The sequence below is a fragment of the Excalfactoria chinensis genome, chromosome 16 (assembly GCF_039878825.1).
Source record: "Excalfactoria chinensis isolate bCotChi1 chromosome 16, bCotChi1.hap2, whole genome shotgun sequence".
Lineage (NCBI taxonomy): Eukaryota > Metazoa > Chordata > Aves > Galliformes > Phasianidae > Excalfactoria > Excalfactoria chinensis.
Genome location: NC_092840.1, coordinates 5,751,345 through 5,875,356, shown reverse-complemented (window position 1 = coordinate 5,875,356; position 124,012 = coordinate 5,751,345). Strand labels below are relative to the sequence as shown.

Genomic DNA, 124,012 nt, shown 5'->3' with positions numbered 1-124,012 from the left:
GGGACGTTAGGCCGTGTTTACCATACATGGCCAAAAGTCGAGGCTGCGCGGCTTCCTCGTGTGTTTCAGCCAGTATTGGTGAATCTGTTTGCATGCGGTTAAGGGGCCCGGCTGTGCAGGGGAGCAGCACGCCCATATGGCTTCCTCCCTGTGTGCTGCAGAGCTGGGTGAGGTGGCTGCGGGGAGATGAGAGCCTCCTCTTGCCGTGTGAAAGGCCTCTGAGCTGCGTGTGTCTGAAGGGAGGAAGCACTCAATGCCACGGCTACACATGCAGCTATCCGATGCCATTAAACGTTTGCTAAGCTTCTACACGAGTCAAACAGCCAACCAGCTCCATTTCATACCCAGCAACACCCTGGGGACAAAACCATACACCTCGAGATGAGAGCTGCATCATGGCCAGCACCCATCGTTGGCAGCAGTTAACATGAAATGCACGTCTTCCTCCCCGTCCCTCAAATGATCACCTTAAAAAAGAGGAGAACTAAAGCACTTTGGCAGCCCTACAGGGGGAAGACCTGTAGGTAACCTGCAGTTTAATGGGTTTGGGTGGTGATTCATGTTTTCCATCCAGGTACGTGACTCAGTGAAGGTCATTGAGTGAGTCAGTGACAGCGCTGGTCCCGCTGCCATCACTGTGCTGCGCCTATTGGGCATCTGGGGTAAAAGTTGATCGAAGCCATTAATGCAAAGGGATAATGGCACTGATAATGATATGAGCAGCGAGGCACTGCACAGGGTGCACAGAGAGGTGGGGGTGCCCCATCCCTGCAGACACCCACAGACAGGGGACGGGGCTGTGAGCACTGATGGAGCTCACGGTTGGAAGAGTCACTCAGGGCTGACTCAGAAGGAAGCGAAACCTGCTGGATTCTCACTGGTGCTTCATTATGAGTTTGGGTGGAAACGCTCCAAAGATCACTCAGCCCCTGACCTGTGTTAACAAGACGTGTCAATCCCAACCAAACTGCCATTAGAAGGCGATGAAGAAATGGCAGACGTTTCAGGCTGAAGCCTTCAGCAATGGAAAAGGATGGCCAAGGTTCTACAGACGCTCTCTGGTTCCTCTGTAAACACTAATCTTCATCACTTCAGCTGAATGCAATCGCTCTAACAAGCAGCACACAAATTACAGCCGAGCCTCGCAGCTTGTCAAAATATGTCACAAATTCAACGTTTCCTAAAGGAAAAGATCCAATTAACCAAATCCTTGCAGCTATAAAGGGATCCGACAACAAAGTTTGGCCCTCTGTTTTAGGAGCTCTACCACTCCCAGTCATTCAGTGTTAGAGAGGAAAACAAGAACCCCTCGGGATTAATGCACAACTACCTTCCGCTGCTCTCAGCCATCTCACCTATCTTGTCCTCTGCTACAAGGATGCACAAACTGCAGCCCGGTCCGTCTCACAGCCTTTATACGGAAACAGCCCCTTGTCTCCAGACTCCCATCTCTGGAACTTAGGTCAGCAGCTAAATTTAGCTTGCTTGCAAATATGCATCAGTTCCATCGGTGCAATAAATCACGGCGGCGGCGATGCCGACACGCCTTATAAGTAACACATTCAACATTCCTTGCCGGAGCAGCAATGCTCGTTCTAGTTCAGAAAAGGTGAAGAAAGCAACACCAGGAGGCACGTGGGCTATTTGCAAAGCTTTGGGGCATCGCTCCTCATCGGCTGCTCAGAGCCGTGGCTCTCAGCACTGCTGCAAAATCACTTTGCTGGCAGCACGGCTGCAGCATCAGAAGCAAACCTCAGTAGTGCATTTCCCCTGGGCATCCCACTGAGAGAATAAGAGCTTAAGCTATAAATGAGACGTTAGAACATGGAAAATAGGGTGGCACAGACAGCCTGCTGGCTCCATGGGGGCCGGAGCAGTGCTCCTAAGGGCAGGGCAGAACCATCCCCGATGGACACGGCCCAGCCACGCAGTCTTTAGGAAGTCACTTGGGGGATGCATTTGTTACAAGCATTTCAATTTGCTGAAATCCTGGTGGCTAAATGTATTCTGAATGAAGGGAAACGGCTTACGGAGGGTTTAGAGAGGTCGGCAAGTCCTGCTTTTGGCAGTTTAGCTGCTAAGTCACACCAAATACACCAGGCAGGAGAGTTTGGGACTGCGGGCATCCCAACTATATGACTTTTCCAGGACCTTTGTGTCCACCGTATCCCTTGAAGCCTTCGGACTTCTCAAGGTTGCCAAGGGCAGCTCTGGCCCATTGCACAAGCCTTATTTTTAAGGGATGCCTCAATGACCACCCAGAGCAGTCAGACTGTGGTGCTTTGTAAGGCATTCCTTGGTGCTGGCCCACCCATCCCAGCTCAGCTTTCAGACCTTGGGACCAAGCAAGCAAATCCCTTTTATTCAGTCCTCGGCCAGAAAGGGGAGCTGTGGAATTACAGAGCAAAGCTGACATGAGCAATGTGTTCCATCAGGTTGGGAAAGGGAGAAATGTGAGAGCACGTCAGTGATGCGGACAGAAGGAAAGGTGAAGGTGTGAGTTAAAGCAGGGGTGAGAGCTGGAGCCCCCTGGTTTTAGTACAGCTCTGCCCACCTCTGCACAGCCCCCCATCCCTGCTTTAGGCCATGGCATTATCTATAATTCATACTGCTGCTGTGAATGATTTAACGCACAGTTCATAAGGCACATCTATTACTACGTACGCACACTCTCACGCTTGTTACGCGTAGCAATGTAGATGTCACAGCCATCCGTTCCAACCGCCCCATAGGAAAGGCACAGAAATACGTGCTGCTACAGAGAGCTGATCTTTAGATCAACCCAAGCTCATCTTTGATCTTCCTTCTCCATTCAGGGCCTGGACCTGGGGATGCCCACGGTCAGGGGACGGGGCTGTGAGCACTGATGGAGCTGTGGGTGTCCCTGAGCACTGCAGGCAGTGGGAACAGATGGCCTTTGGGTGTCCCTTCCGACTCCAACCATTCTACAATCATGCAATAATAACATCTTTTCCCTTTTCTTCATTTCTCTTGCAATGAAAGGCTGGTGGTCCCCACACCTCAACTAAACTATTGGGGCACCGAATAACCACGAAGCAATTGGTTACAACAGATGGGATGAGCGCTATCTGCGCTACGCCAGATGACTGACTATGGGAGAGAGACAAGAGAGCTGAACACACACACACACACACACACACACACACACACACACACACACACACACACACACACACACAATAATAGCAGTAATGAAAAAAGCAAGCTGTATTTTATTCACAACACGGATATCCCAGGACTGACACTTCCTATCGTTCTGAATAGCAGGGAAAAAAAAAGTCAGGCAGGCAGCATGGAGTGAGCGGGGCTGTGAGCGGGGCTGCGTGCGGGTCTCCGTGTCATCCCACAGCCCAGTCTTGTCCTCATTAGTCAACCAGTTTGGAAGCCTTTTGCCATCTCGTTCTGTTTCTCTCCCTGCTGTCTAGGATCAAGTTGGGCCAAAGGTGCTGGAAAAATCAGAGGTAATAAGACAGGCATCACACAGCGGTACACGGAAGCGAGATGTCCTTGTGCAGCGTGAGGCGTGGGCAGCAGGTTTGCTCAATGGGCTGCAGGAACAGAATTGTTCCATATCACCCCGGGAGGGATCTGCTCTCAGTGTGATTGCCCCTATGGAGCACCCGGCCCTGTGGGATAACTTGCCCTTGGCTTTTAAGTAACGGCATCAATCCATTCCAAAGCAGCACAGATTTCCTGCGCCCTGACATTTATTTTCCTTTATAAGGAAATCCCCAATCGCAAACTGTCAGTAGACCAAAGGTGCAGCTTCACCATCACGTCCTCAAGCACACTCATCTCTAACCTCTCCCTGTTTCTGTTTCACCGTTAAAATCCCAGCAGAGCTCGCTTATTCACAGCTCTGCAGAGGGACGGCTTCCAACTGATGTCATGAACTCACCCAGCCAAGTCCCAGAGCAGGAAAAAAAAGAACCCAAGGATGACAACACCTCCTCGTTACACCGTAATTAAACTGCTGTCGGACGGCCCGGTGTGCAGAGAGGCAAAGAAGCACAAGTGAAAGCGTGAAGAAGTACCATGCAGTCTCTCCTGTGTTAGATCTGTTCATGAAAAGCATCCGAGCTGGGCTTGGCACTCATTTACTAATTGCACCAAGGGCTCCGGGAGAGCCATGACACAGCAAAGCCCCACCTCACACAGCAGCTCCACTGGCACCCGTCAGAATAATCCATCCCCGATACAACCCCAGCTCTGCAGGACTCAGCTGTGCCCCGCAGCCCCTGACCCCACTGACCCCTTTCTGCCCACTTAGCAGAGCTGTGCCCCACTCCCCCTGCTGCCCCGCTCACCTTTCCGTGCGCTGCTAACCGCTGCCTTCCCCTCCGCTTTCGCCTTCTCGAAGGTTTTCTTGGCATCGGCGACTTTCAGCACTTTCTCCTCCTCCTCTTCCTCCTCCTCCTCGCTCTTCCTCCCCTGCTCCTTCAGGCCCCCTCCTGTTGGCTCCTTCCCCCCCGGCCGGGTCGCAGGGCTGCAGGGCTCCAGCAGCGCCTCGCTCAGTGCTACGGTCTTGCTCATGCTCAGCGCCAGGCTCTCCTTACTGTGTGACCTGACCGGTGGGGCCGGAGGTGATTTTTTCTGGCTGTATGACTCCAGCATCTCCATATCCATGTCTGCTCCAAGCCATTCCCTGCTCTCTGCCACCTGGGTGCTGTTCTGCCTCGTGAGCTTCCCAGCATCTCTCGCTGCACGGCTCTTTGCGAGCTGCCCATCCTCTCCGTTCTGGCACGGCGCAAAGCCCAACACCTGCATGAATCCATCTCGGGGGCTGTGGGACAGCGGTGCCCCCGCCTCCTGCCTGCTCTGCAGGATGTAATCCATCAGCTCGAAGCTGTCTGATCTGGCTGGGACGCGGGGTTTGCCACCTTCCGTGGGGCAGCCCGGCGCTTTGCTCCCCACCCGCAGCTCCACGCTGCCCTCTGAGTACGAGCGGATCAGCGGGGCTCCCCGCAGCACATCAATCCGATGGAGCCTGGGGCTCGCCGTCACCCCATTCCCTGGGCAGCCCTCCTGCTGTCCGAGCCCCTGGTTCTCAGGCTCCCAGTCCTCCTCGGGGCTTTCTTCTGCCTCCTTCAGCAGCCGCCGATACTCGCTCTCTTCCAGCCTGTAAACCACCGGCCTCACCGTGCGCCCGCTGCCAGCCCGCCGCTGCCCCACCTGCATCTCATACACCTTCGGAGGGCTTTCTCCTTCCATCCCCGCGGAGCTCATGGTGGGGCCGTGTGCCCGGATCGTGGCACCCAGGCCCTGCTGACGAGGCTGCGGGCTGCACTCCTGGCGTGCTACTGCAGAACCTCCCCGGGACGTGGCGCAGTCTGTGCCTCGTGCCTGGCTTGTGTCATCCCGTAAATATCCACAGGACTGCCAGGTGGAAGCTGCCATGCCCAGCGCCTCGCTTCCACCACAGCTCACTGCCTTCTCCTTGCTCAGTGCTGGCGTTGCGGGGGCTTCTCAGCCTCGTGGCCGAGGGCTGCCCGCTGGCATGGCACGGCTCCTAGCGCAGGGCCTGGGGTCACTCTGTGTGCGGTGCCCATCACCGCACCACGTGCTGCCCCATGGCGCTTTATGAGCAGCACTCCCTCCGCATCCTCCTTCAGGCTCTGTCCTCTTTTCCCCAGCAGTCACAGCTCCTCGCTCCCCTCTGCTCTCAGTGATTTGGGGTCAGGCCCACCGCTGGGGCAGGGTCACCCTTCAGCAGGAGCTCCAGGCTCAACCCGCAGCTGCCGCCCGCCTGCTGCTCGCTGGGACGCAGCACTGCTGGCGCAGGGCCCCCAGGAGGGCCGGGCCGGCTGCAGTGAGCGCAGGGATGGATCAGGGCTAAGGGAGTTTCTATGGCATCATGAACAGCGGAGCCCAACGGCAGCCACGCTCAGAAACAAGATTCCTATAGGAGATTCCAAGGCATAACTTAGCAAAAATCCCTACGGATGTACCGGGTGCTTCTCTAAACACTGCTGTGAGCTCAAAGTTCTCCCCTTTGGATGTGGTCACCGTTGCCAAGCGGGCTCTGGGAGCTCAGCCACGGGGGGGAGCGGGTGCCTGGCACCGGGCTCCATCCCAGCGCTTCCCCAGTGCTTTGCCTTTTATGGTGCAGTGCTGCCCTGGGGCGGGATCCCTGTATGAGATGCAGAAAAACTCCCAAATTGGCCCAAAGGGCACCGAGCTGGTGCTGCTCCCCCACTCCTCACAGCCCTTCACAGGGACATGGCAGAGCATGGTTCCCCCCCATACCAAAACCAAACTCATTACTTTCTCTCTCCTACAGATAAGAGACTTCAGCCTGAGCTTTGGGCTCAGCTCCAGCCCATGGGAGATGCCCAATGGAGGCACAACGCTGCTCCCCAGCTCTGCCTGCAGGACAGTGAGGGGCACAAGGGGCTAAAAGGAGAATCAGTCCCTGTGTAAAGGATGCGTTGGGGCAGAACACGCTGAGAAGTCTGAGAGCTGCCAGGTCCTCACGTCACTGCAGATGTGGCTTTGCCATAGCAACACCCCAACAGGATGCAGCACCGACCACAGCGAGCGCGGCTCTGTCAGAAGTGACTCTCGATCCGAAGAGGAACAAACTCACCTCCACTCCCAGTGCACAACTTTGTGCGTGCAAAGCGCTGCCGTGGAGATGCCACCAGCTTCCTTCCCTGCCGGTGAGCTCCGCACGCACACATCAGCACCTCACCAGCCTGCAGCAAACGCGATGCAGAACAACCCTCTCCCCAAAGCACCCATTTCTGGTGGGGGTTAAAGACTCATTGAGGCACTCAGCACAGTGTGCCAAAGCCAGAGAGCACCTCCAGCCCTGCGCTTTGCTTCCCTGCCAAGGTAAACACTGACATCTTCCTCCTGATGCAGCTCCCAGAGCGAGAACAGCAGCGGGCAGCACCCAGCTCCTCGCAGGCGCGCGGCACCGCTCTCTGTTTGCCTTTAAAGGCAAAAACGTGGTGGGTGCTGGGGAAGAAGCTGCTTGTGTGGAGCAGGGAGGAGGTTTTCCTCTTGGAGGGGACCCCGGGGCAGCTCCTCACAGCCAGGGAGCTGCATCAGGAGGAAGATGTCACTGTTTACCTGTGTGCCGCTAACCCTGCATCCTCGCAGCACCATAAGGATACAGCCCAGCCCGTCCTTTCTGCACCTCCAAAAACGCTGCAAAGCCTGTATGTAAAAAAAAAAAAGGGGGAAGAAAGGAAAAAAGAAAGACGACACCTTTATTTTCCACATGAGGACACACGACGTACACGATATACACCTGTACAAACTGAAGGAAGTTAGAAAAACAAAAAGTGCATTTCTGCATCCCCCTACCGCCAACGCACAGTACAAAAAGAGACTGATTGAAATACAAAACCAGGCTTAAGAAACACGACGGGATCAACAGAAGGTTGTGATGAGAGAGGACAGCGATGCACCGGGCACAGCGCAGCGCACACCCCTCCGCGCTCTCCTCCCGTGGCTGCTCAGCCAACCTAATGTGGATCCGAGTGGGAGAACAAGGCCCCATTTGGGGTTTTCCATTGGGTTGAGGTTGGGTCACGGTAGGAGTTGGCTGAACACCCCCCCCCCGGGGCAGCAATGAAATGGGGGTGAGCGGGGCTGGAGGGAGGAAGTGGTGACAGTCAAACTGCCACCAGATACATCGAAAGCACCAAGAAATGAACAGCAAACAGCGGAGTTGAACAGCTCAGCATAAATACACAGTATTTGTAAACTAGTCTTAAGGCACTCCATTGGAAAAGAACCATTACGATACGTGGAAAACAAAAGCAAACCATCTACCTTCTCATGCAACACATCCTGTTGAGCATCACAGATTTGGCTACAACCCTCCCCTACCAGGTAGGGGATGGGTTCATTGCCCCGTGTGCCACCAGCAGCCCAACAAAGGGTCCCCACGACACCAACACAGCATCACACATAGAGACTCACTAAGGTGCACGGCCACTCACTGCTTGGTCGTCATCACTGGGACATCACAAACCACAACAACAGCGAAAACACCCCAAGGGCACAGCACCTCTCCACCTGAGCACAGTGAACCTTCCACGGCAACACAACCTGGATGCACTTCAGGTCACCAACAGGAGACGACAACGATTCACGTGGTCATGCAGCAAAGGACAACGGCCAACGGATCACAGTCGGTACAAACACAGCTTCACACTCCTTCACTTGACATCACAGCGAGAGCACGCAGCGTGGGACAGCCCAGCACTGCTCCTCCAGCAGATCACAGCTAACAGGAAGGGAACACCTTCAGGTAATAGTCAGTATGGCAAGAAATGCCTTTAAAAACCCAAACAAACCCCAGTTAGAAGTGGGCAGGAACAGAGGTAGTGTTCGTGTCGCCGCTTTAAAGGTTATCCCACAATTGCAGGAGACATTTCAGTCATGAAAACACAAGGTCATGCCTAATTGCTTCGCTGAGACCCTCAATTCAGCATCTTATAGAGATAGATAAATAGATGGAAGTATCTATCCATATAGAAACACACACAAATGCATTATCATACTTGGCAAACAGTATGAGACAGCATCCTGCAGGACAACAGGCGATTCACACACGCCGTCCTCTTATAAGCCATGCAAAACATTTTCCCCTCGTGCCATCTGTGACTCATTACTTTTCTTTTCCTTCCCACTTAAGGACACAAGGAGGGGAAGAAGACGTGGCATCGGGTGATGGTGTAAAGTCAGATGATCGGTGCAATGAATAAATGCCTTAGAAAAATAACAATATAAAGAAAAAAAAAACAACAAAAAATACCCATCCCCATCCCCCCCATCCTCCCCTACAGAAGGCATCAACTTTTGCCAAGCCAAAGTGGAGTCTTCATGTTCCCAAGTGCCGGCTTGGCTGACATCTTGGAGCCAACATCTGTGCTCCTTGGGGCAGTAGGTGGCTCACAGAGCCCGGAAGACTCGCTGGAAACAGCCTCCTTGGAGCCCGTGATGGTTGACACGTCCATATCGCTGGACAGGTCCTCGGAAGACAGGTTAAGACACCCCAGTTTGGCCAAAGAATTGGACCTCTTCAATGGGGAAGAGACAGTCAAGCCAGCCAGCCTCAGTCGGGTCTCGATCTCCTGAGTCCGCTGCTTCACCAGGCCGGGTTTGCCGCGCACGCTGTGGATGCTGTCGCTGCTGGAGCTGCGTGTCAGGTTGGAGCTGCGGGAGGATGAGGGGGTGTAGCAGATGGTCTTCAGGAAGTCCTTGGTGAAGCTGCTGGTGTGTTCCAGCCTGCACACCATGGGGGTGGAGGTTTTCGGAGAGGTCCCCTCCAGCACGCGTTTAACCTCCAGCTTCTCCAGGTCGCTTTCAGCATCTCCAGGTACGGGTGCTGAAGGCCTCAGAAGGGGCACGAGGCCGGGATGTGGAACCAGCTCCTCACCTTCCTCTGCAATGCTGGGCTCTGCCCTGCCCAGGGCGCTCTCCCGGAGCAGCACGGATGTGTCTGAGGGCAGGCTCCTCAGCCGCTCCAGCTCTTTGGTGTGCTTCCTGACCAAGCCCGCCTTCTGCAACTGAATAAGGGATTCCTGATGCTGCATCAAGTAACTGTTAGCACTTGGCTTTTCCAAGTCTTTACTGAACAAGTATTTCAGATCCTTGGTAGGTTTGCTATCTTTTCTGACTGGGGACTCTTCTTTCACCATTTCTGCACTAAGGAGGCTCTTGTCACAGTGTGAGTTTCTCCTGGGCTGCAGCGTTCTGACAGGGATTTCTGGTGCATCTTTTCCTTTCTCTGAAAAGCTACATTGATGAGGAACCATCGATTTGCAAGTACCAGCTTCCAAAGCACTGCCTCCTGCTGACAGAGGAAGCAGCGTCTCAGTATGTCTAGTCCCAATTCCCTCCTCCATGCGTGCCTTGCTGGGCAAATGCTCCCCCAAGGTGGGGAGGTGGGAGAGGAGGGCTGGCTGAGTGCAGATGGTGGAGCTGCGGTGTGCAGAGCTGGGGTTCAGCTTCTCACACTGCTCCCCAAAGGAGTCCGGAGCCAGGCTGCCTGAGGAGTACATGCAGTCAGCACAGGACTGGTAGGAAGGCTTGACTTTACTGAGGATCCCAAACACAGCGTCATGCTGCAAGGAAGAAAATAAGGACAAATGAATAAGCACAGAACAGTGAGAAGCAAAAGTTGTGAGATCTACACACACAGCTTTGAAAGGCAGCCCACCTACACGTCAGATCCATACGCACCTCAAAATCCTCTGGGCAACTCCGTTTGCTGTTGTTGTTATTCAGGTTCTCCCTATTAAGCCTGCTCTCCTCCTTGTGCATGGACAACCGCCGCTTCCACTTCTCCATTGGGTTTTCCTCCCTGATACCATCCTCCCCCGGTTCCCCGACACCCAGCACCATCCTCGCCTTCCGAGGGCTAAAGTCCCGTTTCCTCTTCACCTCCTTCTCACAGAAGCTGCTCAGCTCTACCAGTGGTTCTGCTGGCTCCAGGCCTTTGGCCATTCCTGGAGGCACAGTTGGAGGCTGCCTCACCAGCGAGGCCACACGCTCCGTGAGCGCATCCCGCTCCAGCTCCTCCACGTGGCAAAAGCTCCCCCTGTCCCCAGGCACCTTGTTCTCCAGCAGTGTATCTGAGAGGCGGCGGAAGCAATAATTGAAGCCAACGGGCAGCTCCGTGCCAGCTCGGTTGTCCAGGTATGTCGACTGCGACGGGGTGTCCAGGTCAGCCAGACGGTTTTCGAGGTCTATGTCCAAGCTCTCAAGTAAGAAGTCACCTGAGCCTGCACTGCCATCTGTGCTCTGAGGGAGGTTGCTCTCTGCCTGCTGCTTCCACAGCTTGTTGTGGCGTTGCTTGCTGGAGGAAGGACAGAGATGCAAGTGAGCACAGAGGAGCAGCTGCTGATGGCTGTGGCACAAGCTGAAAGCCCTCAGCTTCAGGAGCATCCCTCCCTCTCTATGCACAGAGCAGATTCACAACCCAAAACAGACCGATTGGCAGGTCCAGCCCCACACTCCCACCTGGGCAAAGCCATCCTGAGCATCAGAGGAGTTTGCCCACTGCATCTCCTCCAGCACCTCTTTGGCCCAGCAGACTCACAGCAGGGCCCTGCACTGCAGAAGCGATGGGAACAGAGACTTCTGCCAGTGTAAAGTGCTCTGAACCAACATCTCTGCACGTTTCATGGCACGGCTTCTGCTGAACCAGAGTGGAAAATTTCCCTTCTCTACCCCAGCTAGAGCAGAGGCCAAGTGGAGCGTGGAGCATGCAGAAACCCTTATTAGATACTACAGCCTTTGCAATGACAAAGCCTCATGATTGGCATGGTCACCCAGAACTGCAAATGGTTCGCCTCCAACTCTGCCCAAGCTCAGTTCTGCCTCATAAAACAAGAACAATGTTTTGCTGAACAGTCTGGCTGCTGAGAAACACCAACACGCTTTTCAAGCACAGAGAAACCCTCAATGAATTACACCAGAGCTGCAGACAGCTACTTTCCATCTGGGGTGGGCTGACAAAAAGTGCAGTTAGCCAAGGCTCCTGCTTCTGCCCTTCCAAAGAGCCCCTCTGTGTGCTGGTGAGGCCTTCAGACAGCAGCTAAATGCACACTGCCACTGTCTTCTTGTCTTTCTCATTGGCAGTAGGGTTGATTGCCTGAATCCATGGAACTCAGTATTTTGCAATATACCAAAGCTCTAAAGGTGCTGCCTACAATGAGGTCCCTTGATTTCCTGCAGATCACCTTTCCGTTCATTCTGTCCCCTTACCTTGCATCTAAAATGCCTTCATACTCCAGGAGCTGTCTCATGAAGCCTGCGTTTGGCCTTGCAATGCTGCGTTTCTGCTTCACGTAATTATAGGCTTTTTCCAGTGACCAGCCAAACTCCTTCATTGCATAAGCTATCACAGTGGACGCAGACCGGCTCACGCCCATTTTGCAGTGCACCAGGCACTTGGAGTGATTCTTCCTGCAGAAAGATCAAGAAAACACCTCTCTAATATTTCTGCTTATCATGTATGTTAACGTTTTAAATGGTGGAGGGGCAGTACTTTATCATGCTGACTGCTCTAACAGCACAGCTCTGTAGGTCACAAATGTTTTAGACTAAGATGCCCATGAGAAGAACCCTTCTCCAGGAAGGTCAGCCTCAGCCGCACTGTCACTGCAGACGCCGCCATGAAGCCTCCCACCCACTTGCCCAATGCTCTGGGCACAACCTGTGTGTGACAGCCAGCAGGGTGTGATGGGCTGTGCCACCAGCTCTTAGGCTCATCCAACAAGGACACGTGTTGGGAATATTTCCAGAACATCTCAAGTAGAGGAAACGTCCTCGTTTCCTTTCAGAAGCAAAACAAAATAATAGTAATTAAAAAACCCATAGGTTAGAAATGGGTTAAAACCAGCACAGGAAGACACAAAGTACACGGAAGCTCCAGGGACACAAAACTCCTGGCAGAAGATGTAACACAAAGCCCAGCTGCCACCTCCAGCTGCAGAGCTGGCTGGAGCACATGGAGGCAGTGTCACCTCCCCCAGACCTCAGACAGCTTCTGCTGTGGCTTGGATTGGATGCACTCTGCTTGGATGCACTCTCATATCAAGCCACGTCCCCCAGCCCACTTACTTGGCCTTGTTTATGAAATGATATGCCTCGTTCCAGTGAGCCAGGAGGTCAGTTGTCTCCTCGTCATACACCCGGATGTTGTGATAGGCAAACAAGCCAGGGAAAAAATTATCTATTTCCCTGGTCACGTTCAAAATGTAGTCGATGCTGTGGAGAACGAAAAGAAAAATGGAGCTGAACTGCCACAGTCACGGAAAGGAAACTGAAGCACATTGTGAATCTCCTGATTCCTGCCAAACACTACAGCAGGGTTTACAACATACACGGAGAATGAAGGCCCGCATTGATTTACTACTTCATATCATTTAGATAAATCAGGGCTACAGGATATTTGTTTCAGAGTTTGCCCAGCTTTGACTTTTAGGCACCGCATATCAAGGCGCCCTCACCATAGACTAGAAGCACTGACATGCTGGTTGATCCACTTGTTCCAAGATGTTCAGACATCTGTTCCCAAGGATTCCAAATTAAACATTTTTAGTCATGCTGTTGAGCAATAATTTGCAGTTTCTCACATCAGAGGCGATGTACGCCTTGGGAAAACTGCAAATATTATATGTATCACTCGTCCAAAAAGCCTGAAAATAAATCAAGCCAAGAAGTGGTGCGGTGATGACAGTGCGGTGAAAGACAGCCCTGCAGCTGCCTGTCTGGGCAGGTGAGGTGGGGATTGCTCATCCACAGGAAGTTCTGCTCCATTTAGATGGAGTTTTTCCCTGAACTCTGCACTGTAACATTTGCTCTTCTGCAGCCTGCAGGAATTGACACCTGACACAACAGCATATATGCCATGCCTGCTTCATACTTGGTTGCTACACACCAGGAGGGTGGTTTAGAGATCTTGAAGTTTCGTTATTTCCACTTCATATGTGATGGAAACGAGGTAGGAAAGTTTTCCTGACCAAAGTCCTGATGGTCAGTTACCCACATTGCTGGGAACTCATCCCTACCATCTATCTACAAACGCCACATGGCATCTCAAGAGACCTCAGTGTAAAAGTCAAATGACTCAGAGGCTGGAAGGTGCAGTACTCACCCCGAGCCCTGCAGCTCCTCCAGGTTAGAGGCGTTCCATTCTGACCCCTGCAACAGTCACACAGATAAAAACCATCTTTCAAAGGAGCTTCTCCATTTCTTAAGACACTGAACTGCCCCGGTCTCAGCACTGCTCCTCAGCTGGCAACTGAAATGCTGCTAATGGTTTCTCAAGGGCACGATTAGTACCACCAGCTTCAGAGTGTTGTGAAGAATTCCAGGATGCTGCCTGAATCATTCTAGAAGCCAAACCAGGCTTGTTCTAACAGCCTCAAATTTAGGCATAAGGAATGCTCACAGTCCTTCTGAAATCAGAAGAACTGGGGACAAAACGGCGTGGGGTCTGTGCAGGAAGAAATCCTGTAAGATGCAGGAGTCAGGGGTAAATTCAATCCCAAATCACCACTCTCTGGCCATTCTGGGTTTCTAACCACATAGATAAATAGTGCAGGGAAAGAAAAATAATGATGTGTGACGTAACTGTGATCACAATTACGTATATGAGAAGTGTGAGGCAAATCCTGGAAGTTCTGGAAGTGATTACACCGGATCTCACTGTATCCACGAAACAGAAAGTTAAATGGGGTTTTAAAAGCAGGTTTTGCCCTCAGACATCAGCAATTCGTCTGACTCTCTCCAGGAAAAATAACAAAACACCTAAAAGTGACCCCAGCATAACAGGCACAAATGTGTTCATCTCAAGCAAGTCTTTGTTCCAGATGGCAGCATCTGGTTTTGCTTGGAGTTCCATCTAGTGGCAAAACATTACATAGAACACACATCTTTGCTTCTACATAAAGTTGAAGGGCACAGCACCTTCAGCCTTACTCTTCATACAGCTTTGGCCACGCACACAGAACTTGATACCAAATGCAGATCCCCCAGTGACCCATAAGGTCACTCCCACTGAGCCTTCAGCTCTGCTGGAGCTCCTAAAAGGGCAACTCACCAGATACAAGTGATCAAAAATCAGAGAGGGTTTGTCCATCTGACCCAGGATAAGCAGCATTTCATTGTCTATGAATTCCTTGAATTCTTTCAAGTTGCAATTCATGTGTTTTTCCAGCTCATTCCGGATCTGCAGAGCAGAAAACAAAGGATGCCACCTAGAATCATCTCTGCTCAATAGAAACGTTTATTGGCACTCTTTCACAAAACACTTTTTATGTACTTCATTAAAGACAGCAGGAGGGATTCAGCCTTTTGGAGGCAAAGAATCTCACTACGTGGCATCTTAGACCCCCCATATCTGAGATCTGTGAAGAAGGCTTCAGATAGCATCCAAGTAAAACACACATATATCATGCACCTCCTTCCAAAAAATAACTTGAGATGAACAAGACCCAGGAGAGCAACTAACAGACATGAAACTCAAAACCCAAACCTACATAGAACTATTACCATTTGCTCCAAGTACATCTGCACTGTGTCCCTGAGGGACAGATCCAAACTAGTTTTAGCCTTGACTTGTGATTCTTCATCCATAGGCTCACCAGCAAGGTCTCACCTGTAAGCCTCTCCGACATTGTTCAGGAATAAAGAAAACAAAACCTTGAAGTGAAGCCAATGAGGAGCAAGGAAAACACTGCTACTTAGTATGCGATTTGCTCTGTGTCCATGAACAAGTGAAGACCAGGATGCTTCTCTAAAACAGCCGTGTATACGCACAGCTGGGAGGACACACAGCCAGTAACTGCATCTTTTGAGAGAGCTATCTCTATTTGCTTGTGTGACTGTGTGGAATAAGTGGCTCCAAATTCACTGCTTGGACATGCACATAAGTGCTGCCAGAAGTATCACCTCCGATGCCACTCTGGCTTGTTTCTGAGGTCTTGAAAAATGTGCTCTAATATTGATATGACTCTCTATTACAACTAGAGAAACAGAGGTGTAGCAAAGTCAAAGAGCAGAACCTTTGAGGATCAGTTGGAAATACATTCGAAAGCCAAGGGCACCTCATTATACAACGTCTCTCTGTCAGTATAATATCCTCTGGAAAAAGAAAAGCAGGAAGAATGAAAGAGCAGGAGTTTTTTCTATTTACCTCCTTCGAAGTCACATTTTCCAGGTCTTTGCACATCATGATGCTCCGGAGTTTGGCTTTAATCAGACGTTCTGTTCGTTCCCTTTCAGTTGGCCTGGAAAGGAAAAGGGAGAGGATGTCTCCAAACCAGCAGTAAACACTCCTGAGACAATGCAACTTGGACAGCACAGAGGGTTGGTGGGAAGGACTTGCATTGAAAGCATCTTGACCAGGAAAATGGAAGAAAAACATTTGAAGGCATTTAAGTAGAGAAAGGAAATTAACTGCCAGAGGAACAAAAGGGGATTTCTCTTGTGAACCGAGTCGACTTTTCATAATAAAACTGAGAACTGACTTGTCAACAAACAGAGCTGGAGAGTCGGGGCGGGTGGACTCCAGGTCCTGCATGGCATTCCACTCATTGATGCAGCTCTGGTCAGAGCTGATGCAGCTTTCATAGTACGTGGCCCAGACCAAGGCCATCCCACCCGGGAAGTAGTTGTACCTTCTTGCAACCTCACAGGCTTTATGAAGGATTTGTAGAGCAGACCTGCAAGATTGGGAACAAAAATTGTACAAGCATAAGCACACATAAACCAGGATTAAAAGACTTTCATAGAAGACTTCTGTCACTGTGTTGCAGTTTGCTTTTTGAGAGCTGCAGCTTTATTGCGTCAGAGTTCACGGGGCATCTTGGAGGCTTTCTCAAGAGCCCAACTGAGACGGAGGCTCAGATTCTCTCCTCATCAAATGAGGCACAGCCACTGTGGGACGTCATCATTAGCCAACTTGTAAAGCCAGACCAAAGGAAAATAAAGAACGTGGACAGTTCTCAAACCACCTTCAGCAAGGAGTCAAATACATATTTACAGCATTCTTGGCCCCTGACACGCTCCAGGGACAGGGCCCAGATTGGGTCATTTGTTTTTGTAAATCTTAGCATTACTTTTCCTTTCCTCCCTTCCCTCCTCCGTTTTTCCTTTTTATTTCTTTCTTTTAAGGCTCTGCTCTGAAGACGTCGTTGTAGTGAACATATTAACCACACATCGAAGGCTGCCAACAGGAGGGGTCGAGTTCAAAAAATGACAGGAACAAGTTTTGTTTGTTTCTGTACCAAACCATCCCTAACACATCACCATTCTCTACCCCTTTATCTTGTCCCTGCCAGCTATCACAAGCACAGGAGTTTCCTGAGGCTCCACAAAGTACCCAACGAGAGGCATCTGTCCTGTTTGGGGCAAATAAAGCCTCTCCAAGAAGGCATTTGCTGGCACAGCTGCTGCTGATTCAACAGTCTCTGCTTCAGCATTTTGGAATCCCTGCACATGGGAGGGGTGACAGGAGCTGAAAGGTAAGTGTGATTGCAGAGTGACACGGAAAGTTTCCATGCAGAAGCAGCCCCAGCCTGGCCCCAGGAATGGGGCAGAGTTGGAAATGCCATCAGATTGGCAATGGGTCACAAGACTCCCTCACACTAGGGAGGTTATGCGTGGAGAGGAAAGGCTGGGTTTGCAGCCTGATGAATTCACATTGGGCTTTCAAGTCTGTACGTCTCATTAGTGCCATTTCCCATTGCCTTCATGTCACAGAGCACACAGCTGCAGCAGAAGATGCTGGTTTTGGATCATTGCTCCCAGAGCCCCTTTATAGCATTACTACCAGCTGACACAGGGAAGCGGCATCTCCGCTGCAGCTTGCTAAATATCAGTTATGGAAAACGTTAAAATGCAGTTTGTTTGTTGTTGATTCATTCACAGAAATTACAGCCTCTTTCTCAGTAAAGCTAATTGGCACACATACCACATGGCTTGTACCGACACTGGCTTGAAGATGTGCATTCTCCCAGCAGTGCTCACACTGAAGCCACTAAGAGAGAGGGGGGAAAAAACAGTCACAAACTGCTCTTCTCTGCACCTCAGGCTGCTTCTAATTGAGAATCAAAAGGAAGAAGGGATGAGAATTTCCATCACCCATTTTCCATTATCCTCCCTAACAAAAGCAACAAGTGGACACCTGCCATACAGCGCCAGGAATGGGAGCTCCACCCCTGGAGCAGGATTTTGGTAAACACTTCCTGGATATGACAGGTTCCACTGAGCGTTCTAAGGGCAGCAAGAGAAAAACTCAGTGTCTGAATTAAAGGACTGCAGCCACGAATCTGAAATCGGGACTTCAGTTGTATGGTGACAGAGTCTCTATCCCACAGCAACCCCCAGAAGGGAAGGCTGTTCACATCTATCCTTTCAATGGGGTTTCTTACCCATCGCCATCAAGATGGATCTTAGTATCACTCCACAGACGAAGAACCATTCCTATAGTGCAGCTTTTACTGGAAGAGAAACGTTAAGGATGTTAAATATAGGCCACAATGCAGACATGCCAATATCCTCAATTATTAATAGTCTTTAATTTTTAAAGTCCACTAGCCTTGCTTTAGTAATTGCTCATAATATCTTCAGCTATTTAATGTGTAGCGCATAAGGAGATGGGCAACTAAAGTGAATCAAAGGCTCTGACAAAGGCCAGTTTAAATGCACACGTAGACAACGTACGCCCTAAAACTCTAAAAGGAAAAAAGTTCCTTATTAAAAACACGTACAAGGAATAAAGCCCACAAAAGCCTGACCAGCCCAACTGTCAGCAGCCAGCGCACAGCTGAGAAGTGCCATTTCAGCCCCAACATGGAGCCCTGGAGTCCCTCGATGAGTCATTAATGCCAACAGACTTATTTATGTGTGACACTTCTCCTTAATTAACAAATCCCTTGGTTTTCAGAAGCAACTGAATGAAGCAGCAACAAATCTTGCAGTTAGGATGGATGTGCTGTTACTTTTCCACCTCTCCTCTCGTCTCACACCGGTCACCTCCAGGGGCAAATTACTAGAAGGTCACCATGGATTTGGGGAGGACAAGGCCAACGCTCCCTGCTGTTGCACACCAGATATGCCAGAAGGGAATGTAATGTTGGAATTTCCTCCCTCACACCAACAGTGGTAATTAAGAGCAGACACAGAAGCAGTACCAAAGCCAAGTCAATAGCCTCCTTAGGAAGGCACTGCTAGGAGTTCACCAACAGGTCTCATTGCAGTGCAAAAGCTCTCCCTTCCCACTTCAATCCACAAAGGTTCTCCAGACAAAAACACAAAGTGCCCCAATGGCCGTATCAGCTCAGCATGGCAGCGTGCTCAATCTACCAGGGAACAGAAACAAGTCAGGAAGCTCTGCCTTCTAACTCCAGCTCTGCCAAAGCAGCCTCACCTCTTCCAGCTGAGAGCTGTTCTTGGTTTCCTCACCTATAATTGGAATTATGTGAGAAGGTCCACAGCAACGTTTTATTTTCATTTCAAAACATTCTGTGCTCTTATCAGTCAGACAAAAGGAACAGCTCATTACTAACACATTTGTTTGTTGGTTTTGGAGGTACTTCTGCACTGCTGTTGTTGATGCTATTTGGCAGCTAACCTACCTGAAACAGCTCCATTGCATCACACCACGGACAGACTTGAAGTCTGATGGAGCAAATAAGTTCCAGTTTAGGAAACATTTCCACAGAAGCATTTTGTATTGAGAAGACACAGCAAGCTACCACAGATGAGGTAGATACCACAGCCCTCCAGATGGATTCCAAGTGAATGCTTTGCCCACAGCTGCATAGAGAGCCTAAAGATTCTAAGGAGACTGAAAGTTCTCTGAAACAAAAAGCGCTCTCACAACGGTCAGAAGAATTAACAGCTATGTCTCTTCTTTTGCTAGAGTACGTGAAAATGAACTGCCTGGGGACAAGCTTTCCAGAGAACCCAGCCTGCCTGATTTCCAAGCCTAGTTTTGCCCTAGACGTACCTCTCCTTGCTGGAAAAGTCCACACCCAGCAAAATATTCTCTTCTGTGTCCTGCCGCCCGTTGCTGTACACAACCACCATGTACCGGACTCTGTCTGTCCACACGCTTTCCAAACGGACAGCCTAGGAAAAAGACATCAAGCTCTGCAGAACTGCTTTTGGATAATCTGTACTTCCATTGCTGATTAATATTTTACAGGTGTAATTGTGCCTCACAGCTTTATTTAGCTGCAGAATGAAAGATAATGGAAGAGGTAGTTCCAAGCAAGGCCAGGTGCCAGTTTGACTTGGAATCAGGAGAATGATTAGAAATAAGAGCAGCTTAGATGATCTGTCCTACATTGCAGAAGCATTACTAAACCCAACCTGGAGATTTCTTCTAAAGATGTTTAAGATGTTTAGTGGGTAGAAGCACTCACTGTGCACTAAGCTGGAGAAGCCCAGAGTGTTCTTCCACACGGACAAGCCTTCACTGAAACATTCTATCTTGCCATTCTAGAGGGGGTAATTAACACAGATCCAACTCATAACCTGGATGTAAGGATCAGTCCCAAAGGAACACATAGGGAAGCATGGTGGGGCTGGCGACCAAGTGCAGCAGATTGAAGCCAACCATGAATTTGCCAGTGCTTTCTGTGACCCTGTACAGATCTGCCTCAAACACCTCCAACAGAAAGAAAGGCAGGAAAATCCACCTGTTCTTACCAGTTTGATTCTATCCTCACAGCGAAGGAGGTTGATCATCACCTGGAGGTGCTGGGGCAAATCACCTGCAGTGAGAGCAGAGAAATGATCAGAACAGGTTACCTGAACATCAGCAGCTTCTGAGGAGAAAAGGCTGCAGGATTGGCTCTATTCAGGTGATGCATCCCTTCTGCATCAGCTAAAGGTCTGCTCATACAACTGCTCCAGAGTGGTGGATATATTGCTGCTTGGTGAAAGAGAGCAAAAGGAACAAAGAATCTACAAGAAAACAATCCAAGTTCACATCTAATAACTTGGTAACACACTCATAACTTTCCATTAAAGATAAAATTCCTTCCGTAGGATGTTTGCTGGGTATATGAAATTGCTGACAATTGAAGAAACCCAAAGCCACGCTTGGCATTCAAACAGCCTCTTTGTGCTTGGAGTGTTTACTAAGCAGCAGGCACACAGTACCACACTGTGCCTTTCCCACATGCTTCTGCACTCAGAATGCCCTGATGAGCTTATTTCTTCTTGCCCCTTAACCACTTATTACCAAACCATCAACGACAGAAGGCATAAAAATACTGGATGAGTGGGATTCAACTTCCTTAAACCCCGTCGGCTTATCAGCCCTTCCAGACATTCACCACACAGCTCTCCTCCCACCATCTTGGAACACTGGAGTGCGCCTGGAGAAAGGACGAGCTGTTCTCAAACCATGGAGAAATGTCTGCAGGCCAGATTTAGATCAGCTAACTGAAAAGGGGATTTCCTGAAACCAGAAAAGGGGGTGGAAGGAGCTAATGGGTGTTTGTCCAGAGACTCGAATCCTAATGAAAAGTGTTCCTCGCTTTTGAGAAGTAGCGTTGAACAAAACTAGCAACAGGTGGTTGAAAAAATAATGATAATAAAAAGAAAGATGCTGTCATATGGAGTCCCACGCTTCAGACTGCAGGAGGCTGGGAGAGCACTCAGGAGGAACATCCCTGATGCACTGAATCAGGAGTTCCGTAACCACAGAAGGGGTGCTGGAGCCACATGACTCAACCCATTGCATTTTCCTCCCCACAGGCCAGAGGAGAAGGCAAAGATCAAACCACTGAAGCAGAAATAAGTGATGTTTCTTCATTGCAGAAGACAGGGTTCGGCACAGACTCTGGCTCAGAGGGCTTTGCTGGCTACAGAATGCCACAACATCCATAGAGAATAAATTCCTGCTCCAGATACATTTCCAAGAGGGCAATAAAAGTTTAAACAAAGACACGGTCAGCACACCTTCCCATTCAAATCAAGTGGATTGAAAACCTGGTTTTCCACAGCAGGTTGTACAAAACCCACTGTAACAGTCAGAGGAGCCACCTACCACCCACACCTGCTATTGGGCTGTCAGTGTGGAGGAGGGAAGCGGGGAAGAAAAAGTGAACAGAGCATCAGGCTGTGCTTTAATCCATACCTGCATGTTTGTGAGGATGCTGGAGACTTCGCTGGCCCTGGGAGCTGTTTCCTTGTTGCAAGAAGAGGGCTGCTCCTTTCACCATGAAAAAACTCTCGCTTAGGCTGGAAAACAAAGGATGCAGGAAGTCAGCTCAAAGGAAACAGCAGCAAAACGCGTGCTCCAGTTGGTGTGCCTGGGGAAGGAAGGCTTTCTCTTTGTTAAAACACAGCAGGATTTGCCACAAGAAGCTGCTCCTAAAGGTTGATTCTGCCACTTGCAAGGCATGGCTCCAGGATTATTCACCAAGAATGGTGTCATTTTCCACCACCATTTTATTGCTTGGCCGTAGCAGGAGATGCTTGCCTGAGCTGTCATGGACTGAAAACAACTTTATCACTTGATTATCAAATTCTCTAACTTAAAAGCAGTAGCGGGTAAGAATTCCTACAGGCTTAGGCCTGTAAACGACTTCAGATCAGGTCTTGAGTCAATCAGTCCCTATTAATTTCAGTTCTTGAGATTTCTTTGGAATGCAGAAACAAGAACGCAGAGCTATAAATCATACAGGGCAGGGAGGGAAGGTGAAACCTGCACATCACAGCAGAATGAATTGAAACTTCAGGGCAAAAAGCAACAGACCCAGCAGCAAAGACATTGCTCTGCTCTGCTGAGATGCAACTGACCTGGGAAACAGTGCTGATAAGAAAGGAGGGCAAAGCACATGCACACACAAAGATGCATTCCCAGATCAAATGAAACATGGCACACGAGAAGGCCAATCAAAACCAGCAGTTAGAGCAAGGAGCAGCGTTTCAGAAACAGACATGGACCTCAGTGGTAAAGCTGGTGTTTCCCACAGGGCTGGAAATGAACATCTCCTAAGCTACATTTTAGCTGCCACAGTAACTGCTTACCTTGCACTTCCTACCCCACTCCAAACATCAGGAAGGGAGCATCACAAGAGACGTTCCTTGCTACAGCGACCAACTTTCTGCCATCCCACATTTCCCACCATACACAACTGTTCATTACTGGCTGCTATCAACTAAATATAAAAGCTCCACTATGAGGCTGTGCTGCGCCGGAGTTACTTATGCTACAGAAAATGGTCCCACAGGAGATGCAGCTCCCAGTGCTCGTCTGTTCTGTGCTATGTCTCTGGTGTCTTTGTCTAGCACTGAGCACCAGCAGCATGGTAAAAAGCCGTCAATTCAAGCCTTCCCAGCTCTTGCTCCAAGTTGGGTCTTCCTTCTTCCAAAGACAAAGCCCAAGTTTGCAGTTAGCTGCCTGAATTCACAGCTTTCTTCAAAGCTCCCAGAAAAGCTGGAACAGGTTTAAATTTGAGACTTCAGTCCCCCCCTAAAATGCAACCTAAAAATCATAGCACGAGTTCCAGACTCCCTCAGCCCTATCTCAGACCAACAAGCTACTATTGGCAGGACAATTGCACTGCAATGAGAACAAAGCTTTCCCCATTACTGCTCCTGCAGCACTCACCCCTGGCTCACCGGGAGCTGTCAGCGATGGCCCCGCAGCCCTCACCACCAGCACCCACCGACAGCAAGAATCCCTGCAGGCAGGTTCTTGGTCCATCCCATAAGCAAGGCAGGAAGAGCCCTGTTTCCTTCTCATTCCAGATCTAACAGGAAAGCGTTAAAAAAAGGACAGAAGTGACATCAAAGCCGCGACACCAACACAATGTATAGGATGTTCACCAGAGCGCAGCCTCATGCATACCCAGCTGGTTTATCAGCAAGAGGAAAGGAATGGTTAGATAACATGCAGCTCCTAACGCTCTCATTCACTGCAGGCAGGAAACCTTCACAATAAGGCAGAACGTTCCCAGTTGGAGAGCTGTGCTGGGGGAGCAGAAGTACCTGCAGGCAGAGGTTGACCAGTACAGCACACGTTTTGCCACTGGGTATTTATCTGCACGGCAATGAACTGAAAAGCAAATCTGAAGAAGTGACTGAGAGCAAGATTTCTGGTCTAGTTGAAAGTGTTCTAGCTTAAATGCTTGCGTCTCCATGTGCGCAAAGCACAGCACTAAGTCAGCTCATGCTCCCCAGCACTGCGATCTTTCCCCCCAGCTGCTGTTGGATGCCACCAGCGCAGTGCTGCACAACAGCCACTATGAGTTCTACCGGGACACCGCAGCAAAATGGTGAGGTTACCCAATGCTGACCCTTAACTCTGCTCCGGGAACACTTTGCCCTCAGCCACTCCATACAAATCCCCTAATAGCTAACAAAATAAAAGTGAGAAAAAGGCATGACGCAATATCCCAACCCAGCGTTCCAACGCTCTGAAACCCTGCAGTCCCAATAAACACCCAAATTCCAGCTTTAAAAACAAAAGAAATCTCCCAAAGTACGAAAGAAGAATCCCATCATTACAGAGCCCCCCCCCAGCTCCCTCCCCAGCAGCAGCGCTAAATGCCTCAGCAAGCAGCGTTTGTTAGCGGCATAAATACGAGTGGTTTATACATACTAATTTGGACTGGTTTTCTTTGAACAGCAGAAGCATTGTGCTGGCCCAAGAGTCAGGCAGAAGTCAGTAAATTCAAACAGATTCATAACTAGCCGTAAAACTCACATCCTTTTGCTTCTAAACCCACACAAAAAGAAAGAAAAGAAAAGGTCGGTCGTATATTCTGCGCCGAGCAATCGCATCTGTTGATGCTACCCAGGAACTGGATGACTTCTACAGAACACTGTGTCTTCCACTGATATCCTGGCTTGAAAAAGCACTTGTCCTAACATATCCTGATGAAAGAAGGCCATTCAAGAGGGGAAAAAAACAGCTGAAGCTCGTCTAATCACTTCCCTCCTACAGACTGGTGCGAGCTGTTTGTTTCCTCCCCATGCTCACAGAGCGATGCAGGGCAGGATGAAGTGAAAAGCATCTCGTTGATGCTTACATTCCACATTGCCCAATGCCCTGCTGGTTTTTACAGTCAAAGCCCTGTAATGGAATGTCTATGTGGCAAAGGCATCGCAGTCAGATCAGGATACTTCCCCGCTTATGGTGCAGCCATGTGCTGGTGTGCTGCTGCGCGATGACTGATGCGCTGCTGAACAAGAACCTCTTTCAGGTGGTTTGGAATTCCTCTGTTAGGAACTGCCTAAAACCAAATTCAACGAAGACTGATTTCTTACCAGCCCTTGATTAATTCCTTCACCACAGAAGCACCAGTCCCCGCAAAGGGAAGAAGCAGCTTTCTGTTCCCTTTTTGCCCTGCCCCATTGGTGCACACAGCACAAACCCATCGATTTGCTGGATGCCCTCCCAGGAATCCTAACCAGCATCACTGCTTTCCAGCAGCTCCTTTTGGCTCTCAAAGAAACACTGAGCCCAGCGGTTTTGCTGTAGCACAGGATCTGGGAGCTCTAAGAGGGCTGCAGAGCATCCCCTTAGCAAATGATCTCAGTGGGAGCACATCAGCCCCTTAAGAGGGATAAAACCTACACTTACAGGTACCTGGGAGCACCGAGTGTCAGCAGGATGGTGCTGACAGAACAGCTGCATTTCTTTGCTGGCCATAAAACAGAAGCCCTGCTGTGCCTGCAGCTCTGCAAGGAGAGGATGGTTCTTGACTACGGCACCTCCTTGCTCTGTCTGCTGGCTCCACGCTGCTCAGCTTTAAAAGGGAATATTTCTTCCCCTTTGGGAAAGCTCCAGAAGAACGTGGCTGTAACACACATCAATTACATTTCAAATCGCTTCAGAACACAATAGGCAGCGCCTCATAATCATTTCAAAACACCATTCCCCGAGTCTGCAAAGGGAAGTCTGCAGTCTGCAGTCACCCTCCATCCTCAGCTGTGCCCACACTGTGTGCCCTGCAGGGTGCTATGCTCCAGCAATGCTCTGCAGTGGAGCCTTGCTAGGCACAGGGCCATGCCATGCCCTCCTGTCACTAGATGTTTGTCTAATTAAGTCTCTTAATTTCTCCCTTGTTAACAGAATGATACACACAAATGGCACGAGGGCAGAGGAAGGCATCGGTCCATTGGGGTTAAGCTGGAGCTCCCTGGGGACAAGCCACACCAAAATAACACCAAGCTACACCGTGAAGGTGTACATCAAACAGAAAGATAAACTTCGGAAGAAGAAGGAGCAGAAAAAAATCCCAACCCCAACGCAGCAAAGGTTGTCCTACAACAAAGCAGAGCTCTGTGATATGTGGATCAACTGACCTGACATGGGAACTGTGGGTATCTAACCACCTCCTGACGTTGAACTGCTTGGGATTGCAGTGCTCTGCCAAAATCCCTCTGGTGCACCTCGAACTGAGGCAGCTGCCTATAAGGGAATAGGGGAAATGGCTGCCTTCTGAAATAGCATTTTATTACCAAAAAATGTGAGGCAGGAAGGTTCTTCCCATATTTGTGGCTGTGTTAAAGTGTGGCTCTGATGGGCTATAAGAAGTCAGTGCTTTCAAATGAAGACGTGGAGTTGACCAAATAACAGACAAGGCGCTCCAAGAAGAAACCCAAAACATCAGAATCAAAAACCATCAGCTGTGAGCCACAGCAGAGCCCTGAGCTCATCCCCACAGAGTCAGGGCATCCCCCATCCATCCCCATCCAAGGAATGGTAAGGAGGGCAGAAGCCTCAGCAGGGCTGGTGTGTTTAGGGCTGCGGAGATGCAAGGAGTCTGAACATGCATTGTTCAGCTGAAGGCGTGGGCCACATTCACAGCACAAGAATGTTGAGAAGGGCTGGAGACACTGCAGGCCATTCACAGCGCCAGATACTAACTCTCCTTCCAGCACAAAGAGGAAAAAGAAAAACGAAATCAATCATGGAGCCCACAAAAGCTGATTTCCTAAGATAAATAGGCTGCTTCCAGCCACTCCTGCTCACTCCGTGCAGCCTTCAGCCCTGCTCTTGTGGGGACAGTGGGGACAAGAGGGGACTCGGCAGCTCCGTTCTCATTGCATGGCTTTGTGCTGTCCCTGACAAGTGCCAACCCAGCACCATTCTGGCATGGAGCAAGACCCAGGTAACAGCTGGAGCCTTGCCTGAGAGAGGAGCAAGAAGAGGGAAGCAAACACAGCTCCCCATTTCAGCAGAGACTCGTGCAAAATAAGTTCGCAGAACGGCTCCCAATGGCCTGGGGAGAGAAAATGCTAGGAATCCTTGGTACGTGATGGTGAAAGGCCAAATAAAACAGAGATCGTTTCACAAGGCAAAAATAAAAGTAAAAAAGACGAAATCCTTTTTGCACATCCCATTAATTGCAGAGTTCGGGAAGGCACGGGGCTGAGTGCTGCATCCCCAGCTGTGTGACATGCTCAGAGCTAACACTCTGAATGGCAGTGGGCATTTCTGAGATTCCCACTGGAAAATGAGGTCACTGCTGTAACAGCTGGAAGGCCAAACCCCCCCACAGACCTCAGCCCATCCAGCAGCTGCTTATTCCCCAGATGCTGGCTCCCTTCCCTTGCCCTGTGTTGTCCTACCCATTCCTTTCTGTTCTTTTTCCTAACAGTTCTGTCCTTCTTGCCACGCTAAAGCCACAGCTCTTCCAACCTAAGCCATTCTACAATATGATTCTATGAGGGCAGCGAGGCTTTCTTCTAACCCAAACCATTCTATGATATAGTAAGAGCCCTCCAGGAGCAGCTTCTGCCCTATCCCCATCCCATTCCCCAGCTGAGCTGGTAGAAATGGCCCCATCCTCCTGCGTACTTCCCCGTCAGCTTCAGGGATGAAAACAATGAGCTGTGTCATTAAGTTACCCCAGTTCACCCACTGGCAGCGCTTCCCAGACACAAGGAACAAGTGGGAACTCTCCAATCACACTGCTGGAAAAGAAAAGGAAGGTGAAGAATGGTTCCATGGCTGGAGAACACAGCTCCCAAGCAGAGCGAGCGAAGGTCAGCCAGGACACAGCCAGCAGCATGGGAAGCAGCAGTGGCACAGCAACCCATAAACCAGCTCCGCTGCTGCATTTCAGAATGACTCCAAAAAAGGCAGCGGAGACCAGGGAGTACTTGACACGCTGGTAACGTGTCAAAATACAATAAAATAAATCCTGACGGATCACGCAGAGTAAAAGGGCAGGAGAAATTCCAGCTTGACACAGGCACCCCCTCTAGCGTTTGCTGCAGGCTGCCTTACCCACTGAACCCCAGAGAAAAGGGTGAGCAGAGATGATTTGGCAGGGAAAGATGAGTGCACAGGGGCTGAGTGGAGCCCTCAGCCCTTCCATCCATCCTCTTCATGGGGCAGAGAGGCAAAGTGAGCTCTGCAGAGGTCCCTCCGATCCCACTCACAAGCAGAGGATGTGCTTTGCCCTGTGAGCCATTCATCTGAGGCTGCGCTTATGCCTGCTTTACCTTGCTTTCTCATTGTGCCCTTAGTGTGCTTCTACATCACAGATCTGAGCACTGTGTGAATGCTGATGAAACAAAAAACCTCCGTGCCTTTCACTGGAAGTGAAGCCATGCGTCTGAAGGCGTCCTGTCCATTTCACATCCTCCACAACCTCCCAAGGGCACTTGTCAGGTTGGCCACAGCCCCGTTTGTATGAGAAATCCCTGATCTCGCAGATCTTGGCAGCTGATTATCAAAGATTAAAGTATTTAAAAAATCAGGAGGCATTTGGAACCAAAATATTTTCCTGACCCGGCTCTTTGGTGCCTAAGTAAACAGCAACCACACTGGCCTTTACAGGAAAGAAAAGCGTTCAGCACGCAGTCGGTTCCTTTGATAACGGGGCCAGAGGGTTTTTGCCAAACTGCTGAGGTTTGGGGGGGAGGAAGAAGGAAAAAAATAGAAGATTTAAATATAATTCCTAAATGCTCTGATCACTGCATCTCCAAACCAGCAGCCTCCTGCTGTCCAAGCAAACTCGTCCTGCTGCTCAGCACCAAGCCAAGTGTCCTGCAAAGGCCGAATCCCAAAGAAGTGGGAGAGGAGTGCAAGCTTGCCCAGCTCACCCTGATATCCCCACTGCAGCATGGCGAGGCCCAATGATATCCCCATGGGCTCAAAAGGCCACACCTCAGGCCAGAAGCACCAGCAGGTCACCAGCCCGTTACTTCACTGCTTCATTGTACAGAGCACGCCAGGGCAGGATGCTGCAGCCCGGCCAGGATGTGATTCAGCATCCTGTTTTGAACAGTGCACAAAGTCAGCAGCTTCTGCCCCAAGACCTCCCCTCAAACAACTGTCACACAGCTGCTCCTACCCCAGGTACCCCCCAACACTAAAGCACGGCCACCCGGAGCCATCCACAGCGTGCTGCCATCAGCTGAGCATGCACAGAAATCCCTGCAGAAGTTAAAGACCAAAGCATCAATAAAAAACTGCTAAGAGTTAAAATCCGAGGTAGAATAAAGCACAATAAGATCCTCCCCGTACAGCACGTGGCTCAGAGTTTCCCTAACCAAAGTGGCCACAGCACCAGGCAGAAGCCTGCTTCATTACAATTAATTTAACCTAGCGAGCTCCTCCTAACGAGGCTGTTGGTGCATGCCAGCAGAACGATGCTCTGCAAGGAGCCTGCCTGTGCTGATCCTCCTCCTGCTGGGCCGCAAGAGGCTTGGGGTTAGGGCTCATAAACCTGCAGGCTCTACCTAATTCCCCGCTGAAACTGAGCTAACGCACAGCCCTGTGTGCTCAACGTAACCTCGCCTTGGGTGAGATTTCTCAAGATGACGTGGGTGCTCTGCAGGAGAAAAAAGGATCAAGGCAGAGCATCCCACGGCTGGGCAGCATTCAGGAAGGAGGATTGCAGCAGATGATGCAAAGAAAGAGATGAGGCTGCTGGAATGCCTTTGGGAGGTGAGAAAAAAGGAGGATTCCTAAGCACAGTCATGTCTCTAAAAAGGCAGATGATGACTTCTCTGAAGGAAAAGCTGAATCTACGCCTTCTCTCTGTTTTAGGGTAGAAGCTTTTTCAGGGAGAAAACAGAAAGCGAGGCATTTTGGAACGACACAAACCATGCAGGAACTCAGAGCAAAGAGAAGTAAAACGTGCGGTCAGTTCTAAATCTGGGACACAGAGCACTTCCTTCGTGTGTCAGAGAGAAAAGGGCCGATAGCTCACATCACCAGATCCAACTGCACAGCCTAGAATGAGAATCCTCTGTTTGTATAGATGAAAGAGCTGCATCATAACTGAGTAAGAGCACATTCATTCTGTACCCGTGAAACCCAGGCTGAGCTGGCAGCAGGTTGGGCTCTTGTTTCCAACAAACCCTTCTACCTACCAGGGCCTCTGAGGTCTGCAAAGCTGCGTGCTGGAATGCTGACCCCTGAGCTCAGGGCAGATGTGACAAAGCACAGCTGACACCCAACACTCCAGCAAGGCTGCTCCAGGATTTAGAATCCACTAAAACCATCCCAGCCAACTCCTGGCTTTATTTCCCAGGATCTGTTCTCTGGGCTGCTGCAGAAGCAGCACGATGAAGTTGAGCAATTCTGCCACCCTATGGGCACCGGGTAAAGTCTCAAGGAACTGATCCAGAGCAGCTCCAGCAGTGGGATTCATCCAACCCCTGCACAGACAATGGTCATCTATCACCAAAGCTGTGTTTGCATCAATGCCACACATCTTCCATACATCCTCATTGCTGTTCCCCTGAGTACAGCAAAGGCTCAGCACAAGAGCCGTCGCAGCCTCCAGATCTGTTTCACAACCTTATTACCAGATTCTTAAGCTGAAAACCATATAGGAAAAAGTAGCCCCAAGAGGCTGAAGGGGAAGCTGTTGGGATCTCAGTTTAACATCACTTTTCAACAGCGTCCGAAGCAGCAGCGTTTGTGGCTTTGCTTTTCTCTCAAGTAGGAAGTTGTAATGAGAAGCACAAGCACTGACGTGTTGCTACATTTTGTCTCTCGGGTTGTGATTTACAGGTTAGAGGGTAACCTGCAGCACTTGGTTTTCAAGTGAGCAACCCACATCATCACTCACAGCCCCATTAGGTGGATGTGCCACCAAACTACCTGTGTCGTTACTGCTCCTTGTGCCTGCACAGTGTCACCAAGAGAAGCCTTGCCCTCTTCCAGCAGGGCATCTCAGCCTTCCCTTCCTCCTTGTAGGAACAAACCCAGTACAATCCCAGAATCCAGGAAGCAAAATTTCTTTATGGGATGGCTTCACAGCCAGGAAAGATCAGAGCTCTGCTCCCTTTCCTTCCCTACTCAAAGCCTCAGCAAAGAGAGCTGCTGAGATAACAGCTAAGCGTTGGGATCAGAACTGATCAGCAATCATCCAGTTTCTTTCCATCAAGAACAAAACAGGCTCCCTTTCATGTTTTCAGTTCATTAAGCCCTTGTCTAAAACTCAAGCTGATCAGGTGAAGGCTGTCCCCACTGCAGAGCTCCCACAAGGCTGGCAGTGAAAGGGGAGCGAGCAGCCAGTTTTGGGTGGGACTGGGACTCCAATGCATGGCACACAATTAACAACAGCAAAAACAATTCTTACAGCCAGACAGCTCTGCTTACCTCACATTTAATTTGCGCTCCTCATCGCTGCCAGCCTCCAGCTGAGGGGGAGAAAAGAAAGAGACAGAATAAGTTACGTGCTGGTTGTTTCCATAGGACTAATAGGAAAAGAACACACTCTTTAAAACCATCTTAACAACAGTGGGTGGTTGCGCCCCATGTTTTTGCAGTGCTGGGGATAAAGGAGACTCCCTGGCAATACATGCCTGCTGACAAAGGGGCTCAAGGGGGCTTTAAGGCTATTAGGCCCTAATCCTGCAAGCTGGTCCTGCAGCGTGCATCACTCTGAAGCACATCAACCTGCCTTGTGCACACAGGAGAGATGCTGCTGTCCTGAGCAAGCGCTGGGAAGGGCTGGGCCTGCTTCATCCCTACCAACTCAAGGACCAAATTCCACTTTAAAGGAAAACAGAGTTTTGGTTAATTGCATCCAGAGCCGACTGGAAGAAAAAAAAGCTCAAAGATCACTCTGTTCCTTTGCTTCTGCATGACCAAAATGAGAGCCAGCAGCATCTCTCTGCAGGGCTGGCTGTGCTGGGGATCCAGGACATTATGGATTGTGCTGCAATAGGGCAACTTCTATTCAGACCTGCAGCACATGAGACAGCAGAGCTCAGATAACTCAGAGCATCTCCTGATGGTCTGTGTCTTCCCATTAACAAAACGTTGCTGGTGCTGTTTACTAACACTGCTTAAAACCCACATCAAACAGGGCTCTGGGAAGGGCGAGTTGTTTCCAGGTGGTTTCTCATGACCCAAAAACAAGCAAGAAGTTCCACATCACACATTTAAGCTGAAAACGTTGAGTGTGTGCACAGTGCACATAAGGACCGGGCTGTTCTGCATCCTTCTCCCATTCTGACTCAGGGGTCAGAGTCTGCAACCTGCAAGAAGCACACAGCCATGCGGTCTGGGTACCAAAGTGCAGCCATGGGGAGGAAGAAAGAGGCACAGATCCCATCTCAAACAACCGCAATGGACAGCGATCTGGAGGGAAGCATACCAGCTCTATTTTTAGTTTGTTTATATGGCGTGGTCAGAGGCAGAGCCAGAGGCAGCCTCAGTGCTTGCAGCACCCCGATCCCCTTGCCCATGGCCCTGAGAGAGCCGCAGGGTCCAGCGAGGTCACTGCTGTGTTTGTTTGGGTCAGTCACGTAGCAACAGGACAGAGAGCAACGTTTTTTAAACAAGCAGGGCTGCAAAATCCCAGATGAGGTTCAGCAGCAGAGCTGGGCCCTGGAGCTGCTTTGGGCTCAGCTTTTGCAGCCACTGACTCGGTTTCAAGTCCACTTCCCTTGCTGCAGGAAAGAAACAGTGGAAGAGAGGAGCAGCCCACAGCACAGGCAGCATCAGGGCACAGCAACCCCCCAAGTTCCGAGGCATTACCCATGAGGGGTGTAGAGTGAGCAAGGGGGGCCAGGACACACATCACGACCTCAATCACTCCTCTGATGGATCACCCCTATGGATTTATAGTGCGTTACAACAGCGAGCCTCTTGCAGGCAGCAGCATCCATTTCCTACATTCCTTCAGGGTGAGGAGTCAGGAGAGGCTGCAGCAGCTTACTCACAATTAGCAAGAACATTTGGTCATCATTTTCCATTTTAAAGTGATATATCTTCTGGTAATTATTCACCATAGGCTAAAATCCCTGCAGAGCCTGCAAATCCATCCTTGGGAGAGAAGGGGAAGAAATGAGGCACTTTTTGGAGGGATTTCCCTTGGAAACCAGCTACCAGGTTCTGCAGGGCTGCATGCCAGGAGGGAGCCTTCAACACTGGAGAGGGGACTCCTCCAAGAGCCACCAAAGAACAGCCAGGAGGTGAGTTTGGTGGGAAAGTGGGGGCTGCATGGCTACCCCACCAAGAAACCACTGGTGGGCAGTGAGCACGGCATGAAGCCTGACCCAGGTACGCATGGGCAGGGAGTGAGCAGCCCACCTGGACCTTCCCCCCCCAGCTCAACCCAGCCCAATTACACCGGCTGCACCTGGTGGTGGCCATCTGGGGAGATGGGATGGTTGTCAGACTTACATAGAATCAGAAAGTCTGGAAAAGGCTTCTAAGAGCACCAAGTCCAGCCTCAACCCACCCTTGCCAGGCCAGCTAACCTGTCTCTTAGTGCCATGTCTCCATGCTCCTTGAGCATCTCCAGGGACAGCGACACCACCACATCCCTGAGCAGCCTGCACTGCTGCATCACCGCTCTTTCAGAGCAGTTCCTCCCAATATCCAACCCGACTCTCCCCTGGTGAAGACTGAGGCCGCCACCTCCTACTGCCACCATCCTACTGCTGTTACCTGGGAGCAGAAGCTGACCCCTCCCCTCCCTGCCACCTCCTGTTAGGAGTAGCAGGGAGCGATGAGCTCTCCTCCCCTGAGCCTCATCTCCTTCACACCACACCGCTTTGTCCCGTTCTGCAGCTCCGAGCTGCAGGATCCACGCCAGAACCCAACACGCTCCTGCAGGGCACAAGCACCATCCCCATGTTCCTCAATCAGAGCAGCGCTGCTCCGAGACCCAACCATCGCACGGAGCTCATCCCAGCGCAGCTAATCGGGGGTCAGCGGGCCCTGACAAGTGACAAATAGGATTGCGCACCTGCGGGGCCAAGGGCAGGGAGGAGAAGGATGGGGGGGGGGGAGTGGAGAAACAGCTTTTTGGGGTCACCCAAAAAAAGAAAGATGGGAGAAGGGGGAGCGGGGCGCAGAAGGAGGCAGCAGGAGGGCTGCGATGATGGGAGCGGAGCCAGCAGAGCGAACCGCCCCACAGCGGGGCCGGGCGCACCCCAAGGGACGGCCGGGCCCTGCGGAGGCCTCCGCCCGAGGCCCGGCCCACCCCACCCGTCCCCGCCTCACCTCGCTGGTGCTGGCCGAGGAGGCGGCGCTGGGGGTCGGCGAGCGCTGCAGCGTAACCAGCGCCATGGCGGGGGGACAGCGGCGATGAGGGACAGGTTACAACAGCGGCTGCGGGGCTCCGGCCGCCTCCATCCCGCCCGGCGGCTGCGCAGCACCGGACCCCGCCGGAGGCCGCCGCGCTGCGGGGAGGAGCGAGGGCTGAAGGGCGGGGAGAAGGCCCGGCGGGCCCCGAGTGGGGGCAGGCCTGGGCCGGGCGGGGCCTAGCGGTTCTGTGCTCTATGCAGTGTCCCATGGCAGGGTAGAGCTGAGTGGGGTTTAAGGCCCCTTCCGACTCAAAGCATTCCGTGGTTCCTTGATTCCATCAAAAAACAGTTGGCTGCTGCATCCAGGTGCCCCGCCAAACGAAAGGGCATCCATAGAGCATCTGCAGAGCCTCCATTTCCAGGTACGGCATCAAGGAACCACGTTATAACCAGGCTGAAGAAAGCGTGAAGGGCCAGCAGTGCCAAAAGCAAGAGCCAGGCAATAGTAGAGTCATTAGTTTAAGAGGCTTTGCTGATTATATGTAAAGCCTTTAATAATTTAGGCCTTTGAGTAACTTTTTACCCCTTTTTTTTTCCCAGCAGAGTGCCTGCCTGCCTCCGCCTCCCCCTGCCTCCTGTGGGACTGAATTTCTGCTGCTGGGGACTTTGACATGGACCACAGTGACCCTATGGGCTTCCAGAGGATGGACCACGGGGCACCAGGAACTCCACCTCCTGGGTCTGAAGCAAAGACTTTGACCCCATTGCCCAGCACAGGGTGCGTCTGCAAGCCCTGGACATTGAGACCTTGGACTGCAGGGCTCCAAACAAGCTACGCTGCACTAGGGGCTCTGCTGAAGCCTCCAAAACCCACAGAGGCTGCCTGGAGAACTCTGCAGGTAGGTCAGTGGAAGGTTGTGTTTCTGTTATTTATTGACCAGCTGAAGGCTCACGGGGCAGATGGATGCCTCCTCAGCTTGTCCTCAGGGCTGCATTTGGCAGAGGTAGCCCTGATTGCTGCTGGCTCTGACCTGTGAGTGGCAGCAGATGGGAAGCAGCACGGCCCTGTCCCGCTGCCCATCGTCTTTGTGACTCATCCTGCAGCCCTAGCAGGCGTTGGTCCTGCTGTGAGCTGAGCAGTGCCACAGGGGTGCTGTGCTTCACCTTATCCAAATAAAACTGGTGTAGAATTTATAAGCTTGCCCCAGGCCATGTCTGGCACGCTTCCGGCAGCATGGTGCCCATGGTGCCCCAGCACGGCTCAGCCCCTGTGCAATCCTCCTGTGCTCTAGCAGCCAAACTGGGATCACGTTGAGTTAATACCAGGAAGCCCACTGCCACTTCCAGGCCCTTCTTCCAGGTCTTTTTCTCACCATGCAGAGCCCAGAGCCATGCGCATCGCTGTCATCGGGGCTGGAGTGATCGGCCTGTCCACCGCCCTGTGCATCCACGACCGCTTCCACGCGCTGGTGCCCCAGCTGCAGCTGGAGGTCTATGCAGACCACTTCACACCACACACCACCAGCGATGGGGCTGCGGGCCTGTGGCAGCCCTACCTGAGTGACCACGGCAATCTGCAGGAGACGTGAGTTGGGGCTTCCAACCCAAGGCGTTCTGTGATAACTATGCGGATTAGGGGTTGAGCTGCTGGAAAGGAGCTCTGCGGAACGTGACCTGGGTGTCCTGGTTGGTCATGAGGCAGCAGTGTGCTAAGAAGGCCAATGGTACCCTGGGCTGCATTACAAATGGGCAGCAGGGTGAGGGAGGTTCTCCTCTACTCTGCTCTGCCCTGGGGAGGCCATATGTGGAGCGCTGAGCTCATTGCTGAGTTCCCTGTCTGTCGTGAGCTGGGGAGCCGCTGGAGGGAGTCCTTTGGAGGGAGTCCTTTGGAGGGCTGCAAAGATGGTCAGGGCCTGGAGTGTCTTCTAATGGGGTTTTTCCATGCAGGCTGTGGAACAAGGAGACTTTTGAGCACCTCCTGGGTTACCTCAATTCACTGGAAGCAAAGGAAATGGGACTGTTCCTGATTTCTGGATACAATCTGTTTACGCAGCCTGTACCGGTAAGGAGCTGGGCACAGGGGAGGCAGGAAAGGTCCCAGCTTTGGACAGTGGGCAGGTTTGAGTTTCTGGGCTGGAGCTGGGCAGCAGGGACGTCTCTCAGTCCTGTCAATTCCACAATTCACAAATCAGTATCACAAATCAATACCACAATTGATTACTGCCATTTGAGTGATGTCAGACCTTCTCCCCTTTGCAGGATCCATCTTGGAAGAACATTGTCCTTGGCTTCAGGAACTTGACACCAAAAGAGCTTGAACTCTTCCCTGGCTACAGGTACTTTCAGGCCCTATTTCTGAGAGTTTCTGGTCTCCATCACAGTTATTTCCCATAAAAGAAGCATGAAAAGAAGCTCAAAGAAAGCAGTAGCAATGCATAAAAACCATTCCAGCTCCCTCCCTTATTTCACTGCATACCTTTGAACCTGGGAAGAAAACAGTTATGCAGTAAATGGGAAAAAAATAAAGCCCTGGCTGTGCCCATGCATGGGGCAGGGTGCAACCACCCTTGGGCAGCTGTTGTGGTCTTTACTACTTTCTATCCTCATGTCTTTCAGCTATGGCTGGTTCAACACGGCGCTGATGCTGGAGTGTAGGAGCTATTTGCCCTGGCTGACCAACAGGTGAGTACTGAGCCCTGCTGCTGCTCTTCCCTGGTTGACCTGGAGGGCTCAGCAGGGCTCTTGGCCATTAGGGAAATGAGCTAATAATGGCTGGAGAGTATATAAGAACTGCTGAGAAGACCGTGGATGTTTATTACAAGGAGCAACAAGCCGTACCTACTCTGTGCATCAACCACAGGCATTAGTTTGAATGGTACATTGGCTTTTATGTGCTGGTAACAGATGAACTTGCTCTTCCAGGCTAACGCAGAGAGGTGTGAAGTTCTTCCACAGGAAGGTCGAGTCCTTTGAGGAGGTGAGCTGGGGATGTGGGGAGCACGAGGCTGGAGTTTCTGATGCAGAAGGTGCATTGGGGCCATCCCCTCCTGAAGCACCGTGCTTCAGCAGAACTTAGGGCTGGTGGGGAGCCAGGATGCAGTCAGGCATCAGCAGCGCAGCTTTGCCTTAAGCTGCAAACACTTTCCTTGCCTGTACACTTGGGAGCTGTGCTGAGGAAGCTATGCCCTGGATCTGGCCCTTCTGTTTTATTCATTACCAGAGTGCTGGACCAAATGCTTGCTTTGGTGTTAATGCAGGAGTCTCATGCTCCCTGGGGTAGCATCACTGTCTGCATGCTGCACACTGCACCACCTCTGTCTCTTGGTAGATGTTTTCCCAGGGAATTGATGTTGTCATAAACTGCACTGGGATCCGTGCTGGGGAGCTGCAGCCAGATCCAGCTCTGCAGCCTGCCCGTGGGCAGATCATCAAGGTGAGGCTGCAACCTGCCCCGTGTGCATCCTGCATCCTGCCTGTCACCTGCTGGCACCCTCCTGCTTTCTTCCCGCAGGTCCTGGCCCCATGGGTGAAGCACTTCATTATCACTCATGACATGGAGTCGGGGATCTACAGCTCACCCTACATCATACCAGGGTAGGTAGCAGCGAGCCTGGAGCTAGCAATGATTTGCTCTCAAAGCGACCTCCAGTGACATCTGCACACAAGCTTTGCCTTCCTTGCCCCTTATCTCTTATTGTGGAGCAGAGCTCAAGGAGCAGCAGTACCAGGCAGAGCCCAGCTTCCAGCACTTCTCCAGCACCTGCTTCCCTCTGGGAGCTTTCTTAGAGATGCTGGGATCTATCTCAGATGGCAACAGATGCATGTACCCAGGGAGTTAAGCTGCAGGGTAAATAAATCCATGTCTGCTCTGCATCCCCCCTGCGTCCCCCTGAGAGCAGCCATCCACTGCACTTTGGCAATGGAGAGGTTTTTTAAGCCGTAACCTGAATGCTGCATGTCTGGCACTTCCCGCTGTGCTGATATCTCAGGATTAGGCAAGAAGCCATGATGTAAATAGGAACTTTGAATGCTCACAGCAACTAAGTGAAGTGCTCCAACTGATCTCTTATCGCAGTACAAACCCCACAGAAATTCCTCCCTCCACATGTTTATTTTTGCTGGCTGTGCCACAGCCGGGGATAGTCTGGCTCCGAGGGGAAAAGAACATGGTGGGAATCTGAGCTCCCTGCTGGGAGCATTCCATTCCCTCACTGTGCTGATAGGAGATGAAATCAGCACTTTGCTTTGCCAAGGCCTTTTAGGTGCTGATAGTGTTTAATGAACAACTTACCCGTGAGCAGACATTCAGGCAGAGCTCTCCTGTCTGCTTGGCTCACAAGGGTGCCTCAGGTAGGGGTATGCTGAGTGCCTCCACCTAATGGCACCAGGACCATTTGCTGCCCTTTGCTCTTGGTGCAGGAGTGAGTTCACGGTTTTGGGAGGTATCTACCAGCAAGGCAACTGGAACGAAGAGAACAGTGCTCAGGACCACAAGTCCATCTGGGAGAGGTGCTGCAGGCTGCTGCCCACACTGCAGGTGAGTGACCCCAGCCCGGCACCAAACCCCAAAAATCAGCAGCACGTGGTGACTTGCCTTGCAAACCTGGAGGGCTGCAGGGTTTTCTGTGCACCTCCTCATTGCTTGCACCTTCCCAGTGTGGTTGCTGGGAGGATTTTGGCTGCTGTGAGTCAGAGCAAAGCTGGGCTGATGGGTTTCTGGTTTCAGAAAGCAGAGATTGTGCAGGAGTGGAGTGGCCTGAGACCAGCACGTCCCAGAGTCCGCCTGGAGCAGGAGAGCATCGGCCATGGGCGCTCAAGGAGAGAGGTACTGTGCTCATTAACTGCGGTGCTAATTGGGTGCTGATGGCTACACACTTGGCTGCTGCTCTGCCAGCGCTCAGCTGTCCTCACTGTGTCTCCCTTCTCCTACTGGCAAATCCTTGATTCAGTTTCAGCCCGGATCAGAGATAAGTGTCAAAAATATTGTGATGGATTTTATGGGGAGAGCGTTCCTGCCAAAGGCAAACTTGCAGTTGGAGCTTTGTCCTTCATGGACAGAGATAAATTCTGAGGCAGCAAGCGCTGCCTATGTCTCTTCTAAGAGAAAGGAGTTGGGAATGGCACCAGCTGCTGTGTGCCACTGCCCTTGGAGCCTCAGCACAGCACCGTCCATGTAGGAGCACATCACTCCTCAGCTCTTCAGCCTGAAGCTCATCCATCGGTGACTGCAAAATGTAATTAAGCGTAATGAAAATAGATTGTTTTTTTTTAGCTGGAAAGCTCTGGAAGGAGCTCAGTGTATTTAGGCAAAGCCCAGAACGTGGTTCAAAGTGAGGCTGTGTTTGAACTGCTGTATGGATCAATCTGTTCCTTTATCAGCACATCATATCTGTGCTGCTTTAGCACGAGAGTGGTGCAGCCATCGATCCCAGCAGCAAGTTGAGCTCCAACCAAAGCAAAGCCATTTACGTTGTCAGGAGCAAACCCTGCGTGCTCTGAGGAGCAGGGTGGTGAGCTGCTGCATTCTGACTCCCTTTCTCCCCAGCAGGTCATACACAACTACGGCCACGGTGGCTTTGGGATCACCATCCACTGGGGCTGTGCCATGGCAGCAGCCCGGCTGCTCGGGAACATCCTGCAGGAGAAGCAGTCCCAGTCCCGCCTGTGAGCTGCCTGCTCAGCTGGGATTATTGCAGTAGCTGTAGCTTAGAAATCACAGCAAAAAGATGCAAGTAACAGTGGTGCACGTGGGCTGTTGACACTCCCGCTGGCTTTGCTGACGCTTCCTCCTGTCTCTTTTCGGGTTGCTGCCAGTTCTTGCTGCTGCCATTTGCCAGATGGCCAAATTTCCTCCACTGTGGCCTCGCACAACCTACCCAAAGGAAGTGCTTTAAAACATGGACTAATTATCCGTGACAAAGTGCACTTCTGTCTCAGGGATCAGTCTGCAAAGGGCAGGTGGAGTTCAGTTGAAGCCTTGGCGGTCCTGCAGTTCATCTGCACGCTGGGACAGGATCTGAAAGCGAGCTGGTGCCACGCGAGGTCTCCACTGACTGCTCAGACACCCGGCACGTAATTGGATTTGCAAGCTCCCCCCAGGAGGCAAAAGCTCCTTAGTAGGAAGAAGCTCCTGGGGAAGTGACAACAGCCCCACAAGCACGTGCTCCACTTACAGTTGATTTTCTTATGCTCATGCCAGGACGAAGCATGGGTCTTCAGCACCTGGTTAGTGTATCTGGCAGCAGACAGCAGCGGTTACCTAAAATGGGCTTTCCAAATGATGTTTTTAGTAACAAAAGCAATATGTTCCAGCCCTGTGTACTTGCCAGATCCTATATATAGCACCGTGCATACACCAAATAGCTGTTCTTGTCCCTAAAACTCCCACGGGCGCTTTGGTTTCTCATTTCCCTCTGCTGTGAGATGTGGCTGGAGGCAGCCCCCGGGGCTGTGCTGACTGGAAGAGGCAGGGACTGCTCCCAGGAGGGTGACTCTTCTTGGAGAGAGGAGCAGGAGGTGGTCAGTGTCATTTCCAGGGGCCCCAGGCATGGTTCTAGAGGTGAGCTTTGGCCTCTTGTTCCACGCTACGTGCCTTTCCTGCTGTAAAGATTTCACAAACAGAAAGGTGCTGTGAGGTCAGGAAGCATCAGCCTCAGATCCAGAATGCCATACTGGTGAATGAGAGCTGCTGTAGTGCAGCCCGGTTTGTCCCACCTCCTGGGGAGCTGGATTGAACAGCTGAGCACTGCAAGAAATGATCCACACACAGGAGACCTGCTGCCCCCGGGCAGGTATGAGTCTTGTCTCTGTTTCTGAAGTGCTGTGGAGGTCACTGTGCCAGCACAGCCCCAGGAGACCTCCCCTGTGACGTGGATCTGCACTGAACGCTGTGTGACTGTTCACACTGTGAACTTCAAGTTTTACACACTGTGAGCAGTGGGGGAAAAAACCTGGAGAAGCTTTGCTGAGCACATGAGCTCATTGTTTGCCCTTGTACAAACACAGCAGTAGTTATCACTATAAGAGCCAGAATTTCTCAGAGGTGCTGTTTCATCCCCTTTCCTACCTCTCCACCTTCTGCATCCTTCTTGCCCCTGCTGTGATACCTGCAGCACCACTGAGCGGGAATAGGAGCTCCTGTCATGTCCAGTTTGTCTGTCTGCCAAAGGATTTCCCACTTCATCTGGCAGCTCGCCTGCTGTACTGCAGTCACATCCAGGGGGTTGTCATGCAGAAAAAGAAAATATGTGGAGAAAATTTACCACTGACGGATGCTAAACCCTATTAGTCTGTAATAGTGCTTGAGCAGGAGCCGTTCGGTGAAGTGGCATCCACTTGAGTTCACTTATTCCAAATATGAGGTATTAAGGACTGTATTCTCCTCACCGTTTGTGCTGCTGTAACTCCAAACAGAGAAGCAAGCTGGTAAATAGCAGCTGATTCTTCTGATCTCAGAGCCTGCAGGAACAGCAGCCCGGCGTTGGTCAGGATGACAACTGCAGCTGTATGCGGCCTCTTAGGAAACAAACAGAAATGACTGGAGTTGGGGTTCTATTTGCAGTTTCTATTTTGCTTATTTTCTAACAGGCTACAATTCGGTGTGTGTGCACAAATAAAGATCACGGCCAACTACTTTGTGTATTGCTCCGTATTTCCTGGCTGTTTCCTCCTGTGGAAGGCAGAGCTGTCATTTCACTTTCTGAGCAGACAAATGAAGCTGAGATAGTGCAGTGTGAGGCGGTGTGGGTGTCTCAGACCGCTAAGAGCTCACTGCCATTGGGCTCAGCTGGTGGCTCTGCTTTGAGAGCAGAGCTCCAGGAGCGGTAGTTGGCACTGCTGGAAGCTCTAAATGAAACACTATGGGACAGAAGAACCATGGAGAGTTAAGTTCATTTTTGTGGCAACAGTAAGGTAAGAGAACCAAGCAGGGAGCCTGCACAGCTGCTGCAAATGCATTCTTGACAAGCATAAAACACCATCTCCAGAAGCAGCGTCAGCACATTTTAGGAACTCAGTTCTCAACAGCGATGTCCTGCGACACAAAACAAAGCTGGAAACGCATCAAGTATCAGTAAAGTTCTCTATAAGCCAGCGGCAGCTCTGGCATTTTGGGAAGCAGAACGAGCTTTAGGAATGGTTGAGGATGCCAAAAATTCATGGAAGACACAGCACAAATATTCTCCCCAAGTATTGCTGCCACGATACGAGCTCACAGCAGCGAGAGCAGAGATGCTGCCCACTGGGATGGGAGCACGCTGTGATGCAGCGTTGGCAGAACATCAGTTGTGGTGGCTCAGATACGAGCTTCTTTATGTTTGTAAATCACTGGGCATCAAAACACCACTGGGAGAGCAAAGGAATGCAGTCAGAGTTACACAGTTATGGCTTACACAAGTCAGATAAGTACAATTAAAGCCCACATGAAGGAGTAAATTAATAGAAGCCTCCCCACCCTGAGGGCATCCAATATCTGACCATCGTGCCAAACCCCACTGAGGTTACTTACCTTTGGAACAGCCCTGTGGAACAGCCATTTTTACTAAAAAAAAACCTATTTATTTGTCCAACATAAAATATCCAGTGTGGAATCAAACCATCCAATGTTGCATCAGTAACAGAGGAACGAAAGGATTGTTTTACAACAAGCTCCATTATACACAAAGTTTTTAAACATCAAAACGTATCCAGCTTAGAAACTGTACATTCAAACACAGGGAAACATTCAGTGCTCTTTCTGCAAGCATTTAGGAATACGAAATCATTCCATCAAAGCACACTTGGAGAGTTACTGTTCCCACAACAGCTTTGCACATTCATATATTGGACAGACAGCAAAACTCTGAATCCCACAACTCTGTTTGCTCTCAGTTATAACCCAGCACCACGTCGCTTCATTCGCTCTATTGATTCCTTCATCAGTGAAAAATACTCAGCAGTGTGTAAAAGGATCTTTGGAAGCTTGTTATGTACATCAGCAGTGTTGCCACATGGATAGGATATGATGTGTGGTTATTTACAGGCTGCTGTGTATCAAGCCAAACGCTCCTTTGGTTTTTCAGTGAGCCGTCTGCAATGCCCTTCCACTCTTAGTAACACTTGTGTTGTCTGATACATTCCCAGTGGCAGAATTCATACAAAGTGAAAAGCAAAAATGCCTTCAGTCTTTGTTTGGATACAGGTTAACACTGAACTACTGGGCAGCACCCAAAGTCTTTGCATTTCCTATGTGGGCAATATTTTTTTCGAAGTTTACTCGCTGTCTACACTTCCCTAAACCCTCCGAACGCACCTTCTGAAGGCCATTGCAATGCTGCTGAATAATGGCTCAATAATATATACATTAACAAAGTGCCATGTGAACATTAACACCAGAAAAGCAGAATTTTAAGGAAAAGGCCTTCAGTAACAAACCAAGGTACAGTCAGGCTCTGAGGTGGTGTTCATCCAGCCATAGATTTCATGCACTTTATATTCATCCTGACCTCTAAGGTGGGCTCGCGCCCAGCTGGATTCTCCTGCAGGCACTCCAGTTTGGGGGCTGAACTGTAAGCATCCAGGAGATGCTTCCTTCCTCTGCCTGCACCACGTCCATCCCTCGTGCATCCAAGGGAAATGAGTCAGTGCATCTCTGAGGCAGCACCGAGCTACCCCAGTTGCATAGTATATTAGGGAGAATTACCCAACGACAGCCTGATATAAGGTGGCAAAAAACTAATTCTTTGCACTGTTGTCAGCTCCATGAGAGCCCTGTCTGTTTGCTGAGGGCTGACTGAAACTTGAGCTTGCAGGAGACCAAGCACAGGGGATACAGACACAGCAGAGACAAAGATCAGAGATAACCAGACCCACACAAAGCAACAGCCACTGGAACAGACAGCGCGTTCCTACATCATCCACCATATCTACAGCAGGATCCCCTGCAAGCTGAGCTGCTTTTTCATATAGCCACAAAAAGTGCCTGCTTACACCAACTGCCTCCAGAATCTCTTGCTGCAGCCACTGTCAGAAAGCAGTAAGTGAGCAGACAGACATTCTGGTGCCGGGTCAGACGTGAACTTTCCTCAGCAGAAGACACTCAGACATGGAACATCAACAAACTCTTTGGCCTTTTCTAATTAGTCTGAGTTTCCTCAGTTTCTTGTCTAATTTTCCTTCAGCACTACACACAAACAGCCCAACGTGTCTCACTCAGAGCGTTATACAGCACTACAGTGCTGCAAATCCCTAAGTGAAAGGTGAACCCCAACAGTGTTCATTCGTATTGCACCCAAGAACAGACTCAGCAACCTGTTATTACCCCACAGAAAAGGGGCTTGGTTCCCAAATAATTAAAATACTCTACTGTGCAAAACTCGTTGCACACTTACCTACGTTTCTGTGAGACAACAGACCACACGTACTAGAAAAATGTATTGCTTTCCCACAGCCTATCGATTAGCATTTAGTCCATCTCATTCCATTTGGGCACGTGTTCCATAGCAAGCAATTCAGAAAGCAAACTGAGACGTGGATGAGGCAGGTCTCAGTTTCTGTTTGTATTTCCTTGCTGCCACGTCCACAGACTCTGAATTCTGACTCCCTGCAGAGAAAGATTTCTAACAAACAAGACAAACTGATCCTCACCTGAACTCTGTTGCATTCTCCAACAAGAGCAGGATCATCAGCCTCCATGGGCTGGTTATGTCTGAAGGAGCAAAGTTCCTCTTCTTAGGAAGATCGTGGTTTAGCTCTTCCCAGGATTTTTGTTTCTGACATGATGCCAGCTACATTCCTTTGTCACCTGCTTACCATTGCAGTCGTGCAATCTGCAGCTATTGACAAGTCCCGTCCAGCTGTCAGGAGACCAGCTTCTCTTGGGAGACACTCCAAACAGGTTCCATCCAAACTGCTCCACGCAGCTGTTCAGACTGAGGCATCTTCACCAAAGGTTCTGGGTACACCACTGCAGGAACACATTTAGGCAAACTGAGCAGAAACAGACCTGAACCCCATGCAGAAAACCACAGCGTGCATCTCCACACACAAAGAGACACCAGCACAGCTGAAGCAGTCTTCACCAAGCAACACAGTGCTCAATGTTCCTGGCAATGGTAGAAAAGTCAAATTCTGCTCCAAAGCATCAAGATTTACATTGTACATACATTTCCCATATGAGACTCCAGCTCTGCAGCAAACACAACTCCTCACCAACTCAAACTACCTGCCACGAGTGGGAGAAACATTCAGGAAATGGATTCCAAGCAATCTCACTCACGTTGCCTGTTAATCCTCAAGGAGCAGAACCCATAAGCAAAGGAATAGTAAGCATCGGTTGGTTTGCTGTTACTGCATTGTTGTTGTTGTTGATGGCTAAAAAGTGCAAGGCAGGCATCTAGTTCATAAAACCTATTTTGTAGTGTATGGAATCCACTGTGTGCTATGCCAAGTACACAATAAATATTAACCTTTTGTTTTTAGGCATCGAGAGTACATGATTTTAATTACAGCTTATACCGAGTGGCATTCAGTTAACTATTTGCTTGACACGGGACATTTAAGCTGAATAGCTGACCATGCAAGCACAACAGACTTAAGAAAAACCCTTCCTGCTAAATTTCAAACAACACCTGGATCAAATGCCTTTCAATATGGAAGTGAAGTTTTTATGTGTGTGAGCAAAGAGCAGTAGTGACACAATTTACTTAGGTTCAACCCAAAAGTTCCTGCAGTTTGACACGTGACATTGGCAGTGCTTTCTATGCTTCAGAGTTGTCCTTTTGTGGAACGTATCTTGCTTATTTCATCCATTCTTTCAGCAGGATTTAATGTCTCATCACTCCTGTGACCCAGAATTAGACCTGGTGACTCCTGGGGAATGAGATCCTCTCCCAACCATCTCCTGTCCCCATTCTCTGTGGCTGGACTCCTGCAAGCCACGACCTTTTGTTTCAATAGGCAAGAAGAAGGAAGCCACAGCAGCCAGCAGGCAACATCCACTGTAAACTGCCAGTGTTAAATAGACTGAAGATTCCAACATCACCTGCAGAAAATACAAAACATTACCACTGAGCCTTATCACAAAAAGAAATGCAAATACTGGCATAGTAGAAGGAATTTTAGTACTGCATACTTTTCTTTCCTCAAAGACTACAGAGTCATATGTTTTCTACTTAGCTTTTTGCAGAGCAGCCATTCCTGACACAGGCTTCTTAGTCCCATCCCTGCAGAGCTTGGCTCTCCCAGCCTTCCTGCCTAGCATTCCACATGTGCTTCAGGTTGACAGTCCCTAGGGATTGAGGTCTCAAAGGAAAACTGGCATTGTACAACCCACAGAAACCTGTAAGCCCCTCACAGATCCCATCTCCAGGTGGGTGTCTTCCAAGGAGCCCTTATATCCATCCAGCAGCCTGCCCTGTGGTTATTTGTCTCCCATCATAAGACCTCTAAAGTAAGAGGCAAATTCAGAGATGTGTTTGAACTCTCTTCAGGGAATGGACAACAGCTGTCTTTCAACACATCATGCACAGACTGAGCTGGTATGGCCCTTATGGCAGGTTCTCCATCACCTTCTTAGGCCATCAGTACTGGGAGTAGGGTTTTTACCTGTGCAATGAATGGTGTTATGAGGGCTCCCACTCTGGCCATTCCACTGCATGTTCCCAGGCCTAAAGCACGTGTGGCTGTTGGGTAAACCTGTGAAGAAAAAAGCAACCTATTAATTCAAGTGAGCAGCTCCCTACCAGCCTCCTTAATCAATGGAAATGGCACTGCAGCAAGTTCTGTTAGACAACAATGAGATCATGAACTCATATCTGGGCTTAGGTCCATTGCAAAGAGGTCATAAAAATGACTTTCCCACCATGTTCTCACTCCCCTTAAATAGTCTTGTTACAAAACCAGTCTCCTTACCTCTGGAGTGTAAACATAAGCAGCCTGAAATCCTCCTGAAATAAAAGCTCTTGCAATGAAGAGCAGCACAGTAAGAACACTTCTGTGAGAATAAAAAGGAGAGCAGTGTTTGGGATTGTTCTGTACAAGCTGTTTGTTTAACTTGGAGGCACAAGCAATAAAAAATAATAATAAAAAAGCTAATTTCATTACAACGATTTCTTTTGTGTTTTCCTTTTTAATGAACCCTTCTTATTTTTCCTGGACCCTTAGTATAATAACAATGCCAAACAATCTGCATTCCCACAATCACATTAGTTTTCTAAGGGTATTCATCCTAACTGACAGCTGCAGACTGTAGAAATAAACAGTCAGTGCCTAAGCTTATCTAAAAAAGAAATATATATCCCATGTTATGAATGGTGCTAACAAAAACAAATTGGCATGCACAAGAAAAAAGTCAGACTGCAGCTTGTCTGTTTAAAACCCACGAACCCACACACCAAGTGAATATTTGCAGCTTTGAGAGGTTTCTCATTACACAGTTTCTCTACCAGGCCTGAAAAAGCTTTAAATTCAGAGAGCTCTCTGCTGCCTATTTTGCATTTCCTTGTTTTTCAGCCCCAGGAAACAAACAGCGTTTCCTGCCACAATTAAAGGAGAGCACAGATTCAGTGCTGGTTATTCCACTGTGTTTTACTTACCTTCCAACACAGAGAAACAGCAGCAGGCTGCAAAATGAGAAGACAAAAAAGGACAGGGCCATGGTTTTCTTGCGGCCTATCCGATCAATAATCCACAGTGTTACTAACACACCTGTAGAAGGAGACAAGTTGATGGGAGTTAAGCACAGGTGGAGGCTCCATAAATTGGCTTTTAACAGAGGGTGTGTTATTTAGATGTGAAAATCTGCTCTCCAAGTACTTTGCTGGCAGGGGAATCAAGCAGAGGAGTGGAACAGATTAGTCCAATTACTGTTGTCACATGTAAAATATGCCACTTTGTGTCCCAGCTTTGCTCCATGCTCACAGTGGTCCATGTGCCTGCAAGCTCACTCAGATGCAGCAGTGAGCAATCAACTCTGAAATCTGCTAAATACTGATTACTGCAGTGGTTACCAACCTGAGTGCTAAAAATGCCTGCCTTATGTCTAACTGGAGTATCTTCTGTTCAACTTCCAACCACTGTCCCCTTCTAATCTTTCCACTGTTTAGAAGATAATATTTTCTTCCCATTGAGTTTTTTATATGCTGCCATCAAATCACTTCTCACCTGCTCTCTGTAAGACATTGAAATTCATTGAAATTCATTTTAAATTGACTGAAAATCGTGGCTGTGCTGGACAGTGTTATGAAGCAAGTCCTCCATTGATTCGCTATATCCAGGATCCTTTTAAAATAGTCCTGGATAGTCACTTATGGATAAAAGTTCAAGTGATTCTGCCCCTTTTATTTAATCGTTACTCTTCCTCTGAATGCCTAATATATTTCTTGGAACAAATCCATAGCAAGACAGGCCATTATAGGTTCTCAAAGCAATTACCAGTGATCTTATCTGCGGTGATGTCACAGACAGTGAAGAGAGCTACAACTACTGTGTGTACTGCATGCATCAAACAGTTCAAGCAAGGAGCCCCAAATGCTTCTGGAAATACAGTGGCATTAGGCCAGACAGGAGAGCCCATTTCTATCATACCAAAGTCCATTCCAATTACACTGAGCTACTGGCAGTGAAAAACTGGAGCTTTTTATCACCAGTTACCTGGGAATTCTGACAGGGTTGTCCAGAGCAGATCAGTGTAGTCTTCCTCTGTCAGATACTCACAGGTCAGGCTGCACTTTGCTTTAACTTCTTTTCTTCTACTGGAAACTGTAGGAGAAAAGAACAAATATATATATGTATTTAAAGTAATTCCTTCTCTGCTCATCTTCCTTTACTCCTGGTAAAGGAACCATTCTTACTGCTGAAAATAAAAGAAGGGATGTGAACCAAAGAAATGCTGCTGCACAGTAAGTGTTTTCAGACCAGAAGATACAGCTGGAACTGAACAGTTTATGGTCTTATTTGTGGCAGGACGTCTTACATGTGCAACCAGAATGAAAACTTACACCCGAATATCAGTTGTACAAGCTTAGTGATTTTCCAGCCCAGGGCTTATGACAGTGTTAACATTCATAACATAGGTTTTTCCCTAAATAAAATGGGATTTAACCCTTCTCCTGTACTTTCAGAAGACAGAATAATTCAAAGTCCTTGTGAAAAAGTACTTGTAAGGACTGCACTGTTGTGCAAGTTCTGATGCTGTGTCTTCTCCCAATGTTATCCATCCCCTTCCTATAATTTCCAAACTACCAGACAGTTCTGACTAATCACAAATGTTCTGAAGAACATCCCCTGGGGAATCAAACTTTTTCAGCCTCTTCTTGACAGCAGGCAAAGCTCTTTTTTTTTATATACACAAAAACCTTCAATAGAAAGGGTGTTGATTTCCCAGCATTATCTTTTTTCTCCACAGGTCTTCACATCTTGAGAACCTGGGAGCTCCACAGGAGCAGCAGTTATCTCTATCTCAGAACCGATTAGGCCTGTCAAATCTAGAAGCTTACATTTATTCGATCACTCTTCCCTCAAGGAGAACAGACACATTTTCTGAAAGCTCTCCTTTGGAGGCTGCCTTTTGTGTTACATTTTGGGCTCAGAGACACTGCAGGACCTCTCTGCATTGTGTGGGAAACAAGGCACTGCCTGTCAATAGTGTTTAATAAAAAGTAGATGCCTTAAAATTCAGGCTGGCAGCCACAATCCTTTCCAAACTAACTGCTGAAAGCCATCAAATAAAAGATATTCCATGACTTTACAGGGCGTATGTAAAAAGAAGAGATGGACTAGTACTCACTGCTGCAGACATCTTCTGCCTGGAAGAACTCTGTAGTTAATAAAACTAACCCATAGTATGAAAAAGCATTGGAAAACCTGCAAGGAAGAAGAGAGGAAATCTCAGCTGACCATACCTATGGTAAACAACATGAACCACAACCAAACCCACTGTGTGAGGACTTCCACCAAGTGGTACCTCAAAGCTATTTCCTATCAGCAGTTATAAAAGGCAGGGTGTGATTAGATCAAGAATTCTAGTGATAGAGTGGTTTAATAAATTACAAATCAATGCAGTTTGGGCTTTTTTTTTTTTCTTGAGGAGGAAGTTGCTGTATTTTAGTGATACTATTAAACATCTCAATTAAAAACCATTAGAGTAGTGCTGGCGCTGAGCCCTTTATATTTTCTCTTACCATATAAACCAGAGTAACAACGTGGTCCATCTAAAATGGGGTGTAAAAAGGTCCCTCATTTTTCCTCGGTCTTCCTGTTGAAAACAAACGTAAGTCAGAGAATCATGGTGCTCACAGGTCCCAGACTCAAGGATGCATAGTGGCAAGCGATAACAATATACAGTGTGTATAGTACTAGGAAAAGCTCAGTTTGAACTCAGGGCTCTTCAGGTTGGAGGATCCACAACAAAGCTGGAATTTGAGTAAAGAATTCCTTGGCTAAGTGGAATTCTTTAGGAGCACAACACATTCAGAACAGTTCACACAGGGCATAGTACTGCTTCACGAGGAAGGTGGGAATCTGAGTAAGGAAGGGCTGGAAAGTCGAATAGCAGAACTCTGCCAATGCACAGCTAACATATGGTCCATGTGGCCATCAGTCAGCTCTGCTAAATTAGCACAGCCCACGGAGACCCAGGGCAAGGTTCCAAGGAACTGCAAGCAGCTGATCAGCAAGCAGACCTCTTTTCAACAGTGTTTCTAAAACAGAGCAGCAGGCTCAGCTCATCATCCTGTGGTTAAGGAAAAGTGCTTTCCCTCCCCACCCTGAAAACAGAATCTTCCAAACCTTGCAGAGGATTCCTGCACAGCCCATCATCATTACTCTGACTGAACCCAGTACTTGTGAAAGGCACAGGAGCTCTAGTCCTCACCCATCCAGGCTGCAGAAAATGGAACCTGTATCTCCAATTAGTAAGCTCATTTCTAAGAATCTCATGCCTAATTCTGCAGTTGTGCTGCTATCCAGACCTACAGGTTTACCTTTGCTGTTCCTGCTTGCTGGCTAACTTCCTAACTCTTTTTTTTCCCTACAAAAGTTTGCTCTGTGTTCTGTGAATGCAGAGCCGATTTCTGTGTTGACAGGGGTGCTGAAAAGTTGGCCATGTAGCACTAAAATGAAAAGAAATCCAATGTAATTCATGAAGTAGCATACGGTTCCAAAGTAACAACCTGAATTGCTCCATGCAATAGGGCTGAATTGGAGCCTGTAGCATTCCAGCTCCACGAGATCAGGATTCAATTCAAGACAATTTAAGAAGGTCTGATTCCACCTCATCCCATGAGTTCAGAGCTGGAAGGTGTGATAGTCTTTAAAAGCAGGGTCTTTCTCACTGTGGTTTGGGCATATATGATCATCTCTCATTTTTTGTTAGTGGTTGAGACATTAAAGTTAACACGGATTATATGCTTACATAAATCCCTATGACTACACACTGTTATCCCAAGTGATTAATGTGTCAATTACCCATACATACCTGCCTGGAAATAATTAATTTTCCTAGAGGCATCGGAGCTCCGTTTTCTGTTGCTATCCGCTTTAAAGTAGCAATTGCTTTTTCTTGATTTCCAGATAATACATCATACCTTGCACTTTCTGGCAGCCACTAAGGGAGCAAAGCAGACCACATGCACAATGATGTCAAAAACACAGCAATGAACAAACTGCAGACTATTATTAGTGAGCTTACAGTGGGAAATCTCCACGATCCCAGTAGTCTACTAACATAAGACAGCATCACAGAACCAATCTGTAATGAATCAGAAAATCTCCCTTGTGTCAAATGTCAAGTTCCTCTTTGGGCTTTGAGAAACTGCAAAGCTGCCTATATTTTATTGCCAATAAGTCAGAACTCCAGCCTAAATCTTTCCGTTGTCTCTTTCTCATTCTTGAGAAATGCTGAGCATTTTTACAGGATCTTGACATTATCCTTTCTTAGTGGGGAAGGGAAAGCATCCTGGGCAGATAACAAGATGCTCCAGGCATTCCAAAACTTGCATTTTTAAACACATCTTTAAGAGAATACCTACAAAACACAGGACGGCGAAGAGCAAAAGCGGGAGGGCAGAAAGAATGAGAAGCCACCGCCAGCCAAGAGTGGGCATCACCAGCACTGCAAGGAGGACCTCAAACACAGTTCCAATAGCCCAAAAGACCTGCCCGAGGGAAAAGAAACAGTCGTAAATGAGAATGCTATTAAGCACTCTTTGAAACATTCAAAAATGTGCACTCTAGGGACAGCTGGAAAGAGAAATGCCAGAGACATTTCAAACATGCCCTACCGCACACAAAGAGAAATGCAGGGATGCTCTGGGGATCCTTGTACATGTTGCAGAAGCTCAGCCCTGAAAACCTAATGTCACCTTTCCTTTGCCACTTGTGTTTAACCAGAGGAACAGACTCATCACATTCTGTTTCTTAAGCAAAATGACTATTAATGTCAATCTATGCATGGCTATTTTAACCACCTAACGCCATGAGATTTATTGTATTTGTCTCCCTGTGCAAAACCAAGCTAGCAAAGCCACACAGAGTTTGTCCTATAGGTGAAAGAAGGAATTGATATCTCCCTAGCAAATAATGGAGCTGGCACCCTGTTGCATGTCCTAGCCGTGCAGGATTATTCTCCTCTGGATTATGAATCTGTAAAAGGATAATCTTCTTTTTCTTGATGGCTCACTATTTAATGCTCAGAATATACTTCTAACCCAGTATTGCTCTGAGGTAGCCAAACTGTGGCAGAACAAAAATGACACAGAAGGGAGTGATTCATCTGCTGAACTCTATTTACAAAAGATTAAGCAACTAAAAGTAGGACCAGCCAGCAGTTATCTTAGAAAGCTCTTTGTGTATTTGAGAAGCTGTTTCAGTGTAGGGAGGTTTTCCACAAGGATGCTCCTTCCAAACAGACCACGTCAGACAAGTAACAGCACTGCTCTCTGCTTAACTGTTTTCTACTGGCACACTTCAATTCAAGGGCTGCAAATTTTGCTTTAAAGTACTTATAAGGCAAAATTCCTCTCTGCGTGACTTTGATACATTCAGATTGAATCTGGAGAGCTGAATTTAGCCTTGCACTTACTGCGCAGTCAGCTCTTCATTATCCATTACTGAGCTGTACATCAATTTCACTACAGCATTAGGTCACACCGGAGGGCTCTCTGCATGCTGCCTTCAGAAGTGCTGGGTACTTGGCACTGTTCTGGGATCACAGGCCTCAGTGCTGGAGAGCTCTACGCTAACTTGAACTCTCAAGACCCAACTGCTGCCATGTGTGACAATGCTAATCAATAGGACTGAATGGTTGTAACCAACAGCAGAATTTGTCCCCTGTGGACCAGCACATATAATTACACTGCTCACCTCTATCAATAAAATGCATTTTGCTCTGGCTTTCATTGGAAGGAATTCAGCGTATAAGGTTACCCTGTAAGAGTGAACATTGAGAAAAACATCATGTTAGCACACTGAGAGATGTCAGACACTATGCTTGTCTTTATTAAAATTGCCAAACCCACAGCAGTAACAAAAACCCTTCCTGGTCTTCAGAGCCAGCAATGCTGTGCACACTGGTTCACACTTTGTTTGCTACATCAAAACAATCTCTTTTTGTTCATCATTGCAAGAGAAGGCAGAATTTGATCTGTTCATGTGGCTTATAGTTGTTAGCTAAATGCAACAGCTCTTGCTACATATGTTTGCATGATTTTCAATGTGGTCTATCAGTAGTCCATGCAAACTCTTGCTGGTTAAGTTCTTATTTACACCTGGCTCAGAGAACATCATACTGGCCTACTCTACCAGGTTTCCATTTTCTAAGACATAATTATTTTCAAGATCTGATTGTGCTATTGGTATAAAATAATTTCCATTCTTTTACAGCAGGGAATCAAAAAGAAACTGTCTAACTTCTCAGAGTTGCCATCCCATGATTGTGCCAATGGTATGGCTTCTGTGTGGACAGAAGGCAGAACCAAAGGGCCAGCAGACAGCCAAGGCTCTCTTGTCTTCAGTCTGGTAAGGTTCATGGCTCCTACTCTCTTTGCATTCCACTGGCTCATCCTCATCTTTGCAAGAATACAATATCTTTGAGAGACTGGATGCTGGGAAGCTGAATGAACAGTCATACCCGTGGTGAGATACTATCTCACAGGAGACTCTGAGAGGCCTCAGGTGCAGCTCCAACATATGCAGGGGTAAAGGGACATCTGCTGTAGTTAGTTAATTTATTACTGCTGGGTGTGTTCTTTTTAACAGCACATTCCATACAAACCTTTCTCCCATACCAACTATGGAATACAACAACATATTTATAAAGATGCCAGTGTTATTTCCCTGAAATACAGCTACTCATAGCCAAAGTAATATTGTCTACTTAATACTAGAAAAGAGCTATTTCTCATGCCAGATATATATGAATTCCTTTTGTCAAAGGTATTGCTGTTATAGTTAGAGCAAGGAACAGACCCAGCAGCAATGGAATCCACTCTGAGCTCTGAAACCAGCTCCTCTTTGTCTCTCATTAAGTCATGCAGCCCTTATGCTTTACCCACCTCTCTGTAAAGTGGTATTAGCTGAGCTGTAACTGTTCCACTGGGGCTCTGTGGAACATCATTAATATGAGTTTGCAGTATGAGGCATTATTAACTCTGATGCTTCATCTTTGTTGTTCTCCTGCCTCATTCCAGGTGTGCTCAGTTGGAACTGCACGGCAGAAAATGCCTCACTGCCGCTCGATACACAGCAGGATAAGAACTTTCCAATTTTACATGCATGTTATGCTTTTGTGCAGCTTCTAACAGGGAGCAGATGAGCAGTAAAAGAAGATTAATAAAACTGTGAAGCTCCATCTCAGCTCAGAATCTGTTATCTGGGAATGGTGATAGAAAAGAAAGGATATTGACTTGCCTTGTGAAGAAGTCTATGAGCCATCAATCCAAAGCTCTGATTACTCTGAAATAGCACCTCCACAGGGCAAAATATCAATTATTAATAAGGATAAAAGACTACGTGGAAAAAGACTAGATATACTCATCCCTTTCCATTTATAATTAAAATCCAAGTACAGATTTATTTATTAAAGTGGAAAATTTAGAGATCTCTCACTTCAGAATGGAATGATAAAGTCATAGAGAAGTATCCCAACGCTACCTTGGTACTAGAAATGTGTCTGAGCCATGAAGATACCCGAACTGCTCCAGGTTTGGGCTGCATGATCTTAGAACTCCAACTCAGATTCAGATGTGAAAGTTCAGGCTGACTGACCAGTATTTTAGAGCTTTACAAAGCAGCAGTAGTCAAGACTTCACTCAGCCTCTAACTGTTAGTTTTTAGTGTTTAGGCCATCATCTATCTTGCAACAAGTCCATGTCATCCCTTATTGACTACTCCCAGCACAATTTGTTAACACAGTGTTTGGGCAAGGCTACAAAATGCTGCCTATTGCACTTTATCCACTGCTAGGTGGGCTATTTGGGCTGCTCCTTTTCACTTGAGGGAATGAGAGGAGCTTAACAGGACTCAAGGCATACAACACATCACATTTAGGTACCCAGCTTTCTCACACAGAAGCCATTGTAAATCTGACTCACCTCAGTGATCTATCAGATATCTTCAAAGGCTTATCAGAATGTAATATGTTAGTTCCAAAATACTAAGAGAAAAGTGGGCTTGGGATAACTGAAATGAGGGGAAGCCTTCATTTTAACGAAAGCATTTCTTAAAAGAAATAACACAAAGAAGATAAAGAAGAGACTTGTGAGTATTTACTTACGACTGAGGCACTCCTCCAATCCCAAAGCCCACCAGGCCCCTCAGCACCAAGATCCAGCTGTATATCGGTGCAAAACCACTGAGGATCCCATAATAGAGAGTCCATAACACACTAATCTTTAACCCCTGTATTTAAACAAACAAGCAAGGGAAAAATAAAACGTCTGTTGTAACACAAATAAGCAACACGTAAACTAGAGCTTCACTGCCAGAAAGTGCAAGCACTACTTCTGTAAGCCCAACAGCTAAAGGTTTCCTAAAGGCTGACTGAAGGTGGCACAGGTGGTACCAGGACAATAACACCATCAGTAGGTGATGAATTTATGAGACCATTCACAAACTGAGCAGGGAATTCCTCTATTTGTACAAGAATTAGCTGATTTGCACTCAGAACTTCACAGAGGCTTTCATAACAACAAAATGCTTCACTTTGTAACACCACCAGGCTCTCATTTTTCTCACTTCTTATTTTTTGCTTTACTCTCCCAAACTTTTGTCCTTTTATTTCATGGGAGGTCGCTTCTGGCTCTGCTTAATTCTGCTTAACTCTTCATATGTACAAGCTATGACATCTGTAAACATCACTCACTAAAATATGCAAACTGCTGCAGTACTTCCATAAGTTCCAGCAGGAGCTGAACACTTACTGTTTTTCTCCCATATTGATCTGAAATGTTTCCCCAGAGGGTGGAGCTGGACATCATTCCCACAAACACTACCTAGGAAACACCAGAAAAAAAGGTCTTTCCCTTAACAACAAGACAAGCAAAAATTCCCATATGACAGCAAAGAAAACACAGTTTCAAATTAAACTTGAAAACTTCAGCACTAACAGCAGACCACAATTTCCACATGTTCTTGGTCTGGTTTCTCTGAGGTAGAGACTATTAAAGGCAATTATTCATACACTGAGATTACTCAGAATGCACTCTAGCCCAACTTCACATTTATTGATGTGAAAGGGAGTTAGTTGCTGTCCAGGAATTGGGGTGAATTTCAGCAGACTGAATCTCTGCAAGGCTACTTGTCTTCAGAGAAGAATGAAATCTCGCCCAGTTAAGGTAATGGCAATTATTCTGAGTCAATTCATATAGTTTCCTGGAAATTACATGAAACTCTGAAGTTAAAGCCTGCAATTTTTCCTCATTTCTCACCGAGTTTCCCTTCTTCAAGCTCTGGCTTTTAAGAAAGGCAATTTGCAAAGGTCATACACAGATTTAACTGTGGAATATAAAGCATAATTTCTGAGTAACAGTGAGTGGAAAAACCTTACAGAATACAGGAGCTGTCAGTTATTTTTCCTACCGATGTGAGCAATGCAACCTGCCAGCTTGGTAATCGCCACTCACAATGAAGCTGAGGAGCTAGGATACTTAAAATCATCATTTCCATAGCATCTGCCATCTGGAAAGGTAAAAAAGAAACAAAAATAAAGAACTGCCTGAAAATTAGTTTGATCATTAGTCATTAATCCTCCTTCTTGAAACTGTCTTTGCTTCTTCTCTTGACATTTCTTCTCTGTAGGTGAAACAAAACATTCATGTTTGCAAGGTGCAGTGGGTGTCCATAGTAAATAAAGGGCTCTAGACATTACACAAAAAATATACCACATACAGCTCTTCAGATATAGAAGAAGAGTGAAAACAAAGCCTGTCTTCCTGTTCTTGATATCAAAGTTTAAAACTAGAAGTACTGAATTGGTGTTAGTCTGAAGCAGAGACAAGAACAATAATACTGACTAATAGAGGGAAGAGAGAATTTAGCTGAGGGAACGAATGTGGTAAAATCACTGAATGAAAACTGAGATCTGTAGGGATAGGACTGTACCCTTTCCATTTGAAATAAGTATTTTAAGTAGAGAATTTCAGCAAGAGGGAAATCTATCAGTTATTCTTTACCTCCCCAGAACAAGTTTGAGTCCAGCTGTCACTCTAGAATTTCAGGTAAAATTCTTCCTTCAATGCATAATTATCTGTTTAGAGACATTTTGTCTACAGAGAATGGCTACAGAATTTGAAATCAGTGGGATTCTGTAATGGGTGATCATGCAATTCATCTTGATAACAACTACTTGCCCATGCTAATCCTGTAATAACAGAGAGCTTCCACTGGAACTTCCCAAATCCAATGGCTTCCACCGCATCTTCCACCATGAAAGTATCTAGAAAGAAAACAATTTGAGTGCAGAAACGTACTGCTTTCCTAGTGAGCCATCCATTTCCTTTTTGTGCCATCTGAACAAGCTGTGATATCTCAAATTCCTTTGCTCAAACAGAAAGTGAGAAGCACAACCAAAATACGTTTTGATCTTCCATTTGTTTAAACCAGTTTAAGTCTCCCGGTTTTAACACTTCCAGCTCTTCATAAACTACATTTGCCACAGAAAAGCTTTATATTTATAAGACATATAACTTCCTATTTGAAATAGGTTCTGACATCTGGATACCCCACCAAGTCAAACATACAAAGAAATCCTATGGGGACAGTGTAACTAAATCACCATTTTCAGGTGTTTTGCCTATGTTGCTGTTTTCTTTTTTGATCTGGGGATCTCTAACTTCTCTAAACCCAATGCACTTATCCTGGATGAAATGAAGAGGCCACATCTTTTTCCTTGAGGGGAAACATGAAACCTGCTCACCATCAGTGGGGTTGGCAAATTCTTTTGGCACTGCAGCTCCATCCTCCAACTCGATAGCTTCTAGCTCTGTCTGAACACCCTCAATCTGAATTTCATGCTCTCCTGAAATGGCATCCTCCTCTGACCTTGAACTTTCTCCAGTGCGGCGAAACTTGACCACCCTAAGAAAAGAGAAATGAGGATTAATGCTTTGGTGGGTGTCTTGTGGGTTGTTGTGTTCGGTTAGTCCCGGGAAGGTCAAAGAGGTGATGGACTGATCTCTGCAGTGAGGTCAGGGAGGGAACAAGACATGAAAAGAGAACTTTGCTGAACTGATCCAACTTTCATGACTTACTTAAGAGTGATTTTGTGCAAGGCTCCACATAACATGGAGGAGGTCCACCCTCCCATCATACAACTTTAGTGTGACAAGACAAAGACTTTGAAACAGATCTAACACTTTTCACCTTGGTAAGTGACAATTTCTTGGACTTCAGTGAAGCATATTTTGGTTGGAAATAGATTAAGTTATTCTTGCTGCCACCTCTTTGACTTCTGGTACTTAAACATTTTAATTCTATGATAAAGATGAGCAGAAAGTCCCTTGAACTTCAGTTAAATCCTCTGCTTTAAAGGTTGCCAAAGCTAAACTAGCAGCATCCTTGCCAGCTGCAGCTGCAGCAAGCTGAAAGGTATGCATGACATTTCTAAAGGTGATCTGAAAGACTTTATGTATTTGGCAATCTTATTTTCTCTTACAAGTGCTGATGGTGCAATCCATATGAATATACGGGCACACTGACAGGCAATCTACACAGCTCCTGCAAATGGCTTATGGTCCATCAGTAAATAAAAGGATGGAAGAATTAAAATCTCAGTCTCCCATAGGGTTGTCTACAACTGTTCTGAGTTCTGGCTGCAATGAACCATCCAGTCCAGCTCAGGATTTCTCTGTTTCTACAAACAGAAAGCAAAGGGATCCAAAACACTTTTCGGTTTCACAGTCCTGGCACATAACATCACTGACCACATCCCATCTGGGGAATTGCACGTACTCACTAATGATGTTCTGGCAACAGTCTGGAGAGAGAGCCGTACAGCCATCGTTTTGTGAGGCTGTCACACACAGACAGTGATTCACACTGGTGAGATGTTTTGGGACTGCCTTTTTTGTTCGTGTAAACAGGACAACTTGAGATATGGGCTAAAATCCCAACTTGGATTAAAACTGTCCCTGAAGATAGAATCCTCATGCAATCTACAACATACAGAGTCTTAGCACTCACTGACGTTGCATGCCTGTGAGATGATTTGTTTATTTTTATTACAAAAGCCAATTCATAGAAAAATGCCATTCACGTTTTACTTACAAAAGCTCTACAAGCAACTGGTTCAACTATACAGAAAGTAAACATCTAGATTTGCAATGTTTTGTCATTAAAAGGACTATTCCCATAATTTCAGCAGTCCCAAAACCTGAAGCAAAACCCATTGAAGGATTTCAGCACACGGTGCCACTGATGGCTTCACACTTGCAAAATTCATCTCAGAGAGCTGCATTTGTTTGCAAGTTCCCACAGTGCTAAGTCTAATTATACCTGCATTAAAAAGTACTTAGAACATTTTTGCTCTCTGTGCTTTGTTTCCTGAAATAAAGAGAAATGGCCTAATGTAAGTCGTCTCTCATTGTTTTTACTTGTAAGGCGATTGCAAGTGAGCTGAGTACTTGAAAACACCTGGAGCTCCCGTCCATTTCCTCAACTTATTAGAAATGTTATTGGGCAGGTTGCTCTGTCATTGAGACGAGCTCATTAATATTTAAGACCAACTTTAAGCATTTATTCCCTGCCTCGCAGAGTGAATGATTTCCAAACATCTTTCAAACCACGTAATAACGAAGCATTGATGAAGTGGAAAGGCGATGTTGCTGTTAAAATGCTTTTATCATCTTCCTGTGCAGATCTAACAATCACATCCCAACAGCACAGAGTTTGTCATCAACAACAGCCATTCTCCCTGTGCAGCAGCGTGTGCTTCTCTGCAGCATGGTTAGCAAATATTAACGGCACTCACTGCAAACACACCTTTGCAAAAAGAGGTTGCGATCTGCAATCAGCTCACGGCACGAAGCAGGAAGCTGAGGAAGATGCCTTCCCTAGCACAACATTACTTCCAGATGCAATGCACCTTGTAAATGCAATAGTGCTGTTTCCTCTCGGAACATTTGTTGGCACTTCCACGGTTTCCTGCCCTCTTTATTTCTACCACCATCAGGTTCATGCAAAAAAAAAATACAAACGCGTTGGATTTATATAACAACCGAATCCCTGCATGCCCCCAGGATGCTGAAGCCAGGCAGCTGCACAAGGAAAATGGCCTGCTTCCCAGGGCCTAAGACTTCCTAAAAACAATTCCCTTATAAATCGCCAGGATGTACAATATCCCTGCAGCTCGTTTAGAAGCAACCCTGCGCATCCTCGCTCCCCTACCGGCGCTACTTACGGCAGCTGTCTCAGCTGGAATAAATCATCCTCCATTGCCAGGCTGCGTCTGGAGGAGCTGCTCTCATCGCTCTCGCATGGCGGGGATGGATGCAGCTGTAGGAAAACGGGGCACGGCTGGACGGACGGCTCCGGTGATCGCAGGCAACGAGCGGACCGGGCACGGTGCGGCACCGTACGGCACAGCACGGCACGGCTGGGCTCGGCACGGCACGGCGGGGAGGGCTGAGTGGCTCCCTCCCCTTGCCGTGCTCGCTGCGGGATGTGCCTGCCAGCCTGCCCCGGCTTTCCCGGCAGCCGTGGCCAGGAATGCATCCGTTGTGGGGTTGGGGCACAAAAGGGATGCTAAAGTGCCAGTAGAAAATGAGCTGGGCAGCATTGGGACTTCCATAAGGAAAGCCAAGCAAAGGTATTTGCTGATCCTGAAATGATATTAGCAAAGGGTCTTTTGGGGGAACACCACGCAGCCAGATAAGCTGTGAACGCTGTGTACAATACGTTTGACTAATGAAAGAAATGGCCTGAAATCAACAAGGGGAATTCAGATGAAGACAGGTGAGAAGTATTATAGTGAGGAATAAGACAGAAGGCGTGCAAACTTAGACCAGTGTTAAAATGGATGACGCAAGAGGGTTGGCCTGGGTATGACAAACCAAGTGTGCTCAATATGGGACTGAGAGTTGGTTCAGCTATCACAAAGGCTCGGTTTATGGTACTAAATACTGAAGATATGAACAGGTTTTAGTATCTATAGGAAAGGACTCGCAGGCAGTAGAGCCAGAGTTTCAGCTGCCTTAAAAGTTGTGAGAGTAATTCTTTGTGAGAGTGGAATCATGATGCTCACACAAAGCTTCATTTCATATAACTATGAGTGTCCTGCAGCCTCCATGCATGTATTTAGTGTAGGACCAGACTGCAGAGTTGGTCACACAAGACCTTGTGGATGTCTCAGGTACCTCAGTGTCATTTCGTGTGGATCAGATGCATATATTTGGCAGCCTGGCCCATAACATAAAAACCCGAAAGGCTTTGGCAGCTAAATCTCATTCATCCACACTTTCCTCTTCAGTAAAACATGGGTGAAAGGAACCAGACTTCAGTGTTTTATAGAACCTGAGAAATCTGCTCCGTCTCAGTGAGTGAAACGCAGTAAAGCCCACAACAGGAGGGAGGGAAGTTTGGTCCTCTCAGCACCCTGGTGCTTTTGTTCATGTATTCAGAGCATTATGTCAGTGCTGTACAACTTACAGGAGCGCTGGGCAGCTTCACTGGCCCTTCTCTTCTGCCACTTCCCCACCTCACTCAGTCTCTTGTCCCTCTGCTCTCTGAGGCTGTGGCACATACGGAACAAGGCCAGGCAAAGCAGGGCTGGGCTGAAAGGTGCTTCATGCACTCTGCAACACAGAATCCATTTGGGAAGGTGGAAAGAGGAGGACGCTGCTCCCTGCCAGGCCCACAACCCGGTCTGCAGCTGCCACCTCGAGGTACTCCCGGAAGCTGCACGTGTCGCTCATGCTGCACTGATGGGAAACACTGCTTTCGTTACACGAGCCCTAGAGCAGCTCGCTGATAGAGCTGACAGCGCTGTGTGCAGGGCAAGGCCTTCCGCTCAGGCACTGCAGCCTTCACCACACGCCGCGCTCAGCAACCCGCGCCCATGGCAACCGTTGCTAGGGGCCGCCCGGCGCGGTGCGTGCTTATGGCGTCACTTCCGGCTCCCTCGCGCCACTTCCGGTACCCGCGCTCTACCTGTCCGTCGTGCCGCCCGTCCCGCAGGGTTGGGTTCCGGGGGGGCGATGCTGCCCGGCGGCGCCGTGCGGCGGGCGCTGAGGGCCGGGACGGGCGGCAGGTCAGCAGCGGGGCTCGGAGGGGTGGGGAGGGGAGCGGCGGGCGGGGCTCGAGCGTCGTCCCGAGCCCCGTCGGGTGGCCGCCCCGGTGACCGCCGCCGTGTCTCCTCGTGCAGGTACAGGGCGATGCGGAGCTGGGGGGTGATCGGGGGGCTGGCGGCCGCCGTGGCGGCGGGGATCTACGTGCTATGGGGGCCCATCGCCGAGAGGAAGAAGCGGAGGAGAGGTAGGGAGCGGCGGGGGAGGGTGAGACCGTTCCTGAGGGCATTGGCCCGGGTTGGGTTTCCCCGGGCAGCCAATGATCTGCGTTCGGCATTAGGAACTTCAGCTGATGATGGGCTGTAGCTGAAGTTAACGTTCGGGCCGCTGTCACACGGGAACAGTCTGCGTTGAACAAAGGACTTTTGTTCCTTACGTAAGGCATTAATTGTATCTGTTATTAATACTTGGGACTTATCGGATAGGTGTGAGAATCTCCTAGTTTTCAGCACCAAACAGAAATGATGTAATTTCCCAATCCATTTCACTGGCCGGTGATAACAGTGAGGTTTGTGCAGCCCGCACTGTGTCAGCTCTACCATCTCTATTGGCAGGCTTGGTGCCTGGCCTGCTGAACCTGGGGAACACCTGCTTCATGAACTCCCTGCTGCAAGGCCTGTCTTCGTGCCCCTCGTTCATCAGGTGGCTGGAGGAGTTCACAGCGCAGTACAAGGCAGAACAGAAGCAAGCCAGCCAGCAGCAGTACTTGTCCCTCACTCTGCTGCATCTCCTAAGAGGTACCCAAACTTATTGACCTTGTGGTAAAAGCACTTAGCGTCAACATTAGTCTTTCCTAAAGAAGAGCAGGCGGTCCTGAGTTCCTCTTTGTTTTCAGTTTAGTGTCTCAGGATGTTGTTCACACTAAACTTAAGCTTGTAAGTGATAAAAGGACAATGAGGCATTCACGTCGGTGGTTTTGTGATATCTAGAGTTCCCCTTTTTACCTAACCCACTAGTAAAGTGATCTTTTCAGACAGTGCTTATGTTATTGCTTATTCTCTCTCTGTGTCAGTTAGTTGGGAAGCTCTTCTCTTTACATGTGTATTAGACAAAGGGAACCTATGCAGTCAGTGACACTGTCAGATGAGAATGGCAATTAATACATGCTCGTTTGATTGTCATTGTCTAACCAGCTTCATCAACTTTATGGTAATCAATTATATCGTGCTGAAGTCCCATGAATCGTAAAATACACGGACCTGTGTTCTAACCATGCTTTGTGGCTCCTGCTAACATGTTAAAATGCAATGTTTTTAAGCTTTATCCTGTCAAGAGGTAACAGAAGATGATGTCCTGGATGCAAGCTGCTTATTAGAAGTGTTAAGGATTTACAGGTGGCAGATCTCGACATTTGAAGAGCAGGTGATTACAAAACTCGAGTTAGATATACAGCCTGATATACAAGTTCAGTGCTTAGGTGTGGGAATAACAGAAACCTGAAGCAGTAGCATTAATAGCACTGGGGGTCAGATCTGAATCTTTGCTGTACAAAAAAGGCTTGCTTTAAAAAGTGAAGGAGAACAACTGCGTGATTAATGAACAGCAGTTTCAGTTTGCTATCTGTCATGGAAAGCCTGGCTGCTTCCAAACCTACTTAGTACGTCCTGAGTTGGTATGAGATACTAAAACAGAAGGGATACAGCCCTAACTTCCCTGTCCCTGAAGGGCTTCTGCTTGCAGGGATGGACTCAACTTCATTACTGTTTCCAAAGTCCCATAGGAGATTTCTAAGGCTTGTTTTCAGTATTTTTAGCCCCTAAAGTAAGTGCAGCTGGTCGATAAACTCAATCCATTTTCTCATTCATAAAATATGGCTGTATTCTTCTTTTATGTTTCAGTGCCAGACCAAATAGCACAGATCTCAGTGGTGGTTTTATTGAAACCCAGGAAAGCAGGCGTTTGTGCATTCATTATTTTTTGCCTTCAATCATTTTAGTGCCTTTTTAAACTCATCCAGCCCAGAATATTTTTAATAATATCCGCTGTTAGGAAATCCAGTTTTATAGAGCACACTTCAGTAAGAAGTTAAACCGGATGCACAATTGCTTACTATTAACATGTAAGATAAGCTCTATACTATTAACATGTAAGATAAGCTCTAAGCGGTGATTTTCCCCTTTAATTTCCTAGTGCAGTGCTGTAGCCCTACACTATCAGTACTCCTGGTGTATGTTTGGATGGGTTTCCTTTTTGTTTTGCTTCCTATAACTCTTATGCCTCTGTTTCATAGGACGCTCATGAACTATTTCATGTCCTTACCTCTTCGTTGGAAGATGAACGGGATCGTCAGCCACGTGTCACACATTTGTTTGATGTGCATTCACTGGAGGTGACTCCTTTACCAATGCTGTTTCATTATCAGAAGTCTGCCTGCATTCCTAAGTGTGTCGAGTATCAAGTTGCCTGTTAAGGAACTGAAGAAATTAGCACAGCGTTTACAAAGCTGTTCTTTACTGCTGTGACTGAATTAAATCAACAGACCAGGCAATCAAAGGGGAAAAAAATATGAAAGCAAATGTATCTTAGTCTACTGTGACCCTGCTCGCGTGAGGGCTTTTGCATCCCTAAATCTATTGAACATAAGGACTGAAAAACTAGCAAAATACCAGCACAGAACAGCAGTTTGTGCAATCACTTACTCTGATCTGTTAGACTTGATGCAGGAAAGGGCTCTGAAAACTGCAAAATGGGTGTTTATAGAGTAGTGCATTTGGAGGTGAAGTTTCAGCTCGTCCTTCAGCATTAATGCTGATGGAAGATTTCTATCTCTTTGTCTAAAATATATACAAAAGGTCTAAAAAACTTGCTATTATTTCAGTAGTCTCAGGCACAGAATTCTACAGGTTAATCATTCATTGTATTAGAACTGTGCTGTTTGCCACTCAGAACTTTGTTGTGCACCAAGTTTTTTGGCCTTCTTCAACTACAAAGACACTAAAACTCATACCAATGTTCTAACATCAGGGATGAAATAAGTAGGTATTTAATATCTAAGCTTTTCTAAGGTGGGGCTGATGGTATCTTTTATCTTCCTCTGCAGCAACCAGAAATAACCCAAAAGCAAATAAGCTGCCGAACAAGAGGTATGTTTTTTTTCTTCCATCCTGAAATATGGATATTAAGTCATAGTGTTATACAATAGGCCAAAAGTTTGGAACGATAGTGATGGACGTGGATGTTTTGAAAATAAAAGGACGATTTCATCTTTGTGTTTCAGGATCTCTTCCTCCTATGTCAAATCACTGGAAGTCTCAGCATCCTTTTCATGGAAGGCTGACGAGCAACATGGTTTGCAAACACTGTGAACACCAGGTATAAGAAAGCTTGTTGTGTGCAGGTGTACATGAAAAATGATGCCTGAGATTCAGAGTGCGTTCTGAGGTGAAACCATCATCCCTTGTTTCCAACATAATTGGTTTAAGCTCAGTAATTTGCAGGAATAACAGCTTCAGCCATTATTTTTTTTCAGCTACTTATTATGGCATTTTATATTGAACAAGAAAATATTGCTAAGCATACCAAAGAAAATGAAGCGTGATTCACTTCCTGGGGATGACAGCTATCTTATCAGGCTGAATAGTTGTTTTATTACATTCAGTATCCAATATCACAGATATTATATACCTAAAATCCACTCACACGGGTAGCACTGTAGGACTAGCTATTCGTTCAGCATGTGGTATTGTGATGGCACGTGCAAAGGCAAATGAAGTTGCAGTCACCTGAGGAAATGAAGATCACCTGAATGAGGCAAAAATACAGAAAATAAATGTAACTCACACATCCAGCTATAAAGGTACTTCTCAAAAACATGCAAACAAATTTAGAAGTGAGCAGGGGCAGCTTCAGTAGAAACAGGCAAAGTAGTACTTTGTGCACTGCGTCAGGTATTTCCTAGCACTACAGCTGGTGGGGAAACAAGTGTTTTAATGGTGTTCCACTGGATATACACAGATATGCTTGCTTTGCAGGACACTGTAGGGAGGCAGTGATTGACCTGTTTTGTTCTTTAGATCACTGCAGATTTTTTTTTGCTCACTGCATTTGAAATATTCTCTTGCAGAGTCCTGTGAGGTACGATACGTTTGACAGTCTCTCACTGAGTATTCCAGCAGCTATGTGGGTACGTATCTGTCTTTGATGGGTGACCCAGCCAGCACGTCTGCTGCCTTCCCATCAGGGCTTTATCTTCACTATTATCCTTCTGCAGCCTCAGTAACACCTAAGTGAGGTGTTACTACAACTAGTGTTGCCTTTATAAACAATCTTGTTGTGTTAACACAGTACTTTACTACTAAGGCAATGCGTCAAATGAGCAATTAGTATAATGGATGTGACTGTTGGCACTGAGTTTTCTTTCTCCTAGTGGATTATTTGGGGTGTTATTTTGGTTAATTTGAACAGACCAGATTGCACCCGGAGGGTTGTGCATTACTGGCAGACTCAGAAGATGACCTTTCAGTGCTCTCCCTGTGGTGACAGCATGCCAGTTACCCAGCACAGGCTTTTGGACCAAGTGCATTCAACTGGAAGTAGTTTCTGTTTCTCACTGGCTTTGTGAAGATCTTTAAATGATAAAACACTGTAGAGCTGGGGGCAAAATATGCAGGACCTTTGTACTGTAACAGTTACCTTATGTCTGTAATTAATTCCTTTTGCTGTTGTTTTAAGGGTCATCCCATGACACTGGATCACTGCCTCCATCACTTCATCTCCTCTGAATCTGTGAAGGATGTTGTGTGTGACAACTGCACTAAAGTATGTCATTGTAATGCATGACTTCAGGAAAGCCTCTGGCTTGCCTGGAATTTCTTATTCTTAAAATAGAGTTATTATCCCACAGTATTTTGAAGCTTTATTTATTGTTGACATAATAAAACTTACAAGTGCTTTATTTGGTATTTAGATAATATTTAGGAGAACAACAACAAACAAAAAGTCCCATTTTTAAACATTACTTTATATTTGCCTGTACTTTGATGATAGAAAGCCAAAATGGATTGTTTGAAACCTAATAGAAATAGCTACGTGTAAACTAGGTTTGTTTTCTAAGAGCTCGTTTCTGCTCAACTTTGTGTTAAAACGTGGATCTATCAGAACAGGCCAACAGCTCAAGAGAGGTAAATTGTAGAAGATATTCACAACCAAAGAATAGCTTGGTATGCAGCATGCAAACCTGCAGCAGGATTATTGTTTGTAATCAGACATCTCTGTTTTCCCTTTGTTTTCAGATTCAGGCAGAAGGGACTCTGAATGGACAGAGCATAGAAAACCAGAGAACAACATTTGTTAAGCAATTAAAGCTAGGGAAGGTAAGGCAAGCTGACCCTCCAAATCCATTTTTAAATCCTATTAAATAGTAATCTCTTTATTCGATCTGTTTGCTTAATGTCTACTTCTGCTACTTATTACAATTCTCTGTTCTCCTTAAAAAGAGGAAAAAAAGACAGCTTTTTGTTAAACATTTGTAGGCATTGAAGCCTCAATCCAACAAAGCTCTGAACTCTTTAGCTTAAAGAACGTGAGTGTTCTACTGTTATTCAGCAAAACACTTGAGTTTGGCTTAGGTGCAGTTTGCTTGTCTTGTGTTAGTTTTTTATTCCCTTGGTAAGTAAAGCAACTCATATATACAACCTATTTGTAGGATAATTTGTGCACTTCAGAGTTAAAATGTTCTAAATAAAGGTTTAAAGAAGAGTCATAAAGAACAAGAGAGATTTATATTAGAGGTTCTTACAAGTTTCTTGTTCTGTGATCATACAATGCAGGGCCATTCATAATACAGTTCCCTTACTGACAAAGGCTAGCCTTGGCATGACTTTGTCTGTCAGATATTTATAACTCCTTGACCTTTTTTCCCTGGGTACTCTTACTGTGTGATGCCATTATTTATGGCATATCAGCAAATGCCTGGCAGCAACTTACTGACACAAATTCGGTGCTCATTCCTACCTCACTAAATGAGATGGGCTTTTTAGGAATGTGTGTGATTTTTCCTTCTTTTTCCTTCCCCCATTTGGAGACAATAATTAACATGCTCTATCCTTCTGCCTAGTGAGCAATATAAGCACTAGTATAGATCTCAAAAGTTGTGAGATTTTTCTCGTGACTCAGAAATAGCATTGCAGCAAGCTTACATACAGAAATAGCACATAGAGGAGCAACAGTTCAGTGACTTAATTCCTTATCTACTGCACTCACCATTTAGTTCCATTAGAATGCTTTTAACAGCTGTTTCTCTTCACTTAAAACGTATTTTGACTTCTCTTTTATATGGATCTTTGAAGCTCCCTCAGTGTTTGTGTATCCATCTGCAAAGACTGAGCTGGTCAAACCAAGGTACTCCTCTGAAACGTCATGAACACGTACAGTTCAATGAGTTCTTAATCATGGACATCTACAAATATCACATTCCTGTTCATAAATCAACTCAGAATGATCTGAATCAGAAAAGCTCTGAAGAGACAAAACCTGGAACAAAGGATGGGACAGCAGGAAAACCTTCAGGTATTTACCTGTATTTACCTCTCATCTTTAGATATCATACATGTCTCATCTGTAAGAGACTGTGATATGTAATGAATTAAAATAAGCAAACTACCTTCACATTCTGTGACAACACTGTAGAAACAGAAGCAGTTATTAGCAATACTTGTGGTAGCATTTTAGTTAAATTACCAATGTCTGCTTTGTTTTGCAGATGCAGAACAGACAAGTGGTACCAAATCGCTCCTTATGAATGGGGCCTGCTCCTCTTCACTTTTAATGTCCTCGGGAACTTTTCCACTCACTGCATTCCCTGAATGCAGGTAAGTGAGAGATGTGGACCCTGTTTGTATTTCTGTCTGTTTGAATTATGCTTTCCTTTATTGCCTTTATCAAATGGCTGCGTAGTCATAGAACTTAACATCTATCCTAGTTCCTGTGCAGATAATTGTTTTCTCCTTGCTGATTGTCTTTGGCTCCATTCCTGTCCTACTAAGAAAGGGAGTATAGCTTGTTGCAGAGCGAACTCAATCTCCTTTCTTTAGTTCAGCATGCAGCAATGATCCTTCTGGATTGCCATACTCTCATTCATGCTGTTTTTCTGCTATCCCTTCTTTTAACCATTACCCTGAGAGTTGTTTAGTTTCTTCATACTATTGCAAGAAAATCTTCCATTATTGATAAAAAACAACCTGTAAGAGTTCTATTTAACAATCTCAATTGCAGCTGCCGTGATTCTACTTAATAAATCCAGTCTTGATGCTTATGGTGATGATCTGTGTTTGAGAAAGCTCCCTTCTTTTCAGTCCTGCGACCAATGTTCTGTTATTATCCCATGGGGAATGCATCCCCCACAGTCACTTTAGGGAATGAGAAGCGAGGAAACGTTCTGTGCCAACCACTTGCTATGAAGATGGTTGTAGAGCAAGTCTTTAAAATATACCCGTTGCTATCTGTGGATTACCCACCATAATTTAACCTCTTTTAAGAATCACATTCTTTTCTGTCCATGAACAGTGCTGTAAGAACTAAATGCTGACCCTTTAATCTCGTTTCTCTCTCAGTCCCCCTGTGTACCTTTACCGGCTGATGGCAGTAGTTGTGCACCATGGAGACATGCATTCCGGACACTTTGTGACTTATCGCCGCTCTCCGCCTTCTTCAAAGAACCCGCTCTCTGTCAGCAATCAGTGGTTATGGATTTCAGATGATACGGTTCGCAAAGCTAGCTTGCAGGAGGTCCTTTCCTCTAGCGCTTACCTGCTGTTCTACGAGCGCGTGCACTCAAGGGTACAGCACCAGAGTTTGGAGTTGAGGCCTGAAGAGTGATTAAGAGAGCTGGAGGAGGACAAAAACTGACCAGATTCCTCTGCTGAGATCCACAGTTGCACCTCCTGTCTGTTATGCAAATAATCCACCACAGGCCCTTTAACTTTCCCCTCCCTCTATGGCAGCAGCTGGCTCTTGCTGGGAGTTAGTTTTGTACCAAAATTATGCTACCCAAAGTTGGTCTGCTAACGTCGTGCAGTCCAAAAGTGTCTTTGTATCAGATAAGCATTTGTTCTGTTCAGTAGTAATTCTGTCAGTATCACAGCTCCGAGACAGACATCTCAAAACTGACTTTCCAAGGCTGCTTTCCATATCCTGAACACATGTATGTTTTCAAGAGGAGATGTGGAATCCTATACACTTCACTGCAGACGTTTCTGAACAAGGGAGCCCCCGAAGCAGTTGTTGGGAAGCTACTGTTATCAAAGGCAATGATTTAAGAAACAAAGTGCCTTGAGTTTATTTGAATCGATTACCATTGTCTGAGTCCACTGCATGCCAGCTGTGTTCTGATAGGTGTTCAAGATGATGGGATGAACAGAACGGCAGCAGATTTCTCCTGCTATTCCAGCCAGTGAAGAAAACAAGGCCTCCTTACTTAACATCCATGACCCAAACAATTTCCTTCCCTCTCCACTGTTTTCCTAAGAGTTCAGTTCTTTATATACCATGGAAGTACCGGTTCAGACAGCAGTTTCCTTTTTCCAGGTCTTTTATCAGTTTAGAGCTGATACCCCGACTTGCTGCTCCATATCTTTGCACTACAAGTGAAATGAAGACAGAAGTGTTTGCTAGCTGTCAATATCGTAATTTTCTTGGTCACTCTGAAACTGCTGAATACTAATGCTTGTAGTATGGACTACAGCTTTTAATACCGTTAACTTCAAGGCTACTGTGATTGGTGTTCTAGATGTGCCCTTCCTATTTTAATGCTAAAAACTGTCATTTGTCTTCAGCCCTTTTTGGATCTATGTTGTCAGGCTTGCAGCTGAGCATTAGAGCTTATACTGGTTGTGACTGGGAGCTGAGATAAACAGCAACCCAAGAGTCCTTGTAAAATTAGAGCATAGAGAATTGAATCTGGACAGGTGGGCACTTGTTTGGTAAGGCAGTCTGGAAATTCTGGTGTCAGTGCATTAGACATGCAGATTTCCATACAAATAGAAACTGTACTTTGCTGCTCTAGATTGTTTAACGTGTTCCATATAAGATCTCAAAGCACGGATGGAGAAGAGAAGCTACTTTTGACTGCTTTAAAATGATCAGGAATAAAATATGTAGACTGTTTTTTAGCTCTTTTCTATAATTGTAACTGGGAGGGGAAAAAAAAAAAACCTCAGACTGGATTTTTTGGTGTAAAACAGCAACTAAGTTTTCAAATCATAACTATCTTCATAGTTTTTTTTTAGGTAACTTTGTACCTCATATATTCATATCACCGCCTGAAGCTCCCAGGCGTTCAGAGATCCTTAATGAAGTCTCAGAACCAGCTGAAATAATAATAGATGTATATGAGAATGTTTACTACACTCACATTGTTTCAAAGTAATGATACATAAAACACTCTTTATAAATCAATAGAGATAGCAATTAGTGAGAAGCCTCCCTGTCTAGGCTAGGCTATTGGTAGCATGGTTTTAACTTTTCTATGTTAATGATTAAAAATAAAGAGGGGGGGGGAAAAATGGTTGCAAAATGCCAGCAATGTCCTGGCCATTGAGGTGAAATCTAACAGACTTGCAGAAGCTGAGAGGAGAGGAAAACCCCCCCATTTTGAGCAGCATGGGAGTGCAGGAGCTCCATAAAGCACCTCATTCCAGCAGGGCTATAGTTTGCACCTGAAAGCTTCCAAACATTTCCGCTACCCAACAGTGTATACTCTGCAAAGCCTGTTCTCAGTTAGGGGCTGTTAAAAGGTTTTGTGAAGTTCATCTTCAGGTCATTTTGTGTAGGAAGCAGCAATGCTGGAGGTGAGTCAGAACACGCACACACAACTGGCTAACAGTCTTAAACTCATTAGCTTCTAACAGTGACATAAAGCCCCAAAACATTGCTAACTTGCATGTTCAGTACTTTGCATAGAGCTGCTTTCTGTCGGGTCAGTTTGATTAGCGTGACATTGATAACCTGCTCACGTTCACTCTGAAACCTTCCTGAAAGGCTGCACAGGTGAGGGCTGAACAGGCAGCATTTGTTGTAGCTTTTGCTGCTGGGAAGGAGCAGGCAGCCTTGGTTTAGCCCTCAGTGTGAGGAAGGAAGCAAGTGACAGAACCTCAGGCCCAGTCCTGTGCTAGATACTCAGTCTACTGTGAGCTCAAAGCCTTTGCAGATGTTTGCCATCTTCACCTTTTGAAGTCACTGGGCTTCATCCAATATCGTTCCTTGTTACAAGCTTTCATGATAGAAAAGGTGTTAATAAAATGCAGGAGGTTACAAAACATCAGATTAGACCTCTGGGATGACATCTCTGTGTCTGGATAATTCTTGTTTTATTTTGTGTGTTATTTAAAGAAGTGTGATGTTAAGAGTCACAGCACTGCACTGCTGTCTGAAGTTGCATTTTCACTTCAGGGTATTTTTGTAACTGTACAGTAACAATAAAAGAACAAGCTTAATAGAAAAAGGAACTGTCCATATGTGCTGATTTCTTCAAGACCGACCTATCAGATATATACGCAGCATATCTGATAAAAGCAGCACTTCACCTTCCCTGGGTGCATTCCTGCAGGAGCTCTTCACAATAAATACAGAAGAATTTCCAATACCAATTTTTCTAAGCTGCTGTTAATTCCACAGCCCCAGGAGGCTGAAGGCTACAGCCCATCACTCACCCACACGCTCCTAAGCACACTTACACACGGATCAGCTCATGTTGTTTGCTCAGTACTTACCATTGCTTGATTCCTTAAGACCCGGTGGAGACTTTGGACACTCTTTCCCCATTCCAGTAGGGTGCAGCACAGATGGGAATGGCTTTCAGGCAGTCAGAATGGATCCCCTAGGGATAATTGTTTAGAAAAGATACTCTCAGAAGTGATAGCTTTTCACACTGTTGTCCATAGAAAACATCTTCCCCCAAAAGTCACCTTATGCTCCCTGGTTTCTGTACATAGGACCAAGTGAAGAAGAGGCACCTCAGATGTCTTTCTGTCCCACCACACTGCTGCCCAAAAGAACCCATGCAAGCAGAGGAGGTAAAGCAGCAGAGGAATAGATGCAGACAAATCATAGTGACTGCAAAACATACCGCACTCACTGCATCGATATCTTAGCAATCATCTTTTCATGTCAGTCTCATTTGTTTTATTTAATAAAACCAAGCAAGCTCATTGACAGAGCAGCCAAGAAAGCGTCACCCATTGAATACCACCAGCTTACAGGCTCACTCTAAATGATTACACCTCACGCTTTAATGGTCTTTATGAACTATTTCACTGCTTCAAGGATGTAAAATATTTTGGACTTTCTGAAAAAGTGGCTAAATTTAAGATTATGTGAGAAGAAATTTCATCCTGACCAAAACAGGAGCATTACTCATTAATAACCGGTGTATCAGCAGGACTACAGCAACTGTTTACTGAAAGTATTCCTGGCATTTAAAGTAGTTGCAGAATTTATTAGCAAGTTACCAAGCACGCTATCTCCTGGTTTAATGCCTTGGATCATCAAACACAGCCTGATTGAGATATGGACAGCTATATCAAGGAGGAAAACTTCACCATTCGGGGTCTATGGACCAGGTGATTGATTGCTGACTATCTCACTTTTTTTGTCAACAGGCATCATTTTCCGAAATGTCAGGTTAATTCTTGGAGCAAGCACTCTCCTGCGGATGGGCAGGCTGTGGTACCAGTACACGTTAGTGGGGTACTTCATCATCAGCAGGCTGCCATGCTCTAGCTGCAGTCTGATGGGCTTAATGTGCCGTGTTGCATTCTTCCCTCTGGAATCGCAGTGCCTGAAAACAAAGTCTCTGCAGGCTCCAAAGGTCACTGATGCAATAGGGCTGCGTGGGACCAGCTCCTTCTCATCATCTCGATGTTCACCTATGTGGTCCTCGCCGTCTTTATATCTGTAAACAGAATAATTAGGTCACCTGTCAGTCCAGCAAAATGAATGTCCAACCACTCCTTGGTGATCTGTCAATACACCAAGCAACTTTCCATAGGAACGAGCTGCTGGATGTGATTGGAAATCAGACACACCTGTTAATAACAACAAAATTAAAAGTATGTCCCGTCTCCAAAATGAGGCGATCTCTGATGTGGTTGAGAACTGGGATCCACGGCTTAGGTGAAAAGGTGACACCTGAGTAAGTGTACGTTAACTCGGGGTCTCCGTAGGTCACCTGCTTCCTGGGGATACGATGCCACTTGCCAAACACGTGCAACTTCGTCTGTTCACCTGTTGAAACAACACGGATCAAAACGAACCCACCTGGCGGTGCTGCCCTGAGCTGTGGGTGCCCCATCCCTGGAGGTGCCCGATGCCATGGATGGGCCCTGGGCATCCTGAGCTGGGGGGCAGCAGCACACGGCAGGGGGGGCTTTGGGGTCCCTTCCAACCCGATCACGCTGACTCTACAGGCTCAGCCCCTCCCGCTCGGCTGCTTTACCTTTGAAGTACTTGTATGGGAGATTGGTAATCACAGCCTGAACCTCTGATTAATCAGCTGAGGCAAGTATGGGGTCAGCTGTGGGAGCACAGGTGAGAGTGATGTAGCTGTGCTCCCGGAAGGGGTGGAGCTTGACTCCATCCCCTCTGAAGACCTCATTTAAGGGCTGACTCCCACTGGAGCAGTATCTCTTGGAGATCGCTCACCAGGGAGGACTGCCTCAGCTGCTTCAGTCAAGGCACCACCGTTGGTGAGTTTTCCCTTTACTCATTCACTTATATACCTTCTGTACATTTTGTTTCCATCTGTACATTTAAAACCAATACATTTGGCGAGCCAGGCAGGAGCCTGCGAATATCGGAAAAAAAAAAATGTCTTTCCTGTGGAATGTGTTTAGCTGGTTCAAGGGGGAGAAGATCACCCCCTTAGGGAAAATCCTCCCTGGACAAATACCAGGGTTTGAGGCGTCCCCATATTTTCAATTAGCGACGATTATCGAACAATGGGGGCCCTTACGGGTAACGGGCAATATGTCCCCTTACCATCTAACTGAATACTTTCAGGGGTTGCAAAAAGATATTTTGACAACCAAAGAAAGGCAAATGGCTGCATCCATGGCTGCTTGGCCTTTATTGAATGCTTTAAATCAGGCAGAGGTTAAATCAGATAAGATTGAACATGAAAATCAATTATTAAAAGCCCGCATTGAAAAATTGGAGGGCGAAATTAATCTATTAACGGGGAAAAATTCATCATTTTTTTCAAACACCCCCCAAATTAGATATATTACAATGGATGATAGTAAGGATCCTGAAACATCGGATCAAACTAAGGTCACTAAATCTGACCTAGAAGAGCCACTTAAGACGGACTTATTAGAAGTCCGTCCTATGGTAACCCAAAAAACAAAAAAAGTCCAGGAGCGACCAGCAGGGGTGCCTCCTGATCAATGGACCCCTGCTGACTCCTATTTACACGTAACAGCACGTCCATATACACCCACCGAACTTATGGATCTAGTACAGCGCTTCAGGCAAAGACCAAGGGAAAGTGTCCCAGCCTGGCTGTTACGATTATGGGACTCGGGAGCAGAAAGTGTAATAGTTAGCGGCTCCGAGGTATCTAAACTAGCAACTATAACAGTCCATCCTGCCCTGAGGCAGAGATTGTACTCAGGGTCCCAGTTCCCTGAAGAGAATCATTCGATCGTAGATTGGATAATGGCTGCCTGCCGTATGGTATGGTCAAATAAAACAGACATGCCAATACATACAGGAATGTGGTCTTCTATGGAAGACCTACAAAATTATATCCGGGAACTAGGCATGCGAGAGGCTGTCTATGAAGATGTATCTGTTAGTCCGGACATGGTGAAGTTTTCCGCGGGAATGAGGGACCTAATCTTACAACAGGCTCCCTCACATATGTATGGAACATTGGTTTCTATATTGAATCCTCTAGTGGCCGCAGAGGCAGCAGTCCAGCATGCTGCCCAATTGGTAGCGGACCTGGGGGAAACGGAGCGCCTAAGAACCAAGCGCAATATTAGAGTAATTGAAGATTCTGAAGTTTTTCCAATAGCCCGAGCCAGGAGATCGGCTCCACGAACCCCTCGGACGGGACCCATTAGGGTGTCCCGAAAACAAATGTTTAATGATCTACTCCGAGCAGGTGTTCAATTTGCCAAAATTGATGGGCAGCCCAATCACGTTCTGCTTCAGTTGTGGAAACAGCTGAAGGATGAACAAAAATTTCAAAACCGCCCCAAAAGACCGGGGATAAGGCTTATAGAACGACGACCAACAACAGTTTGGAATCTAGAAGACTTTATCGTGCCAAATAGGAAAAAGAGGCCACCTCAGGTGCCTCGGGTCACAGTACCAGAGGCATCAGAGGTAAAAGACTTGAATCTGGCCCAGTTTATGGCGTGATGAGGGACGTCAGTCACCCTAGGGCCTCTAGACGGGACCGGAGGCCCTATGTGGAATTGACAATATATTGGTCCCGAGAAAATGTGCAGAAGGTTATGGCCCTCGTTGATACGGGGGCGGAAACATCTATAATTTACGGAGACCCAACAAAATTCAGAGGGAACAAAGTAATGATTGGAGGTTTTGGGGGACAGACCGTTCCAGTCACCCAAACTTGGGTAAAATTGGGGGTCGGGCGCCTCCCACCACGGGAGTACAAGGTATCTATTGCTCCAATTCCGGAGTACATATTGGGAATTGATATCTTGTGGGGTCTGGCTCTCCACACAACAGTGGGAGAGTTCCGGTTGCGGCAGAGATGCATTAGTATCCGGGCAATTCAGACAATATTGAGAGGCCATGCAAAACATGAGCCTATTTGTCTGCCCAAGCCACATCGGATTACTAATGTAAAACAGTACAGACTCCCAGGTGGGCAGGATGAAATAACAAAAACAGTGCAGGAATTAGAAAGAGTGGGTATTATAAGGCCTGCACATAGCCCGTACAACTCCCCAATATGGCCAGTGCGAAAATCGGATGGAACATGGAGGATGACAGTGGATTACAGGGAATTAAACAAGGTCACGCCGCCCGTTCATGCAGCCGTACCCAATATTGCCTCCCTAATGGACACACTAAGTAGAGAAATTAAAACGTATCACTGTGTCCTAGACTTAGCGAATGCATTCTTCAGTATTCCGATTAGTGAAGAATCACAAGACCAGTTTGCATTCACATGGGAAGGCAGGCAGTGGACTTTTCAGGTTCTGCCGCAAGGGTACGTGCATTCACCTACTTTTTGTCATAATTTGGTGGCGCGTGATCTGGCTAAGTGGCAGAAGCCACATAATGTAAATTTATATCATTATATTGATGACCTCCTGTTAACATCCGATTCATTAGAGGCGGTGAGACAAGCAGCAGATTTATTGATAGCTTATCTGCAAAAGAGAGGGTGGGCTATAAACCCACAGAAGGTGCAAGGTCCGGGGCTATCTGTAAAATTCCTGGGAGTAATTTGGTCCGGGAAAACCAAAGTACTACCCAGTGCAGTAGTGGATAAAGTCCAAGCGTTCCCAGTCCCTACAACATCAAAACAGCTACAAGAGTTCTTAGGTATATTAGGGTATTGGCGCTCCTTTATACCTCACTTAGCTCAGTTGTTGAGGCCATTGTATAAGCTTACCAAGAAGGGTCAATCGTGGAACTGGGGGAAGGTAGAACAAGATGCTTTTCAACAGGCAAAGCTGGCAGTTAAACAAGCCCAGGCATTGGGTATATTTGATCCGACCCTCCCAGCTGAACTAGACGTTCATGTTACCCAGGATGGTTTTGGCTGGGGCCTGTGGCAACGCCAGAGTTCTGTTCGAACCCCCATTGGATTCTGGTCTCAGGTTTGGCACGGAGCAGAAGAAAGATACAGCATGATTGAAAAACAGTTATTGGCTGCCTATTCAGCGTTACAAGCGGTAGAGCCAATAACGCAAACAGCAGAGGTTATAGTTAAAACTACATTACCGATCCAGGGGTGGGTAAGAGATTTAACTCACCTTCCTAAGACAGGGGTGGCCCAAGCACAGACGGTAGCACGATGGGTCGCCTATCTAAGTCAAAGAAGCAGCTTGTCTTCGTCTCCACTCAAGGAGGAATTACAGAAGATCTTAGGCCCAGTGACATATCGCAGTGATACGCCGAAAGAACCAATGGTCGCTCCACCAGAGAAGAGCCCTGTTCAGGAAGGAAGATATCCTATTCCTGAAGATGCCTGGTATACGGATGGGTCCAGCAGAGGCAACCCGAGCAAGTGGCGAGCTATAGCATACCATCCCTCTACTGAGACAATCTGGTTTGATGAGGGGGATGGTCAGAGCAGCCAATGGGCAGAATTACGAGCCGTGTGGATGGTTATAACTAAAGAACCTGGTGATGGCATCCTGAACATCTGTACGGATAGCTGGGCCGTGTACCGGGGGCTTACTCTGTGGATTACGCAGTGGGCTACCCAGGAATGGACTATCCACGCCCGACCGATCTGGGGGAAAGACATGTGGGTAGACATTTGGAATACAGTCAAACACAGGACGGTATGTGTCTACCATGTCTCTGGTCATCAACCCCTGCAGTCACCAGGAAACGATGAAGCGGACACACTGGCCCGAGTTCGATGGATTGGGAATTCACAATCCGAAAATATTGCCCGATGGTTACATCAGAAGCTACGGCATGCGGGACAAAAGATAATGTGGGCAGCTGCTAAAGCATGGGGGCTGCCTGTACAGCTATCTGATATCGTCCAAGCATGTCAGGACTGTGACGCTTGCTCGAAGATGAGACCAAGACCGTTGCCTGAAACAACATCCCACATTGCTAGAGGATATAGTCCTCTTCAGAGATGGCAGGTTGATTACATTGGGCCCCTCCCTCGGTCTGAGGGGGCGAGATATGCCCTGACCTGCGTTGATACTGTAAGTGGACTGCTGCAAGCCTATCCCGTACCAAAGGCAAATCAAGCATATACAATTAAGGCACTCACTAAACTGATGTCTGCATATGGGACACCTCAAGTCATCGAGAGCGACCAAGGGACTCACTTTACTGGAGCGATGATACAGCGCTGGGCAGAAGAGAACAACATTGAATGGCGATTCCATCTGCCATATAATCCAACAGGGGCAGGCCTTATTGAACGCTACAATGGTATTCTTAAGGCTGCCCTGAAGACAGACTCCCAGTCCCTGCAGGGGTGGACAAAAAGATTATACGAAACCCTGCGGGACTTGAACGAAAGACCTCGGGATGGCAGACCCAGTGCTCTGAAAATGTTACACACTATATGGGCCTCCCCTCTTAGGATTCAAATTACAGGTGCTGATAATGAGGTAAAACCGCAGGTTGGTAATGACAATAATCTTCTGCTCCCTGCCCCTGAGAATCTAAAACCAGGAATCCATAAGATAAATTGGCCCTGGAAGGTGCAAGTAGGACCCAAGTGGTGTGGCCTACTTGCACCTTGGGGGAGACTATTGGAGGTGGGAGGTTCAGTTACCCCCTCGGTGATAGGTACATGGCCTACTGACATCGTGGTCAATACTCCGGTCTTTATTGCTAAAGGGACACCCATCATGTCCCTATGGCAGATCAGGACTCCTCCTCTGGTGCCAGATATAGTTATACAGCCACAGATATCTGGCCAGAGGGTATGGTATCGGAGGCCGGGACATAATCCGGTGCGAGCAGAAGTATTGACCCAAGACAAGAATACGGCCTGTATCTTGCCCTGGAGGGCAGACCTTCCTCTCCTGGTACCCTTGAAACATCTGTATTACTCTCCCTAAGATTCTAAGCCTCTAGGACCATCAGAGAACAATTTGTGTGGACTGATGAAACGCAAATGGACCTGCACCTCGAGATGGCTTGTCTCCAGTAACATCTATCAAGCACTGGCCCACGGAAGATCGTGAATACCCATCCAATCATCATTTGAATAACATCAGCATTCGGTGCGACGGGAAATTGTATCAGCGTCGCGTTGGGTCTCTGTGATAAGGGAAAACTCACCTAATCATTGGTTCACGCTGTGAAGGGGTGGAGTGTATGGGAGATTGGTAATCACAGCCTGAACCTCTGATTAATCAGCTGAGGCAAGTATGGGGTCAGCTGTGGGAGCACAGGTGAGAGTGATGTAGCTGTGCTCCCGGAAGGGGTGGAGCTTGACTCCATCCCCTCTGAAGACCTCATTTAAGGGCTGACTCCCACTGGAGCAGTATCTCTTGGAGATCGCTCACCAGGGAGGACTGCCTCAGCTGCTTCAGTCAAGGCACCACCGTTGGTGAGTTTTCCCTTTACTCATTCACTTATATACCTTCTGTACATTTTGTTTCCATCTGTACATTTAAAACCAATACAGTACTCCACCTCCTTTTCCAGTTGCTGGAAGATCGCGTCAGCTTCGGCCCGGCCGAAGAGGAGGCGGTACTCGAGGCTCAGGCCCTGAGCGCGGATCTCCTGAGCGGGCATTGAGGGATGGCGCAGGCCGCCCGCCGCCTCCTCCAACCGGGGCTTCTTGCCATCACCCCCCGGTTCCTCAGCAGCACGTTTAACCACGAATCGATCCATAGGCAGAAGGAATAAGACGTGGAACCGCCGGCCGTGCGGGGCGGGCACCGGGCCCTGAAGAACCGCCCTCCCTGAGGGAGCGCCCAGAGGCGGGAAGTCCGCACCCGAAGCAGTGCGCATGCGCTTTGCCTAAGCCCCGCCCCCTTGCCATTCCCAGCCCCGCCCCCGACGCTTGCGCGAGCTTTTGGCGCCAAATCGTAGCCCCGCCCCCTCGCCCACCGTTTTCGCGCCAGTCCCGCCGCTGCTGCTGCCATCCCCTCCGGCCGCGCTGCAGCCATGATCGGGCAGAAGACGCTGCATTGCTTCTTCAGCACCGCGACCCCGAGGAAACGCAGCCGCTCCCCAGAGCCTGGCGGTGGTAGCGAGGTAACAGCGTGGTGCGGGCTATAGGGGTAAAGGAGCACTCAGGACGCTGGAGGTGGTTGAGGGCTGCGCTGGGAGCTGGTGAGGAGGGGGTCGCCGAGAGCTGGTGGCTGCTGAAGGGTCGCGGTGCTGGTGCGGGGTGTGCGGTATTGGGGGCCGTTGGGAGCTGCTTCCAAAAACCCCGCGGTTCTGCACGCCTGAATGAGCAACCAATAACATCCAATGGGCGCTACGGGCTTGTTTTACGACACAGTTGCTAGGTAGATTAACGCCTCACTCTCGTGGAGAGCCAATAGGAATAAGCGGGGTTTTTCACGCTGGCCAATGGGAGAGCGCGGGGTCGGAGCCGCGTTTGTGGGCGGGCCCTCTCAGTGCGTGGTGACCAATCAGGACGCGCCTGTCGCTGTTTTGCCGCGAAAAAGCCGCGTGCGTTGTGGGGAGGGGCGGGTTGTAGCATGGCGGTCTTACGGCCGCTGTTCGTCAAGCGGTTAGGCCGCGCCTATCTGCGCCCGTTCAACAGCTGTCTGTTCGCTCGCGGTTTGCAGGACGATGCCGCCAAGAGGCCGAAAACCTCAGATCTTGAAGCGGGTAGGGCTTCAGCGCTGAGCCCCGAGCAGCTGGAGCGGATGCGCAGGAATAAAGAGGCGGCACGGCAGCGGCTGAACGAGCGCAGCGTTCCTCCGGGCTTTGGGGAGAGCTGGAGGCGGCAGCTGGCGGCAGAGTTCACCAAGCCCTACTTCGTGGAGGTGAGTATCTGGGGCTGGCCTTGAGCCGTGCTGTTCTAACCCCACGCTGTTCTAACCCCGCGCTGATCCCCCTGCTCTGCCTGCAGCTGATGGCATTCGTGGCCGAGGAGAGGAAGAAGTACACGGTGTACCCGCCTCCAGAGCAGGTCTTCACCTGGACACAGATGTGTGACATCAAGGATGTGAGTAGGCTGTGGTTGGAAGGACCAGAGATCTGTGAGGGTGGGACTTGATTGGGGGTCTTGTACATCTTGGGTCACATCCAGTCAGTTACTGGAGGGCTTTTGTCTGTATTTGTTCTAGTATAGAGCCTATATGCAAGCTTTTTCCCATTTTTGGTTGGAATAGTAATATGATTCAGTACTAACGAAGGTCTGCTTCCAGGTAAAAGTTGTAATTTTGGGACAAGATCCTTATCATGGACCTAATCAAGCTCATGGGCTCTGTTTCAGTGTCCAGAAACCTGTTCCTCCTCCTCCCAGGTATGGCAGTACCCACCTTAGAAAATTCCCTTCGTTAACGAATTATTATTGGATCTGTTACAGCTGTGTGTGAGATCATTGGTGAGATGTTACAGCTGCTGAAACCTGATTTGTGCTTTGCCTAGGAGGAACATCTTAAAGACACAGATTGTTCTCTGTAGGCTGTATTTTCAAGAACGTGCTGCAAATGGGTGTGTTATTTTATATGGTTAGATGTGAATCAGTGCAGCCCTTGCGTAGGGGAAGAGCAGTGAGTGATGCTTTGTGCTCTTATCCTTAAATGAGTATCTTTAAGGGCACAGGTCCGTCTTGTGCTGATTGTAATGAGTTTTTGATACTTGAGTGCTGCTAGAAGTGCTTGTATGATTAGGACTTGCTTGATTAATGAATGGAAAGGCAAAGACATAACTTACCCAGGAGGAATCATAGGAACTTAAATAGAAATTGAAGAATGACTCTCAGATCACAGCAGGGTTTGAGCTGGAAGGGACCCCCAAAGGCCATCAGTTCCCACTGCCTGCAGTGCTCAGGGACACCCACAGCTCCATCAGTGCTCACAGCCCCATCCCCTGACTGTGGGTGTCTGCAGGGATGGGGCACCTCCACCTCTCTGTGCACCCTGTGCAGTGCCTCACTGCCCTCAGTGTGAACAGCTTCTTCCTTATAACCTATTGAAAAGTCTAATTAAAAAAATATAAGATATCTGAGATTGATCAGCTTGTTTGAGTATCTAAATTCCAAATCAGGAGTACAGTTTATAACCTTTTCTTTGTCTTCTCCCCCCCGACCTCAGTTTGGAAAATATTTACAAAGAACTTTCCACTGATATTGAAGACTTCACCCATCCTGGTCATGGTGATCTGACTGGCTGGGCCAAGCAAGGTAAGGCATCCTAGATATCCTGGGTGCCCTAGCAGATACCTCGGGATGAAAATATTCCCATTATCCCTTCTCAGGGGAAGCAGAAGGCTGCTAACGTGTGGCTTTGTTTGTGTGCTAGGTGTGCTCCTGCTCAATGCTGTCCTCACAGTGCGAGCCCACCAGGCCACGTCCCACAAGGAGAGGGGCTGGGAGCAGTTCACGGATGTGGTGGTCTCCTGGCTGAACAAGAACCTGCACGGTGTTGTTTTCATGCTGTGGGGAGCTTATGCACAGAAGAAAGGCAGCTCCATTGACAGGGTATGGGGCTCTGTTAAGGAGTGGACGCTAGAGGGTGCTTTCTTTACAGGGTTGTGTTTTAGTCTCTGCTTGAACTCTGTTGCTGTCGAACTTGATTGCCCTTCTGTTTAGCTTGGTCTTTGCTGGAATTAAGCAACAAAAGTGGAGCAAGAGTAACGTTTTGTTGTCAGGAGAGGCTCCAGCTGATGGCAGAGCTGGTATTTCTAGGAAAGGTCTCGTGAATGAGCGCTGTTAGGATTACAGCAATTGAAAAATGGGCTGGGTGTTATTGCTTCAGTGCAGCCTGCCCAAAGTGGGACAAAAGTCTCTGCCTTTATGGCTGAGTTCTTCAGCCTTCCTTTCTTGCTCTGATGACTGAGGAAGTGCAGAGAGGAAATGGAACGACGTGGAGCAGCCAGCCTTGTCCTTGCATGCACAGAGATCTAACGAGCTGTTTCCTTCACCCTTCACAGAAACGCCACCACGTCCTGCAGACGGTTCACCCTTCCCCTCTCTCAGTGAACAGAGGCTTTTTTGGCTGTCGCCATTTCTCCAAGACCAACGAGCTGCTCAAGAAATCCGGCAAGAAGCCCATCGATTGGAGAGCACTCTGAGCTGCAAGGGTCAGCTCTGGGGCCTGGATGGGTGCAAACAGCCCCATGTTAAAAGGGCTGTCTGGTTTCTGAGAAACTCATGCTGACCTGAGGGTTGTCCTCTGGATGTCGACCAAGGAACAAAAGGCTGAACTCCAAACTCTAAGAGACTTGAGGTTTTTTTTCCAGAGCCAATTGACTTGTCTGCTTTTTGAAGGGATCTCAGCCTGGATTGAGGCAAAACAGTTTCATGTTGATTTGTTTTGGGGTTTTTTGTTATGCTGGGGATGTTTTTTGAGGGCCTTGTTGCAGGTGAAGCTGCTCAGCTGTTGTACATAGCCTGCTTTGCTTCTCCCTTCTCCCCTGCATCCTGCTGTACAAATCTGTTTCTGAGTGGGGGGGAGTGGAACTGGAGCTGCTGGTCCCCATTGGAGCCAAGGCTTATCTAAAAGCAATGCACCATCAGAAGCTTTACCTGGTGTGTCACTGAGGTTTCAGGGTTAACCAGATGAGCTCCATGATACTGAGGGAGGTTCCTGCAGATGTTGCTGTCACTTCCAGCAGAGATACCTGTCCATCAAGCTGCCAAGTGATGGGCTGAAGGGTTCAGAGTATTTATGGTCTTCAATCTTAATCCAGAGATACTTCTGCGTTTGCCTTCATAGGAGGAGAAGGTTATTTGCTCTGGTGGCCAGAAATGTTTGCTCTTCTTGACTGAATGTGAGAGGTCTGGGTGTCCAGCCCTGCTTTGCTTCATTGTTTTCTTTTAACGAAAGTGCCTTGTTCTGAAGTCATTATGTTTTTAAAACCTTGTATTTACTCCAGGAGGTGACACCAGTTTGGGTGAAGCTCCCTTCACACCTGTTTGGGTTTGGTGTGTTGTGTATGGTTTTGTAAATAAAAACCCTTTTTCTTTACCTTCTGCTGTGATCTTCCAGGGCTGGAAACAAGCAGAGGAGCAGCTGATGGCACAGAGATGGCAGCAGCTCCTCCTCAGCCCCCCCCCCCCTTTCCCTCCCCCCATAGCTGTCGTGGCACCTTTGTCCCACAAGGATCGAATGTCCCCGTCTCTGCTTTCTACCCACTCTCCCTCCAGCAGAAGTTTTCCAGCAGTGCTAACGGGGAAATATTTATGCTTGACGTGAACATCACGTGCGGGCTGAGGGAGATCCTAGTGCAGGCTGCGGGCCTGAAACGTGAAACCCAGCAGTGGGCAGGAGCTGCCCCTGGCCTGCAGGCTATAGGGGGGGGGGTCACTGTCCCAACTTGGGGACGAAGAGGGGTCCAGCACGGAGCTGTGGCCCTTTGGGTTCATCTTGGGATACCAGCAGGCTCGGAGATGATGGTGAGTGGGATATTGGTGGTGGTGGTTGGGGGTATCCCTGAGTGGAGGAGTGCTGAGGTTTCAAATGGTGTGTGTGGGGGGGGAGGTTGGGTTGTTGTGGGGGCATGAAAGGGTGTGAGGAGCCCTGCAGCCCTCCTTGAACTAACCTAGCATTAGCATTCATGGTGCTGAGATTCACATTGGGTCACTCAGTAATTACCCCCAGAGGAAGGCAGGGTGACAGTGCCCCCCATCTCCCCCCTCCCACACCTTCCCCCCCCCCCCAATAACTGCTGACAGAACCAAACGTTCCGTTTAACAGCCTTTCCACTTCAGGGCACTGTGGGGCTGCTGGCCCCCTGGGGGTGATGATGGCTGTCCCCCCTTCATCCCCCACCCCCCTCCTCATGGCCAGGTGTCCATTTTAGCCATGAGGTGCTTTCCTATCAGGGAGGTAAAAACTTGAGGTGTTTCACAGACAGAAAAGGGGGGAGGGTGGGTTGGGTGCTGTGAGGAGCATTGGGGGGGGGCACAGGGGCAAAATGGAGGAGAATGGGCTGGGAATACTGAAGGTCATAATGGGCTGGGGGCTGTGAAAGCTGGTGGGCAAGGTGGGCTGGGTGCTGTGGGGAGCACTGGGGGGGGAGCATAGGTTTCCTTGGCTGCAGCGGCTGGTGGGGTGTTGGAGCTCAGAGCTGGGCCAAAAGGAGCCCCTGCTGAGGGCTGAGCTCAGCCTGCGGTGCAGCAGAACTCATGGAGCACCTCCATTTTTCTCCCCAGGGTGGTGAACGTTGCTGGCAGCTGCACTCCTGATGATCTTTGCACTGCTCATCTTGACCAAGATGTCCACCTTGACCGCCAGGAATGAGAATGAGACCCCTGAGCAAAGCCCAGCCCCACCACCCACCTCAGAGCTGGCAGCCTCCCCAAACCCCCCGGCCCCCAGCCCCCCATTGCATCCTGCCATGGGGGAGCAGGAACAGATTGTGGTGTACAACCCCATGGCGCTCCGCCGGCCTGCCCTGGCCAAGTTCGTGCTGGGCTCCTTTGAGGACAACTCCTCTGATGATGAGGTGGTAGCTGCAGCTTTCAGGGTGAGCAGCCGCCGCAGCAGCCTGGCCGGTGCAGGGGGGACAGTTACTGAGCCCCCTGCCATGGCTGCTCCACAGGAACCTGCTGTTGGAATAAGGTACAATGCAAGGCTGTTGGAGGGGCATCGGCACATGGGGGTTTCTTTGCCCAAGGAAGTGAGATGGGTGTTGGTCGTGGTTCTGAGCCTGCAGTATGGGCAGCACCAGGTGCTGCTGGTGTTTGCCACGCAGTCTCCATCTCTCCAAGTGACTGTTCTGTGCAGGAACATCACTGGGTACATTTTGTGGGATGGAAATCTGCAAGTTTATCTGAGTTTTTTGTGCCTACAATTGCGCTTATCCACACACCTACATGTGCAACTGCACACACACATGCTCTTGCTTTTGCACAAGCACGCATTGCTGTGCACCCTCAGGGCCAGCTTCCTCCAGGCCTGGCCCAGCTGCAGTGAGCACCTTGCTTCTGCAAAGGGGGAAAAACATCATTCTTTGGTGGTTTTGCTGTAAGTGAATGAAAAGCAGTGAGTTTTGCTCTGTGAGCAGCACCACAGTGAGCTCTGGGGCAGCTCTCTGACTTGCACCTGTGCTTGCTGAGCTACAAACTCAACCTTCTCTTATTTTTCCTCGGTGAGAAGATGTAGAAACGGAGAGAGCTTTCTCCTGTATTGTCAATACTGAGTTTTGCAAAGCACCTCTTAACTTCTTAAGCCCCTGCATGTTTAGGTAAGCCTGCAGCAGCAATGCTCTATGCCATTTGTGTAAGAGGACAGGAGGTGCTGCCTGCTGGCAGGATTCAGCAGCTTCCCATGCAAGCACAGCTGATGACAATTATAAATAACTGGAAACAAAGCCCTGCTGCCCAGATCCTGCCTGCTCTGCTCTCACTGCTGTTAAAAATAAAAGACCTTTGCAGGATGATGAAAACTGACAGCGCCATCACCCAGCACAGCCAAACAATGTCTTGAGCTGGGAGTCTGGGAGCTGTCAGGCACCTCTAGTTTCCATCTGCACTAGAATATAGGAGGAATTCTCTTCTGGTTGTGCCCAAGCTGCAGGGCAGAAGTGTTTGGTGCAGCTTGGGTGCGTTGGCTTTGCAGCAATGCTGGTGAACTTAGTAAAGCTGTGGCTACTCATAAAATATCCTGAGTTGATGGAGAGAGTGGAGCATTTCTTGAGTTCCCAGGGAGGCGTCAGCATATTTCCCCTTGAAATGAGCATGTTGTGTGTTGATAGTGCGAAAATAGGTCATAGGGGGAGAGGAGGGGTGGGTTGTCTTTTTGCCTTTGCTTATTTGTAGCCATGTAATAATATCAAAAGGTCCAAATTGCTGCTTTATGTCTGTAGGGATCCCCTGTGTTTTTCCTGGGGATCTGGGGTTTTAAGTCCCAAAATGCTCTTTTCATCCCAAATTGCTTCCCCCAATTGTTTCATCCCCCTGCAGGCCTAGCATGTCCGGGCTGAACCTGGCAAAGCGCAGCCGTGAGCACCGCAAGATGGACCTGCAGAGGGACTTCACCGTCGCCTCACCTGCTGAGTTTATTGCCCGCTTCGGGGGGAACCGAGTCATTGAGAAGGTGTCTGCCTGCCTTTGCCTGGCTTGCTTCCTTCTTGGGCTGCATCCTTGGGCTGCCTCCATCCGGAGCTGCCATCCCCTCAGTTTCACCCTCCCTTGTTGGCCCTGCACTGCCATTCCCTGCCGTTCAGCTCCTGTGCTCCCACACTTGCTCTAACGATGTCCCTGGCCCTGCAGGTTCTGATTGCCAACAATGGCATTGCTGCTGTTAAATGCATGCGCTCCATTCGCCGCTGGGCCTACGAGATGTTCCGAAACGAGCGTGCCATTCGGTTTGTGGTCATGGTCACCCCTGAAGATCTCAAGGCTAACGCAGGTAACTCCTTAAAACTGATCCCAGGGGCAATGAGCTCAGCGTGGGTTCCCCTTCCACGCAACCAGATCCAGGAGTAAATAACTTCCCACTCCCCAGATGTGGGAGGAGACCCCCCCCCACTGCTGTGTGCTGTCTTGTAGAGTACATCAGAATGGCAGATCACTACGTGCCCGTCCCTGGAGGAGCCAACAACAACAACTACGCCAACGTGGAGCTGATTGTGGACATTTCCAAACGGATCCCAGTCCAGGTAACAGCTTGTCACTGGTCTTTCATCTCTTTGCTGGGCTTACCCTTATGACTTAGGTCATGCCCCCCTCCTGTGATAGTGGGGCTTTCACAGGCTGTAATTAATTGTTAGGAAGCAGAGAATGCAAAAGGGATGCTCCAAGATGGAGTGATATTCCCTCCAGCACAGAGGAATCAGGCATGATGCTAATGCCTAAGGGAGGATGCTGGAGCAGGAGATAACAGCTCGTGCTGCTCCCTCTCTTGTGCCAGGCGGTGTGGGCTGGCTGGGGACATGCCTCAGAAAACCCCAAGCTGCCAGAGCTGCTGCAGAAAAACGGGATAGCTTTCCTAGGTAAGGTCACACCGCTTTCACCTTGTTTGCAGGGCGATGTGGGCTCTGGGATAGTGGCTATGTGCATTCTTGATCCCCAGTGACACCAGTTCCGTGTGTGCATCTGCCCCTTTTCATGTGTCCTGCAGTGTGGCAGTCTCTAGGCCATTTACCTGGAGCTCCCCGGGATCCCACTGTTTTTGTTTTTATTTTTCACTATGCTGGTGCAATATTCAGGAGGAACATTGGATAGAAGCAGATATTTTGTGCTGCCCTGCTCAGGGACATCCCAGGCTGCCCCTTGATCTCCACTCCACACTGGGCAGTGGGTTTATGGAGGCGTTCCCTGCATCCCTGTCTTGGCAGAAGGGCCATCCATCTGCCTGTTGGTGCCAGCAAAGTGGGGAGCAGCTTTCTGTTGCACTGACTGCCTCTGAGCAAAAGGACTCGGCCAGTTTCCAGTCTGACCATGCTCATCCTTTCCTTCCCTGTCCAAAGGTCCCCCCAGTGATGCCATGTGGGCACTGGGGGATAAAGTTGCCTCCACCATCGTGGCTCAGACAGTCCAGATACCAACGCTGCCATGGAGTGGGAGTGGTAAGCACCTTCACTGCAGCCCCATACGCTCTCTCTGTGCTGATCTTTCCCTCCCCAAAGAGAGCACTGACCTGAAGCCCCTGGCCCAAGTGGGCTGCAGGTACTGGGGACCCTTTGGCAGCTGAGCAGCTGTTGGTTTGGGCAGGGATGCACAGACACAGGGGAAGTGACACATGCTACCATGGGGTCCTCAGCATGCTGTCTCTATGGTGGCCTCACTGCCCCTGTGATGAGCACAGCCCCGAGTTGTGCCCACAGGTCTGGTGGCCCAATGGTCTGAAGAGGATCAGAAGGACCAGCAGATGATCAGCATTCCCCTGGAGACGTATGGGCAGGGCTGTGTGAAGGATGTGGAAGAAGGCCTGGAGGTAAAGCTGAGTGCACGAGCAGCCAGTTATCTCTTGCACACCATCATGTCTTTCTGGAGCATGCAAGCTCCAACTCTTCTCGACAACAGCAACGCAAGGGTGTTTTGGCAGCAGTTTGTCCCTCTGTGCTGGTGCAGCTCAGGGTGATCCAGGTGGGTTCCAGAGCACTGTGGCTATACCAATCCTTGTACCCTCTCAGGTGGCCAAGAGGATCGGGTACCCACTGATGATCAAGGCAGCAGAAGGTGGTGGGGGCAAAGGCATCCGGAAAGTGGAGGCAGCAGAGGAGTTTGGGGCCTGTTTCCGACAGGTGAGAGATGCTCAGGGCACTTGTCTTGTCCCAATCCCATCCCCTCAGCCAGGCTGGGACACACACTGGGGTTCTGTTCCCTACTTGTGCACCCTGGGCTTTCTGTGGGACCTGAGATACATTTCAGAGGGCAGTGCCAGAGTGTGACCCCTCCTCCCCTCCACAGGTGCAGGCAGAGGCACCTGGGTCCCCCATCTTCCTGATGAAGCTGGCCCAGCACGCACGGCACCTGGAGGTGCAGGTGCTGGCTGATGAGTACGGCAATGCCATCTCCCTCTTTGGCCGTGACTGCTCCATCCAGCGCCGGCACCAGAAGATCATCGAGGAAGCACCCATTACCATTGCGGCTCCTGCTGTCATCGAGGTGATGGAGAAGGTGGGTGACCCCGGTCTTCAGGTGGTGAGGAATTTAATGAGAAAATGATCCTTGCTGAATTTATTGTGGTTTGAGGAACCCGTGACTCCTAAGGAAGGAAGGGACTCCATGATATGAGCAAGCTTGGATATGTCAGCACGTTGGGGCAGCATTTTTCCTCCCCACGCTTCCTGAAGACACTTGTTGGTCCTCTTTGTGTCCTTGCTCAGTGCAAGGGCATTACTGCCCCATTGCCTGACACAGCCCTGGCTCTGTGGTGGTTGTCTCTCACTGCTGTGGTTTCATGGTCCCGCAGTGCGCGGTACGCCTGGCACAGATGGTGGGCTACGTGAGCACAGGCACTGTTGAGTACCTCTACAGCGAAGATGGGAGCTTCCACTTCCTCGAGCTGAACCCACGCCTGCAGGTTGAGCACCCTTGCACGGAGATGATTGCAGATGTGAACCTCCCTGCTGCCCAGCTCCAGGTACCTGAATGCAGCGTGAAGGGTGCAGGCAGAAGCAATGCAGTGTCTCCCCTTTACTGCTGGCCCTCTGCCTGAAGGAGCTGTGTGCAGCTTAGCTCCTCTTCCCCTCGTTCCCAAAAGCTGTATGTGTGATGCTAAAGCCTCGCTCCAACAGCTCAAATCCTCTTCCTTGTTCCTTGTGCAGATTGCTATGGGCATCCCCTTGCATAGGATAAAAGACATCCGAGTGCTGTACGGGGAGAGCCCATGGGGTGATAGTCCCATCTGCTTCCACAACCCGGCCAACCCCCCCGTGCCCAGGGGCCACGTCATTGCTGCACGCATCACCAGTGAGAACCCTGAGGAGGTGAGCCGTGGGGACAGGGGGACCTCCTCCCCAGTGGGACAGCACTGATGGGAACTCAGCCCCACGGGTCTATGGCTGTCATAAACCACAGAGGGGCTCCTCCTTCCTATTTACATGTGGATGGGTTCCAGGGCTTCTTTCTCAACGCCTTCTGCTCTTTGTTTTAGGGTTTCAAACCCAGCTCAGGGACGGTGCAGGAACTGAATTTCCGCAGCAGCAAGAATGTTTGGGGCTACTTCAGCGTGGCAGCTGCTGGAGGGCTGCATGAATTTGCTGATTCCCAGTTTGGGCATTGCTTCTCGTGGGGAGAGAACAGAGAGGAGGCCATCTCGTGAGTGTGGCAGCTGGGGCTGGAAGGGGAAAGACTCCCAGGTGGTGCACGAGCCAGGAAAGCTGGCTCTTCTCTCAGGTGATGGTGCTGCTGTGCTGATCAGCTTATCGGTGTTGCAGAGTCTGTCTGACGAAAGCCAAAGTTTTCCAACTGCAGTGATGTTATGGCTTCGGTTAATCAACCTGTCTTAAAGACAGGCACTTTCTTGCTGCTATTGAGCAGTAATTAAGCAAAATGTAATGGAACTGCCTTGGGTATTTAAGCACACGGTGCTGTCCCTTTCCTACCCTGCAGGGATGTTTTATCTGGATGCTGTAGCATTCAGGGTGAGGTGTTGCTCATTCCTATCTCTGTGTTGCCTTCCTGCAGCTTTTGTCTGTTGGGTAACAACCCTTTGATATGCTGATGGACCATGATGACCCTTAGACAGGCTGTATGGTCTGGTCTGTGTAGAGGGGGCAGCTCTGAAAGCAGGGGAAGGGTGCAGCAGTGCCCTGCTGGGTCATTGATGGAGATTTTATCTCCCTAAAAGGAATATGGTGGTAGCCCTGAAAGAGCTCTCCATCCGCGGGGATTTCCGGACCACAGTGGAATATCTGATCAAACTTTTGGAGACGGAAAGCTTTCAGAGCAATGAGATCGACACCGGCTGGCTGGACCATCTGATTGCTGAGAAAGTGCAGGTGGGGGAGATTGGCCCCTACCACCTCTGGGTCACCTTCTGTAGGGAGATCCCAACCCCTTTATTGTCACCCCCGTCAGGCAGAGAAGCCGGACACGATGCTGGGTGTTGTCTGTGGTGCTCTGAACGTGGCGGATGCTGCCTTCAGGACGTGCATGACTGACTTCTTACACTCGCTGGAGAGGTGCAGGGTGGGAGCTGCCTGTGTTGGGTGGTGGGACTTGATGGCCATGAGCACAGGGAGGGCATGTCCTGCTACTGGAAGCTGGTGTGGCTCCTGCAAGCACGAAGACCTGAGTTCTGCGCTGCCTTGTCCATCTTCTTTCCTTCTTTCTCTTTGCAATTGTAGAGGTGGTGCCTCAGTGCAGCAGTACCTCACGTTGTGCTATGCCTTCGGGACTCTGCCTTCACGTTGCTTTATCTGTAGAGAAGAGCAGTGTTTCATGTAGTTGTGAAAGGGGCATTTCAGGGAAAGCGGCTCAACTGAATGCAGCTTGCTTCTGGTTTGAGCGTCAAGGTTATTCCTTGACAAGGACGCTTGGGGCTCTCCCCCAGGCCTTTATCTGAGCGTGTTTTGCCAGTCTCTGCCCTGCTCTGTAAGCGGTGCACACGTGGGCTGTGTACAAACAGATGCCTGTCCCCTCTGGTCACCTTCTCCATGCGACCTGACACCAGCAGCACTGCTGACATGTGGCCCACTTGGCTGCCTGCCGCTTCGCACAGGCGAGAAATGAAACCCTGCTGGTGCCTGACCCCACTGATGTGTTCCAGGGGCCAGGTGCTGCCAGCAGCCTCCTTGCTGAACATTATCGACGTGGAGCTCATCTACGAGGGCATGAAATACGTTCTCCAGGTAGGAGCTGTGCTGTGCTCCTCCCAGCAGTGCTGGCTGGCACCACTGGCTTCTCCCCAGTAAGGGGATATGCCTTCTGTTTGATAGAAGGAGTATAAATATGTGACAAATACAAGGTTGTCATTTAAATATATGCAGCATAGGAAATGAGGTTTGGTAGCCTTGTTTTTAAAAGGCAGGCATTTGCATACATCCCATTGTTCTGATTTTAACACGATCAAGAAGCGTGGGAATACGATGAAGAAAAAGGTGGATGTGACCTTGAGGGCCGTGGTCAGTGAGCACGGTGGTGATGGGCTGGGATTGAACTTGGTGATCTTAGAGGCCTTCTCCAACGTTTACCATTCTATAAGGAGATCCTTAACTCCTTCGCTTGGAAGGGACCTTAAAGATCATGTCGTTCCAACCCCCAGTGACTCAATTTCATGGAAAAACATCCAAGAAAATGCTCTCTCTGGCCGCTGCCTGCAGGTTGCCCGGCAGTCCTTGACCACGTACGTCATCATCATGAACCACACTCACATCGAGATTGATGTGCACCGGCTGACTGATGGCGGGCTGCTGCTCTCCTACAATGGCAACAGCTACACCACCTACATGAAGGAGGAGATCGACAGGTACCTCCTCACTGGGCCCCACATCCCAGCAGCTGTGTGGTCATGGTGAGACATTCCTCTCTTCTAAAGGTTCCGGATCACGATTGGCAACAAAACGTGTGATTTTGAAAAGGAGAAGGACCCAACAGTGCTGCGCTCCCCATCTGCAGGGAAGCTGCTGCAGTACACAGTGGATGATGGTGGCCATGTCGCAGAGGGGAGTGTTTTTGTAGAGATCGAGGTGAGTGCGTTCCTACCCTGTGGCTCCAGACCAAAGCAGCCATAGGTGACAGCTTTGCCCATCCCGGTGCAGGTAATGAAGATCATCATGACGCTGACAGTGGAGGAGGCGGGCAGGGTGCACTATGTCAAGCGGCCGGGTGCGCTGTTGGAAGCAGGCTGTGTCATTGCACACCTCGAGCTGGATGACCCCACCAAAGTGAAGCCTGTGAGTCTACAGGACAGCAAGGGGTGTTGGCTGAGGCTTGGAGCTGAGCAGCCACTCTTTGAGGCACAGTTGGGGGTGTGCTGTTGTCCTGGCACAGCACTGCATGCCCATGCCACATCCCCCAGTGGCAGCTCCGGAGCTCAGGTGGCTGCTCCCCATTATGGCACTACATAAGCATCCTGAGCATGCTTCCATAGATTCATACTTATGGTTTTTCTGCCTCTTTCTCATGATGAGATATTGGCAGAAACGTGAAGCTGACCATTAGGTGCTTCTTTCAAACAAGCAGATGCTGGAGAGGTGATGCAGCTTTCTGCTGGGGGCAGCTGCAACTTTTGGGGGCCCCACACAACGTTGGGGAGGACCCACTACTGAAAACCTGTTTGCTCTCTGCAGGCAGAGCCGTTCACAGGGGGGCTCCCAGCACAGCAGACCCTCCCTATTACTGGTGAGAAGCAGCACCAGGTTCTCCGCAACGTGCTGGACAACCTCACCAATGTCATGAATGGGTACTGCCTGCCCGAGCCCTACTTCAGCACCAAGGTGGGTGCCCAGGGAAAGGAGCACCCTCAGCTCCTGGCAAGCCGCATGCCATGCAAGATGTCCAGCACCTGGGGCTGCTGGGCTTCACCACCTCTGCTCCTTGCAGGTGAAGGAATGGGTGGCACAGCTAATGAAGACTCTGCGGGATCCCTCCCTGCCCCTCCTGGAGCTGCAGGAAATCATGACGAGCATTTCGGGAAGAATCCCTCTCTCGGTGGAGAAGTCAATTCGCAAAGTGATGGCTCAGTATGCCAGCAACATCACCTCTGTGCTCTGCCGCTTCCCCAGCCAGCAGGTGAGCAGCTTGCCTTCGCCTCCCCTCTACCTAGAGCTAGCCAGGAGCTTCAGCCTGCATTTGTGCTGCTGGGAGATGTTATAAGAAAGTAAAAGAGTGATGGGTCATATTGCATTCTTTGCAATATTAGGATTAGGAATTAATTAGGAAAAAAAGAAACTTGAAAGCCACTGTGCGCTGCAGTGCTGGCCCTGAGCAGTGCCAGACCCTGTGCCCTCTCCTTGCAGATTGCCAATGTGCTGGACACCCATGCAGCCACGCTGCAGAGGAAGGCTGAGCGGGAGGTCTTCTTCATGAACACGCAGAGTGTGGTGCAGCTGGTGCAGAGGTGAGCCTCGTGCCCTCCTTGTCCCCAGCCCATTGCCACCCCTTTGCAGCACACCGGGGTCTTTGCTGCCCAGGTACCGTAGCGGCATCCGTGGCTACATGAAGGCAGTGGTGCTGGACCTGTTGAGACGCTACCTGCAAGTGGAGATGCAGTTCCAGCAAGGTGAGGGCTTGGGGACCTCGGGGAGGGGTTATGGGGCTCCTAGGGGAGCTGCAAGGCTCGTGGTGCTCTTCCCTATAGCTCACTATGACAAGTGCGTCATCAGCCTGCGGGAGCAGTATAAACCTGACATGACTCCAGTGCTGGAGAGCATCTTCTCCCATGCCCAGGTGGCAAAGAAGAACCTGCTGGTGACCATGTTAATTGTGAGTGCAGAAGTGAAGGTCTGAGGCAGGGAAAAGCCCGTAAGCCTCATCACTGTGAATGGGACGTGATTGCCCCCGTGCTCAGCTGCCTGAAGCCATCACAGCCCCATGCTTTTCCCTCAAAAGCAGACCGAAGCTTGATAAACTGCTATTTCTCTGTGTAAACCCAGATTTGGGGGTTTGTGTTCAAGCATCCATTCCTTTTTGGCTATGTGGTTGCTTGGTAAGGGCTCATCTTGTCCCTTGCTTAGCATTGCTTTGCTGCACTGGGCTCAAAAAGCAGAATTTTGCTGGGTTTCATCCTTGATCCCCACGTGGGGTCTCACCACTGCTGTCCACACGGGGCAGTGCAACCCGCAGTAAGGAGCTGAGTCCAACCTTGAGGTGGTGCATTGCAGGACCAGCTGTGTGGCCGGGAACCCACATTGACAGATGAGCTGACAGCCATCCTGCAGGAGCTGACACAGCTCAGTAAGACAGAACACTCCAAAGTGGCACTGAGAGCTCGGCAGGTCGGCAAGCACCGTGCTGTCCCAACCCTGTTCCCATCCCCTAACCCCATCCCAGTGCTCTTGGTCACCTTTCTTCTTGCAGGTTCTCATTGCATCTCACCTGCCCTCCTATGAGCTGAGGCACAACCAGGTGGAGTCCATATTCCTCTCTGCTATCGACATGTATGGACATGAGTTCTGCCCTGAAAACCTGAAGGTTGGAAACCTCACTCTTCCTCAAAGAGAAACCTTTACTTTTGGTTAGCTTTGAAGTTTGGTCTGCAAGTGGGTTATATTGAAAATAGCAAAAAAAAAAAATGGGGATATGCCTTCTCCTTTCCTGTAGCTGGGTGAGGAGAGGTTCTGTCCCATTCTTGCCCTAAATGTTGCTTTCTCCCCCTAGAAACTGATCCTCTCGGAAACAACCATCTTTGACGTGCTTCCTTTCTTCTTCTACCATGACAACCAGGTTGTGCGCATGGCAGCGCTGGAGGTGAGGGAGTATACAGGGCAGTGAGCCCCCGGGGGTGCAGATGTGTGCAGATTCAGTGGTACCCACATCTATCCCCCATCACCTCCTTCCCAGGTGTACGTGCGACGTGGCTATATTGCCTATGAGCTGAACAGCCTGCAGCACCGGCAGCTCTTGGATGGCACCTGCCTGGTGGAGTTCCAGTTCATGCTGCCCTTCTCCCACCCAAACAGGTAGAGCAGCCCTCACCCTTCTGCCCACTCCCCCTATGAGATCTTTTCTGCAAAGCTTCTGCATGGATTTGCTTCTGCAATGCATGGGGACCCTGGAAGGGAGGTGCTGGGTGAGCCCTCTGTGGGCTCTGGTCTCACACAGGATCTGTGGTGGTTGACAGCCACCTTTCTACCCCACGCAGGATGTCTGTCCCCATCAGCGTCTGTAACCCTGACCTGGCTCGGCACAGCACCGAGCTCTTCATGGACAATAGCTTTTCCCCTCTGAGCCAACGGATGGGAGTCATGGTGGCCTTCAATAAATTTGAGGACTTCACGAGGTGGGGATGCAGGGACACTCCTGGTTATGGTGCTGTCCCCATGGGCTATGGGACAAAGCACTGGTTTCTCACCCCATTGATTGAGCAGGAACTTTGATGAAGTGATCTCCTGCTTTGCCGATCCACCTTTGGAGAGCTCCCTCTTCAGCGAGGCACGAGCCACCATCTATGGGGAGGAGGATGCCAAGGTGGGCACAACACTGCTGTTGTCCCACTCTGGATGGTGCGGGGATGGTGGTAGCACAGTTGTGCTGGGGCAGAAGGTCTGAGCGGGGCTCTCATTGCCAGAACATCCGTGAGGAGCCAATCCACATCCTCAACATTGCACTCCTCCGGGCGGACCATGTTGAGGATGAGAAGCTGGTGCCCATCTTCAGAGCCTTTGCCCAGTCCAAGGTGCGTCTCATGGGACAATGCATGTAAGGGGCTGCCTCCCCTATGGGCTGGCCATGCTCTGACCTTCTCATCTGCTTCTGTGCAGAAAAACATCCTTGTCGACTGTGGCCTCCGAAGAATCACGTTTCTCATTGCCCAGCAGGTTAGTGCAGGCTGAACGCTGACAGGGTGGCTTTAGGTACATTATACTTCTCATAGAATCAGAGAATGATTTAAGTCAGAAGGGACTCTTGAAGGCCATCTGGTCCCACTGCCTGCATTGCACCCACAGCTCCATCAGTGCTCAGAGCCCCATCCCCTGACCTTGGGTGCCTCCAGGGATGGGGCCTCTGTCTCCCTAAAGCCCATAGTGCTGTGTAGAAATACTCTGTACTCAGAGCAGTGGGATGGATGTTCCTCACACTGGGAGGGAGAAGTGGGGATTAATGACTGAGCATTCAGTGAGTGATTTCTCTCTGGTATCATCCTCCATGCTGCTAACATCTCCAGTTATGTGCGGTTCCTGAATGGCCCCTCCATACCCTTGAGGGCATTGATTACTTTTAGCTATTTCCCCCTTTATGGGTGGAGGACCTATAATGTTTTTATTTTGAGTGAATTCACTGCAAAACAGAAAAAGCCTCTGCGTTCCAGCTTTCTTCACATCTTTTTATCTTTCCTTATCTTTCCCTTTCTTTCCCCAGAGAGAATTCCCAAAGTTTTTCACATTCAGAGCCAGGGATGAGGTAAAGCTGTCCCCCCCCCCCCCCCCCTCCCCCAGTCGGGATGCAGCAGGGGCTGTTTATATGGTTCTCTCACCCCACACTGCACCAGTTTGCAGAGGACCGCATCTACCGGCACCTGGAGCCAGCGCTGGCCTTCCAGCTGGAGCTGAGCCGCATGCGCAACTTCGACCTGACAGCCATCCCCTGTGCCAACCACAAGATGCACCTCTACCTGGGGGCAGCCAAGGTGCAGGCGGGCAGCGAGGCCACCGACTACCGCTTCTTCATCCGTGCCATTGTGCGGCACTCAGACCTCATCACCAAGGCAAGGCTGGGAGCTGCGAGGCCGCCCTTTGCTGCTGCCTTCCAGTCCTCGAGGAGAGCTCGTAACCTCCCCGTGCTCTGCAGGAAGCCTCCTTTGAGTACCTGCAGAACGAGGGCGAGCGGTTGCTCCTGGAGGCGATGGATGAGCTGGAGGTGGCCTTCAACAACACCAGCGTTCGCACCGACTGCAACCACATCTTCCTCAACTTTGTCCCCACTGTCGTCATGGACCCTTCCAAGGTGCGTTTCTGGGTGTCCTGCTTTGCTGTGTATCAGAGTGGTGGGATGGAGGCTGCCTCATCCCCTGTGCTACCCTCCATGCTGTCTATTGGACCTGGTCCTGTCCAGCGTACACTCAGTCTTGGACAGGAGATTGATTTGGCAGTCCCAGAAGCTCCTACAGTTTAAATTCTCTATTTGTGGGCTTCTCTGGGCTTTTTGCTGGGGATATGCTGAGCTTTCACACCTAGCAGTGAGTGGGGGCTTGTTGCATGGCCTTCGTAAGCAGTGATTTGCTGGAGGACACAAGGGTGAATGGTGGGCTCTCTCCTCTAGCTGTATGGGACAGGAAAGTGGCTGTAACAGAGTGGCTTTCCCTCTTCCCAGTGGAGGGGCTGAAAGGCAGCACTGGCCTCTGGTGGCAGTGAGGAGGAGAAGGAGGGGGATCCCCCAAAGCAAACCTGACATGGCTGTTCGGTGGAGACGCAATGGGCTGCTCTAATCTTGGCATTGCATGCATGGTGTTCCTGGGGCTGGATAGCAACCCTTGTGCTGTCCCACACCCAGATCGAGGAGTCGGTACGGGCCATGGTGATGCGCTACGGCAGCCGCCTCTGGAAGCTGCGGGTCCTGCAGGCCGAGGTGAAGATCAACATCCGCCTGACACCCACCTCCACGGCCATCCCCATCCGCCTCTCCCTGACCAACGAGTCTGGCTACTACCTGGACATCAGCCTCTACAAGGAAGTGAGGGACCCCAGCACCGGCAATGTGAGAACTGCAGGAAGTGGCAACCCCTCCATGAGCTCTCTGAGCTGCTCCCATGTCCGCAGGGAGGCAACCAACGCTCTGCCCTCCTCTGCAGATCATGTTCCAGTCGTACGGGGACAAGCAAGGGGCACAGCATGGCATGCTCATCAATACCCCCTATGTCACCAAGGACCTGCTCCAGGCCAAGCGCTTCCAGGCACAGTCCTTGGGTACCACCTATGTGTATGACTTCCCGGAGATGATCAGGCAGGTGTGTCTGGCTGAGCTGAAGACTCCAAATTACTGGATTTGCCCTTCTGTCCCTCTTTTTTTTCCCTGAGTTGGCAAAGGGGAAAAAGAGCTCAAACTCCCTGTGTTTTCAATGATACGAAGCATTTCAAAACTGATTCCCAGCTCTTGCAAATTGCTGTAGTTGTACTCATGAAGGCTGTGAACTATAAAGCCCCGTGCAGAGCTCAGACACCAAGTTCTGCTCACACCGAGCCCCAGCAGCAGGCTTTGTACCCCGTTCTTCCAGCCTGTCCCATTAATGTTGTCTCTGCAGGCTCTCTTCAAGCTGTGGGGCTCCTCAGAGCTGCACCCCAAGGATGTCCTGATGTACACAGAGCTGGTGCTGGACTCGCAGGAACAGCTGGTGCAGATGAACAGGCTCCCTGGAGGGAATGAGGTAGCAGGGGAAGGGTTTGGGAGTGGGGTGCAGGGAAGCTGTGCTGCCACAGGTGGGGTTTGCTGGAGGCTTCCCTAGTCCAAGCTTTGTTTCAAGCCCAAGGGATGCTCCTCAAACAGCTTTGTCTGTCGGTTGCGCAGTCTCCAGCTCTGGGAGGAGCCAGCCCTATGATGTTGTGCCATTTTGGGGCAGGTGGGGATGGTTGCCTTCAAAATGAAGCTGAAGACCCCTGAGTACCCAAAGGGTCGGGACATAGTGCTCATCTGCAATGACATCACACACAAGATTGGCTCCTTTGGGCCGGAGGAGGACCTGGTGTTCCTGCGAGCCTCAGAACTGGCACGGGCTGAAGGCATCCCTCGTGTCTACATTGCTGCCAACAGCGGCGCGCGTATCGGGTTTGCCGACGAGATAAAGCACATGTTCCAGGTGGCCTGGGTGGACCCTGAGGACCCCTGCAAGGTGTGTGTGCACCTTTCCTTTGGTCATCAGAGAAAGCAACAGAGGGTTTAATGGGGGAAGGACCGGAGATAAAAAGGCGTGATAAATCTGTGGGAACAGCACTAGGGAATGAGAGTCCCCAGTGCTGTGGGGATGGTTCCCTCCACTTTCCCTGGTGGGGCTGAGATAAAGGCTCACGTGTAGGCATGGCTGCTCTGCCCAGCCCTGCTCCTGACCCTGCTGTGCGGTTGGGTTTGGAGAGCTGGCCACATCCCATGTGAGTACGCAGCTCCATTCTCCTTCTCCATGTTTTCAGGGGTTCAAGTACCTGTACCTGACTCCCCAGGACTACACGAGGATCAGCGCCGTGAACTCTGTGCACTGTGAGCATGTGGAGGAAGGGGGTGAGTCCAGGTGAGCCTTGCCCTGTGTCTCCCCACATCCTTGGCTCACTGTCCTGCTGGCTCCACCATGGAAGTGAGTTTTGCCCTGTCCTACCCATGCTACTGCAGCACTGCCTTCCTGCAGGTACGTCCTCTTGGACATCATTGGGAAGGATAATGGTTTTGGGGTAGAAAACCTACGAGCTGCTGGCACCATTGCTGGAGAGTCCAGTCGTGCTTATGATGAAATAGTGACCATCAGCATGGTACAGCCTGTGCCCTTTCCCAATAGAGCTGGAAAGGATCATTGCTGCAGCCCACAGTCTCCAGTAACCCTTCATGTCCTTGTATTCGTGTCCAGGTGACGTGTCGTGCTATTGGGATCGGTGCCTACCTGGTAAGGCTGGGCCAGCGTGTCATCCAAGTGGAGAACTCCCACATCATCCTGACTGGGGTCACAGCTCTCAATAAGGTACTGTGCTGCAGCCCATATCCTCACCCAGTGCTGTCCCTTTGCTCCTTCCCTATCCTGTGGGAAGAGGTGATACAACCCCATGGGTCCTCATAGGATGTGTTCATTGAGGGAATGCCACCCTGCAGGTGTTTGGTGTTGCTTTAGGGCCAGTGCAAGGTGCAGTGCTGGGCTGCAGGGACAGTTGAGCTCATGCCAGGGGCAGAACCCATCTCTGGGCACAGCTCTGTGGCCTTGAGCTGGTTTGAAACCTTCAGATATCTAAGTAAGGGTTCTTTTGCTTTAACATCACCCTGGTAGGCAGAGGTGGGAATACAGCCAGGACAGAGGCAGATAAAAATGATCTGGAGAGGCAATTCCTGTGCTAGCAGAGACTTATCCGTGTTTCTCTGCCCAGGTGTTGGGGCGTGAAGTTTACACATCCAATAACCAGCTGGGAGGGGTGCAGGTCATGCACAACAATGGTATTTCCCACATCACTGTCCCGGATGACTTTGAAGGAGTCTACACCATCCTGCGGTGGCTCTCATACATGCCCAAGGTAGGAGGCTGCTGCAGGACGGTGGTGTGGGGTGTTATGGGGGTACCTGGCTGGTGACCTGCCCTCTGGGGCTTCCCCTTATAGGATAATCGGAGCCCAGTGCCTGTCATTGCCATAAGTGACCCCATCGAAAGAGAAATTGATTTTGTCCCTTCCAAAGTCCCCTACGATCCCAGGTGGATGCTGGCAGGGAGACCCCATCCAAGTAAGTGAGAGCAGCCCGTGGGCCCTGCAGCAGTGTGCCTAAATGCATCCTGTGGCTGCAGGCTCTCCCGTTCTGGTGCACAATGTGCTTTTTACTGCACGTTGATGTGCAAGGAGCCCTTCAGTGCACGTGGTAGTGCCATTCCTTTTCCCTCTGTGCTCTGCAGCTCTCAAGGGGACGTGGCAGAGTGGTTTCTTTGACCAGGGAAGCTTCCTGGAGATCATGAAGCCGTGGGCTCAGACGGTCGTGGTCGGCAGAGCGAGGTACAGCTGTGAGCAGGGGATGCTTCCCAACCCATGATGCACAGATGCTGAGAGCACAGACAAGTGCAAGTCATCTTTGCCCATGGGCACCGACAGCCAGGGTGGACCTCTCTGGGGTTGTGGCATGGAGGGCAATTGGCTGCTCCTAAGGCTTCTCTGCCTTGCTGCAGGCTGGGAGGTCTCCCTGTGGGTGTCATTGCTGTCGAGACCCGCACCGTGGAGGTGACGATACCTGCAGACCCTGCCAACCCTGACTCGGAGGCGAAGGTGTGTGGGGAGACCTCAGTGCTGCCATGAGGCAAAGCATCCAGCATTGAGGCTGGGGGAACGAGTGGGGATAAAGCTTAGCACAGAAAAGCTTAGCACAGCCTTTAGGCATGTCTTGACTCTCCTTGAAGGCAGTGAAATCGGGGTGCTCTCACTTTGTCTCCTTCCAGCTCTTGTGCACTATGTGCTGCTGAATGCTGTGTCTGGAGGTGCTGACCCCAGACTCAGCACTGCCGCTCACTGTCTTTTCCAGATAATCCAGCAAGCGGGACAGGTCTGGTTTCCAGATTCTGCTTTCAAAACAGCCCAGGCCATTCGGGACTTCAACCGTGAGCATCTCCCACTGATGATCTTCGCCAACTGGAGGGGTTTCTCCAGCGGCATGAAAGGTACCCGGGGTGCCCATGTTGCTGTGCTGTGCCACCAACCCTCCTGTGGCACTCAGGGTGCCTGGCCACTAAGTCCTTTTGTCTCCTAGACATGTATGAGCAAATGCTGAAGTTCGGTGCCTTCATCGTCGATAGCCTGCGGGATTTTAAGCAGCCTGTCCTGGTGTACATCCCGCCGCATGCCGAGCTGCGGGGAGGCTCCTGGGTGGTCATGGACCCCACCATCAACCCCCTGTATGTGGAGCTCTACGCAGACAAGGAGAGCAGGTCAGCCTCTGGTTTTCTCCAATGCAAGTTAACATGCATCGGAGTAAGCTGGAAGGAAGACAACAGCCAAGAGTTCCAATCCAGAAACAAAACCCTGTTGGGTTTTTCTGTCCCAAATTCTTAGGGCATAAAGTTGCCTGCATTGCAATGCTTTCCTAGCAGCAGTGACCTCTTTTCCCAGGATTTATTTTCCCCTGCAGGTCGGTCCCTGCTTTACCAAACTTTCCTCCCAGGGGTGGCATTCTGGAGCCTGGGGGAACGGTGGAGATCAAGTTCAGGAAGAAAGATTTGGTGAAGACCATGAGGAGGATCGATAAGGTTTATGCCAAGCTGGTGGAGCAGCTGGGTAAGGGGAAAGGATCTTCATCGTATGGGCCTTGGGGTGACTGAGATGGGAGTGCCAAGCAGAGCCCGTGTTGGGAAACAGCTGGTAATGTCCTGCAGGGACACCTGAACTGCCTGAGGCACAACGCAAGGAGCTGGAGAAGCAGCTCAAGGCCAGGGAGGAGCTCCTGCTGCCCATATATTACCAGGTGGCTGTGCACTTTGCTGACCTGCACGACACCCCTGGCCGCATGCAGGAGAAAGGTGTCATCACGGTGAGCACAGAGGCTGGGGAAGGGGCTTGGTGGGGGGGGGGGTTTGCAGCAGTAGAGTGTAGGTGAGAGTACCTCCCTTCTGCTTCTCTTCCTATGCAAAGGCTTAACCTGGGCTCTGCCTGTTTCTGCAGGACATCCTGGAGTGGAAGAAGGCTCGTTCATTCCTCTACTGGAGGCTGCGACGGCTGCTGCTGGAAGAGGTGGTGAAACTGGACATCCTGAAAGCCAACAGTGAGCTGAGCCACATCCACATCAAGTCCATGCTGCGGCGCTGGTTTATGGAGACGGAAGGAGCTGAGAAAGTATGCAGGGCCCTGGTTTGACCGAAATCTTTTGCATTTTCAATAGCCTGTGAAGCTTTCGTGGGTTTCGATTTCCAAACCAAGCCCTCTTTATGGCTGCTATATGGGTGGGGGCAAAAGCATGTGTAATATATGCAGGACAATGCCATTATCTATTGTGCCATGGGAGAAAAAACCTGAGGATGTAGCAGAAGGGGGAGGATCAGGCCATGTGAGTAATGGGACCCCTCATCCTTGGTGCTGCTCTCCCCAGGGATACCTATGGGACAACAACCAGGTGGTGGTGGAGTGGCTGGAGAAACACATGCAGGCAGATGACGGCAGCAAGTCTGCCATCCAGGAGAACATCAAGTACCTGAAACGGGACTACGTGCTCAAACGCATCAGGAGGTGAGTGGCTATGGGAGCTGCGTGTGATGGTACGGCCATCCCCTGTGCTGGGGACAGCAGGTGGTGGCCTCCCAGGCTGCCATGCTTTCCCTTCTGCCTCACAGCCTGGTCCAAGCCAACCCCGATGTGGCCATGGACTGCATCATCCAGATGGCTCAGCACATCACCCGTGCACAGAAAGCTCAGGTCGCCCGTCTCCTGTCGGCGGTGGACAGTGAGAGCCCATCCTGAGCCAGCAGGACGAGCACTGGTTCCTCAGCCCTCCAGCTGGAAGCCTTGGGCTCTCACTCTGTGCCTAAATAAAGGATGCCAATGTCTGTACCTTAAGCTATGAAGACGCTCTCTCCATCTGGTGCTGGATTTGGCAGAGATAAACTTGCTCCAAGCCAAAGCTGGAGGCTGGACCTGGTGTGGAAGCTGCTATTTAAAAGAATTAAACAACTTCTGCTGTGTTTTAGTTGCACACCCTGGCCTTAATCTTTTAAACAAGCAGAAGTGTCAAACGCATTGAACAAAACTAGCTGGAGCTGGATGAAGAGAGAGGTCTCCGTATAGGACTATGACCGTGCCCTGGCACAAGGAAATGTAAATACTGCTGAGGAAGGAACAGCCTCAAACCAGCGCTTTAAAACTGACTCAGGAACTGCAAGGAGCCATTTGTCCCCATCCTTCTCTGCTCTGGGGAGCGACCTGTAGTTGTGACCACAAAAAGCTGGTGGCCGGAGAAGACATCACAAGCTGTTCTGGGACTGGCCGCAGTTGGGATATCAGCAGGGATATCGGCTGACTGCATGCTTTGCAACGCCTCCGACTGTGTAACTCCATTGCAGGAGCATCACGTTGGGCTTAGCTTTGGATCTGAGCAGTGATCACAGTGGCAGTGCAAGGGGGGGCAGCAGTGGGACTGACGTGATGGGGTGGTGTTGGCACTTTGTTGGTCATATCTATGCTGAGGGCTGCAGGGTGGGAGGTTCCCTGCCCAGATAGAGGTCCCCTCAACCTCCAAGTGAGGATGAAAAAGACACGAGGAGATGCTTTCTGGTTTGGAAGGAGTGACTGCGTTGTGTCGGGGATATCGGAGTGCTGCTGCAGAAGCGCGTTCGCCCAAACCAACACCAATAAAAAGAATGCTGCCCTGAAGGGAAACCTTCCCGAGCTCTTTTGTTTTGTCATTGTATAAACCCAGGACCTGAGAAGGGGAATAGTGATTGCTGCTTTGTGGTGTGCAGCACAAGGATTGTTATGGTCCATAGCATCCCCCATCATGAACTGAGATTCTCAGCAGTAAGTGACCACGCTGAGCTGCAGCACGGCCTGCTTGCCAGAGAGATTACAACGCAGCACATCTAGAACGAGGCAGGTTTCGTGCTAAGAAATATTGTTTATTTTGCAAAAAAGAAATGAAGACAGCGTAGATGACACAGCAAATGATCAGTAATCACATTCGTTCTGGAACAATAAATTACGACTTGGACCATCGTAGCCTTCTAGAAGAGGCTGCCATGGAAAGGTACAGGTATGCACGTGTTCCAGCCAACCCAACAGTGCTGGGTTCCTGTGCTGGGTTGCTGGGGCTGCTCCAGTATTTCTGCCCTCCAGCTCACACAGCTGGGTTCTGCAGTTGGTGCTTTGCACCTGGATGGAGGTTGGAGAGGCTGCATGCTGTGAGCAGCCACATGCACTGCAGGTAGAAGGACTGGAACTGACAGAGCCCTGAACAGAGCAGACAACACGTGAGGCACAAATATGACTCACAGAGGTATCAGTGGACTAAATGCTAAATTTCAATGTCGTTTTCAGGGTTTTTCTTTAACTGCTGGATGTTTCATACAGTTCCTTTTCTCTTTGCATCGCGTGTTCCCAAGCATAAAAGCAGGAGTACGTAAATCCAAAGGTCTAAATTAGAACCAGTTTTACTCGGGCTAATCAGATCGGGCAGGCGGTTCTGAACTGGTGCAGTTACAACATTTGGTCTCTGAATTTAAAGGGGGAAAAAAAACCCACCAACAATGAGTTTCACAGTATCAAAAGTGCTTGTTTAACAGAAGCGTGGCGTAACGGACGGCGATTGAAGTCAGGTCTTTGAAGGTGAATAACTTAGTTGGTGTAAAACAGGTTTACTGCAGCATTTCAAACAACGTGAACAGTGCTCAGCTTCCATAATTTCTCTCCATAAGAATAAATATAAATAAATTTACACACCGTAATACTGCCTAGCACAGAAAAGCACAATGTGTGGTACTATAAAAAAGGGGAAATCTAATCATTTTATTAAACGAGTCCTAAAAATAGGCGTAATTCCTAAGAACTTCTAGCCAGTGATCAGCTTCATCATTCAGTAGCACCGGGTCCTTCAAGGGGAAGGGCTTTGTTTTTAAGCCATAGATACAGCAGTTGTCTGCTATGGATTTCTCATTAATAATCTCTTTTGTTCCTTTCCCCCCCCCCAGCTCATAATAAGTTAGCAACAGTCACGTCAGAAAAGTGGTAGAGGTGCAAATGCCTCCAGAACCTGCGTGTGTTCTTTGTTCAAGGCAACAGTCATTTGGCAACGTGAGACAAAAGACGAACGTGGACCGAGATCAGCCCTTATGGACACGAACTCGCTGCTGATCCAACCATTGAGTTGTGTTGGTCTCTGTGTGTGTGACAACAGAACAACATCAGCAAGTGAGTCCGGATTATAATGTCAAGAAAATGCCTTCTCCTTCAACTGGATTAATTTTCAGCTCAGCTCCATTAAGTTCCTACTGACTGATGCCTTCCAAGTCATTAAGAGCTCACCAGCCCTGCAACACAACCATCCAAACTCAGTCCTGGCATGGATAAAGGTAGAGTAGAACTCCACTGGTACCGATCTTGGGTTATTTTGGCATCGTGTGCAGTGTCCCAGTAAACAGCCAACACCTTCCAAGTGTCTGCAGGAGGAGCTGTTTTATTGCTTTCAGGTTGGATTTAAGGGCTGGGAGAAACTGGCCCCCTGAATTCAAGGTCCATGGAACGGTGCAGCATTCAGAGCAGAGCGATGGGCTTGTTGCCTTGAGGGTTCATGTACTGAGCTGCTGCTACGTTGTCCACGGGGGTGTAAGTGGTATAAAGGCCTGTGACCTGAAAGTCTGACAGGGAGTGATCGCTGCCACTGGAGATGGGGGTGAGGCCGGGAGTGCCCAGGTCACAGTCCGAGAGGTGCAGGGGTGAGTTGCTGAAGGCACCCAGGGTGTCAAGGCTGAAGCTGTCATCTTTCATTTCCTCCCATATGTTACCTTTAAAAGATTAAATTCCAGTCACAGCAACACATCCAACCTTATTCAGGCACTGTGTGGGATGGGGAGGGGGGAATCAGTCCTTAACTAAAGGGTTTTAGGTGCTGCTTAGAAACAGCAGTTTGCAGATCTGGAGTGCAAAGGCAGTGATGGTCTGATCCCCCACAGCCCTCTGGGCTCCAGCAATCCAGTCCTTCCTGGACAGCTGCTATCTATCATGTGCTGACCAGAAAGAATCTCCATAAGCCAAAGATTTACAAATGGGAGAAACCAAGGCATAAGTAGAGCTATGGTTTCCAAGGGATGGAGAGGTGTGGTGTTCCAGACCTTTAGGTGGACACATCTATTTATATCCACTGCAGTGCCTGAGCTTGAACCATGAAGGTAGTTTGCTTTCCTACCTGGTACAGGGTAGAAATGTAATGAGGAAGGCTGGGGAAGACTAGCTGCACAGGCCAGCACCCAGCACAAGATTTCATCTCAGTTAATTCCATCCCAGTGAGTCCTGCTGAAGCCCTTGGATATATATTCAGCAACGACACAATCGTACAAATCCTGCCCTCCACTCCCCCAGCTTTCTTCTCCTATACCTTGCAATGCAAAATCCATAATGCTTGGGTCCAGAGTATCCACCTCTGTGTTCATGTCTGTGGTCATGTTCAGGAAGTCAGGAGGGGCACGGCCCATGGGGTGGTGGGGCAGAGGGCTGTGGCTGATGTCAGGCAGAGTGTGGAGAGGAGGTGTCTGTGCAGGTGCTGGGGAGTCTGGTGCGATGCGAGCCTGGGTCTGGATCTGGTGATGCAGAGGGACAGACTGCAGCGAGAGCGTCATGATCGGCTGGGGCTGCAGCTGAGAGATGGAGATTCGGCCTTGGGCTGCTGCCATGTGGTTCAGGGTCGGGATCTCGGGTTCTGCCTGTTTACTGGAGCGCCTGCAGTTCTCAGGTCTGTCAGTAATCAGCTTGTCCAGCTCCTCTGCGCGTGCAGTGCCCGTTCCCAAGGAAGAAAAGAGGAAGTTTAACCCATTTGTTCAAGTAGGTTCCTATCAAAGCATTTCATTCATTTCACTTGTGAGCACAGCTTTGCACTTCTGTAATAAAACCTAGAAGGCAAGCAGCACCCGTGACTGTGTGAGAAGCAGCAAGGAAGGCAAGCTCTGACAGTGCAAACTGGCTGTTCAAAGAGCAAAAAAGCACCATCTACTTTCCTGCGCCCAACCCATACCCTAGGGGTTACTATGGAAGTTGACTAACACAGCTAAAAGGAAATAGTGGTCACATGAAGTTTGCACAGAGCAACCCAACCAGCACGGGCAGCATCACTGGAAGGTCTCCTGCAGGCAGCAACACTCTGAATTCGGTTTGCTTCCCAGGTAAGATTCACATAAGAGCCTCCTGGCAGTTTCAGTGGCACCATTGTTTTTATGTAAAGGAGAATGTTACTTATCAGATTGTGTATTAGAGAATTGACAGCAAAACTGGGTTGATTTCATTAATGCTGAGCTGCTGAAAGCTTCAGAAACAAACACGTGCTTTTGTAGGTAAGAATGAGAGTCTTAGTTGCTTGCAGAGCAATGAGCCAAAAAAGAAAAGCAAACATTAAGAACTGCCACTATAAATGCTTACACTGGAGGCAGTATAACTCTTCATTAGGCCTTGGATGTGCTAGATAAGTTAGTTAGCATGGAGGAAAACGATAATCATCTAGAATGCGGGGACCAGTTTATTCTGAGGGTTTCCATCTCTGCAGCAGTAGTGACCCAATTCAGTGCAGTGCTCGGATATCATTTTGGCTGGGCAGGTTTAAGGCAGAGGTTGCTGGAAGGCCCAAGAGCTCTGTGCAAAGCCAGCTGTGTTCTGCAGTACTTGTAGTTGCTTTTTAAACTCATGTATTCCTGGCCAAACAGACATTTTTAACACAATAATAATATAAGCCCTACCTGGGTTAGCCATGCTCCTGTGAATGGCAGCTAAGTCCTTCCGCTTCCACTTCTGCATCTCCTCTTCCATTTTGTCAATCTTGGCAGGATTGAGAGCCCACAGGCATCCCTTGCGAGAGGTGCCACTCATCTTGTTCTCCACCTTCTCAAAACACTTATTCAGGGACAGGTTATGACGCACGGAGTTTTTCCAGCCATCAGGGGCTGTCTGAAAGACACAGAAAGATGTCAGAGAAAGACGCTGAGAGCAAAGTAAGTGATGTTCTACTCCCAGCTGTACGCATACCTTGAAGTAGGGAAAGTGCTCCTTCATGAAGCTGTAGATCTCACTCACGGGGAGACTGCCTGTTTTGCTGTTCTTCAGTGCCATTGCAATTAAGCAACTAGAGGACAGAGAAACATTTAACAACAGGTTGCATATGCAGCGGGTTGCATACATCAGGTTGTCTTCTGGTCTAGCAATCTCAGATCCATTTCTGTTCTGATATGAACACCTGGCTGAGCACGGGATTCCCCCTAGGGATCTATAGTCAGTGAGTTTTCAAGTGCTCTGAAGACACCCTTTGATCCTGCAGATTTTACTTCCCTGTGCTGTTTTTCTACCTTTATGTTGATGACCAGGAACAGTTTGCTTGCGCTTGTTCATTCCTGCTACCCCCCAGAGGCAGTTTCCACAGAACTCTTGGGTGGGTGAATGGATTTGTGCTCCCTTCAAAAGGAATCAAATGTTCTTGCACTGTCACACCCATAGTAAAGTCATCCCAAAGCAGCAGGCTCTGAGCAACATCCTCTGCTGGTATCTACTCACCTGTATGAATAGATGGGCTTGGGGTAGTGCTTTGGATGCAGTTCTTGGGCAGAGTGAGGAGCCAGGCGTGGCTGAGGATAATGTGGCTGGGTGCCATACGATGTGTTGTAGATAGCTGCTGGGTTGCACTGTATGCAAAGGAAAAGAAGACTGTCCATGACTGTATGTAGGCTTAGGGTTTTTTCTTTTGAAAGAGTTCTAGAGATGATCTTAGAAGGCGCTCTGAGACATGGACCACAAATAAATAACAGTACCTGTTGTGTACTCTGGGCTATGGCAAACACTTGCTGTGGATGAGGAGGGAAGAGCTGCTGCTGAGTCTGTAAACTAGGAGAAGGCTGGCCACCTACAGAGTACTGGCTCATCTGCAGAGACAAAGACAACAGATGTGTTAGTCTTCAGATTACCAACATCTTTTCCTAAGAAGTGTTGCAAGGGTTGCTCTTACGTTTGTTCCATGTGATGAAATAGAATTCAGTCCCAGGACTCCCTGTGGCAGGCTGGCCTGGACATGAATCATTGCTCCAGGTGATCCTGTGGAGTGAATGTTGCTTGCTACAGGACCTGTTTTGAAAAAGCAAATGTAAGAAAAGTGGAAGTATGGTTCAGAAAAGAGAGCTGACCTTTATTGGTAATAGATGCAGTTGAACACAGCTAAGTCTGGAGTGGGTAATCACAACCTCTCTATGGCTTTCCATCCCAAAAGAACTCCGAACCTTTCACAAACTGCAAAGATGACTTCAGCTGCTTCTAAAACTTGTTACGTAGAGACTGAAAGATGACAGCTGTTTAACAGTCCTCAGCGCTGGTACAGACACAGTATCTTACAAAAGGGAAAAAAAAATACCCAATCCAGAAACAAAACACAAATTCAGAGCTCTCTATACTCCAGACGGATTTCTGCTCTAAAACAAGCAAGATGATACGCCGAGCCTGCTCTGCAGAATGCCTCAGGGAACAAGTGTGTTTGCCTGAAGGATGTTCACAAAGAAAAGAAAGGCGTTCAATGAACAGATGCTGCAAGTCTGCATGAAGCAAACAGGTATGGGGTAAATAAGATACTTTTAGTTTTATCAGTGTTGAAACAAACAAGAAAGATTAATTACCTAATTTCCAAGCTGTTGAAAACCTCTGAAATACAAGTATTAAATACCTCGGCCCAATTTCACACATGGCATTGGCAACTACAATGGGCAAAGCAGTCTGCTGGATCCTAAGACTGCTGCTGTGACTGCTAGGACTCTTGAAGTGAAAGAAATAGATCAGCAATATCTTATCAGAAGATGATGGGCTCCAGGTCTTCAGTCAGGAAAAGTAATGTACCTAAAACAAACCTACTACTAGGAAAGCTGGAGTGTGTGGAGGAAAGTGAGAGGGGCAGTAGGCTGTGTCATTTAAATAGCAGTTATTTACCATCCTAACAGTTTACCTGTCTGTTGTAGCATTGCATTCTGGGCACCAAGGCCAAAATCCATTCTTCCACTGGCCATCTGTTGTAACCGAGGAACATCAACAGATGTCAGCCACGACAAGGACTGCAAGTCACTGGGGAGGTCATCTTCACTCAGCTGGGAGGGGTCGGAAGCTAAGAGCCTGCAGAACAGCATGAGAGGTTAGAAAAGAGTGGAGATGCTGCAAAACTGTCCCTGGTAAGAAGGGAGATGTCTGGGTTGCCCAAGCATGTGAAGGTCAGCAGGGAAACACATCAGGCTGGAATTCTGCTTGCAGAGTTCAGATGTGACCTTTTGTCTCACAGCTGGTCAGTTACTGACATCCTTTGCTTTTGAATCATGTGTCCCTTTGTACGTTAAGAAAACGTTTTGTGCAGTGTTTGTAGAGGAAGAAGGCATGGGAACCTGGAAGAGAAACTGCCCAGAAACAAAACCTAAACCGGTCTGTCATTTTCACTTTTGTCAGAGATTTGTAATTGGATGGCCTTAATGTAGAAGAAATCTGTCAGGACTTTTAACCTGACAAATTCACATTAACATTAAAAGGCAGTGAGCAGCTGGCCTGGAAAAGTTTCTGTGCCCAGATCCTCCCCAGCCTGCTGCTGGCTTTAACACCTGGGGAGAGCTTTTCCCAGCCCTTGTATATCCCATTGGTGGGTGCATAAGTGAAATTTCACAGAATGAACCATTGATCTTTTCCATTCAGAGATAGGAAGTTACTGATACTTAACAAGGAACCACGAAGCTTAGAAACAGTTCTCTCCCATAGGTGTGTTAAAGCCAGCTGTGTGGCACTAATGCGTGCTTATTGCTAGATAACGATGCAGGAGTCTTAAAGAAATCTGGTCTCTTGCTAAAAAGCATCTTTCGTATTCCAAATGATTCCATGGCAGCTCAAAAGAACAGGCCAGAACTCCAGAGCCTGGCAGCCCTGCTGCATTCAGCTCCTCTATTTGTGACTCCCTGAAACGAACAGCAAAAGTCCCTGAAATTATTATCTGGGAAATCCTTAAAGCAGAATGTAATGTGTTTGTTTGTAAAAAGGCTTTGAGAAGAAGGAGGAAAAAAGAAAAAGCAGGAGCCAAAAGCTAAAATCCCGGCCAGAAACATCTTCACATCTCTCTCCCAGCCTACCCTGTTTTCTTTCTTGTACTGTAGTTAAAGTGCAATAATTAGCATTGCCATGGTTACCACTGTTCAGTTATTTTGTAAGGCCTGGGACTTAAATACAGAAAAAAAGGCTATCAGGTGACCACTCTCCTGGCCCAGAGATTGGCTGGATTGGAAGAAAACAAGAGCATTAAATGATTTGAAAACTGGGCAGGCTCATGTCGTTTGCAACAGTTGGGCCCATTCATTGTAAGCCGATAACCCATTGTGGAGCAAACGACTGTTGCCCAGTGGCACGTGGCCTCAATTGTTTTTGGGATTCTTGCTTAATTGTTTTTTTCCCCCTCCTCCTTTTTTACCAACTCCACATTAATCTGGCTGAATGACAGCCGACACACAACACGCATACACATGCCATCTGGCACCCCGGTCCCTGCCAGTCCTCCCAGACAAGTCAGCTCCCTCAACAAACAGTGGGGTCAGATGGGCGGCGAGGGTCAGCACCCACCGCACACGCCTCCTGTCAGCCCATGAATCCTCCACATGCCCTCTGCATCTCTGAGCATCTCCCTGCAGTGGGACTGGGGCTGTGCAGCAGCTTTCCCTGGGTGTCTTTTAGGGGAGAAAATGTCCCTGCTTCCTGCTTATCCTGGTGGAGCCTCACATAGAGCTTCCCAGATGTGCATGGGACTGGTGATCTGCTCTGGAAGACTGGGTGCTATCCAAGAGTGTAGACATGCAGATCCCTCATAGAATCATAGAACAGTTTGAGTTGGAAGGGAGCCCCAAAGGCTGTCTGGTCTGCAGTACAGTGCGTAGTGACGCCCACAGCTCCATCAGTGCTCACAGCCCCATCCCCTGACCGTGGGTGTCTGCTGGGATTGAGCACCACCACCTCTCTGGTCAACCCATGCCAGTGCCTCACTGCACAACTTCCTTATATCCACTTTAACCTCAGCGTCACACTCACTGAGCTCCATTTCAAACAGACACCAAGCTGCAATGGTAGAGGCAAACAACAAGGCAAGGTGTGTGAGCCAGTTCTTTGTCCAAGACAAGGATGTTGTCTTCCTTTCTCTATGCTAGCATGAAACAGCTGCTGGGATTCAAGCTCATAAGACTTTTAAAGGCACCCCGGGCTGCTCACTTACATGCTATCAATGGATTTGGAAGTGGTCAGAAAAACAGTCATTATTAATTATGGGGGAAAACAAAGATTTTACAACTGAAGGCTGTTCTTCCAAAAGCAATGTTTGAATTTTCATATACTTTCAAGAAGGCAAGACTGCTTAAAGTGCATCCATTCTCTTTCCGAGGTGCTTTAAGTGCCCAGATTTATTCTGCAGCATAAACCCAGCTTATCTCACAGGCTCAGTGTGTTCCTGATTTTACTGGAAAATGCTGATCTAACTCATTCTGGAAAGAGAGTAATACAGTAATACCTAGCATTGTAATGTCATAGGGCTCAACCTTTCTGACCTGAAAAAGCACCTGTGGTCAGGCCAACTACTAATGCATAAATACACACTGTAATACCATGTGCTTAGATTCCACTCCCCTCCACCATCCTTTCTGTCTCACATTTCAGGGTAAACTTCAGGAGTCAGAGATCCTCCCTGTAGATGGGTGTTCACAGCCCCTGGCACAATGGGGCACTGTAGTAAAAGCAGCCATTTCCTTTCAATGCATGTAAATGAGATAAATAGTGATACGCTATAATTAATGCACGCTGCTGAAAATGTCCCCAGCTGCACATTCCCCAGGGCTGTCTGGTACGTAAGCTGAACTGCTACACCCTATGCAGGAAGGTTCCAGTTGCACCAAAGTTGTTACAAACATAATATTATCTTTTAAAGGTGTGGTGAAATGATGCAATTCCATTTTCAGCCCTCTCCTTTCAACCCTCTGCAGGAAAAAAATCCTGTGTCTATGTGTTTTTACCCTAGAAAGGTAAGTGCATTAGTAAGAACCTACATGATGTAGAAGATTTATGCCCCAGCTCTCTGTGTATCAGAGGGTGCTGGCCTCATTTGAATAGCACCCAGAGATCTACAGTAGATGGTACAGAAGTGCTCAGTATAACATTTGGATCCACATTTGTAAATCTAACCTCACCATCTTCCCTCACGTTGAGCTGGATGTGCTGAGCTGAATCTAATGCAATTCATTGCTGCAGGAACTGCTGTCAGGGTGATCAGGCCACTTCTACACCTGCAAACTCTGGTGCATAAGGAACTTGACACTGGAGAACACAGCAACCATCTCTTCAATGGTGTTATAGAACAGCCTGCCAAACACCTCTGCCGAGGCTAAAGAAAAGCCTGGCAATGACAAGTATGCCTTAAAATATTTTCTCTCTAGGTAGTTCAGCCAATAACTGAGGGTTCCAGTTTATAATGCAGTATGCAAAGTGACATATTTCTATAAGTATCGTGTCTTCAGAGGACTCTAAAAGATGCAAAGCACTCAAACTGGTTGATGTTGCAGGGTGAGTCTGGTGCAAAGGGATTAGAGCATGGCAGCAACTCAGCATTGCCACTGCTCTAAGCAAACCCAGACCAAAACACTGTGCCCGTATTTGTCATTTTCAACTTCAACCATAGTGTTCTAATGTCTCTCAATGGAAAATTTTCATTCTCCCTGCCAGCAGTGACACTGGAGCATAAGTAATGCAGCTTCAAGCAGAGGCAGTCAGCAGTGATAGATTCTTAATTAGCTGCTTGCAATGGTTTATCCACAGAGCGACGATTGAACAAGAAGAATCCTACAAAAACTTTCTCTTGAAGTGGTTCTGAGAAACTGTTTTCTTTTGTCTGGGGTTACGTAATGGCCTCAGAACAAGCGCGGCGCTTTCTGATACGTAAAGCAACACATGGAAAACAGTAATGTTTTGTTCTCCATGGTGAGAATTATTACCGAGTCAACCTGTCTCCTTTTGCTCTTCACTCTGTTCTGCTCTTCCCTGCTGCACACTTCTCTTCCTATCTTCCCCCTTCCCTGCACTGTTTTCCACACTCCACAGCCATCGGTCCCTTTCCTCCCTGCTCCTGTACCAGCTGCTCTCACTGCTGCTTTTGGTCTGCAGTTCCACTCTGCCTTTTGAAACCACTCTACCCGTCTGCTCCCAAGTGCCCAGCCTGTCTTTCTCTTCCCTGTCTTCAGGTTTTTAGTAATTTCTGGCTTTGCTGAAAAGAAGAAATCAGGCAGCTGTCCAGGAACAACCAGAACATCCCTCCTCAACTACAGCTCAGGAAACTTTGGGTTAGGTGAACCAAAGCAAGTGAGGAAAAAGCAAATAATTACCCTGGCAGGTGTTGGTCTTCTCCTTTTCGTAACACCATGGCTCAGAAGAGAAGATAATTCTCCAAAAACCTTCTGCAAAGATATTTATGCTCTAAAAGAACCAGTTATAGATGTGCTGTAGGAGACTTTTATACATCTCAGCTCAGAGTTTCACAACACCCCGTTACCTCATTTTGGTATGGGATGAAGGGAAACTGAATTACAAGTGACCTACATGATTTGCTTAAGCCCAACAGGAAGTGAGCAGCAGTGTCAGCACTGAATACAGAGCTCACTCCTTGCTCTGCTTCACCCACGCAATCACTCTTTCTTCCTGTAGGTTAAGATTTCCCAGATGCAGCCTGTATCTTCATCTACAGTCTGTTTTGTTGGAAAAAAAAGAGAAGAGCTGTGACTATCGTCAAAATAAGTTTCTTCTTAATGCAAAAAATGTGTTGAAGTATCTGGTGCTACGTGAATGTTTTGTGTGAAAGTCAGTAGCGTTGCCTACCAGGGAAGCTATTTTTTCCTTTAACGTTGCTTCAGCTGCTATTCATTAGCATTGTACTGATTTACTTGCCTGGGATCCTGTGCAGATAGTTAATCCAGTGTAAAGGGGACATGAAATATGCTGTGATTTGCACTGTTGTGAGACCTTTCTCCCTTGCAGGAGTTGTGCTGTGCTTTCTGCAAAGGCAAGATGTTTTCAATGGGCAAAACAAGAGTGGTGAGCCCTGAGCACGTGAGGTTTCTCCCAAGAATGCTGAAAAAAATAATGCAAGTTTTCTGCTTCCTTGTCTTGAGCTGAAGGTCAAGCACCTTTTATGAGGTAACATAGGAGCTCAGTTCTGGTTTCACTGGAAACAGAATAGCCTCAGAATCTTGCTAGGTACTGCCCTGCTACCAAGCAGTCCTCCCCAGCTCTGCAAGACAATTTGAGAAGCAAGGGCCACTATTTCTTTTTTATTAATACTGATTAGCACATTTCGGGAACTGCATAGGAAACAGTTGAGCTAATCCACTTAAATCAATCCACTGCGGCCTGAGTTTGACTGATTCCTAGGAGGTTTCTCACATTTTTTTGAAAGAATGAAGCAAGTCCTGTGATGAAATTCCTCCGACACATCGAGTCATTATCTCACTCCCTGTCAGACACACATGGTGTCAAGGGAATGGACACTGACATTTTCTTCAGGAACAATTACGGTGTTGTTAGTTATGCATTTGTAACCTTTTGTCTGCAGAAATTTACTTCATGCAAACCCCCAGCCTCCATCTATCCACGGGATTGACTGTGGAAAACACCCTACTGTAGCTTGCTCCAAAACCAGCTATGAGACTTCCACTTAGGAGAGCCAAAATGTCCCGAGTGCCATAAAAAATAAAGGCTGTCCACCATTTTCGCCACTGTAATGCAGTCGTGTCTAGAACATAGGGAACGTAGTGGTTACGTGTTGGTTGTCCATGAGGACTGTGGACATGACAATCCAAGGCTTATGGGATTTGCTGCCAGGATTAAGTAGTCGCTGAATCAATGGTTAGAGAAAGTAAAACCATAACTGTTCAGGACATGAACTAAAGGTCAGCTAAACAAAAAAAAAACCCTCATTCTTTTAAAGCACAGTTTGATGCCAAACATCAAACCATGACAACTGTGCTTATACAAATCCAAGGATACAGGAAAAAAACAGAATTAGACTATCTGATCAGTTCAATATTGACCACTGTATTGAAGAATCAAAGGGATGATTAAAATGGGAAGAAGAGGAATACAGTCTACTAACATATTGAATACTTTATACTCAAGTCCAAGCCTACCTTAGCCAAGTCAAAAGTAAACTACTGTAAATCTGTTATTTTCCTTTCATCTGCTTCACCAGGGCTTTCAAATCCTAAAGGTTTCCATGTTAAATCCAATTCTGCACTTGTATATGTTGCAATAGATCTTTTACTTCTTTTGTACCAGTTATTAATGTTCAGTGAAACTAAACTGCAAGAAAATGGATTGCAAATGTCAGTATTCCTTATATTACTTCTATTCTATGTTGCAGGGCAAATAATTCAAGGGCCAGCTCCAAGCCTATTGAAGATTATGGGAACTCTCCATTGGTTTAGAAGTCTTTGAGTGGGCTCCTATAGCTTACATAGCTTTGCGCTGAAACAACACAGGTGCACCACTGCAAGGTAAGCACATACTCTGATTCAACATCAAAATATTTACACTGCAACACAATATTCAGTTATTCTTTATAATTATCCAAGTGTTGAAGTCTCGAAAGTTTTAAAATCCCAGTGTTATGATTCTATGCCTTTATCCCCTGAAATGTAAAATGAGATTACCAGCAATACTCGTCACTGCTACAGTTATGAAAATACTGAAGGTAGCAGTGTTTTCCTTGGGAAAGTGATAGAGGCACTTTTGGGCTAATACAAAGCTTTACTTTGCATTGATAGCCTGGCAGTGACAGCCCCAGAGAAGTGAAGGAGCTGGGGAAGCTGTGCTGGCTCTAATCATTCCCAGACAGTATGTTTTATACCTCACAGAAGAGATGTTTGCCCAAGATAATTTTATCAAGGTGCCAACAGTCCAGGTCTTTGCACAGCAGCTTAATGCTCCTAACTACTCTACACGCTACGTCAAATTTGCTGCAGATGCTTTAGATGCAGAGAATTCCAATGTCTGCTAAAATCTGTGATTTTTTTCCTCTTATTTCTTTTTCTTTTTTCCTTTTTTTTTTTTTAAATTTAAAAATCAGTTGTTTTGAGATCTATACATACATGCATGAAAACTGATAGGTATGTACTGCTTTGATCCCCAGCTCACACGCACACACACACACACACACACACACACACTCCCCCTTTTCAGCATTTTCTGCTGTAGCCTCCCAGGAAAGCCTGTTCTTCTCTAAGTCCAATTGCCCAATTGAAAGATTCCAAGTGAGACAGAAGAGTATTCTCAGCCCAGACCCAGCCTCCCACTCACTAATTGGAGGCCATTCCCCATTTTGCGGAGCCTTGATGCTCCCCCATGGAGCACTCAGGACTGTGGGTTCCAGTCTTGGACTGTGGTGACAGCAGGAGAGTAAACAGAGCTGATAGAATTTGACAGGTCTATTCTTTTCTTAAAATCATTCAGTCTAAAAGATTTTCTTTTACATAATCCAAAGTGTTTTCTCATGAAGTAGGACAAATACTGCTCTGCATTTATGGTGCAGTTCAGATTTTATGCATTTTTATCAGAATTCGCCACTATTAAACGAGGTCAAATAATTCATTTTAAAGCTGCATTTAAGAAATCACAAACGGGTTAAAAACTTCAGAAAACTCCGATCTTCGAGTTCAAAATGTTTAACAGAGATTAAAAGTAGTTTTTGAAAGGAGCTGACTTCCCAATAAAGGAGAAACTCTTACAGTTCCTTTATTGGCACTAAGATAAATCCTGTTCATCTCAAAGGGGAAAAAAAAAGGTTTTTTTTTAATGAGTTAAAGAATAATTCTCCCCATAATAATGGTCTTTGTTAAGGTGGTGTGCTCTTCAGGGCACCGATACAGACTTAAACATAAGTACCCAACAACCTCTCTCATACACACCCCTCATTAAATACTGAATATTTCTTTGTAAATATTTACATAGCCAACAAAACGTCTGGAGCAAAGAATGCTTTAATAAACAGCAAAACAGAGTTTCACAACCCTTCTTCCGCAGCGGCTGCGGAGGGTATAACAAATCACTTGTTGAGCTGCGAGGGGCTGCAGCGCAGTGTTTGCATTTTGAATAGAGAGAGGCTGATAGAAGAATACCTGCGGCTGAGCACTCTTACCCACAGAAATGTGTGAAAACACCCTCAGGCTGGGAGGGAGGAGAGAATCTCTTATTCCTCATTTGAAAACAGCAACAAAAAGTAGGAAAAGGATATATATATATATTAATTTATTTATTTAACTATTTGGTTGTGAGAGCCAGATCGTGTCGTTATGGTTTTCTTGGCACTTGGCATCATGTGACAAGATGTAACCTAACTTAACCCAGAGCACTGTAATTCATGCAGAACTACCCCATGACTTCTAACAATGCTTTTGCATGATGAAAGATGTGTATTGGTATAGACAAACTGTCAGAGGCTGGTGGCAAAACCAGATTTGCTCTCACTAATATTAGTAGAAATAATACACATATATATATATAACTAGTGCTTTGGAGGACTATGTATGTACTTGCTTGTCTTAATGAAAAAGTTATCTGGTGCTTCTTGCACGTGATTTAGTCTTTGCACAATAATGCAAAATGTGACCTGAAAGGAAAGTTTTAGGTAATCATGAATTAACAATAATTGATGTATATGTTGTCTGACAACACTCATAGGCAAGACAGAGGATGGGAGGTCAGCCCATGGCTTGAAAGGTGCATTTAACCAATATGGCTTAGGATCTAAATGCTTTAAACAGGAATCACTCTAAGTAAGCAATGAATTATAACTGGGCACCGCTTTGTTCAACTCAAGAAGAGCAAGAGGAGAGGAGCAAGAGAAATGACACAGCTGACTTTTTAGAACAGGATTTCTATCCCTTTGCATAAGGAAATGGTGAGAACCGTTTGTGTGCTGTCAGTTGGCAGGTTTTGGTGTTGCTGTGTGGTTCCCCATCAAGAAAGCCCTCACCTGTACTCCTGGGCAGCATGCTGGCTGTGCCCTGAGCTCCGGATGAGTCCTGACATCATGGATGGGAGATCGCTCTCTATCATCTCCTTAGCAAAAAAACAAAACAAAATTAAAAAATAAACAAAAAAAAAAGGGGGTGGGAGGGGGGTATCAGGAAGCAAACATTTATAGGCACGCATGCAGTAGCTATCCAGCACTTCAGCAAGGGGAGGGGACGAACAAAAATCCGACTGAAAAGCGATGGGAAAGCAGAGCCAAAGGCACGAGCACCGAGCGCGCCGCTTGCTCTTAGGCCACACGAGCAAGCTAAAAAACGCTGTCATAAGGGCGAAGCCAACGCGCTCGGGTAGCAGAGTCACCGCGAGCGCTTCCCCGGCCCCGAGCACCGCCCGGCGCTGCGGGCCGCCCGCAGGTGAGCGCAGCCCCGCGGTGTAGGAGGGCAGCCCCGAACCCGCGCCCACACCCCCGCTCCCACCAACCTGGCGGCCCTCAGGGCCCGGCGTTGCGCGGCCCGGAGCGCTGTCCCCTTGCAGGGGGACGGCTCGGTCCTCCTCGGGCGGTTGGGAGGTGGGCCGTGCGGGGCCGGAGCTCCCCGTCGGTGCTGCGGCAGGGCCGTCCTCCTGCCCCGAGTTTAAATTTCCCTCTCAGGAGCTGTCCAGCCTGGAGCATGCGCGGCCGGGGGTCAGGGCCGGGGCAGGGCCGGGGAAGCGCGTTTCCTCACAGCCCCCCCTCACACCCAACACCCTCCTCCCCCCCAACCCCAACCCCTCCTTCTCGCCCCCCCCTCCCACGGCGGGAGCGGGTCGTGACGAGGGAGAAAGAAAAAAAAAAAAAAAAGATGAAGCACAAGACGAACTTCTCGCAACTTTCCAGAGGGGTAAAAAAAAAATATAATAAAGGAGGAGGGAGAAGAGAGGAGGAGGGGGGGGGGGGGGGGGGAGCATTCAAACGTACGGCGGGTTGTTTGTGTGTGAGGAAGGGAGAATGAAATCTCGGAGGGGAGCACAGCCCGAGCCGGGCTCGCCCCGCCCGATGCCGCCCTGCTTTCCCCGCCGCTCGTCCCGCCGCCGCCGCCGCCCCCCGTCCGAGCCCGGGAAGCTGCCCGGGAGCGCTCGCTGAGGCGCGCGGAAGCCCCGCGAGGAGCGGCGGACGCGGGGAGGCGCCGTGAGGCCGCCGCTGTGAGGTAACCTGGGCCGCGGCCTCACCGCCCTCGGTGCAACGAACGCCTTCCTTCTATCCGATCTCCGTCTCCCCTCTTTTAGTTTGAAGCCGTTAATGCATTCCTGTAGCCTCATGGTTGTAGGAGGGGGGTAAAGGTAAAAACGTGACGTTTCTTTTAGAGCTTCTGAGTATTTACCCCAGCCGTTGTGTTGAACTTTCTGCTTGGCTGGTTTCCTTGTGGCAACACACCTGATGTACGGATTTGTTTCCCTCACGCAGGTGATTTGCACACCTCCTGCTTCCACGCGTCGGATTATGACAGGTACGGAGCAGCAGGGTGGTTTATGCCCATCTTACTCACTAGGGGAGCTTAAAGTGAAATGTGAAGGGATAAAAGGGCTTAGTTCTGCAAACACAGAGAGGAGCACTCAGCAAGTTGCGACAAGAAAGGTTCTGGTTGAGTGTTACGAAGGAGGTTTTCACAAGTGACCTCTAAAATAACACAGTGGTCAACAGATTCTTCTCTGGGATAACTGGTCTGTAGCAAACAGATAGTGAAAGAAAACTACAAAGAGAAGTAAGGGATTCACTTTGTAAAGGCATTGACTTCCTTGTTTGTGAATTTATCCTGAAATTAGCTTTAATTGCTGTGAATTCCCATCTGAGCTTGCTTTGGACACTGAAGTTATTTTGCTACAAAGTGAGGTCACCATGAAATGGTTTGGTTTTGTTTGCCCCACTCTCATGTCTACTTTAGATGAGTAAGTCAAAAGTAACAAGAGAGAGTTCTGGAACCTTCAAAAGCCCAGATTTAGGATAACTCTGCAAAGACTTCCATGCATTCCATGTGGTCAGGCTTTAAAAT

The 124,012-nt window shown here is 48.6% G+C and overlaps 9 protein-coding genes across 12 annotated transcripts; 4 read left to right on the top strand and 5 right to left on the bottom strand.

The window, feature by feature from the left end:
- Positions 1–3,347: 3,347 nt before the first annotated feature.
- Positions 3,348–5,545, bottom strand: LOC140259433 (uncharacterized). The gene is made up of 2 exons (XM_072350727.1): positions 4,329–5,545; positions 3,348–3,467 (listed from the first exon to the last, which is right to left on the bottom strand). The coding sequence occupies exons 1-2, from the start codon at positions 5,416–5,418 to the stop codon at positions 3,391–3,393; spliced, it is 1,167 nt and encodes a 388-aa protein (XP_072206828.1). The 5' UTR covers positions 5,419–5,545; the 3' UTR covers positions 3,348–3,390.
- Positions 5,546–7,215: 1,670 nt separating this feature from the next.
- Positions 7,216–34,154, bottom strand: SSH1 (slingshot protein phosphatase 1). Of its 2 annotated transcripts, XM_072351459.1 has the most exons (15): positions 33,950–34,154; positions 31,091–31,131; positions 21,647–21,750; positions 20,209–20,273; positions 19,505–19,626; positions 17,925–17,993; positions 17,465–17,530; positions 16,020–16,214; positions 15,686–15,779; positions 14,591–14,719; positions 13,643–13,689; positions 12,607–12,753; positions 11,749–11,949; positions 10,222–10,837; positions 7,216–10,103 (listed from the first exon to the last, which is right to left on the bottom strand). In XM_072351459.1, the coding sequence occupies exons 1-15, from the start codon at positions 34,013–34,015 to the stop codon at positions 8,829–8,831; spliced, it is 3,237 nt and encodes a 1,078-aa protein (XP_072207560.1). In that variant the 5' UTR covers positions 34,016–34,154; the 3' UTR covers positions 7,216–8,828. The 2 variants fall into 2 exon arrangements, with proteins under 2 accessions (XP_072207560.1, XP_072207561.1); XM_072351460.1 differs by lacking the exons at positions 31,091–31,131; positions 33,950–34,154 and adding an exon at positions 23,126–23,198.
- Positions 34,155–34,159: 5 nt separating this feature from the next.
- On the top strand, positions 34,160–41,603 carry DAO (D-amino acid oxidase). Of its 2 annotated transcripts, XM_072351463.1 has the most exons (12): positions 34,160–34,394; positions 34,573–34,871; positions 35,353–35,557; positions 35,920–36,034; positions 36,232–36,308; positions 36,589–36,654; positions 36,895–36,949; positions 37,301–37,405; positions 37,484–37,566; positions 38,392–38,509; positions 38,699–38,797; positions 39,521–41,603. In XM_072351463.1, the coding sequence occupies exons 3-12, from the start codon at positions 35,364–35,366 to the stop codon at positions 39,638–39,640; spliced, it is 1,032 nt and encodes a 343-aa protein (XP_072207564.1). In that variant the 5' UTR covers positions 34,160–34,394; positions 34,573–34,871; positions 35,353–35,363; the 3' UTR covers positions 39,641–41,603. The 2 variants fall into 2 exon arrangements, with proteins under 2 accessions (XP_072207564.1, XP_072207563.1); XM_072351462.1 differs by lacking the exon at positions 34,160–34,394 and having other exon boundaries at positions 34,744–34,871; positions 37,301–37,566.
- Positions 41,604–42,510: 907 nt separating this feature from the next.
- On the bottom strand, positions 42,511–61,150 carry SVOP (SV2 related protein). Its single transcript, XM_072351461.1, has 16 exons — positions 60,842–61,150; positions 58,361–58,521; positions 57,795–57,880; positions 57,025–57,123; positions 56,367–56,438; positions 55,721–55,845; positions 53,311–53,374; positions 51,978–52,103; positions 51,425–51,553; positions 50,130–50,203; positions 49,736–49,812; positions 48,601–48,708; positions 47,544–47,655; positions 46,861–46,942; positions 46,555–46,644; positions 42,511–45,991 (listed from the first exon to the last, which is right to left on the bottom strand). The coding sequence occupies exons 1-16, from the start codon at positions 60,874–60,876 to the stop codon at positions 45,785–45,787; spliced, it is 1,647 nt and encodes a 548-aa protein (XP_072207562.1). The 5' UTR covers positions 60,877–61,150; the 3' UTR covers positions 42,511–45,784.
- A 1,434-nt stretch (positions 61,151–62,584) lies between these two features.
- USP30 (ubiquitin specific peptidase 30) lies at positions 62,585–70,541 on the top strand. 2 transcript variants are annotated; one of them, XM_072351254.1, is made up of 13 exons: positions 62,585–62,689; positions 62,804–62,913; positions 63,281–63,463; positions 63,985–64,088; positions 64,957–65,055; positions 65,767–65,809; positions 65,944–66,038; positions 66,790–66,849; positions 67,398–67,484; positions 67,958–68,038; positions 69,014–69,233; positions 69,427–69,535; positions 70,277–70,541. In XM_072351254.1, the coding sequence occupies exons 1-13, from the start codon at positions 62,637–62,639 to the stop codon at positions 70,539–70,541; spliced, it is 1,509 nt and encodes a 502-aa protein (XP_072207355.1). In that variant the 5' UTR covers positions 62,585–62,636. The 2 variants fall into 2 exon arrangements, with proteins under 2 accessions (XP_072207355.1, XP_072207356.1); XM_072351255.1 differs by lacking the exons at positions 62,585–62,689; positions 62,804–62,913 and adding an exon at positions 62,973–63,102.
- A 625-nt stretch (positions 70,542–71,166) lies between these two features.
- On the bottom strand, positions 71,167–81,340 carry ALKBH2 (alkB homolog 2, alpha-ketoglutarate dependent dioxygenase). The gene is made up of 5 exons (XM_072351256.1): positions 81,029–81,340; positions 74,747–74,945; positions 74,171–74,613; positions 73,433–73,539; positions 71,167–71,302 (listed from the first exon to the last, which is right to left on the bottom strand). Exons 1-3 carry the CDS (start codon positions 81,243–81,245, stop codon positions 74,271–74,273), a joined length of 759 nt encoding a protein of 252 aa, XP_072207357.1. The 5' UTR covers positions 81,246–81,340; the 3' UTR covers positions 71,167–71,302; positions 73,433–73,539; positions 74,171–74,270.
- A 113-nt stretch (positions 81,341–81,453) lies between these two features.
- On the top strand, positions 81,454–85,505 carry UNG (uracil DNA glycosylase). The gene is made up of 7 exons (XM_072351103.1): positions 81,454–81,611; positions 82,154–82,354; positions 82,441–82,536; positions 82,739–82,836; positions 83,630–83,718; positions 83,837–84,015; positions 84,468–85,505. Exons 1-7 carry the CDS (start codon positions 81,522–81,524, stop codon positions 84,606–84,608), a joined length of 894 nt encoding a protein of 297 aa, XP_072207204.1. The 5' UTR covers positions 81,454–81,521; the 3' UTR covers positions 84,609–85,505.
- A 1,519-nt stretch (positions 85,506–87,024) lies between these two features.
- On the top strand, positions 87,025–105,704 carry ACACB (acetyl-CoA carboxylase beta). The gene is made up of 52 exons (XM_072350865.1): positions 87,025–87,100; positions 88,444–88,576; positions 88,753–88,891; positions 89,032–89,141; positions 89,393–89,474; positions 89,952–90,050; positions 90,309–90,418; positions 90,618–90,728; positions 90,895–91,104; positions 91,400–91,570; positions 91,755–91,916; positions 92,084–92,247; positions 92,780–92,930; positions 93,010–93,113; positions 93,701–93,782; positions 94,254–94,399; positions 94,469–94,619; positions 94,692–94,826; positions 95,223–95,369; positions 95,476–95,664; positions 95,892–95,992; positions 96,066–96,154; positions 96,233–96,357; positions 96,756–96,869; positions 96,952–97,065; positions 97,252–97,341; positions 97,435–97,553; positions 97,736–97,873; positions 97,962–98,061; positions 98,162–98,269; positions 98,355–98,411; positions 98,953–98,994; positions 99,083–99,298; positions 99,382–99,537; positions 100,084–100,287; positions 100,382–100,537; positions 100,832–100,954; positions 101,147–101,416; positions 101,712–101,809; positions 101,924–102,044; positions 102,140–102,250; positions 102,648–102,791; positions 102,876–102,996; positions 103,163–103,259; positions 103,430–103,526; positions 103,780–103,915; positions 104,005–104,182; positions 104,416–104,528; positions 104,627–104,781; positions 104,913–105,083; positions 105,337–105,473; positions 105,578–105,704. The coding sequence occupies exons 1-52, from the start codon at positions 87,066–87,068 to the stop codon at positions 105,702–105,704; spliced, it is 6,759 nt and encodes a 2,252-aa protein (XP_072206966.1). The 5' UTR covers positions 87,025–87,065.
- A 2,781-nt stretch (positions 105,705–108,485) lies between these two features.
- On the bottom strand, positions 108,486–122,069 carry FOXN4 (forkhead box N4). Its single transcript, XM_072351358.1, has 9 exons — positions 121,987–122,069; positions 112,912–113,075; positions 111,931–112,046; positions 111,737–111,847; positions 111,483–111,610; positions 110,961–111,057; positions 110,675–110,882; positions 109,327–109,710; positions 108,486–108,736 (listed from the first exon to the last, which is right to left on the bottom strand). Exons 1-9 carry the CDS (start codon positions 122,067–122,069, stop codon positions 108,486–108,488), a joined length of 1,542 nt encoding a protein of 513 aa, XP_072207459.1.
- Positions 122,070–124,012: the final 1,943 nt, after the last annotated feature.

Coding starts and splice junctions, on each gene's coding strand:
- LOC140259433 (XM_072350727.1), bottom strand. CDS start 5,418: ATGGCAGCTTCCACCTGGCAGTCCTGTGGATATTTACGGGATGACACA. Junction 3,468..4,328: donor GGTTAGCAGCGCACGGAAAG/GTGAGCGGGGCA, acceptor TGATTTTTCCAG/CACCTTTGGCCCAACTTGAT.
- SSH1 (XM_072351459.1), bottom strand. CDS start 34,015: ATGGCGCTGGTTACGCTGCAGCGCTCGCCGACCCCCAGCGCCGCCTCC. Junction 20,274..21,646: donor GCATCCTCACAAACATGCAG/GTATGGATTAAA, acceptor CTCTCACTGCAG/GTGATTTGCCCCAGCACCTC. Junction 10,838..11,748: donor GAAGGCATTTTAGATGCAAG/GTAAGGGGACAG, acceptor TCCTTCCTCCAG/CAAGCAACGCCACAACAAGC.
- DAO (XM_072351462.1), top strand. CDS start 35,364: ATGCGCATCGCTGTCATCGGGGCTGGAGTGATCGGCCTGTCCACCGCC. Junction 36,950..37,300: donor AGGTCGAGTCCTTTGAGGAG/GTGAGCTGGGGA, acceptor GTCTCTTGGTAG/ATGTTTTCCCAGGGAATTGA. Junction 37,567..38,391: donor TCACCCTACATCATACCAGG/GTAGGTAGCAGC, acceptor CTCTTGGTGCAG/GAGTGAGTTCACGGTTTTGG.
- SVOP (XM_072351461.1), bottom strand. CDS start 60,876: ATGGAGGATGATTTATTCCAGCTGAGACAGCTGCC. Junction 57,124..57,794: donor TTATTACAGGATTAGCATGG/GCAAGTAGTTGT, acceptor TTACCTTTCCAG/ATGGCAGATGCTATGGAAAT. Junction 50,204..51,424: donor AATTAATTATTTCCAGGCAG/GTATGTATGGGT, acceptor TGTTTTCAACAG/GAAGACCGAGGAAAAATGAG.
- USP30 (XM_072351254.1), top strand. CDS start 62,637: ATGCTGCCCGGCGGCGCCGTGCGGCGGGCGCTGAGGGCCGGGACGGGC. Junction 64,089..64,956: donor TCTCGACATTTGAAGAGCAG/GTGATTACAAAA, acceptor TCTGTTTCATAG/GACGCTCATGAACTATTTCA. Junction 69,234..69,426: donor GACAGCAGGAAAACCTTCAG/GTATTTACCTGT, acceptor TTTGTTTTGCAG/ATGCAGAACAGACAAGTGGT.
- ALKBH2 (XM_072351256.1), bottom strand. CDS start 81,245: ATGGATCGATTCGTGGTTAAACGTGCTGCTGAGGAACCGGGGGGTGAT. Junction 74,946..81,028: donor GGAGGTGGAGTACTGTATTG/GTTTTAAATGTA, acceptor TTGTTTCAACAG/GTGAACAGACGAAGTTGCAC. Junction 74,614..74,746: donor AATTTTGTTGTTATTAACAG/GTGTGTCTGATT, acceptor TTCTGTTTACAG/ATATAAAGACGGCGAGGACC.
- UNG (XM_072351103.1), top strand. CDS start 81,522: ATGATCGGGCAGAAGACGCTGCATTGCTTCTTCAGCACCGCGACCCCG. Junction 82,355..82,440: donor CCAAGCCCTACTTCGTGGAG/GTGAGTATCTGG, acceptor CTCTGCCTGCAG/CTGATGGCATTCGTGGCCGA. Junction 83,719..83,836: donor GACTGGCTGGGCCAAGCAAG/GTAAGGCATCCT, acceptor TTTGTGTGCTAG/GTGTGCTCCTGCTCAATGCT.
- ACACB (XM_072350865.1), top strand. CDS start 87,066: ATGGCTGCTCCACAGGAACCTGCTGTTGGAATAAG. Junction 90,419..90,617: donor ATGTGGAAGAAGGCCTGGAG/GTAAAGCTGAGT, acceptor GTACCCTCTCAG/GTGGCCAAGAGGATCGGGTA. Junction 98,062..98,161: donor ATGGGGAGGAGGATGCCAAG/GTGGGCACAACA, acceptor TCTCATTGCCAG/AACATCCGTGAGGAGCCAAT.
- FOXN4 (XM_072351358.1), bottom strand. CDS start 122,069: ATGATAGAGAGCGATCTCCCATCCATGATGTCAGGACTCATCCGGAGC. Junction 111,058..111,482: donor AAGCCCATCTATTCATACAG/GTGAGTAGATAC, acceptor TCTGTCCTCTAG/TTGCTTAATTGCAATGGCAC. Junction 109,711..110,674: donor CAGGAGCATGGCTAACCCAG/GTAGGGCTTATA, acceptor CTGCACGCGCAG/AGGAGCTGGACAAGCTGATT.